Raw genomic sequence first — 117252 nt, 5'->3', positions numbered from 1 at the left:
GCTCCTTTCTCTGCATTTTCACGGAATAGTGATTGCTCGATGGCCCGCTTCAAGTCTATCGTGGGCCCCACTAACAGCTTCCTTTGAGTGGCCATGTTGTTTATTCCACAAACCGGCTTATCTCTCAACATTTTCGAGAGGGATGGCCCAAACTCGTAATGCTTTGCCAGTCACCCCAGGTAGGTCAAAAAGTCAGTGACCAACTCACCCAAAGACCGCACAGCCATGTTGAACCTATACTGTTGCATAATAACACAAGGTTTAGGATCATAATATTTAGCCACAAGTCCAACCAGTTCATCAAATGATTTGTAGTCTGGGCACTTGGGTAAGTGAGACTCTTTATAGTTTCAAAAGTTGGGGCCCTGCAGGTGATCAGGAGGATCAATTCCTGACGGTCTTCAACCAAGATACCGTTGGCCTGGAAGAAGTACCTCATACGATCAGCATCTTGGCTCCAATCTTCAAAGCTCACGGCGAAGGCTTCCAGCTTACTAAACAGCGGCATATTAAAACTTTATACGTTCTTGTACGGTAACCGTCCGGGGCGACTGGGCATTTCCACAAGCGAGCCTGGAGTCTCCTTTTTCCCTGTCATCAGTTTATTGACCGAGAAAACCAGCGGTCGGAAACGAAGACTTATTTTAATGAATTACAATAATCTGCCCTTGGCATAACCATCCACAATCACCGTCCCCGTTGGGACAACCAACTGCCTGGGCCCTGCTTGGGCCGGCTTTTATGTTCAATTCTAATGTGTCCCCGTTGGCTGTCCTCCATCCCCTACCTGGGAAGCTCGTACTCCACGAGCTCCATGGGGAGACCAACAATGATTTCCCCGTGGGCCTCGTGGGGGTTATAACAGATTGCAAGAACCGGAATGCTTTAATTGAAGATTTCACTTTCTGCTTTATGCTCTTTGGTGCTGCTTTATGCCCCCAGGTGTCTCTTTGAGGGACATGAGGAAATGTGGTTCTGCTTGGAATAAATGTGCTTTAAAGCGAAACGAAAGTTAGGACAGTCCTCATGGCTGAATTGAATAGCACCTCTGCCTCTGAGCCAGACGTTCCGGGTTCAAGTCCTATCCCAGGACCTGTTAGCTTTGGAAGGGGTGTTTCTGACATGGTTCAAACAGGTTATTTTCAGAATGTTGCTAGACATCAGTAGATTAAGTTCACAACCATGTCTTTAATGACTGAATGAGTATGCGTTGCAAAATACAGAAATAACTTATTTACACATTACTGAGAACAGAGGTAATAAAATGGATTTGGGCCTCCTTTCTTCCTTTCAACATACAACATTTATGCCATCTATAATTAAATATGTACAATAACTTTATTTACTTGTGTTATTTTTAACCATACTCACGGTCATTTTGATTTGAATGTTTTATATTTTATGATTTTCAAGAGTTGTTTAGTACAAACGCCCTGTATATCAGAATGTTTGATTTTTTGCCAGAAAACATGTCCTTGCTGCAATCTCACTTGAGCTCTTACAATCACAATCACATTCTTTGCTTGCAAGTTCAAGATTGTAGCACAAGGTTATAATCGTTTAGTTCAACAATTCCCAACTTTCTGATGTGGCATTTATCTACAGAGCAGCCTTTTGTGAAGGCCCATTTCCTCATTATTTCGTACAATCAAACATAACCTTCAGCTATGTAGTTTTACCAAACAGTTCACACAAGAGATATTAACTTGTCTGTTCCCTCTATAGATTTAAACAGAACTGATAAATATTTTCAGCGTTTTCTGTTTTTGTTTCAGGTTCCAACATCTGTGTTTTTTGATTAAATGATGTAATGTTAATGCTGCCAATTGGGAAAATCTTGCAGTTGATAACATGAGGCTGGTGATCAGCAACATATGGTGGTGTTGGACTCTACCAACGCTAACTTATCACTCTCATGATGAAGAGATGGCAGGAGCAGCAACTTGAGCAGCAGAGCTGGGATTGTGAGCCCTGCCTGGTGGCAGATTTAAGGACCTCTCCTTAGAGTGGGAGTGGTAGGATCCAGTTGTTGTGGTCAATGTTCATGGGTACCAACAACATAGGTAACAAGGGCTTTAGGGATGGCTTTCAAATAAATAGTGGGGGTGGGAGGGAGTACTTACATGGTGGGAGATTTGGAAAGTTAAATTGAAAAGACAAGTCAGAGTACTGAAGCAGATAAGCATCACCAAAGTGTGACAAGCAGGCACTCACAATCATAATATGGAGTGTCAATAAGGTTTTGTGAAAAGAAAATTGAGTTTGACAAATTTATTGAAGTTGTTATCGAAGTGGTACAGTGGCACAGTGTTTAGCACTGTTGTCTCACAACGCCAGGAACCCTGGTTTGCGCCGGCCTTGGGTGACTGTCTGTGTGGACTTTGTATGTTCTCCCCGTGTCTGCGTGGGTTTCCTCTGGATGCTCTGGTTTCCTCCCACAGTCCAAAGATGTACAGGATTAGCCATGCAAAATAGCCTCTTAGTGTCCAAGGTGGACAGGATAGGTGGGGTTATGGGGTTACAAGGATAGGGCAGGGGTGTGGGCCTAGGTAGGTGCTCATTGATGCACGATCAATTGCACAAAGACGAGAGTTGAATACAATTGAGGCTTTATTACAGTAAGATATGTGGCCTCCGATAGCAGCTGGCAAAATGGCTGCTGTGTGGGGAGCACACATATTTATACTCCACCTACTGGGAGGAGCCAGCAGGCAGGGACTACCCCCATACCTGTAGTACAGGGTCTTACCACACACCTCCTAATATATACAACAGTGGTGATTACCACATTCACCCCCTGTTAAAATTGAGTCCGGCGGGGGTGGCGGAGAACTATATACAGAACAAGTTTAATATACAGAGGTTAAAAAAAATGTTTGAAGTCCAGTACAGGGTGCTTTAACAGTCCCGAACCAATTACAGGTTTAGCCGGTCCTGCCTTGATCTGACGTTGGGAGTGACACAGTGGTGGCGGCCATTCCGGTGGTGGTCTGATCCTCGGTGACTCCGGGAACATGCCAAAATCCTCTTCATCCTCGGGCATGGGCAGGGGAAGGACGGATGGTCACTTGCGGGGGTGGGGGGGGGGGGTGCTGCTGGGTGCACGGGGGGAGGGGAGGGTGGAACAGGGCCGGTGTGTGTGAGGAACCTGCTGGTGCCAGGTCCCTGAGGGAGACAGTATCCTGGCGGCCGTCGGGGTACGCTACATAGGCATACTGGGGGTTAGTGTGGAGTAACTGCACCCTTTCCACCAACGGGTCCGCCTTGTGGAGTTGTACGTGCTTACGGAGGACTATGGGTCTTGGAGCTGCGAGCCAAGTCGGGAGTGACATCCCGGATGTGGACTTCCTGGGGAAGGCAAAGAGACGTTCATGGGGTGTGTTGTTAGTCGCAGTGCATAGGAGCGACCGAATGGAGTGCAGTGCATCGGGAGGACATCCTGCCAGCGGGAAACCAGGAGATTTCTGGACCATAGGGCCAGCTGGACGGCCCTCCAGACCATCACATTCTCCCTCTCCACCTGCCCGTTTCCCCGGGGGGTATAGCTGGTCGTCCTGCTGGAGGCGATACCCCTGCTGAGCAGGAACTGACGCAGCTCATCGTTCATGAATGAGGATCCCCTGTCACTGTGGATGTAGGCGGGGAAGTCGAACAGAGCGAAGATGGTGTTGAGGGCTTTGATGACGGTGGCAGACGTCATGTCGAGGCATGGGATGGCGAAGGGGAATCTGGAGTACTCATCGACCACACTGAGGAAATACGTGTTCCGGTCGGTGGAGGGGAGGGGCCCTTTGAAGTCCACGCTGCAAGGGGTGGGAGGCTTTCACCAGGTGCGAGTGGTCCGGCTGGTAGTAGTGCGGTTAGCACACCGCACAGACCTGGCAGTCCCTGGTGATTGTCCTGACTTCCTCGATGGAGTAGGGCAGATTGCAGGCCTTGATGAAGTGGTACAACCATGTGACTCTCGGGTGACAAAGGTTGTCGTGCAGGGTCCGGAGTCGGTCTACTTGTGCGCTGGCACATGTACCTTGGGATCGGGCATCTGGGGGCTTGTTGAGCTTACCGGGATGATCTCATAGTTGTAGGTGAAGAGCTTGATCCTCCACCTCAAGATTTTATTGTTCTTGATCTTGCCCCGTTGTTTGTTGTTAAACATAAAGAATCTCCTGCCGGCCAGGTAATGCCTCCAATGTCACACAGCTTCGACGATGGCTTGGACCTCTTTTTCGACAGAGGAGTGCCGAATTTATGAGGCATGAAGGGTGTGGGAAAAGAATGCACGGGCCTGCCTGCCTGATTGAGCGTGGCAGCTAGAGTGATGTCTGATGCATCGCTCTCCACTTGAAAGGTCAACGTCTCGTCGACTGCATGCATCGCGGCCTTGGCGATGTCGTCTCTAATACGGTTGAAGGCCTGTTGAGCCTCGGCCGTCAGGGGAAAAAGGGTGGACTGGATGAGTGAGCGGGCCTTGTCTGCATAGTGTCGGACCCACTGGGTGTAGTAGGAGAAGAACCCCAGGCAGCGCTTGAGGGCCTTGAGGCAGTGGGGAAGGGGGAGCTCCATGAGGGGGCGCATGCGGTCGGGATCGGGCCCCAGAACTCTGTTCTGGACCACATAGCCGAGGATGGCTAAGCGGTTCGTGCTAAATACGCACTTCTCCTTGTTATAGGTGAGGTTTAGGAGAGAGGTGGTGTGGAGAATGTGGTGATCCCCCACTGTATATATATGTGTGTGTGCCTGTATTAGGGGATGTACAGCAGTTCCCGTATTACAGGTTTGTCGGTAAGCCCCTGCCGGCTAGTTCCGCCCACAGGGAGCAGTATAAATATTCATGAGATCTCCTGAGCTGCCATTCTACCAGCTGCAGTCGAAGGATAACATCTCACGGTAATAAAGCCTCTCTTGTGCCGGTTCGAGTCTTTGTGTGCAATTGTTAGCGCATCAATTTATTAATGTGAGATTTTCCGCATCATGGACATCAGAATTAAACCCGACCGCTTGCAGCTGGATCCGCAATCGGCGAACGCCAAAAAAGACTTTAACCACTGGCTGGCTTGCTTCGAGGCCTTCATCACCTCAGCGGACCCTACACCATCGGAAGCTCAGAAAATTCAACTCCTCTACTCAAGGTTGAGCTCCAGCGTGTTCCCGCTGATACAGGACGCGCCGAATTATGCAGCGCCATGGAGCTTCTCAAATAAATTTACGTCCAGTCGACGAACACTCTGTTTGCGAGGCATGTACTCGCCACTCGCGTCCAGCAACCGGGTGAGTCGATTGAGGACTTCTGGCGGGCCCTTATCCCTCTAGTATGGGACTGCGAGTGCCAGGCCGTCACAGCCATGGAATATTCCAATCTCCTCATGCGAGATGCTTTTGTGACGGGTATTGCATCGGACCCCATCGGTAACGACTGCTGGAAGGGGCCGCGCTCGATCTAGCGGCGACAAAGACTTTAGCGCTCTCTATGACGATTGCTTCCCGTAACGTACAATCCTACCCCGCCTGCCGAGCGGCCCACCCATCCTACCCCTCGTGGACCCCGCAACCGACCCCCCCGACTGGGGCCGCTCCCGCATAGTATGCCTGCGCTGCTCGCCACACCGCGCACCCTGGGGGTCCCCACTGCTACTTCTGCGGCCAGCAGAAGCACCCCCGCCAGCGCAGCCCGGCCTGCGCATGACCTGTAAATCCTGTGGCAAGAAAGGCCACTTTGCAGCATTGTGTCAGGCCCACGCAGTTGCCGCTATCGCGCCCGAACTCTCCCCCTTTCCTCAGACGATCGCACAATGGGCCCCGCCGTCCGCTGCTTCCGGGGCCACGTGTGACCAGTGGGCGCTGCCATCTTCTCCCCCCAGGTCCACGTGCGGTCAGTGGGTGCCACCATCTTTCGCCGCCCCCGCAATGTGCGCACCATGGGCGCCGCCATCTTCTTCCACCGGGTCCACGTGCGGCCAGTGGGCGCCGCCATCTTGCCCCACCCCCGCAACGTGCGCTCCATGGTCGCCGCCATCTTGCCCCTCCCCCACAACGTGCGCTGCATGGGCGCCGCAATCTTCTTCCCCGCAGGTACTTCGGACGCCGCCATTTTGTCCTCCCCTCGGGTCTGGACCACGGGACCCGGGTCACTGCCGCTACTCGTCGGACTCTTCGGACTCTTCAGACGATCGCCCGCTACTCGCCTCCATGACGCCTGACCAATCCCGTCCTCGCAACGTGGCTACCGCTTCACCGATGGTGCTCATCAACGACCACGCGACCTACTGCCTACTTGACTCCGGGAGCACTGATAGCTTCATCCATCCGGACACGGTAAGGCGCTGCTCCCTCGCAGTCCATCCCACCAACCAATGGATTTTCCTGGCCTCCGGATCCCACTCTGTACCAATCCGGGGTTTCTGTCTGGTCAAACTCACCGTACAAGGCGTTGAATTCAGTGGTTTCCGCCTGTACGTTCTCCCCAACCTCAGTGCGACACTTATCTGGGCCTGGATTTCCAATGTAACCTCCAGAGCCTCACCCTCAAATTCGGCGGACCCCTACCCCCACTCACCGTTTGAGGCCTCACGACCCTCAAGGTTGACCCTCCCGCCCTCTTTGCCAATCTGACTGCAGATTGCAAGCCCGTCGCCACCAGGAGCAGACGGTACAGCACCCAGGACAAGACCTTCATCAGGTCCAAAGTCCAACGGTTGCTTCGGGAGGGTATTATCGAGGCCAGCAACAGCCCCTGGATAGGCCAAGTGGTGGTGGTTAAAACGGGAGAAACACAGGATGGTCGTGGACTACAGCCAGACCATCAATTGGTACACGCAGCTCGACGCGTACCCCCTCCCTCGCATATCTGATATGGTCAATCAGATTGCACAGTACTGGGTCTTCTCGACGATTGACCTGAAATCCGCCTACCACCAGCTCCCCATCTGTAAAATGGACCGTTCCTACACTGCCCTCGAGGTGGACGGTCACCTCTATCAATCGTATAATCGGTCGAGCATAGCGAGGGCCTCGGTGTACGAGCCGGTACTGTTGAGTTGCGTAGAGATGCGATGGCTCACCCATGCGTGCAGTAGGCTGAGTTTCTGCTCATCTGTAGTCTTGGAGGTAGTCGATGCAGCCAGGTAGGCCTTGAAACACCGAAGCCAGTGTAGAAAGATTTCCTTCGCCTCTGCAGCCTGCGGGTCGAGTTCTAGTCAATCAGGTTTGAGGGCTGATTCCATAGTAGTTTTCTTAAGTCTATTAAATTGATGTGACCATCAATTTACTCGAGACACGATAGGAAGTAAACTGTGGTTTTAATAGACTTACAACTGAGCCTGCCTGCGACCAGAAGAACTGAGGGCAGACTCACAAGGCTGCAGCACTTTATACTTCCGGTAGTGGGAGGGGCCATGGGAAGAGCCATGGGCGGAGCCAAGGGTGGAGCCCTGTACGAGCTCCTCATCTCCCCCTGTGGGCAGAGCCGCGCAACGGCTCACAGACAGCCCACAAGGACACAATGCTATACAGTGTGAACGCAATACCATACAGTGTGAATTACATGATGTTCTTTCACCACACCGCACAGACAGTGACCCAAGCCGGGAATCGAACCTGGGTCCCTGGCGCTGTGAAGGAACAGTGCTAACCACTGTGCTACTGTGCAAACTCCACACAGTGACCCGGGTGTCCAAATACAAGGGCGTGCCGTTGCGACCCTAACAATACAGGGCACCAGCTACTCTAATTTCCAGCTGTACGTACTCCCAGACATTTGCGCTCCACTCTTACTCGGGCTCGATTTTCAGTGCAATCTTAGAAGCCTCACACTCAGCTTCGGCGGAGCCCTGCCCCCCTCACTATATGCAGCTTAGCAACTTTAAAAATCGACCCCCCTCCACTCTTCGCTAATCTCACTGCTAACTGCAAACCCGTAGCCACTCGCAGCAGGCGGTATAGCCAGCAGGACAGGGTATTCATTACAGCCGAACTCCAGCGGCTCCTATGTGAGGAAGTCATAGAGCCCAGTAACAGCCCCTGGAGAGCTCAGGTGGTGGCCGTCAAGACCGGGGAAAAGTTCGGGATGTTGGTTGATTACAGCCAAACCATTAACCGGTTCACGCACATCGATGCGTACCACCTTCCCAGAATTGCAGACATGGTCAACCAGATCGCCCAGTACCGCATATTCTCCACGGTGGATCTGAAGTCTGCATATCACCAGCTCCCAATCCGCCCAGAGGACCGCTACTACACGGCGTTCGAGGCAGATGGCCGCCTCTTCCATTTCCTGCGGGTTCCCTTTGGCATCACGAATGAGGTCTCGGTGTTCCAACGAGCAATGGACTGAATGGTGGACCAGTATGGGCTGCGGGCCATGTTCCCGTACCTGGATAACGTCACCATCTGCGGCCATGACCAGCAGGACCACGACGCCAACCTCCACCGATTTCTCCAAACCGCCCAGAAACTCAATCTCACCTACAATAAGGAGAAATGCATTTTCCGCACTACCAGACTAGCCATCCTCAGCTGTGTCGTGGAAAACGGAGTCCTGGGCCCTGACCCGGACCGCATGTGCCCTCTCTTACAGCTCCCTCTCCCTCATTGTCCCAGAGCCCTCAAGAGGTGCCTGGGATTCTTCTCCTATTATGCCCAGTGGGTCTCCCAGTATGCGGACAAAGCCCGCCCACTATTTAAGACCACACTCTTCCCACTGTCAGCAGAGGCTCGCCAGGCCTTCAACTGCATCAAGGAGGACATCGTCAAAGTGGCCATGCGGGCAGTGGATGAAGCCGTCCCCTTCCAGGTGGAGAGCGATGCCTCAGAGGTTGCTTTCGCTGCCACTCTGAACCAGGCAGGGAGACCAGTAGCTTTCTTCTCCCGAACCCTCTCCGCTTCAGAACTTCGACACTCCTCAGTCGAAAAAGAAGCTCAAGCCACTGTGGAAGCCGTACGGCACTGGAGGCACTACCTCGCAGGTAGGAGGTTTACCCTCATCACCGACCAGAGATCGGTAGCCTTCATGTTCGACAACTCGCAAAGGGGCAAAATAAAAAACGATAAAATCTTGCGGTGGAGGATCGAATTCTCCACCTATAATTAAGACATCATATATTGGCTGGGGAAGCTCAACAAGCCCCCAGATGCCCTGTCCCGCGGCACATGCGCCAGCACGCAAGACGACCGATTAAAGGCTATCCACAACGACCTCTGCCACTCGGGGGTCACCCGGCTCGCCCACTACATCAAGGCCCACAACCTGCCATTCTCCACCGAGGAGGTAAAAGTCATCACCAGGGATTGCCCGATCTGTGCGGAGTGCAAACCGCACTTCTATAGACCAGACAAGGCCCACCTGGTAAAGTCTTCCCGGCCCTTTGAACGCTTGAGCATCGACTTCAAAGGGCCACACTCCTCGACCAATCGAAATGTGTACTTCCTCAACGTCATAGACGAATTCTCCCGCTTTCCGTTTGCTATCCCATGCCCCGATATGACCTCCCATACAGTCATCAGAGCCCCGCACAGTGTCTACACCCTGTTCGGCTTCCCCAGCTACGTACACAGCGACAGGGGTTCGTCCTTCATGAGCGACGAGCTGCGTCAGTACTTACTCGACAAGGGCATCGCCTCGAGCAGGACTACCAGCTATAACCCTAGGGGGAACGGGCAGGTGGAGAGGGAGAACGCGACGGTCTGGAAGACCGTCCTACTGACCCTACGGTCCAGGAATCTCCCGACCTCCCACTGGCAGGAGGTCCTCCCCGACGCGCTCCATGCAATTAGGTCCCTCCTGTGCACTGCCACTAACCAGACCCCTCACGAGCGATTATTTGTTTTCCCTAGGGGCACTACCACGGTGGCTTCGCTCCCATCTTGGTTGAGGATACCGGGTCTGGTTCTCCTCCGGAAGCACGTCCGGACACATAAAACGGACACACTAGTAGAAAGGGTACTACTGCTACACTCAAACCCACACTACGCCTTTATAGAACACCCCGACGGCCGTCAGGACACCGTTTCCCTCCGAGACCTGGCGCCTGCAGGATTTACCACCACCACCACCACCGCCGAGGTACCCCTCACACTACACCCCACCCGACCCCCCACGCCCTGCGCCCCCATGCCTCCAGGCTTCATGCACCCTCCCTCGCCCGTCGCACCGGTCAGGAACAAAGCTCTGAACGAACCACCCCCGGAGTCCACCCTCAGATCCACACCGCCCGTCACCACTCAGCCATCCGAAGAGGCTGCAACCCCAGTGCTCCGTCGATCCCAAAGGACGACTCGGCCACCGGACCGGCTCAACCCGTAGACCCGTCACCCCCGCCGGACTTGATTTTTTACAGGGGGTGAATGTGGTGAATGTACATCGTGTAATTCACACTGTATAGTATTGTGTCCTTGTGGGCTCTGTCTATGAGCCGTTGCGCGGCTCTGCCCACAGGGGGAGATGAGGAACTTGTACAGGGCTCCACCCTTGGCTCCGTCCATGGCTCTGCCCATGGCCCCTCCCACTACCGGAAATATAATGTGCTGCAGCCTTGTGAGTCTGCCCTCAGTTCTTCTGGTCGCAGACAGGCTCAGTTGTAAGTCTATTAAAGCCACAGTTTACTTCCTATCGTGTCTCGAGTGAATTGATGGTCACATCATCAGGTACGGATTGACCCAGGACATTGGTGCCATGAGGCAGTAGTGCTAACAAGTGCGCCACCATGCCGCCCTCGTTTAAGACAAGAGTTGAGAAACAGGAATTTATTCTCTCAGAGGTTGTTAGTACTTTGGAATTCTCTTCCAGTCAACAGTTGAGGCTGCTTGGATCATTCAGATAGTCTGAGTTAAACAAATTTATGGCTGACAAGGGGAGTCGAAGGCTATGGCGATAGGCAGGAAAGTGGAATTAAGGCCACAAATCAGCCATGATGGGCTCAATGGCCTATTTCCACTCCTATTTCTATGCCAATCTCAGCCAGACCTAAATTAGTGCAGTTTGAAACAGTCATCGGGCATCGGGCATCATTTCCATACAAAGGTCCAGCAATGATCTGGAGCAGACAAAAGAGATGCTCCCTCGCAGCCTCAGGAGAAAAAGAAAACTGGTTTTAGGTGAAGAGCATCCAAATTAGGAATCCATTATTAGGTGGATTACAGGGATAAAGAGGAGAGGGCGGAGGCGTGGGGCTTAAGTAGGGTGTTCTTTCCAAGGGCCGGTGCAGACTCAATGGGCTGAATGGCCTCCTTCTGCACTGTAAATTCTATAAAATTATCAATAAAAACAGAAAATGTTCTAATTATGAATCCATTACTGCTGCCAAAACTTTTAATTTGGTACTATAGTGCAGAGGAGTATAGCTTTGGCATTTTACTTGAATTTTTTTTGAATAAGTGAATATTACAATGATTATTCAAAATGCGTTCCATCCATTGTTATTGAAGTTTCAAAAGGCAGCATCCAAATAGAATTTGAGCCAGGAGGATGCCGTAGGTGCCGTAGGTGGAGGGAGCACCAATCGGAAAGCTGGATGGAGGGATGTGTGCGGTGCCGGTGAACGGAAGAAGCCACGAGTTGATTGGCTGTGGCTGGGTGACGCTGCTGCAGGCAGGCAACATGGCTGTCAGTGGAGGGCTTCTTGTGCTCGTAGCTTTGTGAGTGTCAGAGTTGGAACCTCGCGGGCTTTCAATTCCCACCGCGACGGGGCCCAGTTTTTAATCAGGAGACCTTGTGTCCTCTGGGGGCCGTTTATTCCTACGCGCGAAACCAGACGTCTTTTTTTTTTGGAAGGGGGCGTGCCAAATTCTTGAATTGTCACAGAAAGTGCTGCAGGACTGTGGAGAGAGAAGCAGAAACAAATGCTTCAGGCTGTGACCTTCCATCAGAACTGGGACTGTTGGAGACGTAACATTTAGAGGTCTTCAGCCACTGTGTCTTTGGCCGGTGGGGGTGTAGATGAAACATAAAAGCTTGATATAATTTTCCAGTTCTGATTGGAATGTCACCGACCTCAACTCTCCACAGACACGCCAGACTCCTTGAATATATTTGACATACTCTCCTTATATTTCTGATTTCCAGCACCTGCATGTTTCTGCCTTTCTGTTCCTGACTTGATAGCTTTGACCCTTTTTAGTGAGATGAAAACACTGATCTCACAACTACGCAGAGCCTTGATGTTTCTTTTGAAGCAGATGCAACACTATGGTTTTTGTAACATTGTGAACCAAGGTTAGAAATTGAGCATGTCGTAGGTTATTGGGTAAACTAGGACACAGTGATTTGTTAGCACTGCTGTCTGGTTCAATTCTTTTGGGTGACTGTGTGGAATTTGCAAGTTCTCCCCATGTCTGTGTGGGTTTCCTTCAGGTGCTCCAGTGGGTGGCATGGTAGCACAATGGTTAGCACTGTTGTTTCACAGCGGCAGGGTCCCTGGTTCGATTCCCGTCACTCTCTGTGCAGAGTCTTCACGTTCTCGCCATGTCTGTGTGAGTTTCCTCTGGGTGGTCTGGTTTCCTCCCACAGTGCCAGAAGACCTGCTGTTAGGTAGCTTTTCACAGTAACTTCATTGCGGTGTTAATGTGACAATAAAGATTATTATAGTTTCTTCCCACAGTTCAAATATGTGCAGGTGAGATGAATTGGTCATACTAAATTTCCCCTTAATGTTCAAAAGTTAGGTGGGGATACGGTGATAGAGTGCGGGAGTGGGCATAGGTAGGGTGCCCTTTTGGATGGCCAGTGCAGACTCGATGGGCTAAATAGCCTCCTTCTGCACTGTAGGGATTCTATGATTTTATGAATTCTGCAAGTGAGTTGAAAGATGACTGGCATTCGACAGTTTTCTGAAATGAAGTTTGCTAAATTTAATCTCTTCCACATTTAAAACTGTTATTGGGCAATAAACTAATCGTGGTAACTTGTTTTATTTAAGTTGTTTTCTATCTTAGGTATGTCTTTGCCAAATCTACCAGTCATATAAACTGTTTACTTATCAAAGTTGGTAAACCTTTGAATGATTGTTAAGTTATCAGAATCTCTCATGATTTGTATTTTGTTTTTAAATGAAGAATCCTGGTCAAAATTGAGTCATCATTTGAAATTAACTGTCAGCAAGGTGGTTGGATGATGATCAATGTAAAGTGTTGATCCACAGGAAATACTGTCTCTTCCCCAGCCAACTGAAGAGGACACACCAATTGTGGCATCCTAACTGCTGTATTGCAGATGGGCAGTGTTGCTCGTTGTGTTTTTCACTTAATTGCTCTGTTTAATAACCTTTGCTCTAGAGTCGGCAGGTATCTTTCTGATACCACCACGAGGTTCAAAGCCAAGTGCTGATCAATAACTCAATACACCAGTTAGTAAGTTTCAAATCAAAACACATTTATTATATACACAGTCAATCACTACTCATGCATAAAACTCTACTTACTAGACTATCACTACAACTAAAGGCCTATACTTAGCTTTCAAATGGCCCACCAGGTCAGAGGAACAATGGCCTTCGTCCGGTTCTGAGTCTGCAGGCTTCAAGCTGGTATGGAACAGTAGCTAGGAGTGCCTATCTCGTAGCGTGCGTTGACTGGAGACTTACTTGGTTGGTGCAGCTGCTAGGCAGGTGTCTCCTTGTTGAGAGTCACGGTCGAGTTCTTTGAGAGCTGCCAAGAGAGCGAACTGAACTTGGGGACTCTATAGTCCCCAGGGGTTTCGCGCTCTTGTGGGCGGACCCCGGACTTGGTCCCAATCAATTGGACCATGTCCCAATCGTTTTTATCGATTTTCTCCAATACTGGAGTTGTTCCCTGATCGTTGGGCGGGCCCTATGTGTCCGTTGGCCTGCCTTTGTCCTGGCTCCCGCTGGCGCCGGGGAGTCTGTCTTGGTCCCGATTCATTCAATGTTTCTAATTGTTCCTGGGGATTGCTCATTAGTATGTAGATGGCTATTGGTTTCGGTTCTGTCTGGGTTCTGCAAATCTTAATACACAGGAAACCTTGCACCTGCTTGTTTTCCTGTGGCTGGCCAATTTTCCCTGCATTCTTTGCGGGCCTGCATTTTGGAATCGGGAAGTGGCCACCCCAGGTGGCTACAGCAGCACGGTAGCATAGTGGTTATCACTATGTCTTCACAGCACCAGGGCCCCATGTTCGATTCCTGGCTGGGGTTTGCAAAGTCTGAATGTTCTCCCCATGACTGCGTTGGTTTCCTCCCACAAGTCCCAAAAGACGTGCTGTTAGGTCATTTGGACATTCTGAATTCTCCTGTGTACCCGAACAGGCGCTGGAATGTGGCGACTAGGGGCTTTTCACATTGACTTAATTTCAGTGTTAATGTAAGCCTTCTTGTGACATTAAAGATTATTATTATTACCTGAGAACTCAGCACAGAGTAGGTTCTTGCTCTGTCCAAACAAGCTCACTTGAATCATCCATGGAATCCCACTTTCCCCTTTTTACTTTTCTATGTCACAAACATCAGATTTTAGTTGAAAGAATGTGTAGATGATTTGTTTACAGGTTGTTGCCAGTATTCTGTCCAACCAGCTCCTGGGAAGTCTGTGAAAACTTTCTCCATCTTTCTCCTATCACTATAGGAAGATGGAACCCGCCTTTGCGTAGCACGTCAAGAGGCTGCCATGTGCAAAATTCCATAAATGAATCTGTTACATATGGTTGATTCAGGTAAACTGAATATTATTATTTTTGTTTTTAAAATATTTTTATTCTCCTTTTTCACAATTTTTCTCCCGAATTTACACCCAACAACAATCAATAACCAACAACAAATATCTCAAACCCCATAACAGTAACAACAATCCCATCCTCCCACCATGCCCAGACATCAGCCCGCATGTTAACATAAACAAATGTCAAAGAGAAAAAAAAGGAATCGGGGATTACCCATAGCCATTTTCAACATACACAGCCACCCTCCCACCCCCCACCCCCCTCCCCAAACTAACGTTCAATGTTATCCAGTTCTTGAAAGTGCATAAAAAATAGTGCCCATGACTTGTAGAACCCCTCCGAGCTTCCCCACAGTTCGAACTTAACCTTCTCAAGGGTCAAGTATTCCAACAGGTCCCCTCGCCACGCCAGGGCACAGGGTGGCGAGGCCGCTCTCCATCCCAGCAGGATCCGCCTTCAAAGAATCGGCTCATCCTTGCCCTCGTGAGGTGTGCTCTGTACACCACCTTCAGCTGTATCAGCCCCAACCTCTCACACAAGGTGGAGGCATTCACTCTCCGAGAGCACCTCACACCAGACCCCCTCCTCTATAACCTCTCGCAATTCTTCCTCCCACTTCGCTTTGATCCCCTCCAGTGGTGCCTTATCCTTTTCCAACATAGCTCCGTATACCGCTGACACTGTCCCCTTCTCCAGTCCACTTGCCGCCAGCACCTCCTCCAACAACGTGGAGGCCAGTTCCTCCGGGAAGCTCTGTATCTCCTTCCTGGCAAAGTCCCGAACCTACATATACCTAAACACTTCTCACTGCTCCAGCCCATACTTCGCTTCCAGCTCCCTTATTCCTGCAAATCGACCCCGAGGAAACAAATCTTTTAGAGTCTTAATCCTCTTCTATTCCCATTTCCGAAAGCTTCCGTCCCACCTCCTTGGCTCAAATCTGTGCTTCTCCCGGATCGGCATTTCCCTCGACCCGACCCCCAAACTGAAATGTTGGCGAAACTGCCTCCAGATTTTCAATGAAGCTATTACTACCCGACTCCCGAGTATTTCCTCGGAGCTATCGGGAGCGGGGCCGTTGCTTTGCTAGTGCCTTCAGCCCCGACCCCCTGCACGAACTCGCCTCCATTCTGACCCACTGGGAATCCACCCCTCTGACCCAGCTCCGCACCTTCTCCACATTCGCCGCCCAGTAGTAGTACATCAGGTTCGGGAGACCCAAACCCCCTGCCTGCCTTCCCCTCTGTAGCAGCACCTTCCTCACTCTGGCCACCTTCCCTCCCCATATAAACGAGGTAATCCTCACCTCAATCTCCCTGAAAAAAGACTTTGGCAGAAAAATCGGTAGGCATTGAAAAATAAACAGAAATCATGGCAACACATTCATTTAAAAAAAAAAAAAATTTTTTATTGAAAAATTTTGAATTTATACAACAACATCGAACCATAATAAAATACCAACAATAACAATAATGATAGCAACCATAAACATTTGCCCCTCCTCAATGAACAACACAACATATTAACAACATAGAACCCTTGCTTTAATCCTCTCAGGGCAAATTTGACCCTCTCCGATTTTATAAATCCCGCCATGTCACTGATCCAGGTCTCCACACTTGGGGGCCTCGCATCCTTCCACTGCAGCAAGATCCTCCACCGGGCTACTAGGGACGCAAAGGCCAGGACACCGGCCTCTTTCACCTCCTGCACTCCCGGCTCCACCGTAACTCCAAAAATCGCGAGTCCTCACCCTGGTTTGACCCTGGATCCAACCACCCTCGATACCATCCCCGCCACCCCCTTCCAGAATTCTTCCAGTGCCGGGCATGCCCAGAACATATGGGTATGATTCGCTGGACTCCCCGAACACCTGGTGCACCTGTCCTCACCCCCAAAGAACCTACTCATCCTAGTCCCGGACATGTGGGCCCGGTGCAGCACCTTAAATTGGATGAGACTAAGTCTCGCACATGAAGAGGAAGAGTTGACTCTCTCCAAGGCATCCGCCCAAGTCCCGTCCTCTATCTGCTCCCCAAGTTCCCTCTCCCATTTAGCCTTCAGCTCCTCCACTGACGACTCCTCCACCTCCTGCATTACCTTATAAATGTCAGACACCTTCCCCTCTCCGACCCACACCCCCAAAAGCACTCTGTCCATCGCCCCCCGCGAGGGCAGCAAAGGAAATTCCTCCACCTGTCGCCTAGCAAACGCCTTTACCTGCAAGTATCTGAACATGTTCCCTTGGGGGAGCCCAAATTTATCTTCCAGTTCCCCCAGGCCCACAAACCTCCCGCCAATAAACAGGTCCCTCAATTTACTGATGCCCACCCTTTGCCACCCCCTAAATCCCCCATCATTGTTCCCCGGGATGAACCGATGATTTCCACCCAATGGAGCCTCGATCGAGCCCCCTGTTTCCCCCCTATGCCGTCTCCACTGTCCCCAGATTCTTAGGGTCGCCGCCACCACCGGGCTCGTGGTATACCTCTTAGGAGAGAGCGGCAATGGCGGTTGCCAAGGCACCCAGGCTCGCACCTCTACATGACGCCATCTCCATTCTTTTCCACGCCCCACGGCCCCCCCCCCCCCCAAAATCATCATCACCTATTTACGCACCATTGACACATTGGCCGCCCAATAGTACCCCAAAAGGTTGGGCAGCGCCAGCCCGCCTCTATCCCTCCCTCGCTCCAGGAAAACCCTCTTCACTCTCGGAGTCCCATGTGCCCACACGAAGCTCAAAATACCGCTAGTCACTCTCCTAAAGAAGGCCCTGGGGATGAAGATGGGCAGGCACTGAAAGAGGAACAAGAACCTCGGAAGCACCGTCATTTTGATGGACTGCACCCTCCCCGCCAACGACAATGGCAGCATGTCCCACCTCTTGAACTCCTCCTCCATCTGATCCACAAGCCTGGTGAAATTATGCTTGTGAAGAGTCCCCCAGTCCCTGGCCACCTGCACCCCCAGGCACCTAAAACTCTCCCCTGCCCTCCTAAGCGGGAGCCTACCAATTCCTTCCTCCTGGTGTCCAGGGTGCACCACAAACACCTCGCTCTTGCCTAAATTTAGTTTATAGCCTGAAAAGGTCCCAAACTCAGCTAGCAGCTCCATCACCCCCGGCATCCCTCCCACCGGGTCCGCCACATACAGTAACAGGTCATCGGCATACAACGACACCCTATGTTCCTCCCCACCTCGCACCAAACCTCTCCACCTCCCTGAATCCCTCAACGCCATTGCCAACGGCTCGATTGCCAATGCAAACAACAAGGGTGACAGGGGGCAACCCTGCCTGGTCCCTCGGTAAAGCCGAAGGTACTCTGACCTCCTCCCATTCGTGGCCACGCACGCCACCGGGGCCTCATATAGCAGCCTCACCCATCTAATAAACCCTTCACCAAATCCAAACCTCCCCAACACATCCCATAAGTACCCCCACTCCACTCTATCGAAGGCCTTCTCTGCATCCAGCGCCACCACTATCTCAGCCTCCCCCTCAATCGCCGGCATCATGATGACATTCAACAATCTCCGCACATTCGTGTTCAGCTGCCTTCCCTTCACAAACCCTGTCTGGTCCTCGTGTACAACCCCTGGCACACAGTCCTCTATACTGGTGGCCAGGATTTTTGCCAGCACCTTGGCATCCACATTGAGGAGAGATATGGGCCTGTATGAACCACACTGCTGGGGGTCCTTGTCCCTCTTTAAGATTAACAAAATCAGTGCCCGTGACATCGTCGGGGGCAAAGTCCCCCCTTCCCACGCTTCATTAAGTGTCCGCACCAGCAAGGGGCCCACAAACTTTTTATAAAATTCCACCGGGAACCCATCCGGCCCCGGCGCCTTCCCTGACTGCATCTGCCCGATCCCCTTAACTAGCTCCTCCAGCTCAATCAGCGCCCCCAACCCCTCCACCTGCTCCTCCTGCACCTTCGGGAAAGAAAGCCCGTCGAGGAACCTCTCCATTCCCCTCCTCTCCACCGTTGGCTCCGACCGGTACAGTTCCCCGTAAAAGTCCTTGAAGACCTCATTCACCTCTACCCCCTTCCGCACCACATTCCCACTCTTGTCTCTCACTCCAGCAATTTCCCTAGCCGCATCCCGCTTGCGGAGCTGATGAGCCAGCATCCTATTCGCCTTTTCACCATGTTCGTACACTGCCCCTTGTGCCTTCCTCCACTGTGCCTCTGCCTTTCTAGTGGTCAGCAAATCAAATTTAGCCTGTAGGCTGCGCCTCTCCCCCGACAGTCCCTCCTCTGGTGCCTCTGCGTACCTCCTGTCTACCTCCAGCATCTTTCCCACCAGTCTATCCCTCTCACTCCTCTCGCTCCTCTCCCGGTGTGCCCGGATGGATATCAGCTCCCCACGAATCACTGCCTTCAGGGCTTCCCAGACCATCCCCACCTGGACCTCCCCCATATCGTTCACCTTGAGGTACCCCTCAATACTTGCCCGGACCCTCCTACACCTCTTACCTCCTACCTCTTCCGCCAACAACCCCACATCCAACCGCCACAACAGGCGCTGGTCCCGCACTTCCCCCATCTCCAACTCTATCCAATGCGGAGCGTGGTCGGAGATTGCAATGGCCGAATATTCGGCCTCCTCCACTCTCGGAATCAGTCCCCTACTCACCACGAAGAAGTCTATACGAGAATAGACCCTATGTACGTGGGAGAAGAAAGAGTACTCCCGTGCCCTCGGCCTCACAAACCTCCATGGACTCACTCCGCCCATCTGGTCCATAAACCCTCTCAGTACCTTGGCCTCCTACCTGTCCTAGAGCTGGACCGATCCAGTGAAGGATCCAACACCGTATTGAAGTCCCCCCCCATAATCAGACCTCCCGCCTCTAGATCCGGGACCCGTCCCAGCATACGCCTCATAAAGCCCGCATCGTCCAAATTTGGGGCATACACACTAGCAAGTACCACCTTCTCTCCCTGTAGCCTGCCCCTAACCATAACATACCTACCCCCTTTATCCGCCACCACCTCAGATGCCTCAAACAACACATTTTTCCCCACCAGAATCGCCACTCCCCGGTTCTTCACATCCAACCCAGAGTGGAAAACCTGCCCCACCCACCCCTTCCTCAGACGGACCTGGTCCGCCACCTTCAGCATTGCCACATCTGCCTTTAGCCCCCTCAGATGAGCAAATACCCTCGACCACTTCACCGGCCCATTCAATCCTCTCGCATTCCAGGTGACCAACCGGATCAGAGGGTGTCCCGCCCCCCTCCCCCGTCGACTAGCCATAGCCCGTCGACTGCCCGCCCCAGGCCAGCACCCCCTGCCCGACCCAGTCCCCACAGCGACCCCACCTCACCTCATCCCCCGGCCCCTCCAGCTCCTTCCTGACCCTGCCAGCAGCCCGGTATTCCCCTTGTGGGTCAGCTAACGTCTGCTGACCCCGGAAACTCCTGCCAAAAACCCGACCCCTCCCAAAGTGGGATCATCCCCCATCCTATCCCTCCTCCAGGCACCACTCCAGCGCGGGGAAGGACCAGTTAAGGCCCTGCCCCCCCCCCGTCATCGTCTCCACCCCTCAGCCCCGCAACGCGGGAAACCAGAGGAAAGCCCGCGCTTTCGCACTGCCCCACCACACCCTTCTGACGCAGCTCCCAAATACCAGCCCCACTCCATACCCCCAACCCGATATAGAATACAACAAACCCCCCCTCAACCCTCCCCGCAAGATACAAAACTCAAACAATGCCCCACAACAAGAAACAGAACAACACCCCAATAAATAACCATATCAAAAGTACAGAGAAAGAGAACACAGCAACAGCAGAAACCAGCAGTAAAGTATTACCACCGACCCCGCAACCCCCAACCCCTAGTTCGAGTCCAGTTTCTCCGTCCGCACGAAGGCCCACGCCTCCTCCGGGGAATCAAAATAATAGTGCCGGTCCAAATAAGTTACCCACAGGCGCGCAGGCTACAACATTCTGAACTTTATCTTCTTCTTGTAGAGCACCTCTTTCGTCCGATTAAACCCGGACCGCCGCTTATCCACCTCCGCACTCCAATCCTGGTAGATCCGTACTACCCCATTCTCCCAGTTGCTGCTCTTCACCTTCTTGGCCCAGCGCAGCACACACTCCAGATCACTGAACCGGTGGAACCTCACCAGCACCGCACACGGGGGTTCATTCTCCTTAGGCCTCCTGGCCAGTACCCTGTGGGCTCCCTCCAGCTCCAGGGGCAGATGGAAAGATCCGGCCCCCACTAGCGAGTTCAGCATCGTAGCCACGTAGGTTGTCAGATCCGACCCCTCCAGCCCCTCCGCAAGGCCCAAGATCCTCAGATTTTTCCGCCTCATGCGGTGATCAAGCTCCTCGAAGTGGTCTTGCCACTTCTTGTGGAGTGCCTCGTGCCCCTCCACCTTATTCACGAAGACCACGGCCTCCTCCTCTCGTTCAGTGGCCTGCGTCTGGAACGCCTTGATGGCAGCACCCTGGGTCGTCTGAATCTCCGAGAGCCTTTTGTTCGTTTCCTGCAGAGAGCTCAGTACCTCAGCCTTGAAATCTGCAAAACAGCGCAGGAGAGCAGCTTGCTGCTCCTGGGCCCACTGCTTCCACTCCTCTGGTGCTCCGCCGGCCGCTATCTTGGATTCCTTCCCCCGTTTTTTCTGGGGAGCTGCTGCCGTTTTTTCCCCCTTTCCACTCCCGAGTTCAAGTCGTGAAATGCGGAGAAAGTCGATCAGCACACCTTCTCCCATCGGGAGACGTCAAAAAAATTCCGTTTTGGGCTCTAAAAAGAGCCGAAAAGTCCGTTTGAAACAGGAGCTCCCAAATGTGCAGCTTCCTACGTCATCGCCGCCACCGGAACCGCAACACATTCATTTTAACCACATGCACCCGACCTGCCAGTGGCAGAGGGAGACCATCCCACCTCACCAGGTCTGCTTTCACTCTCCCCACCAAACTAGTGATGCTGTATCTGCGAAGCCTTCCCCACTCCCGGGCAACCTGCACCCCCAAATACCTAAAGTGAGTCCCTGCCCTATGGAATGGCAGCCCCACCACCCCTGCCCCCACCCCCGGTTGAGACACCACAAAATACTCACTCTTGTCCAAGTTCAGCTTGTACCCAGAGAAAGACCCAAATACCTGCAGCAACTCCAATATTGCTCCTATTGACACACTCGGCTCCGACACATACAGCAGCAAGTCGTCGGCATACATGGACACCCTATGCTCTATCCCCCCCCTCACTATTCCTTTCCATGTTCCCGAACTTCTTAATGCGATGGCCAATGGCTCAATCGCAAACAGCAGGGGGGGGGGACATAGGACATCCCTGCCTCGTCCCACGGTGGAGAGAGAAGTATCTCAAACTGATATTGAACTGAATATTATTTTAAGTGTGAGTAATGTTGAACTGCATTATGTCTTGTTACGGGCAGCATGGTGGCGCAGTGGTTAGCACTGCTGCCTCACGGCGCCGAGGTCCCGGTTCAATACCGGTCCTGAGTTACTGTCCGTGTGGAGTTTGCACATTCTCCCTGTGTTTGCGTGGGTTTTGCCCCCACGACCCAAAGATGTGCAGGGTAGATGGATTGGCCACGCTAAATTGCCCCTTAATTGGAAAAAATGTATTGGGTACAAAAAAATGTAATGTCTTGTTAGATGCATCCCATTTAAGAAGCAATGTGCCATGGTTGTAGCTCGAGGATGCCCCGGAGAGACATATTTAAAGTATTTAAGATTCATAAGAGATAAAGTTAAGCTAGATATGTTGAAAATTGCTACAAACTTTAGATGCAGACTCCATGGATTCAAACTTAGATGAGTAGAAGTGCATACCCTTGAGATATGCAGAGCGTTGCTCCTCACTGTAACCTCCATCAATTCTATCATCCATCAAGATCTCTTTGCTTCTCCAATTCTGGCCTCTTGTATATTCCGGATTTTAATTATCGCACCATTGATTATTGTGCCTACAGCCACTAAATTTCTAAATTCTGGAATTGTATCTAAATTTCTCTACCCATCTCTCCCCCCTCAGGACTTTCTTCAAAAGGTTGTGCCACCTATTTCGCCATCTCCTTATGTGACTAAATGTTTTATTTTATTGGATAACACCCTTGCAAAGCAACTTGAAACCTTTTTACGATGTAAAAGGTGCTGTACAAATGCAAATTGATGGTAGTGGTGAATGTATGGAATGGACTGCCTCGTGTGGTAGGAAGGAGCAAATTATTTATGAAATATTTGTTTTAGGCTCTGATCAGATTCAGATCGTCTTTTGGAGTCCTTTGCTTTTCTATATTCTTACAATTGCCCATGTTGGACAAATATTGCTGATTCTTTTATCTGGATTAAATCATTTTTGTTGTAAAGGTGTTCAATTTTGGATTAGGACAGTCTTCTCTGTATAGGTGTTTGCTTTCTGTCAGTTTGTCTTTTGAAAAACATGGGACGGGTTAATTAAAAGATGAATATTGTTCATAAATGTTTTATTATCTGTTGGCTGTCCCGCAGGATCAAATACTGGAGCAATGTCCACAAGTGCTCTTTTTATGAACTCAGCAAAGAAACGAAACGGCTCTATTATTTATAGCATGGAAAGGTTGCCACCAGAAATTCCAGTTTCAAGGATTTCAGGATTTTCAAACCGAGGAAAAAAGAACATAAACCATGACTGTGAAGGGTTTCCACCAAACAAACGCCACAAAGCAGAACAAGCCACAAGAACAAATGAAGATCCTTTTGGAGATAATGAAGATTTCACTGCTGATGATTTGGAGGAATTGGATATTCTAGCCTCACAAGTTTTAAGTCAGGATGTGAAGCCTGTGCCCAATGCTGTGAAAGCACCTGTGAGCAATATTAAAAAGAAAGAATCATCAGTACTGAAAATTGACACACAGACAAAAGTTTCTGCTGTGTCAACTGAATCATTAAGCAATGTAAATGCAGTAAAGGAACTTCATGGTAATGTGCAGGTTTTTAATTCCAGCATTTATAATATTGAATTCATAGCTGATAATTCATAAATATTCTTTTCTTGGATTTCTCTTCTCGTTTGCCATGTTATAGTGAATTGAGCACCAGTTCAAAATGGAGATTATTTATATGTGAACTTTTGGTTTGTTTTGTCATGCCATTTGACTGGGGAAGGTGGGAAGGTGGGAGGGTGTGGAGCAGGGGAGAGAGTGGTGGGTAGGTATCATAGCTGAAATTGATGTCCTCGCCATTCACATGCGCATAATCATCAGTACCTGTTTGCATAATCAACTAAGATGTGCTAAGGATAATTTTTGTGACCGTGTTGCTGAGGATTGAGTTAAGGTTACTAATATTAATGGGGGAGTGAATCTGGAACCTGCACGGTCTCCATGACCTGTTTAATCTCTGCATAATCTTGCTCCTGTTAACTTTGTAAAATAAGTTCATTTTTTAACAGGATCCAAGTCGGTTGGTGAAACAGGGAGTTTATTGACTTGTCCTGTCTTACAGCTTTCCTCCCACACAACCCAGTGTTCCAGCTATTTTCTATTTATATGATTCATAACCATCACCTATTTCTCTCAACCTTAAACTAATTGACGTTAACAAACCTTAAAGATGTAATTGATAAAACAGTGACACATTTAAATGGGAACAGTAATGTATAAAAAATAACTAAAGTTGATTGCTGTGGTCATGAAATAACTAACATGCAATAACTCTTTTAATTGGCATTACTTTTTCTTACACCTGTACAGAGTCGAAATGAAACACGGCAGTAATGTATATGTAGCGCTCCTCATAGAAACACATTTTGACCATTTACTAGGAAAAGGAATGGATATGAAAAGGATGTGAAAGGCCATGCAGGGAGGAGACTAAAGCTATAGTTGGAAAAAAAAAGGCAGTTTGAATGCAGGGGAGGTATAAAGGCATTGTGGTTTGGAAAATGATTTCCAGAAGCCAAGGCTGAAAGGTTGACCATCCGTGTTGCTGTGTGCAGTAATGGTAATTCAGAATCTGAAGAATGGAGGATAAAGATGTATCCCAGTAGAGTGAAGTAGATGGTGGTGGATTTTGAGAACTGGATCAGTGGTCCTGAAATCAATTCAATGCAGCATGTGAATGCAGTGATCAAGGCATGGATAAGGAATCTCAGCAGCAGTGGGTGAAAGATTGGACGGAGGACATGAGCAAAGGCAAACTAGGATCTATTGGATGTGGAGTAGAAAGATTAATTTCGGAGTGTGGTTGTGCACCATACGGGGAAATTGTGAATTCTCAACTTGAGTATATAATTGCTGATGAGAGCTGAATGAGATGGCTTAAGATTTCTTGAACAATTTTCAACTCATCAGATCTTAATGTTGGATTGGATTGGATTGGATTTGTTTATTTTCATGTGTACCAAGGTACAGTGAAAAGTATTTTTCTGCAAGCAGCTCAACAGATCATTCAGTACATGGGAAGAAAAGGGAATTAAACAAAATTCAAGAAAATACATGAGAATACATAATAGGGCAACACAAGATATACAATGTAACTACATAAGCATTGGCATCGGTTGAAGCATACAGGGTGTAGTGTTAATGAGGTCAGTCAATAAGAGGGTCATTTAGGAGTCTGGTGTCAGTGGGGAAGAAGCTGTTTTTGAGTCTGCTCGTGCGTGTTCTCAGACTTTTGTATCTCCTGCCCGATGGAAGAAGTTGGAAAAGTGAGTAAGCCGGGTGGGAGGGATCCTTGATTATGCTGCCTGCTTTCCCCCGGCAGCGGGAGGTGTAGATGGAGTCCATGGATGGGAGGCAGGTTCGTGTGATGGACTGGGCGGTATTCACGACTCTCTGAAGTTCCTTGCGGTCCTGGGCCGAGCAGTTGCCATATCAGGCTGTGATGTAGCCCGATAGGATGCTTTCTATAGTGCATCTGTAAAAGTTGGTAAGGGTTAATGTGGACATGCCGAATTTCCTTCGTTTCCTGAGGAAGTATAGGCGCTGTTGTGCTTTCTTGGCGATAGCGTCGACGTGAGTGGACCAGGACAGATTTTTGGTGATGTGCACCGCTAGGAATTTGAAACTGCTAACCATCTCCACCTCGGCCCCGTTGATGCTGACAGGGGTGTGTACAGTACTTTGCTTCCTGAAGTCGGTGACCAACTCTTTAGTTTTGCTGGCATTGAGGGAGAGATTGTTGTCGTTACACCACTCCACTAGGTTCTCTATCTCCCTCCTGTATTCGGACTCATCGTTATTCGAGATCCGGAGAAGCAACTTGATCATATGCCAACAGTTTGTGAACAGTGGCATTACAAAAGTAGGGTTGGTGCAGGGCTCTGTCTTTTACAGTGACCAATGAAGCAAAATTCCATTTTTATTATAAAAACAGCTGGAAAAACTCCGGTCTGGCACCGTCTGTGGAAAGCAAATCAGAGTTAATGTTTCGAGTCCATGTGACTCTCCGTTCGAGCTCAAATAGGGAGAAATGTGATAAATTCTTCAAGAGGGGGAGGGGGGGGGGGGGGGGGGCATGTCGAGCGTTTTGAGCAAAGTAGAAAGTCTGAGATAGAAGGGAAGGAGGCGAGATTTGACAAAGATCATATGTTCTCAAGGCAAAGGGAGTGTTAGTATAGTGTTAAAAGACTAAAGAAGCTGCTGATGCTGACATGAAGGTAAGATAGCAGAATATGTTAATTGTGGAACAAGGGTCAGTGAGGACAAGGGGAACTCATGGTTCTGGGAGGGAGGGGAAGGGGTGTGGGAGATGGGTTGGACATGGCTGAGTGTTCTGTCAACCACAGAAAAAAAGGAAGACATGTTAGAAGCACCATTTTGGGAGGTAGCATCATCACAACAAAGTCAGAGAAGCTGGGAGAATGGGATGGAGTTCATGCAGGAAGCGGGTTGTGAGACGTAGTAATCGAGGTAGTTAGTCAATGGGCTTGTAATTAATATTGGCAGTCAGTCTGTCACAGAAATGGAGATAGACCTGGCATTATCAGCTTTTATTTCTGATTCCCAACATCTGCAGTATTTTGCTTTCATTCCGTATTTATTATCTGGAATTCCAAGATTTTACCAGTATTTGTAGTATTCTATTCAGAATTTGTTTATAGCTAGGGCCATTTTTTAAAACATTGAACTGGATAGTCCTCTTGATTCTTACCAGTATCTGTGAATTGCAGGATTCTGTTCATTTAGTGTGAAAACTGAAAATCGAGGCTATTATGCATATGTGTAAGACTTCCCCATGTCATACATTTTGATAGAGTTCTGGAACAAGCAACGCAAAATAAATATTTCTGGAACAAATTTTTACAAAAAAATCATCAAGAAGTTATAAATAAGCACCCAATATGCTGCCATCCTTTAAACTCTAAGCAAAAACCTCAGGCGAACACCTTCCCTATCAATTCAGCAGTGACTCTATTAAACTCTTTGACTAGCAACTGACCAACCTGCCCTCAATGCAAAATGAGTGCCCTTTTTGGAAAACATTTTATACATCTTTCCCAAGAGTGAGCATGGACATCATACGTACAGGACTGTGTGTCTTATAAAGGTGGTTCTTAATAGAAAATGTCATTGGATTGGGTTGGATTTGTTTATTGTCACGTGTACCGAGGTACAGTGAAAAGTATTTTTCTGCGAGCAGCTCAAACAGATCATTTAGTACATGAAAATAAAATAAAAGGAAAATACAAATAGGGCATTACAAGATACATAATGTAAATACGTAGACACTGGCATCGGGTGAAGCATACAGGGGTGTAGTATTAATCGGGTCAGTCCATAACAGGGTCATTTAGGAGTCTCGTAACAGCGGGGAAGAAGCTGTTTTTGAATCTGTTTGTGCGTTCTCAGACTTTTGTATCTCCTGCCCGATGGAAGAAGTCCTTCATCTAAAACCATGGAGTAAAAGCCCACTCTCTTGCTCAGTCCCGAATCATTATGTAGTGGTTGGGTGTTGTTTTCAGATCCTCTCGATCACCTTCTCGGGCATGGGAATTTCTTGTACCATTTACAGTCTCAGCAGTTCACTCCTGCCTAAGGGCTAGAAAATGTTTAACAGTTATTGGCAGAATATGCGAAAGGGAAAAGGATGTTAAAAGTGTAAATGGATAAATTTAGAAGTGAGTTTATGATAGAGAGAAAACAAATCAGGGTAGAGAAAAGGAGGTGTGCGGATTAGAAAAGCAAATGGAAAACAATAGGGAGGAAGAGACCAGTCAGAGAAAATTTGAGCAGAAAGTATGGGAAAGAGAAATGGGACAATGAAGATGTGAAGAGAGGGGAAAATATGTGGGATGCGGGAGGTGAGGAGAGTTGTTGAGAAAGAGACAGCATTTTTGGTTTCTATGGAATCCTGAGCAAGAGATGGAAAAAATATTGTATGCATACGTTGTGCACATAACAGAAAACAATACACAAAAGATATAGTGTGGTTATGCAAGATTGGGGATGAGCATCTCAACTTTGTAAATTCAATTTCCTATTCCCTTTTTACACAGGGAATGGTCTCATTCAAAGTAACAATACTGATTCATTTGGATTTGAAGTTCTTCAAGAACAACATGAGAAGCTGAGGCAACAGGTGGTGTATATGTACTTTTTCTGCTAAAAGGGTTGTTACTGAATCAAACAATGGTCGTGGGTTTGGAAAGTGCTGCCTAGAACCTTGATGAGTTCCTGCAGTGCATCTTGTAGGTGGTACGTGTGGCTGCCACTGTTCATTGGTGGTGGAGGGGTTGAATGTTTGTGGGCTGCTTTGTCCTGGATGATACAAGCTTCTTGCGTGTTGCTGGAGCCGCACTCATCCAGGCAAGTGAAGAGTATTACACTCCTTGTGCCTTGTACGTGGTGGACAGGTGTTGGCAAGTCAGAACATGAGTTATCCACTGCAGCATTTTGACCTTCTGTGGTAGCCACAATATTTATATGGCTGGAGGGTCAGTTAGCTCAGTTGGCTAGATGGCTGGTTCATGATGTGGAGTGACACCAACAGCGCGGGTTCAATTCCCCTACTGGCTGATGTTATTCATGAAGGTCCTGCCTTCTCAACTGCCCCTAGCTGAAGGAGTCGTGACCCTTGGGTTAAATCACACCAGAGAGAGAGTCAGCTCTCTCTCTCTCAAAAAGGGCAGCCTATGGTCCTCTACACTTGAGCAACTTCATATCATTTCATTTATATGGCTAGTCCAGTTCATTTGTGGTCAATGGTAACCCCCAGGATGTTGATTGTAGGGGATTCAGCGATGGTAATGCCATTGAATGTCAAGGGGCAATGGTTAGATCCTCTCTTGTAGCAGATGATCAGGGATAGAACTCTGGTGTTGAGATCAATGTGATCCACGTTGGCTGACCAGTCACTGGAGTCAACTGCACAACACACACACCACACACACACACACACACACACACACACACACACACACCCCCCCCAAAACCCCCAAATGAGTCTGTGTTGCTCTGCAACACACTGTTACAAGCATGTTGCAGCTATTGCTGGTGATGGCCAAGGCTCCAATTTATTTACATCACGTGTCTGACCAGGGATGTCTTCTGCCCGCCATTGCTGAATGTTGGGAGCATTTCTTTTTAATATAAACATATTATTGAGGTTTTTTTTGGCATTGTAACAGCAGCAATATAAACAATGTACATGAAAATATAAACATTGTACAAATACAACCTCCCTCCCCAACAGATCCCACCATTAATTAACCCCCTAATCTACGCTAACCTAACCCCCACCTCTCTGCTGACGATTAATTCTCCGTGAAGAAGCCGACGAACGGCTGCCACCTCCGGGCGAACCCTAACAGTGACCCTCTCAAGGCGAACTTCATTTTCTCCAAACAGAGAAAACTAGCCATGGCTAGGTAAATGCCATTACATGTTTGAGTTTATTCAGGATATTTGTCATGATACTCTGTATGCATTGAAAATTTGTTTTATTAATGCAGTTTAATGAACTACAAGAAGAAGTGCAGGTTAAAAATGGTGAAATCCGAGTTTTGCGAGATTCTTTACGGAGTGTGGAATCTGAATTTGATCAGCAGAAAAGACAGTATTTACTCAATGAAAGGGAGAAAACAGAAGCACAAAGCCAGAGAGAAAAGGAGCTCTCCCGAAAGGTATGAGACCAGTAAGAACACGGCACAACAGGATTAGTTTCTCATTAATCTTATGTAACCTCTATTCCGGAATACAGCCCACCAAGCCATCTCCTTCACAGGTCCACACTGTTTAAGATTCTGTAGTCAGTTCCTGACACCTGTCCTGTGTCAGTCCTATTCTATAACTTCTGATAATGGGTGCAGTAGAATGATTTTAGCTTGCTCTTGTCTATGGGAAAGTGCCTATCCTTCATTCATTGCTTGCCTCGAACTGCTTGTTGGAATTTAGAACTTGCATCGAGTTGTATTGTGTCTGCAACACAGAAACAGGCCATTTGGCCCAATGGTACATGCTGGCATTTATATTCCACACAATCCTCCGCCCCTCTTCATTCAACCCTATCAACATTAAAGCTTGTGTAAGGAATTACATGATCCATTCTTTTCCATCATTACTGCCGTGTGTTGCTTCATTGCTGCCATAAGATAATATTTTTTTAGTTAAGTATTGAAACATAAAAGCACTGAAACATAAACATGATTTCCAGTGCCTAATTTTCCCTTTGTCTCTTGAATGCACTTTATGATGTGGTGAAGGCACAGGTGCAAACCAAGGCATTGAAAATCGACAGGTTACTTGACCATGGAAGCCATCAAGGTTGAGTCATAAATTGTTTTCACCCACTTGTAGGTAGACATAATAATAATCTTTATTAGTGTCACAAGTAGGCTTACATGAACACTGCAATGAAGTTACTATGGAAATCCCTAGTGGCCACATTACACCGCCTGTTCTGAGGGAGAATTCAGAATGTCCAATTCCCCTAACAAGCGCGTGTTTCAGGATTTGTAAGAGGAAACCGGAGTACCCAGAGGAAACCCACGCAGGCACAGGGAGAACATGCAGACTCAGCACAGACTGACCCAAGCTGGGAATCGAACCCGGGTCCCTGCCGCTGTGAAGCAACAGTGCTAACCACTGTGCTACCGTGCTGCCCATATGCACCCTCAGGATACTAGAAGGGGAGTCCTACCTTTTTATCCCTCCTCCCCAATTCAGCTTGATTTTAATTCTCGAGCCCAGGGATTTTTGAAGCACTCTGATCCATTTTGAGATTGGCTAGCTCGGCAGGAAAGGTTTTTTGCTACTTAGGTTTTACAAAGACAAGCTTTTGTCTAAAGCCCATGACATCATCAATGTTTTCAAATTGATTCACTACACATTGATTTTAACTTACTCTTGTCTCGGGAAAATATATTTTAGCTAACTTTGTGTTTTTGTGAACTTCAGGTACAGTCACTGCAGTCTGAACTGCAATTTAAAGAAGCAGAGATGAATGAGCTGCGTTCAAAACTTAAAAACTGTGAAAGAATGGCCAAGTCTCTTCCGAGTGTTGCTAAAATCAGGTACGTGAGAGTAGCTAAGTGTGAGAGTAGCTAAGTGTATGTCCTAAATTTAGCTATTCAAGGAACATTAAAAAAATAATAATTTGTATTCAAATTTTCACAAAATATCAATAACAAAAAATATCAGGAAAAGAAAGAACAACCCCCCCCCCAATGTATACAAAAAGAAAAATAAATTAACGCCCGTCATTAATGAAGAACAAATATACACATCCCTTCAGCCCAAAACAAAAAAAACATCCCCGCCTCCCCCCGGGTTGCTGCTGCTGCTGGCCTTTTTCTACCGTTCTGCCAGGATATCTAGGAATGGTTGCCACCTCTTGAAGAACCCCTGCACTGACCCCCTGAGGACAAATTTCACCCTCTTCAATTTAATAAACCCTGCCATATCATTGATCCAGGCCTCCACGCTTGGGGGTCTCTCATCCCTCCACTGAAGAAGAATCCTCCACCGAGCTACTAGGGACGCAAAGGCCAGAATGCCGGCCTCTTTCGCCTCCTGCACTCCCGGCTCCTCTGCAACTCCAAATATTGCGAGCCCCCAGCCCGGTTTGACCCTGGATCCTACCACCCTCGACACCGTCCTTGCTACGCCCTTCCAAAATTCCCCCAGCGCTGGGCATGCCCAGAACATATGGGCATGGTTTGCTGGGCTCCCTGAGCACCTAATACACCTGTCCTCGTTCCCAAAAAACCGGCTCATCCTTGTCACGGTCATGTGAGCCCTATGCAGCACCTTAAACTGTATGAGGCTAAGCGTCGCACAAGAAGAGGAGGAGTTCACCCTTCCTAGGGTGTCCGCCCACATCACCACCTCAATCTCCTCACCCAGCTCCTCCTCCCATTTACCCGTCAGCTCCTCCACCGAGGCCTCGTCTACCTCCTGCATCACTTGGTACGTTGCCGAGATCCTCCCCTCTCCAACCCACACCCCCGAGAGCACCCTGTCCTGGACCCCACGCGGCGGCAACAGAGGGAACTCTGCCACCTGCCGCCTGACAAACGCCCTTACCTGCATGTACCTAAAGGTGTTCCCCAGGGGGTGCCCGAACTTCCCTTCCAACTCACCCAGGCTCGCAAATTTCCTGTCTACGAACAGGTCCCTCAGCCTCCTAACACCTGCCCTGTGCCAGCTCAGGAACCCGCCATCAATTCTCCCCGGGACAAACCGGTGGTTCCCCCGTATCGGGGATTCCATCGAGGCCCCCACTTCCCCCCTGTGCCGTCCCCATTGCCCTCAAATTTTGAGGGTAGCCGCCACCACCGGGCTCGTAGTATACCTCATTGGAGAGAGCGGCAGCGCGCCGTTACCAGCGCCTCCAGGCTCGTGCCCACACAGGACGCCATCATCATCCTCTTCCATGCTGCCCCTTTCCCGTCCATCACCCACTTGCGCACCATCGCTGCGTTGGCAGCCCAATAATGCCCACAGAGGTTGAGCAGCGCCAGCCCCCCCTATCCCTGCTCCGCTTCAGAAACACCCTTCTCACCCTCGGGGTCCCATGCGCCCGCACAAATCCCGTAATGCTCCTGTTAACCCGCCTGAAAAAGGCCTTTGGGATCAGGGTGGGGAGGCACTGGAACAGGAACCGAAATCTCGGGAGCACCGTCATCTTGACGGATTGCACCCTACCCGCCAGAGACAGCGGCAGCATATCCCACCTGTTAAACTCCTCCTCCTTTTGCTCCACCAGTCTCGTGAGATTAAGTTTATGCAAGGCCCCCCAGCTCCTGGCCACCTGGACCCCCAAGTACCTGAAGCTCCTCTCCGCCCTTCTTAGTGGGAGCCTACCGATTTCCCCCCCTCCTGGTCCCCCGGGTGTACAACGGACAGCTTGCTCTTCCCCAAGTTGAGCTTGTATCCTGAGAAATCCCCAAATTCCCTAAGAATCCTCATCACCTCCGGCATTCCCCCCACCGGGTCCGCCACATACAGCAATAGGTCGGCAGCGTAGAGGGACACTCGGTGTTCCTCCCCACCTCGCACCAGCCCCCTCCAGTTCCTCGACTCCCTCAATGCCATGGCCAGGGGTTCAATTGCCAGCGCAAAAAGCAGGGGGGACAAGGGACACCCCTGCCTCGTCCCTCGGTATAACCGGAAATACTCCGACCTCCTCCTATTCGTGGCCACGCTCGCCATCGGGGCCTCATATATAACAGCCTCACCCACTTGACAAACCCCTCCCCAAACCCAAACCCCTCTCACACCTCCCACAAGTACCCCCACTCAACCCTAGCAAAGGCCTTCTCCGCGTCCAATGCCACCACTATCTCCGCCTCCCCCTCCACCGCCGGCATCATTATAACATTCAAGAGCCTCCGTCTGTTAGTGTTCAGCTGCCTCCCCTTCATGAACCCCGTTTGATCCTCGTGGATAACTTGCGACACACAGTCCTCGTGGCTGAGATCTTTGCCAACAGCTTGGCGTCTACATTTAAGAGTGAGATCGGCCTGTATGACCCACACTGCAGGGGATCCGTGTCCCGCTTGAGGATCAAGGAGATCAGTGCCCAAGACATCGTCGGAGGCAGAGATTTAACAGGGATATAACAGCCTCGTTGAAGGTCCTAACCAACAGGGGGCCCAGCAGGTCTGCGTACATTTTATAAAATGCGACCGGGAACCCATCTGGCCCCGGCGCTTTCACCGACTGCATGCTCCCTATCCCTTTGACCAGCTCCTCCAGCTCAACCGGCGCCCCCAGTCCCTTCACCTGTCCCTCCTCCACCCTTGGGAATCTCAACCGGTCCAAGAAGCGCCCCATCCCCCCCTCCTCCACCGGGGGTTCGGATCGATACAGTTCCTCATAAAAGTCCCTGAAGACCCCATTAATGTCTACCCCCCTTCGCACCACATTCCCTCCCCTATCCTTAACTCCAGCTTACGAAGCTGGTGCGCCAGCATCCTGCTCGCCTTCTCCCCATATCCATACAGAGCTCCCTGTGCCTTCCTCCACTGAACTTCCGTCTTTCTGGTGGTCAACAAGTCAAACTCAGCCTGGAGACTACGCCGCTCCCTCAGCAATCCCTCCTCCAGAGCCTCCCCGTATCTCCTATCCACCCTCACCATCTCCCCCCACCAGTCTCTCCCTCTCTCTCTGCTCTCTCCTCTCCCTGTGGACTCGAATGGAGATTAACTCCCCCCTAACCACCGCCTTCAGTGCCTCCCAAACCGTCCCCACTCGGACCTCCCCATTGTCATTGGCCTCCAGGTACCTCTCGATACATCCTCGAACCCGTCCGCCCACTTCCTCGTCCGCCAGCAGCCCCACCTCCAAGCGCCAAAGCGGGCGCTGGTCCCTCTCCTCCCCCAGCTCGAGGTCCACCCAGTGCGGGGCATGGTCAGAAATGGTGATCGCCGAATACTCAGCATCCTGCACCCTCACAATCGGCGCCCTACTCATAACGAAAAAATCAATCCGGTAATAGGCCTTATGCACATGGGAGAAGTATAAAATTCACTGGCCCTCGGCCTTGCAAACCTCCATGGATCCACCCCTCCCATCTGGTCCATAAACCCCCTCAACACCTTAGCCGCCGCTGGCCTCCTCCCCGTCCTGGATCTGGATCGATCCAGTGCCGGGTCCAGCACTGTATTGAAATCCCCCCCCCATTATCATACCCCCCGCCTCCAAATCTGGAATCCGGCCCAACATGCGCCACATGAAACCCGCATCATCCCAATTTGGGGCGTATACGTTGACCAGCACCACCCGCTCCCCCTGCAGCTTACCGCTCACCATCACATACATCCCGCCACTGTCCGCCACCACATTCAACGCCTCGAACGATACCCTCTTCCCCACCAGGATCGCCACCCCCCGATTTTTTGCATCCAGCCCCAAATGAAACACCTGGCCTACCCATCCCTTCCTCAATCTAACCTTGCCACCTTCAGGTGTGTCTCCTGAAGCATGGCCACATCCGCCTTCAGCCCCTTCAGGTGCGCAAACTCGCGGGCCCGTTTGACCGGCCCATTCAGTCCCCTTACATTCCAGGTTATCAGCCGGATCAGGGGGCTACCTGCCCCCCTCCCCCGCCAACTAGCCATTACCCTTCCTCAGCCTGCCACGTGCCTGTGCCCCCCGCTCAGCCCGTTCCCCACGGCGGCAGACCCCTATCCCGACCCCCTCCTCATACTCCAGCTCCTTCTCGGCCATTCCAGCAGCAATCCGGTACCCAACCCCCCCCCAATTAGGACCCCCCCTAGCTACGTCGCTCCCCCCATTGTGCTCCCGCAAGTCAGCTGACTCCTGTTGACCCCGGCTACTCCCATTACTCCTTCGACCCCTCCCAGCGTGGGACTTCTCCTCCTCCCCAGTGTCCACCAGCAGGCTTTCCTCCTCCCCCTCCCGCTCTCAAGCGGGAAAAAGCCCGCGCTTCCCAGCTCCGGTCCCGCCCCTTTCAATCCTTAGCGCGGGAAAAAGACCGCGCTTCCCACTTCCCCTACAGCAGCTCCCTTTACCGGCCCGGTCCCCTTGCGGGGCCTCAGCCCCCCTCCACACCATCAGGCCCCCACACTGCAGGTCTGCCCCCCTCCTCGAGCCCATCCAACAAACCCAAGCAGAAAACAGTGCCCCACCCGCCCTAAAAACAACAAAGAACCAACATTAAACCGAGAACCCCCCTCAAAATATAACACAATATAACACAATTGCATGCAGAACCCCGCACCCAGCCCTCAGTTAGAGTCCAACTTCTCGGCCTGCACAAAGGCCCACGCCTCCTCGGGTGACTCAAAGTAAAAGTGCCGGTCCTTGTAGGTGACCCACAAACGCGCTGGCTGTAGGATGCCGAACTTCACTCCCTTCCTGTGCAGCGCCGCCTTCGTCCGATTGTACCCGGCCCTCTTCTTTGCCACCTCCGCACTCCAGTCCTGGTAGATCTGCACCACCGCATTCTCCTACTTGCTGCTCCGCTCCTTCTTGGCCCACCTGAGCACACACTCCCGGTCAGCAAACCGATGGAACTGCACCAGCACTGCCCGCGGCGGCTCATTCGGCTTGGGTCTTCTTGCCAATATTTAATGGGCCCCCTCCAGCTCCAGGGGCCCCTGCAAGGACCCAGCTCCCATCAGCGAATTTAACATGATGGCCACATAGGCCCATGTCTGACCCCTCCAGCCCTTCCGGAAAGGCCCAGGATCCGCAGATTTTTCCGCCTCGACCGGTTCTCCATCTCCTCGAACCTCTCCTGCCATTTTTTATGGAGCGCCTCGTGCATCTCCACCTTCACCGCGAGGCCTAAGGTCTCGTCCTCTCTTTCGGAGGCCTTTTGTCGAATCTCTCAAATCGCCACCCCCTGGGCCGTCTGGGTCTCCATCAGCTTATCAATTGAAGCCTTCAACGGCTCCAGCAGCTCCGCTTTAAGCTCCCTGAAGCAGCGCTGGAGAGTCTCCTGCTGCTCCTGCGCCCACTGCCTCCATGCCTCCTGGTCTCCGCCCGCCGCCATCTTGTGCTTCTGCTTTTGCGCTGCAACCACTTTCTTACTCGCCCCACTCCTGGTCCAGGCCATATACTGCCGGGGAAATGTTGCTGGCTCCTTCCCACGTCGGGAACCGTGGAAAAAGTGCCGCTGGGGGCCCTAAAAAGAGCCCAAAAGTCCGTTCCTGGCGGGATCTGCCGAACGTGCGACTTAGCTCCGCATAGCCGCAACCGGAAGTCCTATTCGAGGAACACTTGATAGTAAGAGAATTTTTACTAAAAGGAAAACTCAAAATCTTGTCTGTATTTATTTTGGTCACTCTATAAAGAAATTAGCTATCTTATAACATGTGCTCTAAACTTGTTTACTTTACATCCACAAATCCTGTGCAGTGGCAATGAATGTGGATTGAAATCAATGGTTAATTGGATTCCACCATTTTTACAGATTGGCTTGTCCAGTGAGAATGGTAAATAGAATGCTTTTGTTTCAAAAGCAGGAAAAATAGTTCTAGAATTATTGTTATTTAAATGTGGTTGTTTAGGGGTTTATATTCTGTGACATTTTATTATCTATGTAGAGTTTGGAAATCTTGATTTTTGCGCAAGAGATCAATTTGTATGTGATAATTGTAGCTCTAGGCTGGAGATGTGCCACTTCAGTCTGAGCCTGAAAATGGAAGTTTTAATGTTTTAAGGGCTGAAGAAAACAACATTCTATCTGGAAGACCAGTGTTTGGCATATAATCAGTGGCTGGTAGTTTGCCACCTTGTGGGGAAGTTTCCAACTCTCTCCCACCAGCTTGGCCAGGAACGTTTTATGTAAAAATCACTTTCACTCGTTCACTGTTCTTATTCATTCTTTTTGCGTTTCTCACTTGGGGCCAAGCGCTAAAAATTATACACTGTAACAAAATAGCAGTTGAGATTGCATGACCCATCAAAATGTTTCAGTACCCGAGGTTGGGAATCTCATAGGTTAAATTGTCCAGCCTAATTTTTAAAAAACATTTATCAGATGTCTTTGTGAAATTATTTATTGTATCTTCAAAATAAAGTTATACCTGTTACTTCTTATAGCTTAAGCTAAATGGTACCATAAATCTTGAATAGGTTATGGCGCGAAGTTCAAATTGTTCGCAATATTTCTATTCTATTAATCTCCAATGTATGTCTTAACATCTCCAATGTAGTTGTAAAAACACAAATGTCTCTTTAGCCCTAGGAAAATTTCATCTGGATCCTTAAAATCTGAGAGTAGTGCTTCCCCTCAGATTGCAGGGAATTATTTTCCTGATATAAAGGCATTTGCTGCAACGATGTCTCCTATACATTCTGTTTGTTCTGCTCCAGCAGCTAACGAGCTCTTGGTTGATAAGGAAGGTGATGCTGTTTTTTCACTTTACATTTGTGCATGTTGGATTGCTATGTTATGTGAAGTTGTAATTATTATGAATGTGTAGGTATTTTATGAATGTTTAAGATAGAGTTATGAAATTTCTCCATAAAGTGCAATTGGAACACTGATTTGTACGCTTCTATCTATGCAATTTTATATAGGCTTTATTCATGACATAGAGCTGTCTCACTTGTTTAATTGTCATGCTTATTTTTGTTCGAGCCTGTTTTAGTCGACCACAACTCTAAACACTCGGGTCCTTTCTCTTTGATTGCTTTAAGTTATTTAAACTGAGGGCAGCACGGTGGTGCAACGGTTAACACTGCTACCTCACGGCGCCGAGGTCCCAGGTTCAATCCCAGCTCTGGGTCACTGTCCTTGTGGAGTTTGCACATTCTCCCCATGTTTGCATGGGTTTCCCCCCACAACCCAAAGATATGCAGGGTAGGTAAATTGGCATTGCTAAATTGCCCCTTAATTGGAAAAAATGAATTGGGTACTTCAAATTTAAATAAAAAAGGTAATTAAACTAAAGGAATTGTTGGAATGCAGTTTGTAGCAGCAAAATTCATTTTCACGAACTAAATTCTCGAAAACGAAATGTGTCGTGATTCTAGTTGCGAGTAGTATTCACTTGATCCTAAAATGCTGATCTTGTCAGTGTTAGAAATCAGGTCAGTGAAATATTGCTTTTAAAATCGTATGTTCAGGCAAGATTTGAATGTCAAGTAACTGATGTGTGAGAAGTATCCTCAATAGTGTTAGAAACAATAGAGTCATCAAAATATAAAGAAACAAAAGAAAATTCTTCGTTAAAAAGCTTGCATTGCAGAAACTGAAATAAAAGAGTACTTTCCTGCTTGCTCTAGATCAGTGGTCTTGGAACTGCTCCAGAATGTGGAGCTGCAGCTGTAGATTACCGCAGTTTGCATATTGACCTTGTTTCCGTCATGGCTGTCTGTACAGAGTTAAATGTAATGGGCTAGCTGCCATGTCTGCCCTATACTTGACTCTGGCCACCTGCAGAAGAATATGACTTTTAAACATAGAGAACAGAGTTGAAAGCCTGGAAGTATGGATAATTGAATTGACATGCATTGCTGCACCCTTTATCAGGAGAGGGAGGACATTTGAGTTAGAGCATGGAATAGTTGAGGCAGGTTTATTGGTGGGTTGAGACAATGTGATTTGAACACTAGGATGAGAATTTGTTTGGAGGTGTAGGGAACTGGAATATAAGGTCCTTGAGCATGGACAATGAGCTGAGTGGGAGTTTAGTGTGGATTTGGAGATGGCTGCAGACTTTAGGGTAATCTGTAGTTTATGCAAGGTGTAGAAGATGGAGGCTATGTAGGAGAGCATTGAAATAGTTTGATCTAGAGAGGTAACAAAAGCCATTCGTTAAGTGTTTGTGTCAGATGGGATGAGGCAGGAGCAGAATTGGGTAATGTTATGGAACTTTAATTAATGTTCAAATTTTAACTCTTGCATTTACAGACACAAAGGATTTGAAAGAGTTACACATTGCCAGGAGGGAAATGCCAAAAAAAAGCCCCTCACTTAATTCCATTCAGGGGAAATTCTCACACAACAGACAATCTGAAGGTAAGCTATCATTATTTTTGATATATTTTTGAGGTATGCATGGATGTGACTTATCTAGGCCTCCTTGATTAGCCAATGTTCCTGTAGATAATGTGCTATTCATGCAGTTTCCATAACTTTGGTACAAGCTGGAAATATGCACTTGATATTTGATCTATAATCTCTTTTTATTTTCTATGTAGGTCCATGTTTACCTTCTCCAGTATTAATCCTGCATTTAAAGAGAAAATTGGAATCTGTAGTGAAGAAAGAATATTCTTTTGTAGTCCGATTTAGGTGGTGCTTGCTTTTAGCATGGCAAAATACAAGTAAAACTTCTGAATAGTGGGACAATTGCATTCTGATTAGGTTACTAGGCAAATGATTCTTTAAGAAGCTTTATGTAAATGCTTGGCAATTGCACACTACATTCAACAAATGGATATCAGGGGTAAAGTTATTGTACTTTTCAAGTTTCTTCAATTTCCTAGTGTTAGATGGAATTCCTACATGCCAGTCAGTTATTACTGTTTGGACTCCATAGGTTTCTGAAGCTGTGGAGAAATTGCCACCCTTTGGGGAACTGGAGTTACTCCAGTAGTTATTGAGGAAACCTCTAAAAATGCACACATTAGGTAGGTTCCTGAGATTATTTAGGTGGCAGCAATTATTCTTTGTAGATTGTAAAGGTGATATTTTATGAAGAATGTGAGAACTCTTTACAAGAATGTTGATTATTTAGTTTCTGGAAACTTATTTTCCTGTGTCTTTTGAAGATGAGTAAATATTCTGAAAATATTGTCTGCATACAGAGGGCCTCACTATGGATGGGACCCTAGAGTAACCTGGGAATTTAGGACAGGGGAGTAAATTACCAAAGTTGAGGGGGATGTTAATGTGAAATTCTGATGCACTCTTACAATTCCTTACATGAGGAGTTAATGATCCTTACCTTGCCATCAAATGAGTGTCCTAAGAATAGGCCACGGACTTCTTCATTGGACAAGTCCACTGAAATCTTCAGTTTGACCTCTGTTTCTTAGTGTCCATTCCCTCAAACTTTTCTTACCAAGGGCTGCATCCCTTCCCATTGTAACTGTTTTTCATCCATGCTTCTTGAGGTTTTAAATTATTGGTACTTGTGGATTATATGTATGCAATAAAACTAGCATAGGAGTGAAGTATTCTTTTTGTAGCTTCGCCACAGTGTTCAAACTTTTCTGGAGGTGGAGGAGGAAGTGTGAGGAGTAAAATGTACCTCGTTTTGTTGTTTTTTATTTGATTTGTGTTTTTGCATATCAAAGATCTTCTTCTCAAATGTTTGGTACAATTTACATCGTGGTTTAAGGTACAACTTTGACATTTAGTTCAGTTAATGTTATTTGATCAGACTTGGTGAATCTTTTGTTCCTTCTTAGGCTCTGTTGCGCATTCTATTTGTACTGGTGAGAGGGGGCAAGTAACCTGGTCCAAAACTGATCTTGAGATGGTTACAAGAAGTTGCAGAGGAATGGTCGATGGTGAGATTTCCTCAGATTTTCAAGGCCTTTGTATAATGTCTCCTGCTAAATAACATTTATTATTAATCTGGGGTAAGGGCAGCACGGTGGCACAGTGGTTAGCATTGCTGCCTACGGCACTGAGGACCCGGGTTCGAATCCCGGCCCTGGGTCACTGTCCATTAGGAGTTTGCACATTCTCCACGTGTATGCGTGGGTTTCACCCCCACAACTCAAAGATGTGCAGGTTAGGTGGATTGGCCACGCTAAATTGCCCCTTAATTGGAAAAAGTAATTGGGTACTTTAAATTTATATATTTTTTTAAAATTAATCTGGGGTAAAAAAAAAATTTTGAGTCTGAGAAACCCCACCACGTTGCTAACCCACACCCCTGACTTCGGGAGCTCTGAGTGTCTCCAACCTAGAAAGATCCGTCTCCGGACCACCAGGGAGACAAAGGCCAGGACATCAGTCTCTTTCGTCCCCTGGGCGCCCGGGTCTTCCAACACACCAAAGATCAGCACCTCTGGACTCGGCACCACCCTCACTTTTAAGACCTCTGACATGACGTCAGCAAACCCCTGCCAGAAACCTCTGAGCCTCGGATATGGCCAAAACATATGGACGTGGTTCGCAGGACACCCCGCACAGCACCCTCACCTATCCATCACCTCCTCAAAGAACCTGCTCATCCGGGCTACAATCATATGTACCCTGCGGACCACCTTCAACTGTATCAGGTGAGGGCATTGGTTAGCACTGTGACTACGGCGCTGTGGACTCTGGTTCGAATCCCAGCCCTGGGTCACTATCTGTGTGGAGTTTGCACATTCTCCCCGTGTCTGCGTGGGTTTTACTCCCACAACCCAAAGATGTGCAGGTAAGGTGGATTGACCACACTAAATTGCCCTTTAATTGGAAAAAAAATAATAATTGGAAACTCTAAATTTAAAAAAAAAACCTGTATCATGCTGAGCCTGACGCACAACGAAGCAGTATTACTTCTCCTAAGGGCCTCCAACCCCCCCCCCCCAACCAGCTCTTCTTCCCACTTTCTCTTCACCTCCCCAATCGGGGATCCCTCCCACTCCATCAGCTCCTTCTAGATCTCTGAGACCTTCCCTTCTCCTACTCCTGTTCTCGACACTCTTATTCTGTAGCCCCTGAGGCAGCAAATGTGGGAAGGTCGTTGTCATCATTGTTTCCTCATGATTCTCATTTTGTGATCTCAGCTGCCATTATAAGCCAGTCTTGTTTCTTAGATTTAGACCCTTCCATAGGTTTGGTCCTTTGGACTAACAATTGTTGATTTTGGGGATGCATGAGATAGGACGAAATAGAAAAGGCTGTTGCATTGTTTCACAGATTGTATATTTCTAGGTTGGTCTCCAGATTTCTCCATTGTTTCAAACTTTAGGCATATATGGACACTGGAATGCAAATCGGCCAATTTTGTAACCTATATCATTGGAATAAGTTTTGTTTCAAGGCAAGACCCAAAATGGTCGAAGGAACAGGTGCATCAATCGTTAAATTGCACAGATTAGAAATTGTTTAAGTTTGTAACTGAAAGCTGTCTTACATTTTGCTTATGCATTAGTTGTTGACATTAGGACCGCATGATGACTTTTTTTGTGCAATTTGTGCTTCTTAAGGTGCCTTATTGATGACCATATTGCTCAGCCAACCAGTTGGTCCTGGGACTTTAGGGTTGAACCACCTTCTCAACAGCAATTCGGAAAATGTTTCTGGCTTGGCCCAACAGCACAGTTGCCTTAGCAAGTAAGTATGACTTGTTGCAAGTGAGAGATGGAAATATAAATAAACTTCCACATCAGTATATGCTGAAACTAAACAGCCCTAAAATTACATCTTTTGAAAGAAAAATAACATTTTGGCAGTATTTTGTTGTTGGTGGATAGTGCAAGGAAACCTTGGTGAATAAATAAATGATCTTATTCACTTAATTCTAAAGTTGGAAAGGCTTTTTGAAATACTGTTTCAGCAGATTATTTTGCCAGACGATCACACTATTTTCCATCATAATACTGACTGCAAACAATCTGCATTGCTTATTGTCTCTACGGATAGATTGATGACATGAGGAAAATAGAATTGTGGCAGTTATCAGCTGTCTAAGAAGGCACATTGAAGAAAATGAAAATATGTAATTTGACTTTTCCCTAAAGAAGTTTATTTTCTTTTTGAAGTTGGTAAAGATGATTGCAGATTTTATCTTTTTAATTTTAGGTTCCTCTTGAATTCCAACAAGGTAGATAAGGTTTTCTTTTTAGTACTTAAGCTGCCTTGCTGAAGTTCAGTTCAGAAAATAACAGTCCCTTCTAGACAGTCGTTTGGTGCTTAAAGTACAGTCAGCCTGCAATGCTTTGAAAATCGAGCAAAATTTAAAACCTCCCATTGTCCTCCAAACGTATTTTATAATGAAGTCTTGCTATGTTTAGTTAGGCAAATGAGATAGGTTCCATACCTCGGAATTCTACTTCCAAATTCTCAGCATGAACAGCCTAAACCTTGAGACGCCATCCACACATTTTCTCTTGGCTCTATCTATAAAATCCAAGACTTGGATCCATAGAAAGAGGCCATTCAACCCATTGAGTCTGCTCCGACCCTCTGAAAGAGTACCCTACCGAGGCCCGCACCCGTCCCCTTCGCAAATCCCTGTTACCCCACCTAACCCGCACAACTTTGAACACTAAGGGGCAATTTTAGCATGGTTAATCCACCGAACATGCACATCTTTGGATTGTGGGAGGAAACTGGAGCACCCGGAGGAAGCCTCGAAGACACTGGGAGAACATGCAAATTCCACAGTCACTCAAGGCCAGAATTAAATCCAGGTCCCTGGTGCTGTGAAGCAGCAGTGCTAACCACTGAGCCACCGTACCGCCCCTTGACGTCCTTTTCCCCACTTGCAGTGCATCCCTTCAAATCCTGCACAGTTTATGTGTATAGATATGTATACTTTGAAATTCAAAAATGTATTTTAAGTGATGTTTCATTCACTCCTAAACTCTTTATATGAAAACCTTCTGTATATAATCATCAAATAACAACTACATTTCATGTCTTTATTGCTGCCATTTATTTTGCATCCATTATTTTTAACCAATATTCCTTTTTACTGAACAGCAGCTAAAGCATACTATTTTTTTTAAGGTAATTTTTATTCAAATTTTTCAACAACAAATTTTCTCCCAACAATGAAGTAAACAAGGTGGAGAAATAAACAGAAAGAGAAATCCACCCCCCCAGTACAAAGCAATAAATTAATAACTTAATAACAATACAAAAAAGAAGAAAATAGCAAACACCGTCGTAAAATCAAACCCCCTTAACAAACCCCAAACCCCCCCCCCGGGTTGCTGCTGAGATTGACCACCCTCTAACCTTCCGCCAGAAAATCGAGAAAGGGCTGCCACCGCCGGAAGAACCCTTGTACCGACCCCCTCAGGGCAAACTTAACCTTCTCCAGCCTGATGAACCCGGCCATGTCATTGATCCAGGCCTCCGGACTCCAGGGGGGCTTCGCGTCCCTGCACTGTAAGAGAATCCTACGCCGGGTTACTAGAGACGCAAAGGCCAGGGTACTGGCCTCTCTCGTCTCCTGCACTCCCGGCTCCGATGCTACCCCAAAGATCGCGAGCCCCCAGCCCGGCTCCACCCTGGACCCGACCACCTTGGACAAAGTCCCCGCCACCCCCTTCCAAAACCCCTCCAACACCGGATGCCCAGAACATGTGGGTGTGGTTCGCCGGGCCTCCCGAACACCTCCCACACCTGTCCTCTCCCCCAAAGAACCGGCTCATCCTGGCCCCAGTTATGTGCGCCCTGTGCAGCACCTTCAGCTGAATTAAGCTGAGCCGTGTGCAAGAAGAGGACGAGTTCACCCTCCCCAGGGCATCCGCCCACGTCCCATCGTTGATCTCTTCCCCTAGCTCCTCCTCCCACTTTGCTTTCAGCTCTTCCACCGAGGCCTCCTCCTCTTCCTGCATCATCTGATAAATTGCCGAGATCCTACCCTCACCGACCCACGTCCCCGAGAGCACCCTATCCTGCACCCCCCTAGGCGGCAGCAGCGGGAACTCCGCCACCTGCCGCTTAACAAACGCCCTAATCTGCATATACCTGAAAGCTTTCCCGGGGGGAGGCCCCACTTCCCCTCCAACTCCTCTAAAATCGCAAACTTCCCATCGAGGAAAAGGTCCCCCATCCGCCTGATGCCTGCCCTATGCCAACTCCCAAACCCATCATCCATTCTCCCCGGTGCAAACCGGTGATTGCCCCGTATCGGGGCCCACACTGAGGCCTTCACTTCCCCTCTATGCCGCCTCCACTGCCCCCAAATTTCGAGGGATGCCACCACTACCGGACTCGTAGAGTACCTTGCCGGGGGAGTGGGAGCGGGGCCATCACCAATGCCTGCAAACTCGTACCCACACAGGACGCCACCTCCAACCTCTTCCATGCGGCACCCTCCCCCTCCATCACCCACCTGCGAATCATTGCCATGTTCGCAGCCCAGTAATACCCACACAAGTTGGGCCACGCCAAACCGCCTACCTCCCTTCCTCGCTCCAGGAATACCCTCCTCACTCTCGGAGTCTTCCGTGCCCACATGAACCCCAGAATACTCTTATTAACCCTCTTAAAAAAAGCCTTCGGAATCAATATGGGGAGGCACTGGAAAAGAAACAAAAACGTCGGGAGCACCGTCATCTTAACTGACTGGACCCTACCCGCCAAAGAGAGCGGCAGCGCGTCCCACCTCCTGAACTCCTCCTCCATCTGTTCCACCAGCCTCGAAAAGTTTACCAGCTCCTAGCTATCTGGACCCCAAGATATCTAAAGCTCCTCTCCGCCCTCTTCAACGGGAGCTCTCCTATCTCCCTCTCCTGGTCCCCCAGGTGCAGCACAAACAGCTCACTCTTCCCCATGTTGAGCTTGTAGCCCGAAAAATCCCCAAACTCCCCAAGTATCTTCAACACCTCTGGCATCCCCTCCACCGGATATGCAATGTACAACAGTAAATCGTCTGCGTACAACGACAGCCGGTGCCGCCACACACCCCCCCCCCCCCCCCCCCCCCCCCCCTACACAATCCCCCTCCAGTTCTTCGAATCCCTCAGCGCCATGGCCAAGGGCTCAATCGCTAACGCGAAGAGCAGGGGAGACAAGGAGCACCCCTGCCTCGTCCCCCGGGAAAGTCGAAAGTCCTCTGACCTCCTCCCGTTCGTCGCCACACTCGCTACCGGGGAGCTATACAGCAACCTCACCCAGCTGATGAATCCCCCACCAAACCCAAACCTCCTCGGCACTTCCCACATGTAGCTCCACTCCACCCTGTCAAAATCTTTCTCCGCATCCATCGATGCTACTATTTCCACCTCCCCAGCTGCCGACGCCATCATCATAACATTAAGAAGCTGCCGTAAATTGTCATTCAGCTGCCTCCCCTTCACAAACCCCGTTTGGTCCTCATGGATCACCATCTTCCACCCTCCTGGACAGTACCTTAGCCAACTACTTTGCATCCACGTTGAGGAGCGAAATCGGCCTGTAAGACCCACACTGGAGGGGGTCCTTATCCCACTTCAGGATCAGTGAGATTATTGCTCTAGACATCGTCGGGGGCAGAGCCTCCCCTTCCCTCGCCTCATTCAGGGTCCTCACAAGCAGCGGGCCCAGCAGATCTGAAAACTTCTTATAAAACTCCACCGGGAACCCGTCAGGTCCCGGTGCTTTCACTGTCTGCATGCTCCCCAGCGCCTCCATCAGCTCCTCCAACTCGATTGGGGCCCCCAGACCCTCCACCAGCTCATCCTCTACTCTTGGGAACTCCAGCTTATCCAGAAAGCGGTCCATCCCGCCCACCTCCTCGGGGGCACCGCCCCTCGTAAAAGGATCTGAACACCCCATTAATGTCCCTGCCACCCCGCACCAAGTTCCCTCCTGCATCTGTGACTCCCCCTATCTCTCACGCTGCCTCCCGCTTCCGGAGCTGGTGGGCCAGCATCCGACTTGCCTTCTCCCCATACTCGTATACCGCCCCCTGATCCCTCCTCCACTGCGCCAACGCCTTCCGGGTGGTCAGTATATCAAACTCCGCTTGGAGACTGCGACGCTTCCTCAAAAGCCCCTCCTCCGGGACATCCGCATACCTCCTATCCACCCTTACTATTTCTTCCACCAACCTCTCCCTCTCAACCCTCTCCCCCCTCTCCCTGTGCACCCAAATTGATATCAGCTCCCCTCTAACCACTGCCTTCAGCGCTTCCCAAACCACCCCAACTTGCACCTCCCCGTTATCGTTGGCTTCCAAATACCCCTCTATACCCCTACGGACCCGGCCCCACACTTCCTCCTCTGCCAGAAGCCCCACATCTAACCTCCACAGCGGGCGCTGATCCTTTCTCTCCCCCAGCTCCAGGTCCACCGAATGCGGAGCATGGTCAGATATGGCTATCTGGCTGAATACTCCGCCCCCATCACTCTTGGGATTAGCGCCCTGCTGAGAACAAAAGAGTCAATCCGGGAATAAGCCTTGTGGTCATGGGAGAAAAAGTAGAACTCCCTACCTCCCGGCTTCAAAAATCTCCAAGGGTCTACCCCTCCCATCTGATCCATGAACCCCCTCAGCACCGAGGCCGCTGCCGGCCTCTTACCCGTCCTAGACTTCGAACGATCCAGAGCCGGATCCAGCACCGTATTAAAGTCCCCTCCCAAGATCAAACCCCCCGTCTCCAGGTCCGGATTCCGGCTCAACATTCGCCGCATGAAGCCCGCATCATCCCAGTTGGGGGGCGTACACATTGACCAGAACCACCCGCTCCCCCTGAAGTCTACCACTCACCATTACGTATCTACCTGCACTGTCCGCCACCACTCTCGACGTAACAAACGACAAGTTCTTGCCAACTAAGATCGCCACCCCTCGATTCTTCGCATCAAGCCCCGAGTGAAACACCTGCCCCACCCAGCCTCTTCTCAGCCTCACCTGATCCGCCACCTTAAGGTGCGACTCCTGGAGCATAGCCATGTCTGCTCCCAGCCCCTTCAGGTGCGCCAAGACCCGGGACCGTTTCACCGGTCCATTCAGCCCCCTCACGTTCCATGTGACCAGCCGAACCTGGGGGGTCATCCGCCTCCCTCTGCGTCGGTCAGCCATAGCTCTCCCTCGGCTCACCACGTGCCCGGAGAACCCCAACCTCCCCCTTCACCAGCTGTTCCCCTACGGCCCCTGTAGCAGCAACCCGGTACCACCACCCCCCCCCCCCCCCCCCCCCCCCCCCAAAGCTAGGGCCACCCTAGCTGCGTAACCTCCACCATTGTACTTCCGTAGGTCAGCCGACTCCTGCTTACCCCGGCTGCTCCCGCCATCCCGATGACTCCCCCCCCCCCCCCCGATGCAACACAGCCACCATTCCCCCCTACCAGTGCCGGCCATGCCCACTACTCCTCCAGCGTGGGAAGAAAGCCTGCGCTTGCATCGCAAACCCCGCCCCCTGACCTAACACGCGAGGAAAAAGACGGGCACATGACCCAGCGGGACTGCTCCCCAACCCTCCACCAGTGAAAAAACGAAAAAGCACCCAAATAAATAAATAACAGCCCCAAAAAGCGAAAAAGCAGAACAGCAAAAAGGCAACATCAAACACAGCCAATAAAAACGAAAGGATACCAAGGAGGACAGCGCCTCCAGACTATGTACATCATTCCCCAACCCCCCAGTCCTCAGTTCGAGTCCAACTTCTCTGCCTGGACAAAGGCCCAGACCTCCTCCGGAGAATCAAAGTAGAGCTGGTGGTCCTTGTAGGTGACCCAGAGGCGAGCCGGGTGTAGCAGGCCAAACTTCATCCCCTTCCTCTGAAGCACTCCCTTCGCCCGATTGAAACCAGCCCTTCTCTTCACCACCTCCGTGCTCCAGTCCTGATAGATCCTGATCTCTATTCTCCCACCTGCTGCTCCTTTCCTTCTTCGCCCATCTCAGCACGCACTCACGGTCAGCGAAGCGGTGAAAGCGGACTAGCACCGCCCTAGGCGGCTCGTTCGGCCTGGGCTTCCTCAACAGCACTCGATGGGCCCCCTCCAGCTCCAAGGGTCCTTGGAACGACCCCGTGCCCATTAACAAGTTCAGCATCACAACCACGTAGGCCCCCAAATCCGAACCTTCTAGCCCCTCCGGGAGGCCCAGAATCCGCTGGTTATTCCGACGGGAGTGGTTCTCCATCTCCTCCATCCTTGCCAGCCATTTCTTGTGAAGCTCCTCTTGCGACTCCACCTTCACTGCCAGGCCCAGGAGTTCGTCCTCGCTCTCCGAGGCCTTTTGCTGTAGCTCTCGGATCTCTGCACCCTGAGCCGTCTGAGTCGCCATGAGCTTGTCCAGCGAGGCCTTAAACGGTTCCAGGATCTCAGCCTTCAGCTCTCTGAAGCAGCGATGGAGCTGCTCCTGCTGCTCCTGCGCCCACTGCTGCCACGCTGCCCGTTCCCCGCCCGCCGCCATCTTGTTTTTCCTGCCTCGCACCTTTCTCTGCTCCAAAGCCGTTTTTTTGACCGCTCCCTGGTCCAATCCATCCACCGGCAGATAAGCACAGTGGATGTGTTCCCACCTGGGGAAAAGTCCAACCAGCACTGCTGCAGGCCCTTAAAAGAGCCCAGAAGACCATAAATAGCGGGAGCTACCGAACGTGCGGCTTAGCTCCGCATCACCGCAACCGGAAGTCATCTACAGCATACTATTGAAACAGTTTGTTTCATTTGGAGTATCATTACTCTGGTGTTTAATATGGTAGTGATCCAATGTGCATATAACTGCCACGATATTTAGCCTTTATTAAAGATCGAAAGCTAAAAACTTCTCAATTTATAAAAAAATGTGAATAGATGATGAATCTACAAAGTATACTTTTTAAAACAGAAACTTTGTTGCAGTACTCAATCATTTCAGGACACAGCATTTAGGTTGCATGCAGAAAGTCTGGAATTAGGTCCTGGTTTTCATTGATGTTTCAACTTGCCTCACGTAGCATGTTTCACAGATTCAATCTAATTTGCCAAGTTCACTCAGCCATTATGGGTCTAGATTCATAACTGTAGACGCAGCCTCGCTGGACTATCCAGAATATGTGTAAAGTGAGAAGACATAATAAAAATGTGCTAAAATAAAACCGTTTATCTTTGCAGTGGGTCTTCATCAACGGGGAAAACTTCTGAAGCTGGAACGAAAAGAACCCTTTCAAGTCTTAGTGACCTTCAGCACTTAGCCATGTGCGGCATTAACATGCTCATCTTGGACCAGGAATCATCAGAAAAAAAATTGGACACAAGAAAAGTTCCTCTCCAATTGAGAAGTCAAAATGACTTGCCTGGTGCAGTTCACCTTTTGCCACTAATAGAATATTACCTTGATATTTACTGCCAAGCTTTGCACACTGAAAAAGCAGGAAGAAGCCCTACTGGAAGTAGAAATTGCTGCCCCTCCAGTTCTGGGGAATCTGTTGCCTCAAATGTGGATGATTGCTTCAATAATTTGGAACACTTCGCACTTGCAGCACTTGGTGTTTTGTATCACCTTGTATCACATAGTCATACAGTTGGAAAATTCTTGTTGGCCCCTACCTCCAGTCACAACAGTGAAGACGGCACTGTCTTAACTACACAGTTACATAATAAAAATACAGCACTCATCAGGCATAGAAATGAAGAGGAAGCAGGACCTTCTGAGCTTGACAAGGGGCACATCCAACAACAGGAATTGGTTGATGCAGAGCAACCTCAGCACCACTTGTTCAACAAGTTGCTGCAGCTTTCTGATCCTGTAGTTATAAGTGTCTCTCACCAAAGAGAAAATCTCCAGAATCAAAGCCTAAGAGTTTTAGGGAAGGTTGCTGAAAGTGCTACCACTGAACTCTTGTGCAGGTAATGAAAGGCAGAATAGGATATCTCACATTGTGGTTAATAATCGTGATACATGTCAGTGAAACTTTAACCCCAGATCAGTAGGATCCAGGTTAAATCACCATTGTGTGCTGAGCTAGCTGACAATAGCTGGGTTGACAGTGAGGGTGCTATGATTAGCTTCTACTCCCCTCAGTTGGATAAAATTGGCTTTGATTCTTAGTCCTGATCATTTTCCAGTGATCCTTTCAGGTAGTACCCAAACGCAAACCTGATCTGATTTGGGTGTGGTGCTTTTCTGTTGGTTAGCTTTACCATCTGGACTCTCAAAAGAAAATTAGATCTCATCTATGGATATCAGCCCAACGTTGGGATTGTCATTGCAATGCCAAATCTACTCTGCTGCTGAAACAGTATGTTTAATAATGTGCAGTACTGGAGCTGGTGGAGGCAGCCTCATGTAGGGGTACAACTTTAGGGGCACTGTTAACGGCACCTCCGCTGTTCTTGCCGGCTCGGTACTGCACAAGCCCGGTGGTAGTGGCGGCCTTGAGGGTGTGGGGACAGTAGCGGAAGCACATGGAGTGGAGGGGGCGTCAGTATGGACACCTATTTGTGGCAACCGCCGGTTTTCACCGGGGGGGTTCTGGATGGGGGGATTTGGAGGTGTCTGATGCAGATCGAGAGGTTTGGGGACCTGTTTCTTGACGGCAGCTTTCCGTGCTAGGAGGACTTGGAGGAGGAGTTTGAGCTGCCTGGGTGATATAGGTTCCGCTACCTGCAGATGAGGGACTTTACACGGAGGCAGGTTTCGACCTACCGCCCCAGGGGATACAGGACAAGGTAGTGTCGAAAACGGGAGTGAGAAGGTCTCAGAAATTTATGAAGAATTTATGGAATGGGAGGGAACCCTGATAGAGGAGGTAAAGCGAAATTGGGGGGGGGGGGGAGAGAGAGAGAGAGAGAGAGAGAGAGAGAGAGGTGTTGGGCAAGGAATTAGAGGCGGGATTGAAGGAGGATGCCCTGAGTAGGGTTAATGCGTCCTCGTCGTGTGCCAGGCTTAGCCTGATACAATTCAAAGTGGTCCACAAGGCGCATGTGACTGTGGCCTGTATGAGCAGGTTTTTTGAAGGGGTGGAGGATAGGTGTGGCCGGTATGAAAGAGGGCCCGCAAATCATGTCCGCATGTTTTGGGCAGGTCCAAAGCTTAGGGGATTCTGGCAAGGATTTGCCGATGTCATGTCCACGGTATTGAAGGTACAAGTGATTCCGAGTCCAGAGGTGGCGATGTTTGGTGTGCCGGAAGACCCAGGGGGCGAGAGAGGCTGTTGTGTTGGCCTTTGCCTCCCTGGTAGCCCAGAGACGATCTTTTTGGCATGGAGGGACTCGGAAGCCCCGAAATCAGGGGTATAGGTCAGTGACATGCCGTATTTTGCAGGCTTGAGATGATCAAGTTCACCCTGAGAGGATCGATGCTAGGGTTCGCCCGGAGGTGGCAGCCGTTCATTGACTTTTTGGGGGGAAATTAAGCTGTCAGCAGATATAAGAGGAGGCATGTTAAGGGAAAGAGGGAGGCAGGGAGAGTTGGTTGAGGTGGGAAATAGTTGGTGGGAAAGGGGGGGACGGGGAAGCTGTGTCTGTAGGCCATGTCGGCTGGGTTTGGTTGTTGGTTGGGTGGGCGGTAGCTGTTCTGTTATTTTGTTTCCTCTTGAAAATTCTTGTTAAAAATTTATATATACCGTAATAAAATATTTTTCAAAAAAAAAAGATAATGTACAGTACAGATTATAGTGGCAGATATTTGTCAAGATTTTCAAAGGATTCTGTAACAAAACTTAAAAGTAAAATGTGCTGAAATGCTTGCCACTACAACATTTCTAGATTTTAATTGCATTATATAATTCAGCAACTGCAGCAAGCATCCAGAAATTTGCTAGTTTAAATTTCTTAACTGAAAAAATTGTTTTGTTTACTTTAACCATGATTTCACTTTTAGAAGAAATGTTTTCGATAGATTGATTTAGCAAAAGGTGAACCTTCCAAGTAAATGTAAAAATGACATAACAATGGTCCGATTATTGTGGAATATTTGTGTGTTGAACAAAATTGTTTGTCCAACCTATAGATCATCTGATTGCATTGTTACCCTGATGTTGAGCAACCTTTCAAATACTAAATTACATTGCGATTTGTTGCTTCTGTGGGAAAACAGTTGAGCTATTCAGACTTAGTATTCCAGAACATGGTCAGTTTTGCTTGGCAGAGGTCGAAGGAGTGGGCTGTCAGGAATGCTTTTGTGCACCTACAGGTAGCTTGCTGTTCAATATATTTTCAGATATCTAGGGGTGGATTTTAACTTCTGCAGTGGAACAGGTAGAGAGCTTGTTCTGGTTGGCATGAGACCAAAGACATTTGAATGCTTGGGCCTTATTATCGTGCCAATGTTAAGCTGTACAACTAGAACAGCACCTTGCTGCTGTTTATCGGATGTGGACTGGTGGTGCCATGTTGCGTGCATTGGAGGTATGGCTGCTAGCTAGCTGTCAACCATGTCTGAAGAATGGTCCGATTATAGAACCCCTATGTGTGTGTGTGTATGGGGTGGTGGGTGGTGGGGGGGGGGGGGGGGGAGGGGTGCAACAGCTCATGACATTATAGTGGGGCTTAAAGGAGCCTTCCTGCTCCTTCAAATGTCCAAAAAAATAATTTCTTACTTTTTTCTACTTCACTGCAACTGGGCAATTTAAGGAAAAGGCATATAACTGCACAAAGGTAAGTGGCAGGTCAGCTGATTGGTCAGAAAATCATGGCAGAGAATGACGAAAAGCTTCACCAGGAGAACAAAATTAGAGTATGAGCGGAAATGTGATGACGGGTAGTAAAAGTTTCTACAGGTATTTTAAAAAAGTAAAGAATAAGTAAAGTGAGTGTGGTCCTCCAGAGAATGACAGTGAGGAGTTATTGGTAGAGAATACAAGGCCTTAGCAGATGCAATGAACAATTACATTGCTTCTTTCTTCACTATAGAAGATACAAAAATATTCCCGTAATTGCTGTAAATCAGGAGGTAGAAGGGAGAGAGAAACTTGATGAAATTACAATAATTAGGGAAGCTGATAGGGTCTTAAAAGAGATGGCAAATGAGCTGGTAGATGCTTTGGTGTTCTGGAAAGGCTCCATCAGACTAGAAAGTGCAAATATGTCCCCTCTATTCAAGAGGGAGAGAGGCAGAAAAAAGGAAACTAAGCTAGTTAGCTTGACGTCTGCTGTGGGGAAGCTGTCAGAATCAATCATTACAGAGGTTATAGCTGGGAACTTGGAAAAACTCAAAGTAATCAGGAAGAGGGAGCATGGTTTTGTAAAAGGGAAATATGTTTAATTAATTTATTGGCCTTCTTTGAAGGAGCAACATGCACTGTGGATAAAAGGAAGCTTGTAGACTTACTGTGATTTCCAAAAGGCATTTGATAAGGTGCCAGATCAAAAGTTATTGTAGAAAATAAAAGCTCATGGTATGGGAGGTAACATACTAGCATAGATAGAAGATTGGCTGGCTTGCATAAAACAAGAGACGAGTATGCATAAATGTTTTTTTTCCTGATTTGGCAGAATGTGACGATGGAGTCCCTCAGGGGTCTGTGCTGGGCCCTCAACTTTTTATAATTTCTATCAATGACTTAGACAAGGATTCCGAAGGCATGGTCGCCAAATTTGCAGATGAAATGAAAAATGAAATGAAAATCGCTTATTGTCACAAGTAGGCTTCAAATGAAGTTACTGTGAAAAGCCCCTAGTTGCCACATTCTGGTGCCTGTTCGGGGAGGCTGGTACTGGAATTGAACCCGCACTGCAGGCCTTGGTCTGCTTTACAAGCCAGCTATTTAACCCACTATGCTAAACCAAAGATAGGTACGAAAATATATTGTGAAGACAACATGAGGTAGCAGGTGGAGAGATAGGATGAATGAGTGGGCAAAAATGTAGCTGATGGAGTATAATGTTGGAAAATTTGAAGTTGTTCACTTTGGCAGGAAGAATATAAAGCAGAGCAGTACTTGAACTGAGAACAACTGCAGAATTCTGAAGTTCAAGGGGATCTAGGTGTTCGACTGCATAAAACGTTAGTATGCAGGTACAGCAAGCCATTAAGAAGACTAATGGAATGCTATCCTTTATTACAAAAAGAATTGCACATGAAAGTAATGATTTTGTACTTCACTTATACTGGTCATTGGTGAGACCAGTTTTGATCTCCTTATTTAGGGAAGGATGTAAATGCAAGGGAGGCGATTCAGAGGAGGTTTTCTAGATAGATATTTGTAATGAGTGGTCTGTCTTATGAGGACAAGAGATACAGACTGGGCATGTTTCCACTGAAGTTTAGAAGAGTGAGGAGTGCCTTCATTGAAGTATGTAAGATCCTGAATGGTCTTGACAAGGTGTACGTGGAAAGGTTGTTTCCTCTTGTGGGTGAATCCAGATCTAGAGGGCACTGTTTTAAAACTAGAGGCTGCCTTTCTAGGCCAGAGATGAGAAACTTTCTCTTTTGAGGGTTGGGCAACTTTGGAACTCTCTGCCTCAGACGGCGGTGGAGGTGGGGTCATTGAATATTTTTAAGGCGGCAATAGATAGATTCATTTTAGGCAAGGAAACTAAAGGTTATCAGGGGTAGATGGGGGAATGTGGAACTCGAAACACAAACATTTCCACCATGATGCTGAATCCTTGAGTAGGCTCAAGGGGGCCGAATGGCCTACTTCTCCTATTTTGTATGTTTATATTCCAGGTACATTCTGCACCCAGTTAACCCTGAAGTTGCAACAAAGAGCTATGCACAAAAGGATCATCATCTTCATTCTCAACACCCAACCCAGGTGTCAGAGAACACTGTTCAAAATTTTCACATTGTTTCAGTAACAATATTGTATTTTTAACAGTGATGGCAATGTAATGTGTGTAAGGATGATTTGTTTTCATATTAACCACTAGGGTGCTAGAGGTTGCAGGTGGTGCAGTGGTTAGCACTGCTGCCTCACAGCGCCAGGGTTCGATTCCCACCTTGAGTGACTGTGGAGTTTGCACCTACTCCCCATGCCTGCGTGGGTTTCCTCCGGATGCTCTGATTTCCTCCCACAGTCCAAAGATAGGTGGATTGGACATGCTAAATTGCCCCTTAGGGTGAGGTTACAGGGCAGGTGATAGGGCCTAGATAGGGTGTTCTTTCAATGTGCCGGTGCAGACTCACTGGGCCGAATGGCCTCTTTCTGTACTGTAGGGATCCTATGAACACCGGCAAAAATGCAGAAATGTCTGCTATTTCTAAAATTGCCTTTGAGTCAGGGAGAGGAAACTCTTATAAGAACATAAGAATTAGGAGCAGGTGTAGGCCATCTGGCCCCTCGAGCTTGCTCCGCCATTCAATGAGATCATGGCTGATCTTTTGTGGACTCAGCTCCACTTTCCGGCCCGAACACCATAACCCTTAATCCCTTTATTCTTCAAAAAACTATCTATCTTTACCTAAAAACATTTAATGAAGGAGCCTCAACTGCTTCACTGGGCAAGGAATTCCATAGATTCACAACCCTTTGGGTGAAGAAGTTCCTCCTAAACTCAGTCCTAAATCTACTTCCCCTTATTTTGAGGCTATGTCCCCTAGTTCTGCTGTCACCCGCCAGTGGAAACAACCTGCCCGCATCTATCCTATCTATTCCCTTCATAATTTTAAATGTTTCTATAAGATCCCCCCCCCCCATCCTTCTAAATTCCAACGAGTACAGTCCCAGTCTACTCAACCTCCATGATTTTAGCTCTTTGCTCAGCTGCATTTGTCAAACATACTAATGCTAAAGAAATGGTCATTAGGTGACATAATCTGCTGCGGTTTTCTTTTCTCCAGTTAGTTATTTTGCCTACGTTTATTTGGATTTTCTGTCAGGTTCCACCAGTTATTAAGCAGCCAAGTGCTGCTGCGATGCCTGTCGCCAGATTCTTCATGCTCCATTGTTCAACTTGTCGTTCAGCTCCTGGCAAATCTTACAGATCACGTGGAATTGGCCTCGAGGTTCTGCTCCCAGTCGGGTGAGACAAATTTGCTTTAAATTAATTTATTTTTGCATTTTTTTCAATTCGGGGTCAAATGTTCTGTTTGCAAACACCATGCATGAGCATTTTCTGGAGCAACTAAAAATTAGTAAAAGTCTTCTTGACAGCTATTTAGAAACAAAATAAGGACTGATAGAAATGAGGCTATGACAGGTGAGGACCTTGAGAGGATTGTTATCACTAAGGAGGTAATGATGGGCAAGCTAATGGGGCTAAAGGTAGACAAGTCTCCTGGCCCTGATGGAATGCATCCCAGAGTGCTAAAAGAGATGGCTAGGGAAATTGCAAATGCACTAGTGATAATTTACCAAAATTCACTAGACTCTGGGGTGGTCCCGGTGGATTGGAAATTAACAAACGTGACACCACTGTTTAAAAAAGGAGGTAGGCAGAGAGCGGGTAATTATAGGCCAGTGAGCTTAACTTTGGTAGTAGGGAAGATGTTGGAATCGATCATCAAGGAAGAAATAGCGAGGCATCTGGATAGAAATTGTCCCATTGGGCAGACGCAGCATGGGTTCATAAAGGGCAGGTCATGCCAAACTAATTTAGTGGAATTATTTGAGGACATTACCGCTGCAATAGATAACGGGGAGCCAATGGATGTGGTATATCTGGATTTCCAGAAAGCCTTTGACAAGGTGCCACACAAAAGGTTGCTGCATAAGATAAAGATGCATGGCATTAAGGGTAAAGTAGTAGCATGGATAGAGGAGTGGTTAATTATTATAAAGCAAAGAGTAGGGATCAATGGGTGTTTCTCTGGTTGGCAATCAGTAGCTAGTGTTGTCCCTCAGGGATCAGTGTTGGGCCCACAATTGTTCACAATTTACATAGATGATTTGGAGTTGGGGACCAAGGGCAATGTGTCCAAGTTTGCAGACGACACTAAGATGAGTGGTAAAGCGAAAAGTGCAGAGGATACTGGAAGTCTGCAGAGGGATTTAGATAGGTTAAGTGAATGGGTTAGGGTCTGGCAGATGGAATACAATGTTGACAAATGTGAGGTTATCCATTTTGGTAGGGATAACAGCAAACGGGATTATTATTTAAATGATAAAATATTAAAACATGCTGCTGTGCAGAGAGACCTGGGTGTGCTAGTGCATGAGTCGCAAAAAGTTGGTTTACAGGTGCAACAGGTGATTAAGAAGGCAAATGGAATTTTGTCCTTCATTGCTAGAGGGATGGAGTTTAAGACTAGGGAGGTTATGCTGCAATTGTATAAGGTGTTAGTGAGGCCACACTTGGGGTATTGTGTTCAGATTGGTCTCCTTACTTGAGAAAGGATGTACTGGCACTGGAGGGTGTGCAGAGGAGATTCACTAGGTTAATCCCAGAGCTGAAGGGGTTGGATTAGGAGGAGAGGTTGAGTAGACTGGGACTGTACTTGTTGGAATTTAGAAGATGAGAGGGTATCTTATAGAAACATTTAAAATTATGAAGGGAATAGATAGGATAGATGCGGGCAGGTTGTTTCCACTGGCGGGTGAAAGCAGAAGTAGGGGACATAGCCTCAAAATAAGGGGAAGTGGATTTAGGACTGAGTTTAGGAGGAACTTCTTCACCCAAAGGGTTGTGAATCTATGGAATACCTTGCCAGTGAAACAGTTGAGGCTTCTTCATTAAATGTTTTTAAGGTAAAGATAGTTTTTTGAAGAATGAAGGGATTAAGGGTTATGGTGTTCAGGCCGGGAAGTGAAGCTGAGTCCACAAAAGATCAGCCATGATCTCATTGAATGGCGGAGCAGGCTCGAGGGGCCAGATGGCCTACTCCTGCTCTTAGTTCTTATGTTCTTATAATGGTGATTAAGAATTGTAAAATATCGGGCATCATGGTGTCGTAGTGATTAGTACTGCAGCCTCACGGTGCCGAGGACCCAGGTTCGATCCCGGCCTTGGGTCATTGTCCGTGTGGTGTTTGCACATTCTCCCCGTGTCTAAGTGGGTTTCACCCTCACAACCCAGAGATGTGCGGGGCAGCAGGGTAGCATGGTGGTTAGCATAAATGCTTCACAGCTCCAGGGTCCCAGGTTCGATTCCCAGCTGGGTCACTGTCTGTGTGGAGTCTGCACGTCCTCCCCCTGTGTGCCGGGGGTTTCCTCCGGGTGCTCCGTTTTCCTCCCACAGTCCAAAGATGTGCGGGTTAGGTGGATTGGCCATGCTAAATTGCCCGTAGTGTCCTAATAAAAAGTAAGGTTAGGGGGGGGGGGGTTGTTGGGTTACGGGTATAGGGTGGATACGTGGGTTTGAGTAGGGTGATCATGGCTCGGCACAACATTGAGGGCCGAAGGGCCTGTTCTGTGCTGTACTGTTCTATGTTCTATGTGCAGGGTAGGTGGATTGGCCACGCTAAATTGCCCCTTAATTGGAAAAAATAAATCAGGTGCTCTAAATTTATATAAAGAAAAGTTGTAAAATATGCTTCTAAATGCTATTATTTAATTCTATTGGGGTGTTCAGCAGTGGCAACAGTTGCAGAACTAAACTATTTATAACTTTTAATATCCAAAGAATAATGGCTTGCACAGCAATGCTGAGCTCAAGTATGTTTGTTTTCTCTTTTTGTTTTAGAAAATATTTTATTAAGGCATTATAATTTAACAATTTTAACCATCAGGTATCAAGAAGAATAAAACAATACACCCCCCCCCCCCCCCAACACACACGCAAACAGGACCTTCTTAGCCAGCTCCCTTTCCACTGATTTTCCTGACCTTGCTCGGCCTCCCCATGCCGCCCTTTACCCCCCTCCATCTGCTGACATGTTTGTTTTCTCTTATTTGCACGTGCACATTCAGTTTAATGGTTGTTTGTGGGAGAGAAGCGAGGCACTTCAATTTTGAACAATACCACCCCAAATAAAGACCAGAAAGAATGCGTAAAATGTATGTCCGGTGTCAGCTGAACAATACGCACTTTAGAGATGTCTGTCATGTGTCTGTGTTTGTTCAGCTGCCATTTATTTTGAGCAAGTGTTGAGGGTTGCTTCCTGCTTTTAGATACCAATTTTGGTATCTTGACACAATTTATGAAAGATCAGCATTGTCTCAGTTCAAAGCATTCTTTCTCCAGATATACGCAAACATACACATGCCCCTATTTTTAGCAGCCCAAAAGTTGTCCAACAAGATATTTCCTGATATTTTAACAGCTTAGACTTTTAAAACTGAACTGCATTCAGTGTTGACCTCCAAACTTTTGTCAGCCCTCCAAACCGGAACAATGAAACTGGATATTTTTACTTCTTGACACCACTATGTAGTGTCTTGAAAGTTTTCTATGTTAAACGTACTCCAAAGAGCAAGTTGTAATTGAAACTTCAACTAAAACCTGAATGTTGACTCTTGGCTTGCAGCATTTGTTACATTCCTATTTCTAATACATTGTGCCGACAGATTGTGATTTAATAGGATTTATATGTTGGGATGAATTTTTACCTGTTTTTGACCATCAGCAATGACGCATGTTAGTTGAAGATGTTTGTCATAATCTGCTGAGGGTATATTTTGGTTGTTGATCTGGATCTTCATAAATAAGCGTAGCAAGAATTGTTCACTTACATAGAACAGTACAGCACAGAACAGGCCCTTCGGCCCTCAATGTTGTGCTGAGCCATGATCACCCTACTCAAACCCACGTATCCACCCTATATCCGTAACCCAACAACCTCCCCCTTAACCTTACTTTTATTAGGACACTACGGGCAATTTAGCATGGCCAATCCACCTAACCCGCACATCTTTGGACTGTGGGAGGAAACCGGAGCACCCGGAGGAAACCCACGCACACAGGGGGAGGACGTGCAGACTCCACACAGACAGTGACCCAGCCGGGAATCGAACCTGGGACCCTGGAGCTGTGAAGCATTTATGCTAACCACCATGCTACCCTGCTGCCCTTACGCCTGCATCGGTTTTCTCTTCAGTTGTTGAGAAATGAGGGCAGCTGTTAATAGTAGCACTGGGTGGCAGTGGAAAGGATAGCTGTGGCTGACTGCTCCATGGAACCATTAGAATTATTTGTGTTAGCCACAGCTTATGAACTTCATCAAATTTTAAGGCAGCAGTGTTAGTGGGCTAACCTGTTTGATTTTTGGAAGCATATTAATGAAAAATCATTTGTTTTAATATGCCCTATAAATGTAGAGTCACAGAGCCTTATTTTAGAAGACATTTCCATGGTCCCTGGGTGTCGGTTGCATTCTGCCTCTTGCCCAAGTGACCTTTTTCATGTTTAACTCTCAATGCTATTAGACTATTTAACTCCACACAATTTCTGAGACCAATCCCATCCCCCTTCAATCTGGAACTCAGACCTGCTTGCTGCCATAAATTGTTGGATAACTATCAGAATACTCGTTGACTTTTTTAATTACTTCTCTGGTCTGATGTGAAGAAGTCAATTGTAGTAGCATTTTCTCAGATTAGGATCAAAACAGAAAGATTTTAGTTCACGTGGATCAGTTGCACCCTGGTAGTGCATTTGCCAGCTTGCTCTCCAGGAAGCTGCTTTTTGTGTCTTATGCAAATTATTTGCTTCATTTTCTGTTCTTCCTGTGATTATAAGTTAAATTATCCCTAATTGAGAAGAAAAACAGAGAGCAGTTCCCAACTGCTGGGTGTATAGTAAAGGTAGCCCAGTAAAATAAGCACACAAAAATATTCTTTCCTGAGAAGAAATATCTGACTCGTGCAAGGTGTATCTGCAGGAAAACATTACTGAGATCAGAAAATAACTTGCAGTCCCAGGGTTTGCTACTCATAGTGCATCATGCTCCAGCACATTGTTTTTATTGTAACTTAATATAATAAAATCAAAGCTGGATTCTTGGGACTGATGCACAGTACCAGGAAATCATACAGTTCGCCATTGCAATCCATTTGCTTCACCCAAAAGTGCTAATCATTCAATTTGTATTAAATTGACACGACTTGACTATAATATAAAAACAACCTATTGGTCCTGAACCGAGTCGGATTGCCATTCTACTCTGAGTTCGTTATCTTAAAATCCAGCAGTTCCTTTCTCACCCGACCGTCTGACTCAGGCTGGGCAGAATTAACTAGTGCAATGGGTTCCCAAGGTCTTTTTGTGAATATTTTGTTTTGAGTGCTGGAGAGTTGGAGGCAAGGAAACTGTAAAGCAGGTAAATTTAAAGGCCCAGCCATGTTGTGAAGTCAGGGCGAAGGTAAGTTTGTAAAGTAAGTGGATAGCTGGGGCTGGGGGTCGGGTCGAGTGTTGAGGGGTCCTGGGAGATTAGGGCTGGGTGAAGGGGGAGTTCTTGGCGGCATCAGGGGTAGTTCGGAGCTCCAACATTACAGGCCTATGCTTCATAATGTTGACTTTCTTGATATTTATAAATTTTATAAATTTGTGTTCTCTCCTTCTAGCGTCATGCCTGTTTCTTAGCCTATATACATATGCTTCCTCCAGACCTGACAGCGCTGCTGCAGATAGATTATGGCTCCAGCTTGAACAAGAGGTAAATTCCAGAAATATTATAAATATAAAATGATATAATATCAATATAAAATCTTTGTAAATTAACAAAGAACATTTTTAATTAATTGTGTGCATGGTGTAAATCATTGCAACTCATTCACCTGAAGCATTTGGATAGCCATGGCAGCATAAATTTTGAATTTTTTAGTGCTCTCCTGAACTGAAAATAATGCAAATTTGCAGCTTCTTGACATAGTTGTGGTGCAGTTTTGTGAAATGTTATAAACTCATTGAGTAGACATGCAGAAGAAACAATATTTACTTCCAATTTTCTGTTTTGAATTACATTTACTCCAAATAACTTTAGAACCTTGTTAAAAATTATATTTGGGTATTTGGAGTTGCAAAAAGGACCAGAGAAGAAGTTTAAAAAAAATAAATTTAGAGTACCCAATTATTTCTTTTCCAATTAAGGGGCAATTTAGCGTGGCCAATCCACCTACCCTGCACATCTTTGGGTTGTGGGGATGGAACCCACGCAGACATGGGGGGAATGTGCAAACTCCACACGGACAGTGACCCAGGGCCGGGATCCAAAGGCCATTGAATAAGTTGATGTGAGCAATAAGCCTTGCATGGTTTAGGAAAATGACAACTAGTTTGTATAGGAAAAAAACACAGAATTACTGTCAAAGAAATATGATGTAATTCGGAAAAAATATATTTTCAGGATGAGTTGGGCAAGGAACTAGAGGCGGGTCTATGGAAGGATGCTGTGAGTAGAGTCAACACGTTCTCATCATATGTCAGGCTCAGCTTGATACAATTCAAGATGGTTCACAGGGTTCACATGATGGTGGCCCGGATTAGCAGGTTTTTTCGGGTGGAGGACAGGTGTGCAGGAGGGCCCGCAAACCATGTCCACGTTTTCTGGGTGTGTTCATAGCTTGGGAGATTCTGGCAGGGATTTGCGGATGTCGTACCTGGGTGGTGCGGAGTCGAGGGGTGGCAATCTTTGGAGTGTCGGAAGACCTGGGATTCCAGGGAGCGAGAGAGGCTGACGTCTTAGCCTTTGCCTCCTTGGTAGCACGGAGACTGATCTTATTTGCATGCAGGGACTCGGAGCCCCCGAAAGCGGGGGTATGGGTTAGCGGCATGGATGGGTTTCTCAGGTTGGAGAAAATTAAGTTTGCCTGAAGAGGATCAACTTTGGGGTTTGTCAGGAGGTGGCAGCCGTTTATCGACGACTTTGGGGGAAACAAAACTGTTGCGGGGGGGGAGGAGTTAGTTTAGTTTAGGCGGGATCAGCGAGAGGAGATGGAGGGGAATTATTTGTATATAAGCCATGTTGGCTGGGTATAATTGTTGGTTTGGGGGGGTGTTATGTACTGAATTATGTTTACCTTTGTATTTGTATTTTTTGTTATGTAATGCCTTAATAAAATGCTTTTTTTTAAAAAAGGAAAAACATTTTTTCCGTTTTTGTGACTTGTCCACATCATTAGGTCGTTCGATTCCTCACCAAATTTGGCTTGGCCCATTCTGGTGCCAGCGCTGCGTTGGTAGAATCAGACTGTCCATGCAATACGGAGGTAAACAATGAATTTGTTATGCAAAATATTATATGAATGTTTATAACGGAGTCTTCACATTTGTCTAGTTGGCCTGAAGCAGACCACCTAAAGAATTATTCAAGAGCAAGATTTGATTATGCGGTTTGTTCAAAGCTGGTTTCGGATACAGTACCAGTTGAGTGTCAGGAGGAAAAAACAGCTGCTTAACTTAAACCTGTGCAATGCAGATTCATAGCTATTGACCAGTTTGACACAGTTATGCTGTGTCCAGTTTCAGGCCCTGACTCAGAATTTATGCTCCCATTGGATTATCTCTATTATCAGTATGAAGAGACAGTGGGTGGGATTCTCCCGTGCGGGGCGGGGGGTCCCAGCGGGACGGAGTGGCGTGAACGACACCGGCGTCGGCCCAGCCCAAAGGTGGGGAATCCTCCACCGGAGTGGTTTGCACCCCGCCGGCTGGCGTGGAAGGCCTTTGGCGCCACGCCAGCCGGGGCCGAAGGGACTCCGCTGGCCGGCGCAAGTCTGTGCACGTGCGGGAGCGTCAGCGACTGCTGACGTCATCCCCGTGCATGCGTGGGGGGGGGGGTCACCATCGCGGAGGCTGACACGGTCGACGCGTAAGAAAAGAGGAAAAGAGTGCCCCCACGGCACCGGCCCGACTGCGGATCAGTGGGCCCCGTTCATGGGCCAGGCCACTGTGGGGGCACCCACCTGTGCCAGATCGCCGCGTGCCCCCCCAGGACCCCGGAGCCCGCCCGCACCGCCAGGTCCCGTCGGTAAGGGACCTAGTCTGATCCACGCCGGCGGGACCGGCAAAAAACCAGCTGGACTTCGGCCCATCGCGGGCCTGAGAATTCGGGCAGCCTTGGGGCCCATTGAGTCGCGCCGGTCCCTGCCATTTTCCGAGGGGGGCGGCGCAACTCACGCCTCGCCGACTTTTGGAGGGCCGGAGAATTGCGAGGACGGCGGGGGCGGGATTCACGCCAACCCCCGGCGATTCTCCGACCCGGTGGGGCGTCGGAGAATCCCGCCCAGTATATTTAATCTAATGCTGCACTTGTGGTAGGGTAGGGTAGGTGGATTGGCTATGCTAAATTGTCCCTTAATTAGCACTTGTGGTATAAATATTATCTTCAAGCATTCTCCCTTAAACATTACTGAAGATTTTACTTAATTTTTATACCTGTAAAACTTTGACCAGAAGATTTAAACAATGTTTTGTGTCTTAGTTCCTCATGCAGTTCGGCACTTGGTGTCCGATGGGACATTTGTCTGATAGTTCCCAGAGCTGTCAGTCATACAGAGTTATTCTTGCTTCTATTCTTTTTCTATGCATTGGGACATCACAGGCCAATATTTTGTTCTTGTGTCAGCCATTAGTGATTTCCCTTTCCAGAGAGGTGTGACATTGACAGAAAAAACTTCCATCGTCTAGACCATATTTCCTTCAAGCTGGAGAATATATGCTTTTAGAGTGAGCATTTGATAGAAAACTCAGTTGGCGAGCTCCAGGAAATTGGGGGGGTTTCATTGTGTATAAGCAAGAACAAACCGTGAAAAGTATTTTTTATGCTCTTTTTGTTACAATGCAGGTCTTGAAGACTTTAATAGTCATGTTGCATCGACAGTGGCTGACTGTTCGAATATCCCAACAAAATATTTCTTCTCTGGGTAATAAAGCTGTGGTGCAGTTCTTGCGAGAAGCTGTTTTGCTGCTGCACTGCCTTTCACAGAGAGACAAACATTTTACAGACCACTGTTTAGATGTGTTGCACCTATATGATCAAGTTATGCATGGAATCAAAGCTATTTTTAAAAAAATACCAGATCTCGAAGAAAGTGAAGGTGAGAGATTTGTTGTAAATGTATTACATTAATATATTTGATTAATGAAATGTGTCTAAGAACAGAAGAATTTTGAGGAACAGAAAAGTTCCAGTGGGCCATAATAAGCTCATCTCTAACTCGTAGATCAATGATTCCTAATCAACTTCTCTCCCAGTCCCAAAATCTTTTCTCCTATCTATTTTTTTAAATTTTCTAATTAAGAGACAATTTAGCATGGCCAATCCACCTACCCTGCACATCTTTTTTTTTCAAATAAATTTAGAGGGGCCAATTATTTTTCTTTTCCAATTAAGGAGTAATTTAGTGTGGCCAATCCACCTAACTAGCACATCTTTGGGTTGTGAGGGTGAAACCCACTCAGACATGGGGAGAATGTGCAAACTACACGGACAGTGACCCAGGGCCAGGATTCGCAGCCGGGTCCTCAGCACTGCAGTCCCAGTGCTAAACACTGCGCCACATGCCGCCCCCTACCCTGCACATCTTTTGAGTTGTTGGGGTGAGACCCATGCAGATACGGGGAGAGTGTGTAAACTCCACACAGTGATCCAGGGCCGGGATCGAACCAGGTCCTCGTCGCCATGAGGCACTGTGCCACCATGTCGCCCTTTACCAGATTTATTTTTTCAAAAATGTTTGGTAGAGATCTTCATCTGGGGAGTCGGATTTGGAAGAATATTATGGGAAAAATAATACTTGGAACAGTGGAACTGCTTAGGGCCAGTTCTTTATAAGAAGCCGAGTATAATCCAAAAACATTGTCACAAAATTATAAAAGTTTACAGCATGAATGACGCTGTCGTATTCATTCTGGCTCTTTGCTGAAGCAATTGTACAGAAAAATAAATTCAGTTCTGAATAGGCATCCAGTTCCAAGTACAATAAGGTAGTCATCTTATTTGTTCTAAAAGAATGGATTTACAATAATTATCTAATACCCGTCCTATATTTCATTTATGGTTAAGTAACAAAACCAAGTCAGTTTGGGGGGCAAGGATGTAGAGTTACTTGGACCCTCTGAGTTTCTCTTTGGCACAAGCCTGAAAGCTCAGGTTTAATTGCAATGCAACAAGTTTATACATGCAATTTTAGGCTGAATTGTTGTGAATAAGTTCAGCACAGGTCAGAGTTTTCTTGTTACGCTTTTTTAAGCTCCAAATGAAGATAAGTTATATCAGCAGAGTATAATCGAGCATAGTCTTTCACAGTTACTGGGTCAAAATCCTGGAACTCTCTCCCTAACAGAACTGTGGGTGTTCCTGCATTACATGGACTGCAGTAATACAAGGAGGCAGCTAACCACAACCTTCTCAAAGGCAATTGGGGATGGGCAATAAATGCTGGCCTTGCCAGCGACACCCACATTTCTTGAATTAATAAAAAAAACATTCATCATATTCGGATACCCTTCAGGTATTACACTAGGCACCTCTTTGTGTTTTGCACCACTGAAAACTAACAATAACAGCCTATTTATAGGCAAGTGAGTTTTGCCCAAGTCCCTGTTTCTCCCCCATTGGTTCCTACTTGTCATATTACATTTGGTGCTTCTTGTTCAGTAATTTCTCTTCATACCTGGATTTGCCTTTTCATGCTTCAACGTTCTTTATTTTCTTGTTTTGTTTGTACAGCAATTTGTTTTACTTTCCTATTGTCTATCCTTCCACCGTTGGTCATTTTTTTGTACTGCCTTGCTGATCTAATCCTCATTTCTCAAATTGTTCACTTATATTATCTTGCACAGCAGGCAAGGCGCGATCAACATAACGGGTAATGCTATATCAGTCGAATAACCTGTCTCGGCCAAGGATATAATTCTGCACTGGTCACTATCTCTCATCATTCATAATTTCTTCATACTTTGTTTTCACTATCTGTTATTATTTTGTAACATGTGAATGATATGTTTTTGTGAAGTTCCTGTTCTTTGGTTATGTATTTCAGACTGGAGCATAATATGTACTTCCCAATTCTCATGAACCAGAGAAGCAGATTCTTCTATTTTCTTTATAGCAAATACTCTTAACTAACTGAATTGTTGCCAACTGGATTGAACCACAAACATCTATTAAGAAAACAAAATCAGTTCCCTGTATACGTTTCCCATCATTTGTTGGCACTGTCATTGCAGAGTTTATCTTGCATTCTCTATATCCTACTGTTACGATCCCAGTTGGTGTTACCATTGGACAGCAAGGTCCCAGAATGGAACCCTGGCTGAATAGACCATGATTTGTTTCCTCAGAAATGTGGATGTCTGCCAATTGGCTTTTTACAAAATATTAAAACATTTATTAAACACGAAATGATTGACGATAACAATACTTCTTCACCCCACCTATATGTTCATAAATATACACAGATTTTAAGGATAACACAGGTTTCAAAACATTTGTTGTACTATAATGTTTTCCGCAAGTACATAGTCCATGTAAACCAACAAGCCAACTGTGGTCAGACGCACCACATTCTGCAACCAAGTGGTAGATGGCGCCCAATATATCTTCTATGGATTTCTACTCAATCCACCCAGATGCTTATCACACTGTGAGGCAACTGGTCTCACGAACTCCAATTTCCACTCGAGTGTTTCCAAACTCCATTCTTGATGAAACAAGCCATAGAATCTTCTCCCGAACATTGCTTTCTCTCAGATGTTTCACCACTGATCCACTTTCAGCATTTCGATCTTTCCTTTTAATATTCCTTTGCCTTGAATTGCCAAACTTGAACACACTCTCTCAGGTACACAGCCATGCCAATAGGACATGACTTCTTCACAGGCTCTATTAAGGTTTTAGGATTACTTCAATAATTTGGCTTCTTGCTGACCGACGTCACCAGGTTTGCACCTATCAGCTCTGTCTTTAACTGGGATCCTCTCTCTGCCCCTTTCGTTAACTTCAGTGAGCAGTACCTTTTGTCCCGTTGACTTCAATCTTTCTGGGACTTCTCTTTTCATTCCCTGTTTTTTTTCAATAATCTTTACGGTCACAAGTAGGCTTACATTAACACTGCAATATAGTTACTGTGAAAAGCCCCGAGTCCCCACATTGCGGCGCTGGTTCGGGTAAACAGAGGGAGAATTCAGAATGTCCAAATGTCCTAACAGCACGTCTTTCGGGACTTGTGGGAGGAAACCGGAGCATCTGGAGGAAACCCACGCAGACACGGGAAGAATGTGCAGACTCCACACAGACAGTGACCCAAGCTGGGAATCGAACCTGGGACCTTGGAGCTGTGAAGCAACAGTGCTAGCCACCATGCTACCGTGCTGCCCCCCCCCCCCCCCCCCCCCTCCCCTCCCCGGGTTGCTAAGGAACAGCCGAGTCTTAATTTAAGCTCTGTTTGTATACATGCTGTAAGCCCTCTAATCACAATGCAGGAAGTTCGAAATTAAACTAAAACCCCCATACATGAAATTTTAACGTGAATCTAGAAGTTTTAACCCTTTCTTACACAGAAACAGTTAAACTCATCCACATCTATACGTTGTTTCTAATACCCAATATTTAAAACAACCTCTGTTTCCTGACACCACCGTGATAGTTGAGCTGAACCGAACAGACAGCTTTTCATAGCTTGCAGTATCATAATCTACATATGGAGCATGAATGGTGATCACTGCTGTATCTGCAATAGTCTGGTGGCCTCCATTTATTTTTTAAAACATTTTTTTTGAGTACCCAATTAATTTTTTCCAATTAAGGGGAAATTTAGCATGGCCAGTTCACCTACCCTGCACATCTTTTGGGTTGTGGGGATGGGACCCACGCAAACATGGAGAGAATGTGCAAACTCCACACAGCCAGTGACTCTGAGCCAGGATCGAACCTGGGACCTTGGTGCCGTGAGGCATCAGCACTAACCACTGCGCTACCGTGCCGCCCCGGTAACCTTCAATAATAACCACTTTTGCAGCTACTGCTCCATCTCCAACCTCCTTTCCGTGCATTGTCCTTGAATGTGTGGTCACCTCAAATCCATGTCCAACTTTTCCAGAACTCCTATGCTTTAATCCCTTCCACCAGTTTTCCGCCCTTGTCACAGTACCAAAACACTCTTTATCAAAGTCGCAAATTACATCCTATGTGACTGTTGCAAAGGTAAACTACCAAATCCAATCCAATCCAGTCCTTGTCCTTGTCGACCTGTCTGCAGCCTTTGACAGGGGTTACCGCGCCATAGTTCGTTAAAGCCCTGCCAATGTCCAACTAGATGTGGCTTCACTTGCCTGGTTCCATATCTAATTGTAGCCAGGGTATCCCTTGCAACACTTACCTGCCTGGTCCTGTTCCATTAATTCTGGTGTAACCCAACTCCAAGGATCTATCCTTAGCCCCTCCCATTTTTCAGCTAGATGCTGCCCCCTGGTGATACCATCTGAAAACACAGCATTAATTTCCACATGTACACGGATGACATCCAGCTCTTTATCGTATCACCACCTCTCCTGACTCCTTTTAAATTATCAGACTGGTTGACATCCAGTACTGATGGGTAGAAATTACCTTCAATTAAGTATTGGGAAGGTTGACGCAATTGTCTTTTTTTAAACAATATCTTTCTCACCATGTGGATGTCACATTTCTTGCCACCTAGTTGCCCTGAGAAGGTGATAATGGCAACCTACTTGAATCACTGCAATAGCAGTTTGATCCTGAACCACTGGCTTGCTCGGCCATATCCGAGGGCTGAGAGTTAACCATGTTGTTGAGAGACTGGAGTCACTCATTTAGGCCAAGCTGGGTAAACTTGACAGTCTCACAATGAGCATTAGATAATCAGTTGGATTTTCACAATAATCCAACAGCTTCATAGCACCCACTGCCAGCAGTGTCAAAAAAAGTGAATTCATATTTTGAAACAGCCAATGTAAGATTTGCACTTAAGCCTATTAATCAATAGACCGGTAACACAATCACTACAATACAATACAGTACCCAAGTGTTGTATGTAAACAGAATAAATTACTTTAAATTGTGAGGAAACACCTGAGACTTTGTTCACATGAACAGAGTTGTGATTGATCATTACATTGCTTCTTTACTTAGCTGCTTCATAAACTGTTTCATCAACTATTACCTGGAATTATGTTGATTGTCACCAAAATAATTAATTCTATTTTTAGAAAACTGCAGAACTCATCCAAACTCCTGCATTTTCTTTCTAATGTTCAGGTGAAATAGTTCCTAAAGTATGAAAAGTCTTGCTTTACAAAATATGTATACTGTCTTATTTATACTAAGTCTTATTTCAGAACTAGCTTTGGAAGACCTTTGTTCCAACGAGCCGGAAGTCGAATATCAGGAACTAGAAACTGATGGAACTTAAAGTGCTGTACTCAGAATTTAAGGGACTTCATCAAGTTCATGTATTTGTGCAAAACATTGATGTCGACATACTTGAATGCACCCAATTGTAGTCTGATTTAACTGAGCTGATGTTTTTCAGTTATTTTCACTGCAAAATTAAATGTCAGGAAAATCATAAATGAATTTGTTTTAAAGGACTAGTTTGGTGGGTTTCATTTATGAAATAGATGCAACAGTTGAAGCAGAAAGAAAGATTTGGTAGTTAGTAACTGCAGCCATGTATCTCACAGATATCACAGTCAATGACAGTCAGCAAATGTCATCTTTTACTGTTTTAAAATGAGATATATATCTACTTTTTATACACGTGCCTTACAGTAGAATTGATTGTTTATTAACTGTGGGCTATGAAACGCTGTTTAAAAATTTGCACAAGTATACATTTTTGTTTGAGTTTATTATCAGGGAAACAGAGGTATTGGAGTGCAATATTTTCAGATTCCAGGATGCAATGCTCTGCAGGCTGAGTTCAGTATAACAAAAATGGCAAATGTTCAAAACACTCAGCAGGTCAGACAAATCTGTGGAGAAAGAAAATAAGTCACTATTTCAGGCTTTGGGCAGAAGTGAAACGTGAACATTTAAAAAAAAAAAGAATCTCCACAGTTATTGCCTGATCTGTGTGTTTCCAGCATTTTCTTCTTTTTTCTTTTGGACTTGTAGCATCTGTGGCTTTGTGTACCTGTGTGTTGAATGAGTGTGGCACGTTACAATTTCATCAGCCAGTGGCTTGGGTGACCAGTCCAAAGAAGTTTGAAGATGAAATATTGTCGATTGAATGTCCATTTATGTGGAATGAAAATGCTTAATTTGTAAACCTCGTCAGATTGATTAATGTTTTTGTGCTGGACAAGTGTTGGGATCACTGCAACTTCAGAGATGTAAAATATTTTCTGAACTTTTTCTGAATTCTTTATAATAAATGTAAAATTCTAAACATTTTATGATTGTTTTGACTGTCTCTTTTAGCATAGTATACGTTTTCACAGTCCTTCCTTATAACAAGTTCTATTTTGAATTATTAATGGTTATCTTCTGCAGTATAGCAAATTAAAAAGGAAATCCAGAGGTTGTAAATTATTGCAAAATAGGCATATTTCAGTAATATGAAAAATGGTTGTGTAATTTTTAAACTATTTTTGAATGTCATAAATTCAGTAAAATAATTTTAATTACATTGTGTTAATTGGACCAGTTAATTTTGATTGTTCCATATTGTCTTTCAACCCTACAGCAGACACAGTTGGAAATGAAATGCCTCCAAGCCTTGAAGCTATTTCACCCATTATTCCTCTGCTCGCTCTCTGAAAATTCTACCAGGTGGTCCCACTCCCTTCCTCTTCCACCGTTGTCCTGATTTCTTTTTCAAGTATTTAAAGTATTTATCCACTCCTTTTGGAAAGGTTGAATCTTCTGCCACATCCTTCTCAGGCAACACATTCCAGATCATCATTACTTGCTGTGGTTTTTTTTTGTTTAAATCCTCTTCGCTTTCTCTTTTTGCATCTTCTGACAATTATCTTAAATTTCTGTTCCCTTGTTACTGGCCCTACTCCAAATGTGAAATTCTGGGGACGCGATGTAACAGCCGCATTGCGCCCGGCGAGGATCAGTGTGATCCGGTTAGATCATGCGAGAGGCCCAAATCAGGAACCACGCCGGGCGCAGAGCGGTTTGTTAACTAACCGGTCTACTACCGTTGGTGGGATCTGGTTCCCACCTAGACGTGGCACAAAGCTAATTAAGTACAATTAAAGGCAATCAGCATCTCATTCACGAGATGGAAGCCCGATCTAACGGCCTCCCGTAATCTAACTGGCTCCCTGGTGAGAAGTTATGCAGGCACCACTTAGTACTGGTCTACACAAATGTAGACCAGGTGTCATGGCATTTGAGGAGGCCTCCCAGGCCATTGGAGGCCCCCCGAGTGGTCAGGAACAAGGCAGGTTGGCCCTCTGACACCTTGGCACTGTGACCCTGGCATTGCCTGCGTGCCAGGATTGCACTGCCAAAGGTCAGGGCCTGAGGGGGGCCATGCCCATGCGAGGAGCTATGAGGGAGAATGAAGGGGCCTCCAGAAGGTTGGGGGGGGGGGGGGGTCAAGGGTGGAGGTCCTGGAAAGGGGCATGAGGGTACAGGAAGGGGGGTGGGTAGGCCTGAAAATGGGGGGGGCCCTCAGTGACCTCTTCAGGGGTGGGGGGAGGGATGTAGGGTAGTGCCCATGTGTGTGGGAAGTGATATTGCCTGGGGGTGTGGGGGACCCTCAAGTTCGCCTTAGACACCAGGCCGCTTTCAAAATGGTGGCCTCATCTCAGGAGTTGTTCTGGCCAGTGATGAAAAAATTCCAACTATAGCTCGGAGCAGAACTCCGCAGGGCTCAAAAAACTGGCTATGTGTGGTTAGATAGCGGTGGGAAACACGCCGATAGAGGTAGCAAGAAACCCCCAGCTAAACCCGCCTGAAATTACACTTTGAAAATTTTCCTACAGTTGGCGCCCTGGATAATATTTTTGAGTCTTGAGGGCAACTACAATAATGTGTTATTTCAGCATTCCGTCTGTATCCGATAAAGAAGTGTAATCAAGCAGACTGGATTTGCAGCATGATCTTCAGTTAGATATTGATGGAAAATCATAAATATTAGCAAAATAATTGCTACAAACATAAAACTGATACAGTAGTATTTAAGCTGCCCAGATGAATCCGCTTAAAGTCCGATGTAATTTAAGCTACCTCTGAATTTGTAATTAGTGTTTTCTGTCAATCAAGAATCCTGTTTTGGCAGACTTGCAGTCATAAAACAAAATTTTAAAGAATTTTAATTTAGTGGTGTAGTTAAATTGGACTTTGAAGAATATTTAAATTGTCCACCTTTTCACCCTGTTCTTGCTCACAGAACTGATATCTTCATATTCTTATCCTACATTTGTGAATCTTCCAGTGCCCTTTGACACAGAGAATTTCTGGTGTCTTGGCCCTTACTGTCTCCTTTTCACCATAGACATCCAATCCCCCAGCAGGCAGCTTAAGGGTCTCTGCTCCTTCCTTGAATTGAGGCCCAACCTCCTCAAATAATGCTATGGGATCAATTGTGTTTACCTAAACCACAGCAGCAGGCCTTCTTTTAATGCCTCCTTCAAAGGACAACATCTTTGACATGAAGAACTCAGTAGCGAACTGAATTACAGACACAAATCTGGGCTTGGGGATTGGGATACACAGCGTTTTGACTTGGTGTCGGAGTGCTAGTCAATTGATGGTTCAAAATTGTATCTTTACAGTAGACTAATGAATGTCAAATTGCTGAGTAATTTCTACCACCTTGGCTGACTCAAAGATTATTTTGGAGTTTTTTGATTGCATTGTTGTTTTCATACCATTACTCTCTACAAAGCTCACATCCACCTTTTATCTCAAGTCTGCATCCGATCGGCAACATTGCAGTGAAAATGTGTATTGAATGAGGCAGAAAATACTAAAAATTGGCTTGAATATCAGTTCTGGCAAACCCTCAATTCTGACGTTTCATGTGAAAGACTTTGCTGGAGAAGCCAATCTATCCATTACTTCATGATAAACAAAAAATTAACAGCGGGAAGAGCATTTCAATGTATGACTAATAAGTAATTATTGATCCACTCCAGTCTAAGACGTTATGGAGGAGAGAAAAAAATAAAATTTCACAATAAGATGTAATACCAGATATGGATCTATGAAATTTACTGACATGCAGCTGCATTAACACTATGGGTGTTTGCATTTTGCCAAGCTTCAGGTGTATTTGCAAACTATTTGATAATCAATTGTCTATTCAAACTAGTTACATTGCTCGGCATAAAATATTTTTAATTAAGAAAACTGCCATAGTGCTTCATTAGTTCCATTATTTGGATTAGTTAATAATAGAGAATTATATTAACTGCAAGCGCGGAACACCAAGTATAGTGGTTCAACACGCTATAGAAAGAAGCTGTTGCTGCAATGTGGTGCAATCTAATTGAGGGCTTCAGATGTTATCAACTGTAAGAGTAAAATTCTTAATGGTTTATGAATGCATTAATTCTCGTGCACTATCAGATTGTAAACTTGGGTTGGGAAGCAGGTATGTTGCAAATTGTTTCTGTTTGTGGTCATTGTAATAAGAATTCCTTTGTCGCTTGGATATTCACTTTTCAAGCAATGCTCAGGAAAGGTTTATATAATAGTTTAATCCTTTTAAATGTTTTTTATTTTCTAAGTTTGTTCAGGTTATAAATTTCAGTTACTGCTACTCTTGTCCTGCTAAGTGCTTTTCAATTTCAGCACCATCTTGGAACGTATCTTATCAAAGACTACCTCTATGCTTACAGATCACATACTTTCCCATAAAAGGTAACAGCAACCTGTGTACAAAAATAGTGTTCATGACACGGCACAGGCTGAAGCATGTAACCTCATTCGGGCTCTTTGTCTTAGAGAGGAAGACAAAGTAGGCATTAAACACTTTGTTCTGCAGTCTCAATAGTTTTTCTGTCCCATCATTATAATTAATGAAATAGCTGTTCTTCATTATGAATGAGGATCGGTACAAATTGTGAATAAGTCGCATTTATTTAGCTAGATGATAACCTTAATAATTATCTTTATTATTGTTACAAGTAGGCTTACATTAATACTGCAATGAAGTTACTGTGAAAAGCCCCTAGTCGTCACAATCCAGCGCCTGTCCAGGTACACTGAGGGAGAATTCAGAATGTCCAATTCACCTAATAGCATGTCTTTCAGGACTTGTGGGAGGAAACCGGAGCACCCGGAGAAAACTCATGCAGACACGGGGAGAACGTGCAGACTCCGCACAGTCACCCAAGCGGGAATTAAACCTGGAACTTAGCACTGAGAAGCCACTGTGCTACCATGTCACCTACTGTAAATGATCTTTGCAATAATTCCCACTCGTAATTACAATATATATTAAATTACTTTATGGCCTTGGGGCCTACTAGGGGCATCATTGAATCTTGACAAAGGACAATATTCATATGACTGTTTTTGGTTTGCGAACATGGGTTTCTTAGTAAAACTGGTAAATTCATGTATTATAACTAAAACTTAATCTGACAGATGTTGGAAAAACAATTATTGCATGTTCATTTTTGCAGAAAACAATACAGTATATTTGCATTGATAAATTGCACATTGTTCCAGTCATCTTCCAAATTTGCATTTTAAACAATCTTGCAGAACAGATGTGCAAATTAGAATTCACTTTTAACATGGCTAAGTATAAAGTGGTGCATTTTGAGGAATAAGAAGACCATGTAATTCTTGGAAAATAAGAATCGGGGCAAGGGTAAAAAGAGATCTAGAGATATAAATTCACAATCAAAATGTAGCACGCATGTTAACAAAGCCTTACAAGTACAAAACACTGGTTCATTTTAGAGGATTAGAAATGAAAAGCAGGGGGAAGGTATGCTAAACTTATACCTGGCTAGAATCCTTCCATTTGATTTCCTTTCATTGCCATTTCTTTCATTTTATCCTAATTTTTATTTGTTCTGGGGATCGTTAATTGCGACACACCTTTAAGTCGAGGAGACAAAGTACAGAATTCAAAGTTTCAAATAGCTTGGCAACTGAAACACTGTCCTCAAGTTTGTATTTGGAAAAGGAAATTCCAGACTTTCTGGCACCCAGCAAATTGGGGAGATATGGTTTGATTGGCTGTCTGGCGGCCAATGGGTTGGCTGGGGTCAGTGTTCTGCCTGACAACAGTCAGCAATTGGTTCCTGCCAAGTGGGTTTTTTTGTAAAGAACCCAGCAGAAGTCATAAGACCCTTGAAATAAAATGATGTTTTCTCCCTCTCTCTCTCGCTCTCTGGCTGCCTGCTAGCTCTGTGAGTCTACAGTGAAGACCATTACAAGCTGAAGGAAAAGATTACATCCAACTGAAGCCCTAAACTGGAGAAAGAAACTAACTGAAAGACATCCATCTGAAGTCAAAGATCCCTATCTTTTTTTAAATCATTATTTTCTTCCCCCTCCACCACCCTCTCCCTCTATGTCATCTGTTTGCGTGTGTGTGGAGTGGGGAGAGTTCAAAGGTGAGTGGGGGTTGGGAATTAGGCTATACAACTGGTTAACCATCTATCTAATAATCATTATTGTTAAATAATAGGTTATTTGTGTTAAAATTTACAAACCTGGTGGCTGCTGTTATGACACCCTGGGCTAGTGTGCAGTCAATTCCAACCTCACTTGACCCAGAGTTGTAACACAGTTGAAATCTACTCTCGATTTTAAAAATACCCAAAGTCTTTGGTTTTTGGCTGCCCAATAACTAGTCATCAAGTTTATAAATGTAAGTATAATTAACATTCATTAATAACAATAACTACAATAGGCAGTGGCGGGGCTGGTTTATCTCACTGGGCTAAATCACTGGCTTTTAAAGCAGGCCAGCAGCATGGTTCGATTCCCGTACCAGCCTCCCCGGACAGGCGCCGGAATGTGGCGACTAGGGGCTTTTCACAGTAACTTCATTGAAGCCTACTCGTGACAATAAAGCGATTTTCATTTCATTTCATTTCAGTAATCCAGAGACCCAGAGTCATGCACTGGGGACCTGGGTTTGAATCCTACCATGTCAGATGGTGAAATTTCAATTCAATAAAAATCAGGAATGAAAAGTCTAATGGGTGACATTGTCGATTGTTGTAACCCTATCTGGTACACTAATGTCCTTTCGGGAAGGAAATCTGTTGTCCTTACCTGGCTTGGCCTACAAGTGACTCTAGATCTACAGCAATGTGGTTGGTTTTTAATTCCTTTCAGGGATGGACAATAAACGCTGGCCCAGCCAGTGATGCCCACATAGATAAATAGAACATACAATGCAGAAGGAGGCTATTCGGCCCATCAGGTCTGTACCGACCCACTTAAGCCTTCACTTCCACCCTATCCCCATAACCCAATATTTCCTATCCTTTTTGGACAGTAGGGCCAATTGAGCATAGCCAATCGACCTAACCTGCACCTCTTTGGACTGTGAGAGGAAACCGGAGCACCCGGAGGAAACCCATGCAAACACGGGGAGAACGTGCAGACTCCGCACAGACAGTGACCCAGCGGGGAATCAAACCTGGGACCCTGGCGCTGTGATGCTACAGTGCTATCCACTTATGCTACCGTACATCCCATGAATGAATAAAAATAAAGATAATTGGTGAACTATCATCTAATTTCTAACCCCGCTCTTTACCTCACCCCACCCTCTGCATGCACACAAGACAGACAAACACAGAAGGGAAAGAGGGGTTTTAAAATAACACTAAAAATGTAAGGAGAAAAGCCTCTGTTTCAGATGGACCTCTTGCAGTTCGATCTTTCTTCAGTCTTTGCTTTCAGTCTGTAATGGTTTTCACTGTAGGCTCATCAGGGTCTCGAGACTTCTCTGCAGACTCAGAAATAGCAGACAGATGACACTTGGGAGAAAGAGAGAGAGCAACCTCTCCTCTCAGTGTCCAGGAGCTTTCAGCAGGATTCTCTGAAAACCCCGGCTGGCATGGCGCCAAAGGCCGTTCATGCCAGCTGGTGGAGTGGGAACCACTCCGGCGCGGGCCTAGCCCCTCAATGTGAGGGCTTGGCCCCTAAAGATGCGGAGAATTCCGCACCTTTGAGCGGCCCGACGCCGCAGTGGTTCACGCCACTCCAACACGCCGGGACCCCCCCGCCACGCCGGGTAGGGGAGAATCCCGGCCCTGGTCTCTAAAACTATACTAGACTGAAGAGAATACACAAATATATAGGCGATGCCAGAACTGTCACAGCACAACAGTCAGGAAACATAGAACATACAGTGCAGAAGAAGGCCATTCGGCCCATCGAGTCTGCACTGATCCACTTAAGCCCTCACTTCCACCCTATCACCGTAGCCCAATAACCCCTCCTAACCTTTTTGGACATTAAGGGCAATTTATCATGGCCAATCCACCTAACTTGCATGTCTTTGGACTGTGGGAGGAAACCGGAGCAGCTGGAGGAAACCCACTCAGACATGGGGAGAACGTGCAGACTCCGCACGGACAGTGACCCAGCGGGGAATCGAACCTGGGACCCTGGCGCTGTGAAGTCACAGTGCTATCCACTTGTGCTACCGTGCTGCCCAATTGTACTCTTTGGAAAAGGCTGGTACTCTTTGGAGAAGAGGTTAAGAGTTAATCTGATATGAGTTTTGACACGGTAAATGTAGAGAAGTTGTTTCTGTTTATGGGGAGTCCACAGTTAGGGGTATAGGAATGGCTGTTATGCATTTAATGAAAACCAGATAAATTCACAAGAGAGGAAGGAATAGAAGGATATTTTAATACAGTTAGAGGCAATAATGTGAGAGGAGACTCGTGAGAAGGGCAAACTCTGGCACGGATTAGTGAGCTGACTGGCCTGTTCTGTACGCAAATATTTAATTTCAATTATGAGAGAATATGTGACCCATACATATGCTTCATCAGTCAAAAGAAATCTCCCGAGTGTTGGAAATGTGAATTTGAGATACATTGACTATGTGCTGCCAATAGAAAGCAGTATAAGTTTGCAAGCAAGAAGGTACAAACAGAATTGGACCAAGACCCTCCTTAGATTGAACTACAGCATTATGTAGTGCAATTTGTTTTTTAAATTTAGAGTACCCAGTTTTTTTTACAATTAAGGGCCAATTTGGCGTGGCCAATCAACCTACCCTGCACATCTTTGGCTCATGGGGGTGAGACCCATACAGACACAGGGAGAATGTGCAAACTCCACACGGACAGTGACCCAGGGCTGGGATTGAACCTGGGTCCTCGCGTGTTAGGCAGCAGTGCTAACCACAGCGCCACCGTTAGCCCGGTATTCTGTAGTGCAATGACATCCATCTCAAATCTACAAATTTCAGTCCTCAACAGTAAGCTAATTTTTTTAGTCCTGCAAATAGGGGATTGCTCAGAAATTAGTTTGTGGCATATTGTAACTTTTAATTGTTTTGATAATGATCCCATTTTTTCTGCCTCCTCCCCTTCCACCGTAAAACAAATGAAAACAAAGTGAAACACTATTGAATGAACTAATGAAAATGCAAACGTTTAATGATTATTTTTCATTAAATGTAACAACAATATATCTGGGGGAAAATAGTACACTGTTTAAATGACCTGAAAATTGCATGCTACCCTTTAGGGTTACTTGTGCCATTGCCGTAGATAAATGTGTAGAATTGGACACACGCTATATTGCTTATCTTTCTATTTTGTATAATTTGTAGCAAATCAATATTTTTTTCAGTGTTACTGGCAAATAAGTCATTCAAAGTTTTAACTCTCCAAAGACTAAAACATGGTTGAAATTCTGCAGTAAAATGATACCCCTGCAGGAACAGCTATGCATTTGAACCGTATTCTTCCTGCCTAAGGCTGACTATGTATATCCCAACAATGGCTTAACCGGATTCAATTCGGGCCTTCGGTGACTGTCTGTCTGTTATATATTCAGTACTGTTGTTTTGCTGAGATCGGCCCACAGATTTGTGTGTCTGTCAGAGAAGGCTGATTTGGCAGTAATCTTCTATTGCTAGGTCTGTCATGTTTGCACCACCTTATCTGCAAAAAGACCCTTCTTACTGTTTCCAACAACCCTCCGCCGCCCACAGTCATTAATAGGTTACTTGGAAAGTATGTGCTCAACCCCGTCAAGATGGCAATGGTGTAAGGCATTCCTTATGAATGTCATGATGAGCAGCAAAACTCTAGTGTGCACTAGAATGATTGGGAGTAGGTTGATTTGATCTTGGTTTCAGACTAGTTGGGCACAACATCGTGGGGCCGAAGGGCCTGTACTGTGCTGTACAGTTCTATGTTCTATGTTCACCATAAAATCTGAGTGCATTGCTATGATCAAAGATGGGCAGGTTAGGTGGGATTGTCCATAGATTGGGTGGAATTACAGGTAAAGTGGGGGGGATTGGGCCTAGGTAGGGTGGTCTTTCGAACGATCGGTGTAGACTCGATGGGCCGAATGTAGAGATTCTATCAGGATAAGATTCTCCAACGTACAGCCTAAACATATTTGAAGAAGCTTAATCTCTTCCACGTGAAGCACATTTATTCCCAGCAAACATTTTCATAAGTTTAAAGCAAAATGAATTTTATCGCTATACTATTTCCTGTTATTCAAACTTTATCAAGGTTTAATTTGTTTTACCTGCCATTAACACCTTAAAGACACAATTAATTCAGCATGCAATGGATTGGTTTCTAAAATTGATTATATAGAATCACAGAATTTACAGTGCAGAAGGCCGGCATTCGGCCCATTGAGTCTGCACGGGCCCTTGGAAAAAGCACCTTACTTAAGCCCACACCTCCACCCTATCCCTGTACCCCAGCAACTCCACCTAACGTTTGGACACTAAGGGGCCATTTAGCATAGCCAATCCACCTAACCTGCACATCTTTGGACTGTGGGAGGAAACCGGAGCACCCGGAGGAAACCCATGCAGTCACGGGGGAAAGTGCAAACTCCAAACAGACAGTCACCCGAGGCCGAATTGAACATGGAACCCTGGAGCTGTGAGGCAGCAGTGCTAACCACTATGCCACTGTGCCACAAGTTTCATTTTTTTTAAAATTCCGATTAAGGGGCAATTTAGCTTAATCCACCTACCCTGCACATCTTTTAGGATGTGAGGGTGAGACCCATGTAGACACTGGGAGAATGTGCAAACTCCACACAAACAACAACTCGGGTCTGGCATCGAACCGGATCCCCCGTACCATGCTTTTACATTTCCAGGTAATTCCATCGGAGGCATTGTTTGTTTTCTTGTTCTCTTAGATGTTTACTTTCCAGTACAAATAGTCATTCTACACTTCCTCCCCCATCTTAACCTCTCCAGTTCTGTTTCTGTTGTCTATTCTATCTTTGCTGATTTCTGTCAGGCAACCTTGTGGTTTACTTTGTCCACATGTCACTCCTTGTGTGAGTATAGGTTGCATATCAAAAGGCTATTCAACCATGTCCAAATCACCTATCATGTCTATTGTTGCGCTACCTCACATTTTGGCTCCAGGTCCCACAATTCTCATTCCTGTGTTTAGGATCTCTCCTTCACAATCACAGTGACTTCCTCGAATCGAGCCCCCAGATTTGTTGCTGTCGCTACAGGAATACTGCTGCGTTCATGGCCACTCTTTCCATTCTCTGGTTTCATCAGTTTTCAGTCCATTGCAGAAACGTGCCTACTATTCAAAGCGTTCTTACATTGTGACTAATTGCAGAGATGAAAACAAATAGGATAGAAAGCATTCATTCTGACGTCCACAGTCCTAAAGGAAGACCAACATGTATAGAGAGCTGGGATGGGCTTGAAACTTCAGGTAGTTCTAGCAGCTTGGACAGAGGACGAGATGGAGCTGTAACTTTTGACAAAATCATTTAATTTGCCTCAATACTAATATTTGTGTCGGCATAAATGCTGGAAAATCTACAGTATATGATTAGTCCTAATTCGGGAATCTAAGAAGCAATTTGGACTAATTCAACGATTGAGCAGGGTAGCACAGCAGTTAGCACAGTTGCTTCACAGTTCCAGGGTCCCAGGTTCGATTCCCGGCTTGGGTCACTGTCTCTGCGGAGTCTGCACGTTCTCTCCGTGTGTGCGTGGGTTTCCTCCAGGTGCTCCGGTTTCCTCCCACACTTCAAAGATTTTGCACGTTAGGTGGATTGGCCATTCTAAATTCCCTTTCATGCACAAAAAGGTTAGATGGGGTTACTAGGTTATGAGAATAGGGTTGAGGGGTGGGCTTAAGTAGGGTGCTCTTTCCAAGAGCCGGTGCAGACTCAATGGGCCGAATGGTCTCCTTCTGCACTGTAAATTCTTAGCCGGCGTTGGACTGGGGTGGGCACAGTAAGCAGTCTTACAACACCAGGTTAAAGTCCAAGAGGTTTATTTGGAATCATTAGCTTTCAGAGCACCGCTCGGATGAAGGAGCTGCGCTCCAAAAGCTAGAGATTCCAAACAAACCGGTTGGACTTTAACCTGGTGTTATAAGACTTCTTACCTTATCTGATACAAATTGTACAGTTTGTGCCATATGTGTGGACTTTCATTCAGAAACGGTTTATTTTGCTTGTATCTTATTGCTGTAGCATAAAATTCATTACTGTGAGATTTCTTTGTGATATATGGGTACTAAGTGAGCCCAATTATTTAGAGAAGTACCTGATCTGTTTGAGAATACAGGGTTTTAAAGTTTTCTGGTATAATTTCCTTTGCAGTCTGAAAGTTGGCTAATCTGAGGCTGTTTTATTGATCCTATTAATATTCCTTTCTGCACTTTTATTTAATGCAGGGAACTGAATTGGCATCTCTGTACTCGGTCAAGCCCCTCTCTTATGCTGAGATAGAATAGGTAGTATGTTTTCATTTTAAACTATCTTAAATGTTTTGTGGCTGTGAGATCAGATAACTGATTATTGATCATTGTCCCCTTTATTAATTATATCCCCAAATTCTAACCATTGAAAACCCAGAGGGCTATGTGAATTAAACCAATCAATTACAGAACCAATCTGTAATGTTTTTGAGTGATCATTTCACTGAATTCTTGTTGGTTCAGATTTTTGGTTGCTGCAATTATAGAAAAGGAATTAGCCAGTACTCTAAGGTCAGAGGTTATTCTGAGTAGAGTTAGTTTGTCGAGCACCTACCTAATGCAATATTGGTTGAAATTTTGTTGAACTTCAGCAGCTGCACCATTTTCTAATTTTAAAACATTACATTAAATATCTAATTGTATACAGTAATGAAAAAATCTGTAAGTATTTGAATGACAGAGAAACTCTTGAACTTGAGAGTAGTTTCAATCAGTTGTTCCAAAGCTAGTTTGCGTACTGCTTGGTAACAGGCTGAAGAAGGGTCACAACAAAGTAAGTAACTGGATTCTTGGCATCAGTCTTATAAAATTTACTCAACGCCTTTCATGAATTCCAGGAATTCTGTAATAGAACAGATCACATTATAAGAACACAATATTAAAATAAATGTTCTTAAATAATAAATAAATCTTAAATATCTCACAATATTAATAAGTGAGTTTTCATCAACGTATTTAAAATACACTTTTGAGTAAAGCACTCCTGAAAGTTGGTAAATGTGCATGGTGCACTTAATTCCTGTCAACAATTTGGGATGCCAGCAATTTGAGCTCCGACCTGTTGCTGCTATCCTGTTATATATTCAGTACTGTTGTTTTGCTGAGATCGGCCCACAGATTTCCGTGTCTGTCAGAGAAGGCTGATTTGGCAGTAATCTTCTATTGCTAGGTCTGTTATGTTTGCCCAACCTTATCTGCAAAAAGACTCTACTTACTGTTTCCAACAGCCCTCCGCCGCCCACAGTCATTAATAGGTTACTAGGCACTTGGAAAGTATGTGCTCATCTCCTTCAAGATGGCAATGGTATAAAGCATTCCTTATGAATGTCATGATGAGCAGCAAAACTCACCATAAGATCTGAGTGCATTGCTATGATCAAAGATGGGCAGGTTAGGTGGGATTGCCCATAGATTGGGTGGGATTACAGGAAAAGGGTGGGGGATTGGGTCTAGGTAGGGTGGTCTTTCGAAGGATCGGTGTAGACTCAATGGGCTGAATGGCCTCCTTCTGCACTGTAGGGTTTCTATGATTCTATCTCTTGAACTTCAGCATGGATACACAGTACCCATCAAAGTAGTTCTAGGAGCTGTGGAACTTGCCTCCTTCTAAATCAATTGCGATAGTTGATATATGTGTATTCTCATACCTGGTGCCCAGGTAACACTTTCCAGCAGCTGTCATCCAATGTTATTGGTTACACCATTAACATTTGTCTTCATCTTTCTGGAAGGACCTCTGCAGGTCACCTTGCAACATGCAAGCTACCTAAATGTTCTACACATTGAAATCCACTGTCATGTGCTTGGCTAACTTGTCAATAATTTAAATCCAAGATGGCTTTGGTAAAGGCATGGTGTACACTAGCTTGAACACTATGGAGCGGTATAAAGACAGGTACAGGCCTCTGTCGGCATAGCAAAGTTGATTTCAAGCAATAGTTCTGGTACTGCTCACTTCTAAAACTAACAAGACCAATCACAGTCCACATCTGTAATATGACAGCATATATCGAGTAATTAGTTAGTCCAGTGCGAAGGTGAAAGAAGGAAATGCAATCGGCTTTTTAATAAGATAGAACGTTCAATGCAAGATGACTACATTCAAAATTCATACAAAAGGGATTTGTGTCAAGAGGAACAGATGAGAAGTAGGAAGCACGTTGTTAAAAGCAGAGTGAGAGACCGAAGAGGCAGGCTATGGGACTATATTTAGAAATGAATGAAGAAATAAATAGAATAAATGGATAATTGAGGATTGGCATGAGAAAGTGACAGAAAGAACTGGCCAATATATTGGAGATAGATGGGACAAGGGGATAATGTGGAAGAAAGTAATGGAAGAGCAGTAAGTGGGACAAGAGAAGTGAGGAGGATTGTAGTTTAACATGGGATTGTTTTGGGGATTACAGGAAACACAATGAAAGAGAAAAGGGTATAAAGTAAGGACAATATTACACATCCATGCATCCACCTACACAGGAGAGAAAGATGGCAGCACAAATATCATGGGTTCTAATAAAATATCATGCAAGGCTGGGGTTCAACACAGTTTCTTAATATGTTTTAATTTAACCATTGTTGGCATCTGCTAGAAAATCAGAGCCATGGAGTGTCTTGGGATGCCGTGAGAGAACACATATGAGAGCCAGATAAATGGATCATGCTGCTGCTTCAAAAACTTTGGAACACTCAAAAGTAATATTTTTGAAAGTTGTTGACTTGAGAAATTTGTTTAAGAATTGCTAAATAAAAAAAGACTCTGTGCTACAAAGCATATTCCGTGACTATGTAACTTACCGTCATAATCGATTTTTCCATCACTATTTTTGTCACCATCTCTCATAAGCTCTTCAATGTCATCATCGGTGATACATTCACCTGTTTCTTCCAACATTGTTCTTAATTCATTGAGGTCAATGTAACCGTCAGCATTTCTGTTAACGTACAGGTAGATGGTAAAGTTAAAAAAGTGACACTGATGGATTGATCAAGCATTGTGCCTCAATAAGATTTGCAACTTTAATAAAGCTGGTCCCATCATATAATTTTACATTAACCTTACCAAATCTTCGAACATGATAAATTACTTCTCAAATCAGCAAAATAATTGCAGCCAGCATGTTAACCTTCACCATCGATTGTCATATGAGTGTCCCTTTAAGAAAGGTTTTTGTCTTATCACATGGCTTCAGCAATGTCATTATCTGGGTGGAGCTGGGCTATGGCTCTGTGAGCTGTATTTGGTTTTGTTTTCACATTTGGCTGCTGTGGACTTAGACCAGAGAACAGAAGTGTTTTGGCCTGTCTCTCTATTTTCATTTTAAAGAGTTGTTCCAAAAAAAAACATTGATTATAGCTACCTGCTGTTTTGCTAACTTAAAATAAATAGTTTTCTTTCTGGAAGGGTTTAAACCTGCTGATGAGACAGGGTCAGAAACTCAAGAAAAGCCAGTCTTATTCAAGTGAATGCTGAGTGCTGGGTCATGTTCTTAAAAAGGGGTTTTTGGTTTATGGCATTTGGTTTTTGAATTGGAACAGTTAAGGGAGAATTCATTAAGGGTTATACATAAATTACTGTAGCTGTGTGGGGTCTTTATGTTTGTAATTGATACAAATTCTTGCTGTTTGGTTATATATAAATATTAACTAAGTTCTTAGTATAAAGCTAATTTTGATTTAAGTGTCGGGGCAGACCGTTGAATAGTACCTGAAGGTTAGGCTCTTGTGCTCACCCTAGCCAAATTCATCATAAAAAGTTAGAGGGCAGGTGAACTCCATAATACACTTTGGTGTTTTAAAACCCTGGCCCATAACACAATAAGGAAATTAAAACTTCAATTAAGTCAATTTGAGCCTCTTTCATTGCTTATCCTTTTGTCACTTCCAACCTTTTGTAAAGGGATAGAATATTTAAATTCCATTGCCTTTGGTTAAGTTCCTGAGCTGAGCATCATTCCTACACTTTTTTGATTTTACTCATTAAGTTGTGAAATGGATTCAATGACAATATTCAGGTCATCATATTTATTGCCCCATGGAGGGTGTTGTGGATTAACGTTGAGTTTGTTACAAATACGTTTGATAGATTTAATATGGTTGTTCTCTTTAATGCAGTAAATAAGGGCAAACTCTTTCCAATGGCAGAAGGATCAGTGACTAAAGGGCACAGATTTATGGTAATTAGAAAAGGGACCATTTTTTTAAACGGCAAAGTTATGATCAAGGATGCACAAACTGGAAGAAAAGCCGAAGCAGATTGAGTAATAACTTTCAAAATAAAATTGAATAAATACTTGAGAGGGGAAATTTGCAAGGCTAGGGACTGGAACTAATTAGAAAGTTCTTTCAAAGAGTTGCCACAAACATGATGGGTCAAATGACCTTCTGTGCTGTATCATTCTATGATTTTATAAATCAAATATAATGTGGAAAACGTATCATGAGCCTGTACTGCAAACTGAAAACTCTGTAAACCTGAGGCCAAGAAAGGAAATGGCGGAATCCATTACCGGCAGCAATTATTTACATAACTTCAACGGCATTGTTGTCTTCTGTGGCTCGGAGAAAAATCTTCTCATAACAATTTTCTGGATTATTTCATTTATCTCACAGCAAATTAGGCTGCTGGCAATAGTAACCGTCACGTAAATGCAGAAATGCTTATGAAGCATTATTTCACATTTATTCTTGGAATTGATGAGAAGACTTTGACAATCACTCCTTGGGAAGGCTCTTAAGATATTTTGTAGCAATAGCTTTGAACAAAATATATTTCCTCACAACTGATGGTTGAAGTTATGGTCCATTCATGCTGCACATTGTATATCTGATTCTTGATTGAGTATTCCAGTATCTGAAGCATTCCTGATTGCTAATTCTGTCTTTCTATAATAATAATAATCTTTATTATCACAAGTAGGCTTACATTAACACTGCAATGAAGTTACTGTGAAAAGCTCCTAGTCGCCACATTCCGGTGCCTGTTCGGGTACACTGAGGGAGAATTCAGAATGTCCAAATTACCTAACAGCATGTCTTTCGGGACTTGTGGGAGGAAACCGAAGCACCTGGAGGAAATCCACACAGACACAAGGAGAATGTGCAGACTCCGCACAGACAGTGACCTAAGCCGGGAATAAAACCTGGGACCCTGGAGCTGTGAAGCAACAGTGCTACCCACTGTGCTACGTGCTGCCCTATCTAACAGTTAGATCTGGATTTTTTGGCACCAATCATTCATTAAACGTGCACTTGACCATGGAATTTTTAATGGGTTTTGCACTGGATATTCCATTTGCTCTCTGCCAAGGGACTCTACAGGGTACCTGGGGACCTGTGTGAACAGAGGTAGCAACTATACAACTCCTTAACCAATCAGATTGAAGAATAATGGACAGGACAGTGTCAAAACCAGGAAATATCAATCAGACTATCTAATTCAATATCTAATGCAGATAAAGAAAGCAAAATAAAGGAGGGGCAAATACATATTCTTTTTAAAAAGGGGGAGTTAAAACAATGAAAAGAAACAGTTAAAAATAATTATTCATTTAAAAAAATTTCCAGCACTAATTAAAACCTGAACGAATTAGAGTACACACTTGTAAAATTTAATTTTCAGAGCAATTGTTCGGAAGCAATTCAGACTTACTACCCAATTCAACAAGTTACACTGGAATGGGCGGGCTATCTTTTTTAAGTGAGTGTAGTGTGTATATATTGGTTAAGTAGAAAAACTTCACGCTGTTACACATATTGAAATGGTGAATTTCTCACGTGCAGCTTTTAGAGGAGCACATAATCTTCACCTGCGACATTCTGATTTACACATATAGCTGCACATGTGCTGTCCCTTGGATGTTCTCGTCTGATTTACATGTAAATAACTGTGAGCAATGTTAAATTCACTGCTATTTCTACTGCAAAAAAGGGCCAATCTGCTGTTTAATATTCAGAACAATTAAGATTCACAAATTGCTTTCTGCTGACATAAAAGTGGATGCAAATGAATTTGGTGACAAATTTGATAATTGTATATCAGTTGGGTTATCATATGTAGATGTATAGGAATGCATATGTAAGTTATAAGTATATTTCAAACAACATGTACTTACTTATCAAACATGCGAAACAATTCTGCCAACTCTTCTTCGGATTTTCCTTTGCTATCGTCTTTCATACATCTCACCATCATGACCAAGAATTCATCAAAGTCAACAGTTCCACTGCCTAAATGAAAACCGGGATTCAGAAATATTTAGATTGACCACATATTAAAGAAATGATACAAAATCATAAAAATAATATCCTATTGCTTAGCTTATCATTCGAAATGTGGAGCCTATAATTAAATATGGAACAGTAGCACAGTATTATTTTCTAACTTAATGCACTTCTCGCATGTCTTTCTTCATTGTCTTTATTACCTTGCATACACTTAATTATTAAAGCATTTACACTTTTTAAAAATAAATTTAGATTACCCAATTATTTTTTCCAATTAAGGGGCAATTTAGCGTGGCCAATCCACCTACTCTGCACATTTTTGGGTTGTGGGGGTGAAACCCACGCAGACACGGGGAGAATGTGCAAACTCCACATGGACAGCGACCCAGAGCCGGGATCGAACCTGGGACCTCAGCGCCGTGAGGCGGTTGTGCTAACCACTAGGCCACCATGCTGCCCTGCATTTACACTTTTTAAAAGAATTCAACTGAGGTCTTCAAGATTCTGATAAAATAGAGAACTTCCCAATACTTGCAGTTTTCACTCGGTAACAACTTCAGGCAGTAATAGAAAGTGATAGGCTGTTGAGAATAAGATACCAATGTGTATAAAATTGTTACGTTTATGTTTTATGTTTAATATTTCAGGTGCAAGGCATTGCTTTTGAATTTTCTGATAGAGGTTCTTGGAGATACACTGAATATGTTCGAATACATAATGGTTACATTAGGGCGGCACGGTGGCATAGTGGTTAGCACTGCTGCCTCACAGCTCCAGGGACCTGGGTTCAATTCCACCCTTGGGTGACTGTCAGTGTGGAGTTTGCACATTCTCCCTGCCTCTGAATGGGTTTTCTCCAGGTGCTCTGGGTACCATCCACAGTCTAAAGATGTGCAGGTTAGGTGGATTGGCCATGCTAAATTACCCCTTTGTGTTAAAAAGGTTGGGGTTACGCGGATAGGTCAGGGGAGTGGGCTTAATTAAATAGGGTGCTCTTTTCAAGGGCCGGTGCAAACTCGATGAGCCAAATGGCCTCCTTCTGCAATGCAGGAATTCTATGATTACTGTGCAAAAATAAATTTCCAACAGTACAATGCACTGCAGATGAAAGCTTATTAAAGTAATAATTTGGTTAAGTAATTTCCTCAATAAGACATATTATTAAATAGTTTTTTTTAATCAGTCCTGATAATAGTTTGTGACAAATAAATTACTTGGAAGGAATGGTAGACCACACAGGTCTAAAATGTTAAATCATGTTTTTAAATAGGCTATAGTTATGTTGACACACTCCTTATATTATTGAATTACTCTGGCTATCAATGTTTCCATGTGCATCAAGCCACAATGGGAAGCGGTATGCCTGTGATACTCCTTGGCCATATAGCTCGCTGACCGTCAGGTTCAGCTCACTTGGACAAAATGCCAAGTGAATGTCGACACCTGCAGAATTTTCATGCACCTATAATTCACGGCCTTTGGGGGGTGAGGGAAGAAGAATGCTATTGCAGAGAGAACCCTGGGAATAGGCGGCCAATATTTCTTTTTAATGTGTGGGGTAGGTGCATTAATGAGTAAATTTCAGACTTCTCCTTTACGACACCTTGCCTTGTAAATTTATATGGTAACTGAAAATAAGAGACCAATCAATTAAACAATGGAGAATGTCACATTGTAGCATTCAATTATCACTGATCATTTGCACGACTATGGCTCTCATGATAGTCACTGAACAACGTCTGGGATTATTGAATGCCAGCCCCATAACACTAGTACAGGTCTTGCATTCCAATATCAAAAAACAGAACATGACGAATTTAGTCATGGTGGCCCTGGAAGGTTTGTGCATGTCTACTGGCTTTTTAGTGTGAAATTATTGATATTCTTTCTCACCTACCAGCATTATAACATTGGCTGCAATTATATGCGGAGGCCCCAGAGGAGGCTTTGCTGGGGGAGAGGCGTAGCCTTCAGGCCAGATTTGACCTACTGACGACCAGAAAGGCGGAAGCTCAGTGGAGGAAAGCACAGGGGGTGGTGTATGAATACGGGGACAAGGCGAACAGGATGTTGGCGCACCAGCTCCGGAAGCGAGACGCGGCCAGGGAGATTGGGGGAGTGATGGATAGAGCTGGGAAGGTGGTGCGGAGGGGGGTAGATGTCAATGCGGTCTTCAGGGACTTCTATGGGGAATTGTACCGGTCTGAACCCCCGGTGGAGGGGGTTGGAATGGGGCGCTTCTTGGACAAGCTGCGATTCCCGAGGGTGGAAGAGGAGCAGGTGGAGGGACTGGGGGTGCCGATCGAGCTGGAGGAGGTGGTCAAAGGGATAGGGAGCATGCAGTCGGGGAAGGCGCCGGGGCCGGACGGGTTTCCGGCGGAATTCTATAAAAAGTATTTGGACCTTTTGGGCCCCCTGTTGGTCCGGACTTTTAACGAGACAGGGGGGGGGGGGCTCCGCCCCCAACTATGTCACGGGCGCTGATTTCCTTGATCCTGAAGCGGGACAAGGACCCTCTGCAGTGTGGATCATATAGGCCGATTTCGCTGCTGAACGCCGATGCTAAGCTGCTGGCAAAGATCCTGGCCACTAGAATAGAGGATTGTGTGCCTGGGGTCATTCATGAGGACCAGACGGGGTTTGTGAAGGGAAGGCAGCTGAACACAAACGTACGAAGGCTCCTCAACGTCATTATGATGCCAGCTGTGGAAGGGGAGGCGGAGATAGTGGTGGCATTAGATGCGGAGAAGGCCTTCGATAGGTTTGAGTGGGGGTATTTGTGGGAGGTGTTGGAGAGGTTTGGGTTTGGGGAGGGGTTTATCCGGTGGGTGAGGCTGCTCTACGAGGCCCCGATGGCGAGTGTAGCCACAAATAGGAGGAGGTCGGAGTACTTTCGGCTGTACCGGGGGACGAGACAGGGGTGCCCCCTGTCCCCCTTGCTCTTCGTGTTGGCGATTGAGTCCCTGGCCATGGCATTGAGGGAGTCAGGGAACTGGAGGGGCCTGGTGCGGGGTGGGGAGGAGCATAGAACATAGAACATAGAACAGTACAGCACAGAACAGGCCCTTCGGCCCTCAATGTTGTGCCGAGCCATGATCACCCTACTCAAACCCACGTATCCACCCTATACCCGTAACACAACAACCCCCCCTTAACCTTACTTTTATTAGGACACTACGGGCAATTTAGCATGGCCAATCCACCTAACTCGCACATCTTTGGACTGTGGGAGGAAACCGGAGCAACCGGAGGAAACCCACGCACACAGGGGGAGGACGTGCAGACTCCACACAGACAGTGACCCAGCCGGGAATCGAACCTGGGACCCTGGAGCTGTGAAGCATTTATGCTAACCACCATGCTACCCTGCTGCCCCCAGTGGCCATGGCATTGAGGGAGTCAGGGAACTGGAGGGGCCTGGTGCGGGGTGGGGAGGAGCATAGAACATAGAACATAGAACATAGAACAGTACAGCACAGAACAGGCATCGAGCATCGAGTGTCGCTGTACGCGGACGACCTGTTGCTGTATGTGGCGGACCCAGTGGGGGGGATGCCGGAGGTGATGAGGATCCTTGGGGAACTCGGGGGTTTCTCGGGGTATAAGTTGAACCTGGGCAAGAGTGAGGTGTTTGTGGTGCATCCGGGGGATCAAGAGGAGGGGATTGGTAGGCTCCCATTGAAGCAGGCAGGGAAGAGCTTCAGGTACCTAGGGGTCCAGGTGGCGGGGAGCTGGGGGGCCCTGCACAAGCTCAACCTCACAAGGTTGGTGGAGCAGATGGAGGAGGAGTTTAAGAGGTGGGATATGTTACCGCTGTCACTGGCGGGGAGGGTGCAGTCCGTTAAGATGACAGTGCTCCCGAGGTTTTTGTTCCTGTTCCAGTGCCTCCCCATCCTTATCCCGAAGGCCTTTTTTAGGAGGGTCAACAGGAGTATCACGGGATTTGTGTGGGCGCATGGGACTCCAAGGGTTCGGAGAGTGTTCCTGGAATGAGGCAGGGATGGGGGGGGGGGGGGGGGGGGGGCTGGCGTTGCCCAACCTCTGTGGGTACTATTGGGCTGCCAACGCGGCGATGGTGCGTAAGTGGGTAATGGACGAGGAAGGGGCAGCATGGAAGAGGATGAAGGCGGCGTCTTGTGTGGGCACGAGCTTGGAGGCGCTAGTAACAGCGCCGTTGCCGCTCCCTCCAACAAGGTATACCACAAGCCCGGTGGTGGCGGCTACCCTCAAAATTTGGGGGCAATGGAGACGGCACAGGGGAGAAATGGGGGGCTCGATGGAGGCCCCGATACGGGGGAACCATCGGTTTGTCCCAGGGAGCATTGATGGCGGATTTCTGGGCTGGCACAGGGCAGGGGTTAGGAGGTTGAGGGACCTGTTTGTGGAGGGGAGGTTCGCGAGTTTGGGGGAGTTAGAGGGGAAGTTTGGGCTCCCCCCGGGGAACATGTTTCGGTACATGCAGGTTAGGGCGTTTGCCAGGCAGCAGATGAAGGGGTTCCCCTTGTTGCCCCCACGGGGGGGTATGGGACAGGGTGCTCTCGGGGGTGTGGGTCGGAGGAGGGAGGATTTCAGACATATACCGGGTAATGCAGGAGGTAGACGAGGCCTCGGTGGAGGAACTGAAGGGTAAATGGGAAGAGGAGCTGGGTGAGGAGATTGAGGAGGGGACGTGGGCAGATGCCCTGGAGAGAGTGAATTCCTCCTCTTCCTGTGCAAGGCTTAGCCTCATACAGTTCAAGGTGCTGCATAGGGCCCACATGACTGGGTCAAGGATGAGCAGGTTTTCCGGGGGAGAGGACAGGTGTGCTAGGTGCTCGGGGAGTCCAGCGAACCACGCCCATATGTTTTGGGCGTGCCCAGCATTGGGGGAGTTTTGGAAGGTGGTAGCAAGGACGGTGTCGAGGGTGGTGTCCAGGGTCGAACCAGGCTGGCGACTCGCAATTTTTGGGGTTGCAGTGGAGCCGGGAGTGCAGGAGGCGATAGAGGCCGGGGTCCTGGCCTTTGCGTCCCTAGTAGCCCGGCGGAGGATCTTGCTCCAATGGAAGGATGCGAGGCCCCCAAGCGTGGAGGCCTGGATCTCGGATATGGCGGGGTTCATTAAATTGGAGAGGGTGAAATTTGCCCTGAGGGGATCAGTACAAGGATTTTTCAGGCGGTGGCAGCCTTTTCTGGACTTCCTGGCGGAACGGTAGGGAAATAGGCCAACAGCAGCAGCAACCTGGGGGGGGGGGGGGGGGGGGGGGGGTAAGGATTGGGGGGAGGGAGAACTGTGCACATGGGTTTGTGGAGGGTGCTATCTCTTTCCCTTTCGTTGTCTGGGTGCTCTTTTGTTTTTTTTTTTGTTTTTTGTTTTTGTTTTTGTTCTTTCCTTTTGTTTGAAGTTGCTCTTGAAGCTGGGGGGGGGGAGGGGATATTGTTCATGGGGTGTTACCGCGGGTGTTTGTTAATAGAGTTAAGATGTTTATATTTTGTATTTTGTAAAAATTTTAATAAAAATTATTTTTTAAAAAAACATTGGCTGCAATTTATTGAAACTCTTTACTGTCTCAGTGGAAATCTAACCCTTGCTGACCATGTGATTCATTGGAATAAACTGTATCTGCCGCTGTGACAGCTCTTTGAATTTGATACTTTGGGCGCGATTCTCCCAAACAGGGAGAAATCGTAAGGCTGGCGTCAAAAACGGGCGGGTTTGACGCCAGCCTCCCCCTCCCCGACCGGGAACCGATTCTGGTCCCCGGTCGGGGCTAGCATACCGCGGCTGTGAACTCCGGCATCGTTTGCGACGGCTGACGCGTCGCATGACGTCAGCCGCGCATGCGCGGATTGGAAGACTCCAACCCGCGCATGCGCGGATGACGTCATTGCGCATTTGCGCGAAACCCGCGCATGCGTGGGCCGGGATGCCCCTCAGCCGCCCCCCGAATTGATACAGCGGGGCGGCGGAAGGACAAAGAGTGCGTGGGAATCGGACCCGCTGCCTGCGATCGGTGGTACTGCCGTGCCAATCGGTGCCATGGTTGCCAAGATCGGGACTTTACGGCCGTTTTTACGAACGGCCAGACCAGGTGTGTTTGCCGTTCGTAAAAACGGCCGTAAAGGGCTTGGAATTCGGCCCATCGGCCAGCTGAGAATCGCTGCTCGCCGTAAAAAAACGGCGGCAGCGATTCGTGTCGGGAGTCGGGCGTGGGGGGGGGAGAATAGCGGGAGGACGTCAGACTAGCGAGGCCGTAAAAATTTACGACCCCCGCTATTCTCCGCACCGGCGTGAGTGCGGAGAATTGCGCCCTTTATTCCTCACTTTAAGATATTGGCCAGAAATCTCCAAAGAAGAGGACAAGCTATTTGCATACAAAGACATCATAAAAAAACAATTCTTACTGATCTAACCATTATAAAATTAAAGTTGTAAAAAGATTATCAACTTAAACCATTGAGAAGTTCAGTTGACTATGTTAAAACTTGTGCTGTAAGATTTTCCTTCCACTAATGAAGCAACAATAGCATACTTCTAGAGCTTGTCAATTATCCAATCCATTCATGTATGTTACCATATCCACACATCCTTTATCTCTAGTGTTTCATGTGGTGATATTATGTGGAGGCAAAACATGCTGATGCTACAAAACTTGTGTCAAAGCTGTTTTTTTAAAAATGAAACACATTCAAACCTCAGCATACTGTGGACATATATCTCTTTTGAAATGAAGGACTAGGAAATAGTTTCTAATAACTGCATATGGTTCCTCAATGGTGTGTATCTTTCTCTTGGACGGTTTTTTAAACTCAGATGTACGTGATCTCAGACAGCCATTTTACAATAGGAAATTCCAGGAAATGTGTGCAGGTTTTTATGGTGGGACAAAAGGATTCCATATTTTCCCCATCATTCTTCTTTCCTAATCTCCCCATGACATTCACCAAATCTGATGGAAATGTCCATGATAGAAATGATCCTGAGGAAGGAGCAGTTTTCCGAAAGCTAGTGATTCGAAACAAACCTGTTGGACTTCAACCTGGTGTTGTAAGACTTCTTACTGTGCTCCCCCCAGTCCAACGCCGGCATCTCCACATGATGGAAATGTGGACAGGGGACTTGATTCCACACCAGTACTACAGCAGTTCTGAATGAGTTTTAATATTTTTGAGAGCATTTGATGCATCATTCCCCATTTTATTTTTCAACTACATCTAGTAAGTCCTCGTGGTGACAAAGGCTAAGATGAGAACATTTCTAAATTAAGTGTTCCACCTGCGTGACATCACTCAGTGTTGTCGGGCATTAGTGCATTATGGTTTTAATTCCTACAGGAAAAGAAGTTCCAGCATAATTCATAAAAAATGGAATTAAGTCCGTAGTGTTAAAGGTTATGGTCATGCATGAGAATCAAGGGCAGCACGGTGGCCTAGTGGTTAGCACAACCGCTTCACGGCGCTGAGGTCCCAGGTTCGATCCTGGCTCTGGGTCACTGTCCGTGTGGAGTTTGCACATTCTCCCCGTGTCTGCGTGGGTTTCGCCCCCACAACCCAAAAATGTGCAGAGTAGGTGGATTGGCCACGCTAAATTGCCCCTTAATTGGAAAAAATAATTGGGTAATCTAAATTTTTTTAAAAATGCATGAGAATCAGGGGATTTGAATGTAACCTAATACTTAAATCTACCAATGGCCCCATAACAAACACATGAAGTAGCTCATTATTATAACAGAGAGAGAAATACTGTCAGGAGTAACTAAAATATGATTTGTATCTGTACCATCTTCATCCACTTCATCAATCATCTCCTGCAACTCTTCTGGCGTTGGGTTCTGACCCAACATGCGCATCACTTTGCCCAGCTCCTTGGTGCTAATACATCCATCTTCAGCATCCTGTACGAAAATATCAAAAGCTGCCCTGAACTCTGAAAAAACAAGGAGCATTTCAGTATTAGGATGTTTAACGCATTCTAAGCATTGTTTTTAATTTTCTTGTTGTGTTCAATAACTCCTCACCATTCTTCTGCTCCTCGGTCAGCTGCTCAACCTGTGGAACAAAACCATAATGATTGAGACGAGCAGTACCGCTGTGGAAGCGAGTCTTGGTAAATACTTTGTCCAACACTAAGAGACAATAATGATTGAGCCTTGCGAACATGAGGCACAGGATGCTACTTGAAAGTGAACATGAAAATTAAAGGCTACAGGTTGTGTGAGAAAGATTCACTATAAGGCTGCACACAAATGGGCTAACTCTAAGAAATGTGTATGAAGAATATCATCGATGCTCACTGTGACTAAACATGTTTTAAAATTTTGTTTTTTGTGACTGATCACATCTTAGCTGCTTTTACGATGGCCTCAGACTCTGAGACATAGGGTACGATTCTCCGGCCTCGTTACGCTCTCGCTTGAGCGAAACGAGGCCGGTGAATAGAGGGAGAGGCAGAAAACGAGAACCATGCCAGGCGCCAAACAGTTTGCGATGCAACCAGCCCACCAACTCCCCTAGGTGAAATTGGGATCTCATCATAGCGTGGCAAGAAACCAGTTATCACCACTTAAGCCCTGATGAACCATCAATCGAACGCGAGACGAGTTGCTGTACAAAAGTTAGGCTTTAATAAACTAGAAGTTAGCCCTGCGGTCGACTACAGTAAATGGACGACCGCCGGGCGTTCTGACTATTTATACCTCGGTATGGAGGCGTGTTTAACCCAGCCTCTCGACCAACCGTCACATGACTGGTCTCAACCAATCGGTCGAGAGGCACATGACCGACCAGGGCCAATGGTAAGCCGGTGTTCTGCACCAATGGCAGACAGCTATGCAAATCATACCACCACATTCACCCCTTGCGGAGAAAGAAGCCGGGAGGGGGGGGGGGGTATCAACGAGAGCCGGGGGCCGGGGGGGGGGGGGGGTGGGGGGGGGGGAGAACTGGTGGTATGAGTAGCAGCCAGAGAAGGGAGAGAGAGAACATTTTTTCTCTTCTTTTCTTTTATTACTTTTTCTTGGCTTCCCACTGGCCCAGACAATTAACAATAGTACACAAAGTCCCAACAAAGTCCATGGAGTTGTTGTAATTTAAATCGATTCGATCAGTCTTTTCATGGCCTGTGACGTTCTGGCAGACCGCCGCAGTGGAGTAGGTGACGTCGGTTCAGCCGATGGTGGTGGTTCCGCTGACGTCCTGGAGTCCGGGAGCGATGGTCCTTGAACAGTCTCCGTCACCCGAGCTGGCTGTGGAGACGCTATGGATGGGGAAGGGGTGGCCAGGGTGGGGCGCTGGGGGAAAAAAACAGGGGGGGTCTGGGGAAAACAAGGAGACGTTCATGAGGTGTCTGATTAGTTGCGGTACAGAGGAGTGAGCGGATTGAATGTAGGGCATCGGGGATCACCTCTTGCATCGGGAAATAGGGAGATCTCTGGACCGGAGGGCCAGTAGTATGGTGTTCCAGATGGTACCATTCTCCCGCTCGACCTGTCCGTTACCCCGGGGGTTATAGCTGGTCGTCCTGCTAGAGGCAATGCCCCTGTTGAGCAGGAATTGACGCAGCTCGTCGCTCATAAAGGAGGACCCCCGATCGCTGTGTATGTACGTGGGGTAGCCGAACAGGGAGAAGACGGGGAGGAGGGCCTTAATGACGGTCAATGTGGTCATGTCGGGGCAGGGAATGGCGAAGGGGAAGCGGGAGTATTCGTCGATTACCGCCAGGAAGTAAATGTTGCGGTTGTTAGAGGGAAGAGCTGGCTGGCCGCTCCCGGACCCATCTTGCTCCGGAAGCATGTGCGGGTGCACAAGTCCGACCCGTTGGTGGAACAAGTCCAGTTACTCCACGCTAACCCGCAGTATGCGTATGTGGAGTACCCCGACGGTCGGTTGAAGTCAATGCTGAGACGTTCGAAGGGGCGGGATGCTTTGATCAGGTGTGCGCGCTCGGGGCGGTAGAAGTGCGGTTTGCACTCTGCGCAGATGTGGCAGTCACGGGTTACTGTCCTGACTTCCTCGATGGAGAAAGGCAGGTTGCGGGCCTTAATGAAATGGTAGAGACGGGTCACCCCTGGATGGCAGAGGTCCGCGTGGAGGGAGCGGAGGCGGTCTATCTGCGTGCTGGCGCAGGTACCGCGGGACAGGGCATCAGGAGGCTCATTGAGCTTCCCAGGACGATACAAGATCTCATAGTTGGACGTGGACAACTCGATCCGCCACCGTAAGATCTTGCCATTCTTAATCTTGCCCCTTCGTGCATTATCAAACATGAATGTTACTGACCGTTGGTCTGTGAGGAGGGTAAACCTCCTGCCGGCCAAATAGTGCCTCCAATGTCGCACCGCTTTGACTATGGCCTGGGCTTCCTTTTCCACAGAGGGGTGGCGGAGTTCGGAAGCCTGGAGGGTTCTGGAGAAGAAGGCCACGGGTCTGCCCGCTTGGTTCAGGGTGGCCGCCAGAGCTATTTCTGATGCGTCTCTCTTGACCTGGAAGGGGAGGGACTCGTCGATGGCGCGCATCGTGGCCTTTGCGATGTCCGCTTTGATGCGGCTAAAGGCCTGGCAGGCCTCTGTCGACGGCGGGAAGGTCGTGGTTTAAATGAGGGGACGGGTCTTGTCAGCGTAATTGGGAACCCATTGGGCGAAGAAACCCAGGCAGCGTTTGAGGGATTTGAGGGTATTGGGGAGAGGGAGTTCCATCAGGGGGCGCATGCGATCGGGGTCGGGGCCTATCACTCCGATACGCACTACGTAGCCGAGGATGGCTAGACGGTCGGTGCTAAACACGCACTTATCCTTATTGTATGTGAGGTTAAGGAGTTTTGCGGTTTGGAGGAATTTCTAGAGGTTGGAGTCATGGTCCTGCTGATCGTGGCCGCAGATGGTGACATTATCAAGATACGGGAAGGTAGCCCGTAATCCGTACTTGTTGACCATTCGATCCATCTCCCGTTGGAAGACTGAGACCCCATTTGTGACACCAAATGGAACCCTAAGGAAGTGGTAGAGGCGCCCATCTGCCTCAAACGCGGTGTATTTGCGGTCACTCGCTCGGAGGGGGAGCTGGTGGCAAGCGGACTTAAGGTCCACAGTGGAGAAGACTTTGTATTTCGCGAAATCGTTTACCATGGTGGAAATACGGGGGAGAGGATACGCGTCCAGTTGCGTAAACCGGTTGATGGTCAGGCTATAGTCGATGACCATCCGGTTTTTCTCCCCAGTAATGACCGCCAGCACTTGGGCTCGCCAGGGCCTGTTGCTGCCCTCGATGACCCCTTCCTTCAGCAACCTCTGGACCTCGGACCTGATGAAGGACCAGTCCTGGGCGCTGTACCGTCTGCTCCATATCGCGACGGGTTTGCAATCGGGGGTGAGATTAGCAAACAAGGAGGGGGTTCCACTTTGAGGGACACGAGGCTGCAGACAGTGAGGGGGGGTATTGGGCCGCCAAATTGAAAGGTCAAGCTCTGCAGGTTGCACTGGAAGTCCAGTCCTAGGAGTGCCAGTGCGCAAAGGTCAGGGAGGACAAGGAGTTTATAATTTTTTAAAACCTTCCCTTGGACCGTGAGGTCCACGATGCAGCAGCCGGTGATGCGGACGGAGTGTGAACCTGAGGCTAACCCGATTCTGTGTTTTACAGGATGGACAGGGAGCGCGCAGCGTCTTACCATGGTAGGGTGAACGAAGCTTTCCGTGCTCCCGGAGTCCAGCAGCCAGCCCGTCTCGTGGCCGTTGAGGTGGATCAGCTTTGTCGTTTTGGCGAGCGTGCGTAGACGTGACTGGTCGAGCTGAATGGCCGCGAGCCGTGGAGAAGATCCATAGTCGTCGTCATCGGCCGAGTAGGTGCTAGAAGAACCTTGCGTGCCAGTCCCGGATGGTGGTGCCCAGGATCCGCACATGGAGTCGGGATCCCAAGATGGCGGCGCCCAGGACCCGCACGTGGAGTCGGGGCCACAAGATGGCAGCGCCCAGGACCCGCACGTGGAGTCGGGGCCCCAAGATGGCGGCGCCCAGGACCCGCACGTGGAGTCGGGGCCCCAAGATGGCAGCGCCCAGGACCCGCACGTGGAGTCGGGGCCTCAAGATGGCGGCGCCTAGGACCCCTACGTGGAGTCGGCGCCCCAAGATGGCGGCGCCCGCGGGGCCCTAGTGGTTGAGGGGGGCGGATTTAGCGGTGCCGGCGAGCCGACCGGAGCGGCTGGGAGCGGGGTCAGAGAGACGCGCAGGCCAGGCGCAGGGGCCCGGGGGCGGCGAGGAGAGAGTTGCGCGGTGCGCTAGAGGGGCCCGGAAGGGCCCGGAGGAGAGGGGGAGGCGTGCTGGTCGGGCGCAGGGGCCCGGGGGATGGGGGAGAGATCGGCGCGGCGTACTGGAGGGGCCAGCAAGGGCCCGGAGGGGGGGGATCCCCGGTCGCTGTGCGGTACAGCAGCGACCGATTTGGCCTGGCAGACGGAGGAGAAGTGGCCCTTCTTCCCGCAGCTCTTACAGAGGGCGGAGCGGGCTGGACAACGCGGGCGAGGGTGTTTCACGAACCCACAAAAATAGCAGCGGGGCCCCGTGGACTTGTCGGGGCGTCCCGCGGCGCAGGCCTGAGGGAGGTCGGGAGCGGCGGATGGCGGTGGGGAAGCGTGCCAGGAGGCCCAGGGCGCTGCAGCGCGGCTGGGGACATAGACGCGGGCGTTTAGATCGGCGACCTCCAGGGAGGTGGAGAGAGTCCGTGCCTCAGTTAAGCTGAGGTCGTCTTTCTCCAGCATCCGCTGGCGGATAGCGGCGGACTGCATCCCAGCCACGTAAGCAACTCTGACCAGTAGTTCCATGTGTTCCGTGGCTGAAACTTGGAGGCAGGAGCAATTCCTCCCCAGGATGGTGAGGGCCTGGTAAAATTGGTCTAATGACTCACCGGGGAGCTGTTGTCTGGTGGCCAGCAGATGTCCGGCGAATACTCTGTTGACTGGTTTAAGAAACTGTCCATTCAGCTTTAGCATGGCGGCATCGTAATCTTTTTCCTCCTTGATCATCGCGTAGGCTGCCGTGCCCGCGCTGGAGTGGAGGATGTGAAGCTTCTGTGTCATGGTGGGGGGGCTGTTTGCAGACGCCAGGTATCCTTCAAGACATGCCAGCCAATGTTGAAAAATTTCTGAAGCGTTCTGAGTTTGCGGGCTGAGGCGGAGGCATTCGGGCTTGATCCGGAGCTCCATCTTCAAAATTCTAGCTTATTAAATTGATGAACCATCAATCGAACGCGAGACGAGTTGCTGTACAAAAGTTAGGCTTTAATAAGCTAGAAGTTAGCCCTGCGGTCGACTACAGTAAATGGACGACCGCCGGGCGTTTTGACTATTTATACCTTGGTATGGAGGCGTGGTTAACTCAGCCTCTCGACCAACCGTCACATGACTGGTCTCAACCAATCGGTCGAGAGGCACATGACAGACCAGGACCAATGGTAAGCCGGTGTTCTGCACCAATGGCAGACAGCTATGCAAATCATACCACCACATTCACCCCTTGCGGAGAAAGAAGCCGGGGGTGGTATCAACGAGAGCTGGGGGCGGGGGGGGGGGGGGAGAACTGGTGGTATGAGTAGCAGCCAGAGAAGGGAGAGAGAGAAACATTTTTCTCTTCTTTTCTTTTATTACATTTTTTTGGCTTCCCACTGGCCCAGACAATTAACAATAGTACACAAAGTCCCAACAAAGTCCATGGAGTTGTTGTAATTTAAATCGATTCGATCAGTCTTTTCGTGGCCTGTGACGTTCTGGCAGACCGCCGCAGTGGAGTAGGTGATGTCGGTTCAGCCGATGGTGGTGGTTCTGCTGACGTCCTGGAGTCCGGGAGCGATGGTCCTTGAACAGTCTCCGTCACCCGAGCTGGCTGTGGAGACGCCATGGATGGGGAAGGGGTGGCCAGGGTGGGACGCTCTCGACCAATCGGAGAGCCGTCACATGACTGGTCTCAACCAATCGGTCGAGAGGCACATGACCGACCAGGGCCAATGGTAAGCCGGTGTTCTGCACCAATGGCAGGCAGCTATGCAAATCATACCACCACAAGCCCCATTTCCATACAATTAATGGGAGCCATCCCTATCTAACGGCCTCCCGTGATTAATCGGCCTCCCCAGCAACTGGTTACGGTGGTGCCGCCGATTAGTACTCCTGCTCAGAAACGTGAACCTGGTTGAAGCGCTACTACGGAGAGCCGAGGAGGTGAGTATCCAGGAGGTGCTCGGGGAGGGGGGGGGTGCCGCCGTGGGAGGGAGGCTCTGGGAGTGGGGGGAAATGGCCATGCAGCAGAAGGCTATTGCTAATAGGGAATTGGCAATCATGGTTAAGTGAGCACTTTACACAACCCATGTGGATTCCCGTGGGTGGGTGGGCCATATTGCATATAGGAGTCATTGCCTAGCATGACTGCGATGCCTGTGCCTCAACACCGCGGGGTGCCACACCACACACACAGTAGCCATAATCTGAACACCCAGGGGATGGGTCACAGCTCCAGGGACATGTCCATAGCCGGAAGGTGGGTGAGTGCCATGGGAGGGGACCAGCACCTGTCCAGGTGACGTTATGAGTGGCCATCCGGGGTACAGGGTCTGGGGTCCAGTGAGGGGAGCCTGCTGCGGCCAGGAATGCGTGGGCAGGGCATTCTTTGAGGGAGGGGAGGGGGAGGAGTCAGTGGAGGAATGGAGTGTCCTAGAGTGGGAGCCACTGCTGTTGGTCAGTCTAACCCTCTCTCCCAATTCCTTACAGATATTGAACTCTATGGCAGGAATATTAGACTCAGAGCTTGCCCTAGTGGTGCTGCTGCTAAGCCAGGCGGAGATGGCGGAAGCAGCAGTGTCTGCAGATGCTCGAGGTGGGCGACGGTGTGCCAGACCCCGCCCCACACCCTGAGGAACCGGCCACCCATTCAGTCAGGGAGGGACCCAGAGGGGGTGTCCCAAGATGGCCCAGGGTGTACAGGCATCGCTGGTCATTCGAACAGATGACGGACAGTGTGTGCCGCAGGAGGCTCCGCCTCAACAAGGAGACGCTGCGGCACCTGTGCCATATCCTCACGGACTTGGTACCACGTGGAGGAGGAAGAGACTCACTCTCTGTGGCCATTAGTCATTGCAGCCCTGAACTTTTATGCCTCAAGAATCCTTCCAGGGCTCGAGTGGGGACCTGTGTGATATTTTGCAGGCCACAGCCCACAGGTGCATCCGACAGATCACGCAAGCCCTGTTTCCCTGGGCAAAAAACTACATCAACTTTGACATTGACCAAACAGAACAGGATTCCTGGGCAGCAGGATTCTCCGCCATCGCCAGGATGCCACAGGTCCAGAGGGTAGTGGATGGTGTGCATGTTGCCTTGCGTTCGATTCCTGGCTTGGGTCACTGTCTGTGCTGAGTCTGCACATTCTCCCCGTGTCTGCGCGGGTTTCCTCCGGGTGCTCCGGTTTCCTCCCACAGTCCAAAGATGTGCAGGTTAGGTGGATTGGCCATGCTAAATTGCCCTTAGTGTCCAAAATTGCCCTTAGTGTTGGGTGAGGTTACTGGGTTATGGGGATAGGGTGGGGGTGTGGGCTTGGGTAGGATGCTCTTTCCAAGAGCCGGTGCAGACTCGATGGGCCGAATGGCCTCCTTCTGCACTGTAAATTCTATTCTATTCTAACATCCTAGGGCAGTCGGTCATCGCCGACCTCTGAGGACCATCCCAGGATAGGCCACTGGCTTATCCACGGGTATCCACTGAGGGCCTGGCCAATGACGCCAGTTTGGAAACCGGAGAGCAAAGCGGAGACCCGGGATGACGAGGCCCATGCAGCCACCTGGGCTGTGATTGAGCGGTGCATCGGACTCCTCAAGATGTGGTTCCGATGCCTCGACCGCTCCATGCTGCACTCCAGCATTCCCCCCGGAGGGCTGCCCACTTTATGATGGTCTGCTGTCTCCTCCACAACCTCGCACAACAGCGGGGCGACAAGATAGAGGTTGGTGACGAGGAACATGTGGCCACCTCTGAGGAGGAGGACGAGGATGATGAGGTGGCGCTGGACCAGCTGGGGCTGGAGGAAGAGGCCAGGGAGGAAACTAAGGTCCAGTCGGAGGGTGCAGGACAAGCATCTGCAGCGACAGGCGGCTGCAGCGAGGATCCAGCAAGCCCGGAGGGCCATGGAGGCCCTCATACTCGCCCGATTCACATAGGAGAAGCTCTGCAGCATCTCGGCCATTCTCAGCTGAGAGCAGGACATGTCCCGCAGCACCACATCAAGGTCAGCCTGGTATTGTGCCCCATCCTCCACCGAGTTGGACATCCTATCGAGACTTTCAGCCAAGGCCATCACCAATTATGCGATGCCTTGGACACCTTCACGAATGGTGCCAACGTCGTGCACCAGGCTCTCCACTGCGGCCGCCATCCTAAGAGTGGTGGCCTCGCGTGCCACGCATTACCAGCGAACATCTCCTTACCTGTAGCCTCTGGGACTCCTCCAATCGTCTGGAGTGTCACTGACATTTCCCTCTGAATGTCCCGGCCACTCCCTATCATCTCCATCAACTCCGGGTAACCCTGTGCCAGAGGGTCAGCATCAGATGGGACCCAGCTGGGTCCTGGGATCCAGCAGACCTCCGACTGCTGTCTCATCTGGGGGTTCCTGTCTCCACCTGATGTGCATCAGCAGCTGTGTGATGCGCACCAGATTGTGCCCCCAAAGCCTTATTACTAACATTTCTCATTGAGGTGCATGTATCTGGTGGAGGGTAGGGTTGACAGCTGTGACACATCGATTGTGTTTTCCTTGGAGGCTGGAGAGGGGGCTACCCAGGATGGGCTGGTGCTGTCGGCTGGAGGACCTGTAGGAGAATGGACAAGTGGTCAGTGGGCGGAATGGGTCAGTCAGTAAGGCAATAACAACTCACGTTTGACAGGTCCTCCGGGTGGGGCCCGGTGGTTCCTCACCTCTGCGGCTTCTGCCAACCTCCGCGTTGGTGACCGCCCTGTTCCTGACCACCCCAGTGAACTCCAGAGCTCACTCCTCAAAGGAATTGAGGATTCTTAAGTCCGGCACCCCACCAACAGTCTGGGCCCCTTCCCAACGGTTGTGTGAGAGCTTATCCTGAGGAGACACAGAGAGGGCAGCGTTAGCCACATGCATGGTTCACAGTGGTGGGAGGGGTATGTGTGAAGAAAGGGTTGGGGGGGGTTAAAGGGAGGGTTGGGGGTCACATGGAGAGTTTGGGGGGGGTGGATGTTCGTGTGGAGACGGAAAGGTCTCGAGAGGGTAGGGGTGGGAGGATGTTGGTGTCTACTCACCCCTGCTGCCCGGTGACCTTTTTATGGTTCTGGAGGCCAGTCCTCCTGGTCATGTCCCAGAGCTTACAGTCACTGGCACCTCGTCCCAGGCAGAACTAGCTGCCATGTGGTTCTTCCTCTGGGACCCTTGGGGGAATAGGACATCGCTCCTGACCTCCACACCGTCTAGGAGCCTCCCCAGGTCCGTATTGCCGAATCTTGGGGCCAGGCGTCTCGCCACCATTATTGTGAGCTGACTGGAGTTGGCTGAGCAAGTGCTGCACAAGTAGCTGTTTGACCTTGTTAGCGGGGGGCTGGCGAGCATGGTGCGGGCGAATCGGCTAGCGAACCTTCATTTGTGGCGAGGTGACCGTGGGGCCTTGTTAAGTACAAAGAACAAAGAAAAGTACAGCACAGGAACAGGCCCTTCGGCCCTCCAAGCCTGTGTCGATCATGATGCCCTAACTAAAAAATTAACGTTGAATAACATTGCCAGCCTCACCAGGTTGAGTGCAGTTCCTGCCCGCTGCCATACTTGGAAATCTTTCCAGAGAATCGTGACCTCAGTCAAACAATTTACAGGCACTAATTGTTGAATAACCTACATAAACTCATCAAATACTCTGCTGCCGTATCCTAACTCACAACACTTCATCCATCACCTCTGTGTTTACTAACAATGGACGAGATTGAACGGCCCCATTGCGCTTGAAAAGCACTGTGCCGCGGCGCAACGTGGCCGATAGAAGCGGGGGACCCTGCTGCGGGGGTCTACCCAGCTCACAACACCTCGCAAATTCTAATGTGATCTCGTGAGACGTTGCGATGTAAATCCCGCCCGCTGTGGGTGGGATCGCTTTTTGGCAAATCGGCATATTAGAGCTACCCTCACTTTAATGTGCAGTTTCCCGCAGCATCTTTTTGGCAGGGTGGTACCCAGCACTGCTGGTGCCACCTGAGCACCCTGGCAGTTCCACCTGGGTGCCAGCCTGACACTGCCAGGGTACCAGGTTGGCACTGTCAAGGTGCCAAGCTGGCATTTTTCACACAGCAACGATTGGGATGAAAATGGAGGATGCTCAAGAGGCCAGAATAGGTGGAGTGTTGATATCTTGGATTATTGGATTGGAGGGGATTGAAGAGATAGGGAGGGAAGACCATGGAGGGACTTGAAAAGGAGGATGGTAATTTTAAATTTGAGGCATTTCTTAGCTGGAAGAAGATGATGGTCAGTGAGGGTAGAGGTGATGGATGAACAGGACTTGGTGTGAGTTACACTAAGAGTAGAAGAGTTTTGAATGACTTCAATTTCACAGAACCGTAGCTGGCCAAGAGTTGAAATTAATTCATTCTAGACGTCGCAAAGGCAGTGAAGGCTTCAGCAACAGATGAGCTGAGGTAGGGCAAGGTTGGGCAGTGTTACAGAGATGGAAATAGGTGGCCTGGTGATGGTGACGGATATGTTGATGGAAGCTCACCTTGAGGCAAAAATGACACCAAGTTGCAAACTGTCTCTTTCGGCCTCAAACAATTGCCTGAGCAAGGGACAGAGTGGTGGCTAGGGAACAGAATTTGTCCTGGGGATTGATGACAATGGCGTTGGCCTTCTCAATGTTTAATTGGACAAAAAGTCTGACAATGTAGAAGTTGTGAAGTGGTTGAGCGAGGTGGTGATGAGGTAGAACTGTCAGTGTACATGTGGAAAGTGAAGTTGTATTATCAGATGATGTTATTGAGTGGCAGCAGATAGATAAAATATAATAGCGAGCCAAGGATTGATCCAGGGGGACACCAGATGAAAGGTAGGAGTAGGAAGAGAAATGCTTGGACAGATTAGAGTGGAACCAGACAAATGCAGTTCCACTCAGCAGTGCAGCATTGGAAGAGGATGATGGAATCATAGAATCCCTACAGTGCAGAAGGAGGCCATTCAGCCCATCGAGTCTGCACCAGCACTTGGAAAGTGCGCCCTACTTAAGCCCATATCTCCAACCTATCCCTGTAACCCAGTAACCCTACCTAACCTTTTGGAAACTAAGGGACAATTTAGTATAGCCAATCTACCTAACTTGCACATCTTTGGAAGGCGGGAGGAAACCGGAGCACCGGAGGAAACCCACACAGACACGGGGAGAAAGTGCAGACTCCACACAGTCACCCAAGGCCGGAATTGAACCTGGTTCCCAGGGGCTGTGAGGCAGCAGTGCTAACCACTGTGCCTCCATGCCGCCCCAATGTGGCCAACCATGTAAAGATGTGGCCAATCATGCCAAAGGTGGTCAAAAAGGAGAACAAATACAATGAATCCTCCTGTATGCTCAATGTGCTCAATTTAACAATTGCTAATAAAGAAAGATGGCTTCTAAGGCATTTTATTTTCCGTGTGTTGTTCTGCTTACTGTAGGAAAGATCAAATAAATATTTAAAAATCTTCTTGCAAGGCATAGCAAACTTTTGTAAAGAGTTACAACGGCATTTCTCCTGCCATTTTGCAATGTGCTAGGATTTGACACGGGACTAAGAAATGCTGTCGTACACAGCACAGTGTCATCTAGTGAATAAGCAAAACAGGAACATTAGTGTGTGCACAAGTAAGTGGCTTTTCTGTAGTGGATTTCAAGTTTAAATTGTTTAAAAAAGAAATTCACACCTGGTTGTACGTGCAAAAATATGTGAAAGAATTAATATTAGCAATTGTTCCTCAACAGCTACTGTTTTCTTGGTTCTGACTTAGAACATAGAACAGTACAGCACAGAACAGGCCCTTCGGCCCTCAATGTTGTGCCGAGCCATGATCACCCTACTCAAACCCACGTATCCACCCTATACCCGTAACCCAACAACCCCCCCATTAACCTTACTTTTTTTTTAGGACACTACGGGCAATTTAGCATGGCCAATCCACCTAACCCGCACATCTTTGGACTGTGGGAGGAAACCGGAGCACCCGGAGGAAACCCACGCACACAGGGGGAGGACGTGCAGACTCCACACAGACAGTGACCCAGCCGGGAATCGAACCTGGGACCCTGGAGCTGTGAAGCATTTATGCTAACCACCATGCTACCCTGCTGCCCTTGTTTTAGGTGCTGCTGGGTTTTTTACAGGAGGAGACAGGTAGGCTGTAAAGAGCAAGGGTAAGAAGAGCCACAGCATTGGAAAGGCAACAGCAAAACAATATGGTGGTGACCTCACACAAGAAACGTGCTGGTAGAATCAGAATCAGTGATGGAAATAGCACCAAGAGACAGTCACACTGTTTCTGGAGTTTGGGAGTGAAATTCAAGATGAAAGAAAAAAAGGGTGCAATTCAGCCAATCGCACGCCTGACTTGGTGTCGGGACAAGGCCGTTCAATCTCATGAGAGGGCTCTTGGGAAATTTGCGACGTTTGTAACGTCACGCAAGACGACGCGATCTGGATCTCGCCCTCAGTGGCCGTGATTCAGATCAGCATATTTAAATGAGTCATACGGCTCATTTAAAGATACGTTCGCCAGATTCACCCGGTGCCCAGGACTCAACAGCCCGCGGCCAGGGAGACCTCATCAGGATGCCATTTACTACCGGTCCACAGAAACATAGACCAGCCGTAACGGCACTTGGGGAGGTCTCCCAGGCCAGTGGAGACCCTCTGGTGGTCGGGACAGGGCAGGGTGGCACCCTGGCTCTCCCTCTGGGACCAAGGCACCTTAATACTGCCAGCCTGGCACCCTGGAAGTACCACCCAGATGACACTGCCATGTTGACAGGGGTACTGCCAGGGTGCCAGGCTGGCAGTACATGGGTGCCTGGGTGCCAGGTTGGCACAGCCAGGGATCGAGCCCAGGGTGCCCTTACCAAGTAAACGGGGTGGAGGGGTAAGAGGGGTGGGAAGGTGTTTCCAGGTCCTCCCCAATGTTTGGGGGGGGGGGGGGGGGATGGGGAGAGTCACAAATGGGGGACCTGCAAGTGTGGAGGGGGGGGGGGGGGGGGAGGAGATTGGGGCAGTCTTCTAAAATGGCGCCTGCATCTGCAACAAATCTTTTTCGGCAGCAGGAAATCCCTCTAACTTCGACCTTGGCAGAGAGAATCCCCCGATGCCAAAGAAAAGGCAAAGTGACGCAGAATAACGAGACGTTTCTTGGTGCTGTAGATGCAGAGAAACACCCTACTAAACATGCCGTTCAGGGGACTTTAACACAGGTCCACTGAATGGTGCCAAACTCTTGCATTTGTTTGGCACTTTTCACGGCCTCAGATTGCTCCAAAGCACTTTGTAGCCAATGAAGTACTTTGAAAATTAGGTTACTTTGTAATGTAGGTAGATTCATGAATTAACATAAGAGCATGGTGTCAATTGCTCTTGCTGGTAATCTGTTCACCCGTTCACTAATACATGACCATACAGCTTGGGTATTCATGATACTGAAGCCGTGACCTTAATTCCACAGCCACTTCCCCCAAGCTGAAGGGGGCACAGAAGCATCCCCCTGTGGTAAACCACTGTTGCACCTATATTAGGTGATGTATGGTAGGACCTGTACTACAGGTACTCGGTAGTCCCTGCCTGCTGGCTCCGCCCAGTAGGCGGAGTATAAATGTGTGTGTCCTCCATGCTGCAGCCAGTTCGTCAGCTGCTGTGGGAGGCCACACATCTTAGAGCAATAAAGCCTCAGTTGTATCAACTCTCGTCTTTGTGCAATTGATGGTGCATCACCCCCTCCCTCCAGTGCTAAACATATATGTTATCCAATTCCTTCAAGTTTCCCTCCAAGTTGTGCACAATCCTGACTTGCCATTCCTTTTTTTTCATCATCCCTCGGTCAAAATCCTGGAAATCTCTCCCTATCGGTATTATGGCAGTACCATTGCATAGACTGAGTGCTTCTGGAAGGGTATTCACCACCATCCTCCCAAGGGCAATTACGGAGGAACAACAAATGCTTGCCTTGCCTGTGATGGCCACATCTCATGAATGAATCTTAAAAAAGGGAACTAGGGGCGGCTGGGGGACCTGTTCATAGACGGGAAGTTTGTGAGCCTGGGTGAGTTGGAAGGGAAGTTCAGGCTCCCCCCGGGGAACACCTTTAGGTACATGCAGGTAAGGGCGTTTGTCAGGCGGCAGGTGGCGGGGTTCCCACTGCTGCCGCCGCGTTGGGTTCAGGACAGGGTGCTCTCGGGGGTATGGGTTGGAGAGGGGAGGATCTCGGAAGTGTACCAGGTGATGCAGGAGGTAGATGAGGCCTCGGTGGAGGAGCTGAAAGATAAATGGGAGGAGGAGCTGGGTGAGGAGATTGAGGAGGGGACGTGGGCGGATGCCCTAGAAAGGGTGAACTCCTCCTCTTCGTGTGCGAGGCTTAGCCTCATACAGTTTAAGGTACTGCATAGGGCTCATATGACCGGGACAAGGATGAGCCGGTTCTTTGGGACCGAGGACAGGTGTATTAGGTGCTCAGGGAGCCCAGCAAACCATGTCCACATGTTCTGGGCATGCCCAGCGCTGGGGGAATTTTGGAAGGGTGTAGCAAGGACGGTATCGAGCGTGGTAGGATCCAGGGTCAATCCAGGCTGGGGACTTGCAATATTTGGGGTTGCAGTGGAGCCGGGAGTGCAGGAGGCAAAAGAGGCCAGTGTTCTGTTAATGTGTTAATGACGGGCGTTAATTTATTGTTTCTCTTTTGTATTTACAGCGGTGGGGGGTTCTGTTTTTTTTTGTTCTTAGAATTTTCTGTTATTGTTTTCTTTTTTGTGAAAATGTGAAAATTTGAATAAAAATTATGTTAAAAAAAAGGGAACTAGGTTTGTATTTATTATTAGGCGCTGGGGCTGGTTTAGCACAGTGGACTAAACTTGTAATTCAATGCAGAATAAGGCAGCAGCACGGGTTCAATTCCTGTACCAGTCTCCCCGAACAGGCGCCGGAATGTGGCGACTAGGGGCTTTTCACAGTAACTTCATCGAAGCCTATTTGTGACAATAAGCGATTATTATTACTATAGGCTACCAGAACCTGGATGCATCCTTTCCATGCACGCCACATAGCAAGGGGAAATGGCCACAAAGATCATGAAGGAAATGAAAATCGCTTATTGTCACAAGTAGGCTTCCAATTAAGTTACTGTGAAAAGCCCCTAGTCACCACATTCCGGCGCCTGTTTGGGGAGGCTGGTACGGGAATTGAACCGTGCTACTGGCCTGCCATGGTCTGCTTTCAAAACCAGCGATTTAACCCTGTGCTATTAATTGCCTCTCTCTACCCTTATCTTTTAAGTGATGATGTGGAGATGCCAGCGTTGGACTGGGGTGAGCACAGTTAAAAAGTCTTACAACACCAGGTTAAAGTCCAACAGGTTTGTTTCAAATCACTAACTTTCAGAGCACTGCTCCTTCCTCGGGTGAATTCACCTGAGGAAGGAGCAGTGCTCCGAAAGCTAGTGATTCGAAACAAACCTGTTGGATTTTAACCTGGTGTTGTAAGACTTCTTACCATCTTTTAAGTGACACTTAGGAATTATCCCTTACCCCGCTCCTCCAAGAACAACAAGATACATTTGCTCAGTCTATTATTTTATAAATATTGGAAAAGTAAAGATTTACAATCTTTTATTTTACTTTATTTGTTGCTCTGGCTCCAATCATGCATACAGCCACTTACTCATCATGTGCCTTTTTGGGAGGAAATTAACACCAGATTGCAAATATTGATATTATTTGCATGCACATGGTAAGCTTCTGTGAATGGAATGCGACATGCTCGTTTAAAGACAGACCAACCCAAACATGAATGATTTGCAAAAACAACACTGGAAATAGCTCAACCTGAGTTTACTTCATATTCTGATAGTTCAGACAGGAACAGCTACTGCAGAGTGCACCAGATGGTAATAGGAGTGTGGGCAAGATAAGATCAGCTGTTTTTAAAAAATCTCTTTGTTCTCTTACACTCCCATTTATCTCTCCACCCAACACACACACTCCCTCTCTCTCTCTTCATGGGTACTGCTGATGTTAAATATCAGCTAGCCAGAAACATACCAGAAATTTAAGCATGTGCTAACTATGATTTTCTATCCAACATATCAAATAGCTGGGCCATCATGTGGGTCGAGTTCTTATACATTGGGTAAGGTATCCAGTTGGAAATATGAGGTTAGAAAATTGCCTCATTTATCTTATTCTTTTTATTTTCTCATTTTCCAGTTATTTCTTGTTTCTTTTTCCATCACTCTGGCTCACTGGCAAACATCTGTGATTCTTTCAGTAAATTTATGAATTGTCCCAGTTTTTCTTTATACTTTTGACTTTCTAAATCTGCCCCTTGCTTTCATAGAATCCATAGATTCCCTCAAAGTGCATTTGGCCCATCGAGCCTGCCCCGACCCTCTGACAGAGCACCCCAGGCCCACTCCCCCGCAGACCTGTCACTCCGCCTAACCTTTGGACCTTAAGGGACAATTTAGCATGGCCAATCCACCTATCCTGCACGTCTTTGGACTGTGGGAGGAAACAGAGCACCCGGAGGAAACCCACACGGACACGGGGAGAACGTGCAGACTCCACACAGTCACCTGGCTTTATTCCATCTTCTATTCAAGCCTTGGGTTAGCTCAGAAATTAAAGTCCGTTGCGGCTATTATTGTATAGTCTCAACAGCTAGATAGCTTCTGAACTAGCCGATGTGAGCGGAAATTTTACTCTTACTTCAACTATCCCAACTGGTCCTGAGACATCAAAGAATCCAGACTACACTTCACCAGTGCCGATGCAGTCTATCTTTAAACTGCATCTCTGACAAATAGTGTATATTCACTAATAGAAAATAAAAACAGAAAATGCTGGAAAGCTCAGTGGGTCTGGTAGCATCTGAGGTGAGATTGTATTGCCAGACCTGCTGAGATTCTCCAGCCTTTTCTGTTTTCAGTTCAGATTTAAAGCACCCTCGTTTATTTGCTTTCATTTTAATGTCTATTCACTGTTAGGTGGTGACCTGGTTGCCACACGAATGGTGAAAAGTGAAGCAATAAAATAGTTCCAGCAAATTGCAGAAGTGAAAGAAAGTACGCTGCTGAATGCAGGGACCCCTGGGCTGACTTCCACTTGCAATTGGCAAATGGTTGTGAAACCCTAAGCATAATTACTGAGCTTGGACCAACTATTCTATCGAGTTGCAGCTGCTGGGGAAGTGGTGATGGGGGTTAAATGATGGATGGTCCTCCTGTAAAACCAACTGTACTTTCAGAATTCTCCCTAAACTTTTCTTATTGAAACAGCTGTGATGAAAAGGGGGCAGCTGTTGCCATTGTTTTCGGCCTCACCTCTAAGTAGGATGGTTTGGACATGAATAGGTACGGAACACAAAAAGCTCTTTTATAGTCCTGTTCCCTATGGCCTTGGTAACATGACTCCTTGTTATTTTTAACAATGTATACAGGACAAGACAACTGTTGAGGAGAGCTAAGACAAATACCACAGATAGTTTTGCCTTTTTTGTTCCTAAGTGTTTGACTGACACAGACATATATCCTTGAAATCTTTATCTGAGCTTTCTGGTCCCTCATGCTTTTGGTGGGAGCTAATCGCCAAGATAGCAGCCTCCACAATACCCAGAATTAACTCGGAGGAACAACACATTCACATTCCCTGAAGACTGAGTGTAAAGATTCCCAGCAAAGCTTTGTTCAAAATAATAAATAATAATAGATTCTCGTTAATTGTAATGCAAATTTACAAATGATAAATTGCACCCAAGACACTGTAACTCGGACCAGCATTTTGAATCCCGGCCTTTGACACATTTCTTTAAACATGATGCTGCAAGTCAACTTTTATCAAGTGATAAAAATAAACCAATCTCAACATGTTTAAATCGGGGAACATCGGCAATCATTTGAATGTCGGCTAGCATGCTCCCACCGATGGTAGGTCCATCTGCAGTTGGTTTTAGATTCATTGGGAGAAAGTGAGACATTGAAAAAAAAATAGCAAAAAAAAAAAAATTTGTATTGGGAATCATGAAGAGATTTCATGGCTCACTGTTGTAAAAACCCAAAGGGAAGACCAACCCAAACAGGAACGATTTGCAAAAAACAGCACTGAAAATACCTCAACCTGAGTTTAATTCATATTCTGATAGAGCTCACACAGTAACCCCAAGACATGCTTCATCCCCTTATCAATTGTATTTTATCCTCGAAGGAAGGCTAACTTAATTTTTTTATTTGCTTGAATATAACCTTTAAAATGGTATGTTATTGTGATGAGATTATTATTACTCTGTACATTTGTACTTTCTGTCTCTATACACATAAAGACCAGCCAGATCTACAAATACATCTAAATTCTGCCTTAAAGTATGTCGAAGGCAATGAATAACACAAGTGCATGTTTTCCATGGCGTCCCTGCATTTAATTTGCATGTTTCAGAACCAAGAACAATTGAAAAACTTAGATGTAAACTACGAAAAACACACCCTCGTTCAGGGAATGTACTCACCGCCGCTTTGTAAATATCTTCCATGGTTGAGGATAGGTGCAGCGCTGTGGGCAGACAGGGAGTCACTGGTCCTTCAGCATCTTTTATAGGAGGTCACAGCTCCACCAATACGTTAACCCTACGCTAGGCTTTCCATTCAAACCTAGCAGCACTAAATCACTGACAATGTGCCAGATAAGAATTGAGTGCCGCGGTGGGGGAGGGGAGGGGTGGAGGGGGAGGGGGGGGTGGGTTGCAGGGCAGCAAAGTTATCGCCTGGACATAATTAAACTGGCATCTTGGCCTTTCACCTCCTCTTGTCCATGGTTATGTCACTGGGGATAACACAAGGTCTCTCAGCCTTGAAAGTCATGTTAAATATTTACTGATGACTCAGTACATTTTACTGAGAGGAGCCAGCCTCTGGTCGAATATTCAGCTGGGGAAAGAATTCAATCTGAAGAGATGAGCAGTGGGATTCTCCGTTTCGGAAACTAAATGTTGATGCCAGGACTGAATCGTGAACTTAAATAGGTGGCGGTCCCAGAGCAACTCAGGAGCCGTTAATGAGCTAGCACCAGCGCCACGTGGAACACGATTGATTCCAATGGAAAATGATTCAACGGAGTGGGGATTGCCACTCGAGAGGAGAGGCTGACAAGCTGCAGCAGCATATCAGCAATCCCCTCCCCCTACACACACATCCCAGCCAACAAGATGGCAGCACGGAGAGTGGCACCCCGGTTTGCAGATGCCAAGCTGGAGACTCTACTGGACGACATGGAGGTGGGGTGGGCCATCCTGTTCCCCAGGGTGGGAAGGAGGCTG

General features: G+C 47.3%; 2 protein-coding genes across 4 annotated transcripts; one reads left to right on the top strand and one right to left on the bottom strand.

The window, feature by feature from the left end:
- The first annotated feature begins 11541 nt into the window (after window positions 1–11541).
- LOC119973930 (ATR interacting protein) lies at window positions 11542–71465 on the top strand. 3 transcript variants are annotated; one of them, XM_038812586.1, is made up of 18 exons: window positions 11573–11628; window positions 12056–12205; window positions 14569–14656; window positions 23166–23618; window positions 28138–28220; window positions 29593–29763; window positions 31037–31152; window positions 37794–37957; window positions 39471–39578; window positions 40976–41077; window positions 42713–42839; window positions 50262–50996; window positions 53724–53747; window positions 56914–57056; window positions 62474–62565; window positions 64031–64117; window positions 65695–65947; window positions 71211–71465. In XM_038812586.1, exons 3-18 carry the CDS (start codon window positions 14629–14631, stop codon window positions 71282–71284), a joined length of 2760 nt encoding a protein of 919 aa, XP_038668514.1. In that variant the 5' UTR covers window positions 11573–11628; window positions 12056–12205; window positions 14569–14628; the 3' UTR covers window positions 71285–71465. The 3 variants fall into 3 exon arrangements, with proteins under 3 accessions (XP_038668513.1, XP_038668515.1, XP_038668514.1); XM_038812585.1 differs by lacking the exon at window positions 12056–12205 and having other exon boundaries at window positions 11542–11628; XM_038812587.1 differs by lacking the exons at window positions 12056–12205; window positions 53724–53747 and having other exon boundaries at window positions 11542–11628.
- Window positions 71466–83355: 11890 nt separating this feature from the next.
- LOC119973929 (troponin C, slow skeletal and cardiac muscles) lies at window positions 83356–116574 on the bottom strand. Its single transcript, XM_038812584.1, has 6 exons — window positions 116446–116574; window positions 97712–97742; window positions 97474–97620; window positions 89606–89720; window positions 86289–86425; window positions 83356–84333 (listed from the first exon to the last, which is right to left on the bottom strand). The coding sequence occupies exons 1-6, from the start codon at window positions 116467–116469 to the stop codon at window positions 84302–84304; spliced, it is 486 nt and encodes a 161-aa protein (XP_038668512.1). The 5' UTR covers window positions 116470–116574; the 3' UTR covers window positions 83356–84301.
- Between the last annotated feature and the right edge of the window lie 678 nt (window positions 116575–117252).

This window comes from Scyliorhinus canicula, chromosome 11, assembly GCF_902713615.1.
Source record: "Scyliorhinus canicula chromosome 11, sScyCan1.1, whole genome shotgun sequence".
NCBI classification, from domain to species: Eukaryota; Metazoa; Chordata; class Chondrichthyes; order Carcharhiniformes; family Scyliorhinidae; genus Scyliorhinus; species Scyliorhinus canicula.
This window is presented reverse-complemented; position numbering and strand designations above follow the sequence as displayed.

Coding starts and splice junctions, on each gene's coding strand:
- LOC119973930 (XM_038812585.1), top strand. CDS start 14,629: ATGAATCTGTTACATATGGTTGATTCAG. Junction 29,764..31,036: donor AAAAGGAGCTCTCCCGAAAG/GTATGAGACCAG, acceptor TGTGAACTTCAG/GTACAGTCACTGCAGTCTGA. Junction 42,840..50,261: donor CAGCACAGTTGCCTTAGCAA/GTAAGTATGACT, acceptor TTATCTTTGCAG/TGGGTCTTCATCAACGGGGA.
- LOC119973929 (XM_038812584.1), bottom strand. CDS start 116,469: ATGGAAGATATTTACAAAGCGGCG. Junction 89,721..97,473: donor TGATGAAGTGGATGAAGATG/GTACAGATACAA, acceptor GTTTTCATTTAG/GCAGTGGAACTGTTGACTTT. Junction 86,426..89,605: donor TTGTTTCGCATGTTTGATAA/GTAAGTACATGT, acceptor GTACGTTAACAG/AAATGCTGACGGTTACATTG.